Raw genomic sequence first — 133,477 nt, forward strand, 5'->3', positions numbered from 1 at the left:
AGGCATCCCCAGTCATGGTATCTTTCCAGATGTGTCCCTAGGATTTAAAAAAAGAAAAAGAAAAAGAAAAAGAAAAAAAAAAGAAAAGAAAAAAGAAAGAAAGAAAGAAAGACCTCTGGTCTACACCTTAAATAGTGCCCCTAGGAGTCCCTAGATGTGGCATCTCTCAGGTGGGTCCCCAGGAGAAGGAAGTTGGATTAGGGCACAGAACACAGCCCTAAAAGCAGTTGATCAGAGAAAGTTGTTCTGAGTGCCCCCTGCTGGCCATGTGGGCAGTGCAAGATGCTGGGTGTTCACCTTTCAGAGCTGCACCCCCTTGTGCTAGGCACAGTGAAGCTCTGAAATTCATAGTTCTGACTATTCCAAATAATGATTTTGGAAATCAAAAAGAAATAGAGCCTACCATCCTATATCTTGATCAGAATGGATGGAAATAGCAAGCAGCAAAGTACATGGCCCATAGACAAAATTTCATTGATTTCCTATATTTCAGCCATCATGTAGGGGAAACAGTGAAATTTATAAACTGGAATAAGAAAAATTTAAAAGCATTTATATTTAAAATAGAGACCCCAAATTTGAAGTACTTTCATGTAAGTCTTAAAGTACAACCATACTTTCAGAAAATCTTGAAATGTTTATAAAGAAATCAAATGAAATATAAATAAATGCAGAGATAGTCTTTGTTCAGGTCTCAATATAATTAAGATGAAATTATTTCAAACCTGATCTGAAGATTCAGTGCATTCCAGTAATTCCCAACAAGCTATTTTTAAACCAAGACTAGACAGCACTGACTACAAAAGGACACACACTTCAAGAAGCCACACATTTGGATGCCAGAACCTATCAAAATACTATCTAGACTTGCATTTAAAATGGGAAACTGTAAAACTCTCTAGAAGATGTGCATGACCACATGTTTCATGATGAGGTTCTAAGTACAGCCCCCCATGAAAAGCTGGGGATGTGGCTCAGTGGTTAAGCACCTCTGGGTTCAATCCCAGCTACCAAACAATCAAAAAATAACAACAAGAAATCCATGAAAGAAAAACCTAATAATGTGGACTGTATTAAATTATTCTGTAAAAAAAAAATCATATTAAGGAAATGAAAAGACAAGTCAAAGACTGGGAGAATCTTTGGAAGGTATATGTCTAAAACAAACTTGTGTAAAAATATAGTAATATATTAAACAATAAGACAACATAATGGGTAAAGATATGAACAGACAACTCACAAGAAAGACACAAGATGGCAAAGAAGCATAGAAATGATTCTTCATATGGTGATACTGAGGAAAGCACAAACTAAGACCCCAAGGTGCACTGCACACCAACAGAGCTGCTAAGGTCTTTACTAAATGTAGTATCAACCATGAGGATGATGAGCAGCCACAGGCACTCTTGTGCATTGCTGGTAGAGCACACAACAGTTCACCACTATCAAAAAAACTGCCGATTTTCCCCAAAGTTAGACATGCTGTCACCACGTGGTCCTAAAAATATAGACAACTGCCTCAAGAATGTGTATCTAGATAAAAGCATGCAATTACATATAGTAGTTCTATTCACAATGACCCAATACCTTAAGCAATCAGGATGTGCTTCAATGGCTGAACAAATAGCATAACTGCTATGAATCTATGCCATGGAGGCCCTGGTGTCTCTGAGCTCCCCGAGGTCTCTACTCTGGTCTGGAACCTGGACTGCCCTTACCTTTGCATACCTCACAGAGGGAAAAGTGAATTCTGAATAGAAAAACCTGTTTATGCAGCTGATAAACTCAGGCTCAGTATGCAGTTGCTGCCTGTGGAAAGAGATTAAAAAGTTCTGGATGTGGGTGATAAGCTCAGAAAAATGCAAGCACAACAACCCAGGCCTGCATCTTTGTCCATCCATAGGAGCTTCCAGGGATAGAACAGACAAACATGGAGGCAACTCCAGGATCCCCACAGAACCACATCTAGGGTAGAACCTGGAGGTGGCTGCCATTAGGGCCCCAGGGATTCACCTCTGATTAACTTAGAGGACATTATACTACAGCTTTATACCCCCATCCCAACTTTTAATTTCATCTCTTTCCACAGGTTGCAAATGCGGCCTGAACTTGGATTCCGTCGATTGATTAGCTTGTTTAGTGTTGCAGAGAAGCTGTCCTGATGCACAACCTCTGAAATTCACTGTTGTGGTTATTCAACATACATTTGCATATTTTAGCTAAAATAGAGCCCATCATCCCATGTTTTGATCTAAAAGGATGGTGCTATGATTTGAATATTTTCCACCCATATTTTATGTTCCCAAAGCCCTGGTGCCCAGAAAGTCCAGGGCTGAACAAACCACCCCTCATATTCTCTTTCAGCTCTCCTCTTGCCATCCACACCTTGGAACAGACCAAATATCTCTTTTAATCTCAGCAGGAAGAGTCCCTCAGGAATGTACAGAAGATGATACTCTACTTGGTCATGGTGTCTCACCTGTGCCCACTGGGCCCAGCTGGCCCTTTAAGGGAGTGAGTATAGAACAGGCTGGGAGCCACACCCATAAGAGTGGTCCAAGACAAAGTTGTAAGGGTGGAAGGGAAGGGGAGCTGGCTGTCAGTAACCTTAGAGTAGACACCTTTCCCCATAGGGGTTGAGCACAGAGACTAAGGAGGGACCTCCTGCCTCCATCCAGATGACCTCTGGACACTGCACAGGTACCCCTTCCCAGGAGGTCCTGTCCTAGCCAAGGGTAAGCTGCAGGCAGTTTAGTCCATTTTCTCCAAAAATGGACATGAAGAAGTAATTAGAAAAAAATTCAAATCAAAACTACTCTAGATTTTATATCATGCCAGTCAGAATGGCAGTTATCAAGAATACAGACAGGGCCTGGGGATGTGGCTCAAGTGGTAGCGCGCTCGCCTGGCATGTGTGCGGCCCGGGTTCGATCCTCAGCACCACATACCAACAAAGATGTTGTGTCCGCCGAGAACTAAAAAATAAATATTAAAAAAATTAAAAAAAAAAAAGAATACAGACAACAACAAATGTTGTTGAGGATGTGGGGGAAGAGGCACACTCATACGTTGCTGGTGGGACTGCAAATTGGTGCAACCAATCTGCAAAGCAGTATGGAGGTTCCTTAGAAAACTTGGAATGGAACCACCATTTGACCCAGCTATTTCACTCCTCAGTCTATACCCAAAGGACCGAAAATCAGCAAACTATAGTAATGCAGCCACATCAATGTTTATAGTAACTCAATTCAAAATAGCTAAACTGTGGAAGCAACCTAGATGCCCTTCAATAGATGAATGGATAAAGAAACTGTGGTATATATACACAATGGAATATTACTCAGGATTATAAGAGAATAAAATTATGGCATTGCAGATAAATGGATGGAGTTGCAGAATATCATGCTAAGTGAAGTAAGCCAATCCCAAAAAAACAAAGGCCAAATGTTCTCTCTGATAAGTGGATGTTGCTCCATATGGGGTGGGGATGGGAAAAATGGAGGAACTTTAATTGGGCAAAGGGGAGGTAGGGTTGGGGAGCATGGGGGTAGAAAAGGTGGTGGAATGAGGTGGACTTCATTACCCAAGTACGTATATGACTGTACATACAGCGCAATGCTACATCATGTACAACCAGAGAAATGAAAAGTTGTGCTGCAATTGTGTACAATGGATCAAAATATATTATGCTGTCATATATATCTGATTAAAATTAGCTAATTAATTAATTTAAGAAAAGAAAAACAACTTTGTAGGTTACTAGCATCACATAAACATTTTCATTTAGCCTGATTTTGTTTCTTGATTGTCATTCACTCCTGCATATCACAATCCTGGGAATCCAACCCCAGGCATCACATATTGCAGGGAAAGTCTCCACCACTGAGGTCCATGCACAACCCTGGGAGGTGAGCAGTTCAAGAATTGGAAGAATCCCACTGGGCATGGTAGCACACAACTAATACCAGCAGGCTCAGGAGGCTGAGATAGGAGAATCTCAAGTTCAAAGCCAGCCTCAGCAAAAAAACAAGGCACTAAGCAACTTAGTGAGACCTTGTCTCTAAATAAAATATACAAGATGGCTGGGGATGTGACTCAGTGGTTAAGCACCCCTGGGTTCAATCCCTGGTATCACACACACACTCACCAAAAAAAAAAAAAAGAATTGGAAGAATCCTTTTTTCCCAACACCACTAAAACCAAGAGATACAGCCTGAGGCACAAAAATTTATTTAGCTAGCATCAAGAGAAAGCCCATACTTCCTATGGTACCTGTGTAAGCTGAGGCTAGAAACAGAGAGGATGGCAGGTTGCAAGTGATTCTGGACAGCCTCACAAGACTCTGTTTCATAAGGGGCTCAATCTGGTTCAGGGTCCTTGGTGGCTAGTGCAGGGTGGTGACCACTTGTAAACTTGTGCACACAGTGCTGTAAGTGGTATAGAGCATGGTGGCTATGCACACAGGACTACTCTGCTTTCAATGTGCAAAGTCACAGAGAAACATGAGTGGATAACAGAAAATGGCTTAAGAACAGTGGGAATCAGCAGTTTTGCACAGGTAGCTCTGGGAGATGTTATTTACTGTAGTTTATGTGCAGTTAAGACAAAATTTTTTGTTAAAAAAGGGTTAATTTTGTGCTTTAGAAAGTGTGAAAGCTGCCAGTGAACACTGTTCCCCTCTATCAGGAGAAGTAACTGAAATTAGTGAGGCACTTGCAGAAAACCCAGGGCTTGTGAACAAACCTTGTTATGGCTGGCCGAGAAAGATGACAAGTGACCTTTCAGAACTAGATGACTTAATGAGTAGAGAGGCATTTGAGAAATATGTGAAATCTATTGAGGTATGAAAATAGCACCCTAAATAAACTCATGTGAAATAGCTTCAGTACAGTTGTCATAAGTTAGTGGGGGAGAGAATATTTAAAAAGAAACAACTCTCAACACTGCTACTAGGGAAGATACTCCCTTAACTTCCCAAAAATTGCAGATAAATACAACAATATGAATCCTTTTTACAATTCCTTATGATTTTATAGTAGGCTTTAGGCTCTGGTATTCAGAATTCATGACATTGATCTATGATTAAAACTACTTCTAAAATTATGTAATCCAAGGACAATCTTGTTATAAGCCTTTATACTATTGTAACTTGTTGACAACCATCCCTGGATTGGGGTCAAGATACTTAATGATCTTCCCTTTGAAAAAAATTTGGGAGTAAAAAAACGTGTTTGTCATACAGTGTCAGAAGAACAATCCTGTCCTAATTTTATAATAGGCTGCATTGCTGCTATTATTTTTATACACTGAAGCAATAGATTTGCAGCAAAATAAAATATTCAATTTCAAAAACAACAAAAAGCAAAAAGAGGCTGGGGCTGAGAGGAAGCAAGCTCCTTATTTTCACCCTCATTCCATTCTTTCTTTCTTTTTTTCTTTTTTTTTTTTTTTTGGTGGGGGGTGGTACCAGGGATTGAACTCAGAGACACTCAACCACTGAGCACTGAGCCACAACCCCAGCCCTTTTTTGTATTTTATTTACAGACAGAGTCTCACTGAGTTGCTTAGTGCTCTCTATTTCTGAGGCTGATTTTGAACTCACAATCCCCCTACCTCATCCTCCCAAGCCACTGGAATTACAGGCATGCACCACTGTGTCCAGCCCATTCTTTCCTTTCTTTAAAGGCTGAATGAAATAAATTTGACTTTTCCTTCTCTTTCCTTTTCTTTCTCTTCCTTCTTCCATGACCTTTAATTCCTCTCAGCCTTTTTTTCTCCACATGTCCCAGCTGTGTTCCCCAAGGATGAGCCAGAACACCTGCACTTAGGTCAAACCCCAGCCTTGGATTCTGGAATCATGGGTATCACAGACTGCCACACCTATCTCTTTCTGATTTGGGAGGTCTGAATTATCTTCCAAATTGTTCCTCCAGATCCCATAAGAGCCGTCTCTTTGAATATTTGACTGTCCACTTGAACATGTTTTGATGTTTCTTCCAACACCAACGAGAGTAAACATCTCAGCTAGAAAACAATTTCATGTTACTAGCATCCCATACATGTTTTTGTTCTGACTGACCTTGTTTCTTTGGTTGTCACTCACTCCTTTGCTCATTCACTTTTTATATCACAGTTCTGGGAATACAATCTTGTGCTTCAACACTCCAGGGAAAGCCTCCAGCACTCAACTCTGCTCCAGCTCCAGGAAGTGAGCGGTTGGAGCTACAGAAGGCTTTGTGTTCCCATAAATGTGGTCCCAGGGAATACAGCTGAGCATCCATTGCATGTAATTAATGCATCTTAAGTCCTCCTTCCTTTTCTTTCCATGTAACTTACCTACTGATAATAGTAGGCAATTAATACTGCACAATCTTCCAGTCTGGGTTAGGTTTGGTTAGGTTTTCCTTGCAGTGCCTGGATTTGAACCCAGACCTTCACACATGCTCATCACCCCTCCACCACTGAGCTAGAACTCCATCCATTAGATTATTCTTTTAACAGACACAAATACAATATTTACACTTAAAGTAATTTTGGGTTTTAATACATCCACTTTTCAATCAGTATTTTTCAAGTACTTTAACACTAAAACAAAAGTGAGCCATAACCAGGCACAGTGGTGCATGCCTGTAATCACAGAGGCTCAGGAGGTTGAGACAAGAGGATCTCAAGTTCAAAGCCAGCCTCAGCAAAAGCGAGGTGCTAAGTAACTCAGTGAGACCCTGTCTCTGAATAAAATACAAAACTCAGTGGTTGAGTGCCCCTGAGTTCAATCCCTAGTAACAACAACAACAACAACAAAAAATGAGCCATTATAACATGAATAAAAACAAGAAATGAGATGTGCATTAGCTCTTCCCTCAGGCCCTAATGTGGCTTCAGATGCTGGGCCCTCCTTGCACCATCCTGAGGTTGTATCTGTATTTCCCCTTTCTGTCCTAGGATTTCTCCCCAGAACACCCCCAATCCCAGCAAAACACTTGACATGCTATGTTGGCAAGTGGCCAAAGCCTCAATAAAAGATACTTTTGTAAAAATAAGTCTGACTAAAATGTTACCAGGGAAAGTAAAGAATGTAGCAGGGCTGCTTCCTCAGCACACAGGGCAGCAGCGGAGAAGGAAGCTCTGGTCCTCACCATGGACACTGCCACCAAGCATCCCAGGCCATGGTGTCTTCCCAGGAGGGTCACAAGGAGAAGGAAGCTATGACCCTCTGGATGCCATCATGCTTTTCAGATGTCCCCAGGCCATGGCCTATCCCAGGTGAGTCACTAGGATAAGGAAGCTCTGATCCTCACTGTAGCCATGGCCCCCAAGTGTCCCCAGCAAGGGTATCTGCCAGGTGGATCCTGAGGATTAGGAATCTCTGGTCCTCAATGTAGGAGGTGTCCTCCCAGTGTCCCCAGCAGCAGCATCTCCCAGGGTGGGCCCAGAGGAGAAGAAACACTCCCCCCACAAGCATCCCCAGGCTTCCCCAACTGTGGGGTCTTCCCAGGTGGGTCCCAGGAGAAGGAAGCTCACTGTAAACACAGGGATCGTCACAGGAATAGGAGAGAGTGACCCTGTGTGCCCCCTGCTGGTCTATGTGGACAGCACAGGACACTAGGCACTCCTTGTTTAACCACGGCTAAGCGCCCCCTCATGGCAAGACTGGTAAAACTCTGAAATTTGTTCTAATTACTCCAGAACATCAAACAGAAATAGAGCATACCATCCCACTCTTGATCTGAATGGGTGGAAATAACAAAAAGCAAAGTAAATAGCCACTGGGGGAAAAGTCCTTTGATTTCCTATATTTTATAAATAATGTATAGGAGTTTTGAAGTTTAAAAACTAAAATAAGAAAAAAAATTGGGAGGGTGAGTACTGTGGATTGAACTCAGGGGCACTCAACCACTGAGCCACATTCCCAGCCCTATTTTGTATTTTATTTAGAGGCAGGGATCACTGAGTTGCTTGGTGCCTTGCTGTTGCTGAGTCTGGCTTTGAATTCTCAATCCTCCCATCTCAGCCTCCCAGCCACTGGGATTACAGGCAAGTGCCACTGTGCCCAGATAAAGCATTACCATTTACATTAGCACCCCCCAAAATTAAAGTCCTTAACTAAAAATCTTAAAATAGGGCTGGGAATGTGGCTCAAGTGGTAGCACGCTCGCCTGGCATGTGTGCGGCCCAGGTTCAATCCTCAGCACCACATACAAACAAAGATGTTGTGTCTGCCGAAAAAACTGAAAAATAAATTTAAAAAAATTCTCTCTCTCTCTCAAAAAAAATCTTAAAATACAAATGTACTTTCAGAAAACCTTGAACACAATTGAAAGAAAACAAATTTAATATAAATGAGTGCAGACATCCCTTGCTCGGGATTGGCAGACTAATGTAGTGAAGATAAAGTTCTCTCAAACTTGTTCTAAGCTTTTTTTTTTTTTTTTTTTGGAGGGGGGGAAAGGTCTATTTAGTTCTACTGCACATCTGTGATCTGTTTACTCAGTTTTTTGCTATTGAACTTCTGGAGTATCTTATTTATGCTGGATAACAACCCCATGCCAGATCTATACATTATGAATTTTCTTCTTCCATTCTGTAGGTTGTCTCTGCACTCTGAGGAGTGTTCCTTGCTGTGGAATCAGCCTGTTCTTTGCATCTGTACAGCACATAGCAGAAGCTTGAAAACAAATCTGACATTTTCTTGGACTTTTTAATTTGCAGTAGTGTGTTCACATGGGTGCCCATCCACAAGGAAGTCACCAGATCACAGTATGCACCCTGGCCTGCGTAAAGGGGTATGTGGAGGAAATGAGCATCCTGTTCCCCACAAAGCTGATTCCACATGGGTGGCATTTGTACCACATCAGTTGCCTCATCTGGGGAGTTCCACTTAGTACTCAAAGGACGGAGATGTAAACTTACTTTCTCAAGCAAATGCAATTTAAAGCAGCTGTTCTCCAATCCTTCTGGCTAGCTGTCCTCTCTGGAACAGGCTGCTGTGTGCTTGGATCATGCACAACCATCTCTGATTGTTCCTTAGGATGCTGGGGGTCTCACATCAACCTACACATGCTTTTCTACTCTGCATCATTCAAAATCAAGAAGATAGTTCCCAAGTCTGTCAATTCACACCCGTATTAAATTCCTCAGGAAAATGGTGATGTTGACCTAGAAAATGAGGTCGTTTCTTTACATATTGCTATGATTTTAGCAGTTGTTGGGGTTTGCACACTCTGCCATCTGAGCGACTTTCTCGGTGTCCAGAGGCTGCAGAGGTGTTATCTGTTGTTCCAATTTAACTTTTCCCTTCATTTTCATTGAGACATAGTGGCCCTGAGGTTAGCAACTGTAGCTCCAACTCACCAAAATCCTGCAGGTGTCCTCCGGGTGAGCAGAGTGTCCCTGCCTCCCGGGGACTGGTGGCTGCGCTGTGGGAGTGGAGCAGAACAGGTGAGCGCCTCCTGGGCTGGGGAGTCTGGAGGAGAAAGAGCAGAGCCACGGTGCACGGAAGCCTGGCCCACAGTTTCCACTGCAGGATAAACCAAGCACCTTTCAGAAACCCACAGCCTGACTCCTGTCTGCCAGGTATCTCCTATGGACGACACAAACAGGGGGCCTTTCTGGCAGCAGAGCGTGGAGACCCGGGACCCCTGAAGCCGCACCTGGGAAGGTTGCATAAAGTTAATTCAGGATGCTGGAGCGGGAGAAAGGGCTGCGTTCCAGGTCGTGATTTCTGAGTTCTAAATCCGCTGCACCCTGGCCCAAACCTGTGCGGTTTGGCTATGTGACTTAACACCTCTGAGCTGTAGTTCCCCACCTGCGCCAGGCGGTGGCAGTGCAGGCCTGCTTTTCGCCAGACTGGCGGCTAGGAGCTGGTGCTTTCAGGGTTGGAAAGTTCTCTGGGGCTCTGCAGCACTGCCACCCTCTGGGCATGAATCCTGCTCCCCTCGCCACAGCTCTGTATTCAGCTTGTACTCACGCTTCATGACACTGCAGCCATGAAGTAATTCCACATAGGTACTCGCCCATACTTCAATACACCCCACATTGTTTGGAGAACCATGCAGTAAATGCCCTCATTTGCGGGGCTGGGATGTGGCTCAGTGACTGAGCGCTTGCCTCATACATGTGAGGCCCTGGGTTCAATCCTCAGCACCACATAAAAAGAAAATAAAAATTAAAAATAAAAACAAAATGCCCTCATTTGCTATTCCCCTTTTCAAGACTTAAACCTTTCTTTCAAGCTTTGGATCTGAGATTTCTCAGTGTCCGATGCAGGTGAGTTTGGTTTTACCCTCATCTAAGACTGGGCCCTGCAATATGGTGGGGCTGGAAGCTGAAAGGCATGACATGGTGTTTGCACATGATGTTGAGGCTGGGACTGCAGCAAAGTTATGTCTAGGAATAGTGACTGAGTCTGAAGCAAAATGTAAGGAGTTTTGAGAGCTGTTGAGTAAACACCCAGGCCCTGCCTCTCTGATTTTGAGTCTGAATTATACCAATTAACAGGTGGGATGGGAGCTACTTCTACATAGCATACATGAAAGCAATTCATAGGAGAAAGGAAGAAAGGAAGACTGCAGAAGGCATCCTACACTTGGCTGGGCTCTGGGCACTGCTCTGACCTGTGGCTCTTCCCCATGGGACACTAAGCCCCACCTCCTTACTGCCAGGAGGTTCCCTGTCCTACAGACACCAGGTGGTCCTCATCTTGGACACAAGAGTTTTCCACCAAGGCCTTCTGGATTCAGCAGAAGTTCAGTGTCTAGCCCAATGGATGCTACTGGAAAGAGCAGGCAGCTGCCAAAGGGGGATGTGAAAGGCTGGCCAAGGGGAAGTAAATGCAGGTTTGCCCTTGCACAGAAATGGGCTTTCACTGAAATGGGCTTTCAGTGGACACACTTTGTGCAATAAAGTGGCTAACTCTGAGATAAACAAGATTGATAAGCATTTAGCCAAACTAACCAAAATGAAAAGAGAGAAGACTTACATTAATAAAATTAGAGATGAAAATGGAGAAATCACGGACATTACAGAAATTCAGCAGACATTAGGGACTATATTGAAAACTTATATTCCAATAAATTGTAAAACCTAGAAGAAATAGACACATACAACCTGCTAAAACTGAATCAAGAGGACATAGAAAACCTAAACAGACCAATAACTAGGAATGATATATAGAAACCATAAAAAATGCCTTCCCCTAGAAGTATGGCACTTGCATAAAAACAGACACATAGGGCTGGGATATAACCCAGTTGGTAGAGTGCTTGCCTTGCATGCACAAAGCCCTGGGTTCAATCCCCAGCAACCCTGCCCCCCCCCCACACACGACACATATAGTACAGAGTAGAAGACACAGAGACAAACCCACACCTACACTCATCTGATCCTTCACAAAGGTGTCAAAAACATACATGGGAAAAAAAGAGCCTTTAAATAAATAGTGCTGGGAAAACTGGCTATCTGTATGTACAAGAATGAAACTAGACCCTTATCTCTCACCCTGCACAAAAATCAACTGAAAGATTAAAGATTAGACCATAAACCACCTCCTAGAAGAAAGTATAGGGTCAACACTCCAGCTTATAGGCACAAGCATCAACTTTCTCAATAAAATCCCTAAAGATCAAAAAGTAATGTCAAGTGTTGATAAATGGGATGTATCAAATTAAAAACCTGCTCAGCAAAAAAAAAAAAAAAAATGTGAAGAGAGAATATACAGAATAGAAGAAAATCTTTGCTAGCTACTCTTCAGACAGAGGATTAATATCTAGACTATATAAAGACATTAAAAACCACCAAAAAACAAACAATAAATAAATGGGTAAATGAATTAAACAGACACTTCTTAAAAGAAGAAATAAAAATAGCCAACAAATACATAAGAAAGTGTTCAACATCATTAGTAATTAGAGAAATTCAAATCAAAATCACACTGAGATTTCATCTCACCCCAGTCAGAATGGCAGTCATCAAGAATACAAATAACAATAAATTCTGGAGAGGATGGGAGAAGAAAAAGAACTTTTACACTGCTGGTGAGACTAAATTAGTACAACCACTGTGGAAATCAGTGTGGGGCTCCTCAAAGGAGTAGGTGTGAATCCAGCACACGACCCAGCTGGACCACGCCTCAGAATTTAGCCTAAAGAATTAAAGTCAGCGTACTAAAGCAGTATTTGCACACCCAAGTTTACAGTGGAGTTTTATTCAGCCATAAAGAAAAATAAAATTATGCCATTTGCAGGAAAATGGATAGAACTTGAGACCAGTATGTCAAGCAAAATAAAGCCAAACTCAGAAAGTTAAAGGTGGTATGTTTATCTGGTATGTGAAAGCTAAAGATGAAAAAGGAAAAGAGAGGTGGGAGAGCTCATGAAAAGAAAAGGAAGATCAGTAGAATAGAAAAAGGGACAGAGGTAAGGAGGAGGGGAGGGAAAGGGGAAATACTGGGAATGATGTTGGCCAATAGTGATATTGTACACATGTGCAAATATATAACAACAAATACCACCATTATGTACAACTATAATGCACCCATAAAAAAAAGTGGGAGAATAAAAGTGTTTTAGACTTAAACTGTGCAGTAAACTGTGTTGCAAGAAGCACTGGCCTAAAGAAAGCCGTGTGCAGCGATGTCCTTCAGGTGGGTGGCCGAGACCCCATGTTGGCCTTCTTGGTTTCATTTAGCATTTCCAGTTTGAGGCTCAGCCCTCCTCTCAGGCCTTTTCAACAGGAGTTTAGAGTTAGACAGCAGGAGGATTTGGGTCTGGAAGTGAGTTCTTTCTTAGAACCATGGGGCTGGGGCTACAACAAGCATGTGGCAAAGTTTGAGCAGCAGAGCAGCACTGGACTTACTGTACCAGGAGGCCCCAGCCAACTGTGAAGGAGAGGAGGGGACCTGCAGGGTCCTGCAGGGTGGGATCATGGGTGGAGAGGTAGGAAGGGGGAAGGTGGGTACAGGCAAGTGGGTTTCACGGTGTTCACAGCTGGAGGTCAGATGTTCCAGCTGTGTGACCTTGAGAAGTTAACTAACCTTTCAGAGTTTCAGTCTCTCATTTATAAAGTGGCCTTAGAATTTATTCATTCCTACATGGAGTAATTAAATGAGAAGTGGAGATTTTAAACACCCACAAGCATGAACATCACTTCCGCTTTCTTCACACCTTTTCACTTGTTCCTCAAAGATTCCAATTCGATGGGTCCAGAAACACTGCCTGCAGAAGGTGCCCACAGTCCTCAGGCTGGGTCCTCGGACCACACCTTGGGTGGTGCTGTTCCTGAGGAAGGAGCAGGAGTTGAGGCATTGACCGAGGAGCAGAGCTATCCCAGTTCTTCAAGGCAGCTCTGGGGGTGCCCCACATCACAGAACGAGGCCGTAGTGCACACAGAGCAGTCCACAGGCAGAGCCCTGGGTGGGTGTCGGGACAGCACTTCATGCTGAGTGTTGCATATCTCTGGCAGGGGTCTGTGTGGCACATGACGTCTGCTGGGTGGAGGGGATGTTGGGGACACTCAGGGTCTTTCACTTTGGAGACACAGGGAGGGAGGTGGAAGGCTGGGCTGCAGTCCTTAGGTGCTGGGTCAAGAGACTTGGCTTCCCTAGAAGCAGCAAGAAGCCACAGAGCACATAAGAAGAGGGTGGCCAGACCATGCTGATGGCGTGTGAGGGAGGAGCAGGAGGGTGGGCAGCCAGGTGACAGCCAGGGAGAGCTCCTGAGAGGAGGTGAGGTGGAACCGGACCTGAGGGCCATCTAGGAGGAAGATCAGGGGCCTGGAGGGGAGGCGGGGTGGGAAAGAGCAGGAGCGGTGACCCTGTGTGTCTCTGCAGAGGCAGGCCAGGGCAGCAGGTGTATGTGGAAAGTGAGGCCTGACCTCAGGCCTTTACAAAGTACTGACCCTGTTTGATCATGGAGCTCCTGGGATCTCAGAGGAGAGGCCTGGGAGGAGGTGAAGTTCCCATGTTGGAACCCTTGGTGACCAGGTGCCACCAAGGCAGGGTAAGGAGCAGGAAGGGTGTGGTGCATTGATAGGATTCCAGGTCACATCCATCTCCAGGAGGTGGGAGCACATGGAGCCAGGAGATAGAGCAGGCTAGGAGGAGAGGTGGGAGGTGGCAGCCGGCTGGGCCAGAGAAAACAAGGAGGCCTGGAAGAGCCTCCTGGATGCCCCTAGGAGACCCCACCTCAGTGGGTCCATGGGGCAGGAGTCACTGACCAAAGCCCTGGCTCTAGCTGGAGGCATTTTGGTAATGTGGGAGCAGAAGCCAGTTGGCTCTGCTTAGGAGAAATGGGGAGTGGAAAGGGAACCAGGAGCCCTTCTGTGAGACAAGCATGGGAAGGACAGAGAGTTTAGGCCATGGGGAACACAGAGCACAAGACCAGGAAAGGGGCCTTTGGGGTGAGGAGCAGCTGTCTGTGCTGCTCACTTCTCAGGCATGTTATACCTAGAGCGAGAAACCAGAGAAGTGGAGGGAGAATCTTGGGAGGAGGAGGATGCCCCAGATGCTTTTGCTTATATTCTGAATGTGTGCTACGGGGTTGTAGACCAAAACCAGAGATACCTGGGTGATGCTTGCCTATCAGCTCCCCACCTGGCCACAGCCTTGCAGCTCCCACTGACCAGCAAGCAGGCTCTGCACTGCAACCATGGAGCCTCACACTAGTCCAGAGGCATCCAGGAGAGCCCCACTGTTGGAAATGCACAGATGCAAACAATGGTTTCCACATGGTTCTGGAATGTGGGGAATGCAGTCTGCTGTGGCTGAGAGATGCAAGGGAGATGCTTCAGAGTCCTTGGTTGGGAAGTTTCCTGAGGCTCCAACATGGCTTCACCAAAAAGATAGAAAGACCACTTTGAGCAGGTGCAGAGGAAAACCTGGAGAGAAGAAATGTGCCTTTGGATGAGACTCGTGGTAGTGGGATGAGAAAGCCTCACTGTGCCAATTTCAACTTAAATAGTGTCATTTGGTATAAATTCCTGGACCAGAGGGTAGACTCCAGGGCCCCAAAAGCAATGCTGAAGACCAGGGAAGGAAACTTCAATGTGGCTGTGTTGGGAAGGCACCGTGAAGGCAGGTGCCTCAGCCATGTCTCTGGGGTGCTGAGGCGAGCCTTAGGAGGAAGAACTGAGCCTTGGTAACACTGTGGTCTTGTGGATAGTTCTCTAGTGCTGGGTCCAGAGAAGTCTTTCTCTTTGAGGGCTCAATTCAGTTCCTATGAGATGATGGCTCCTGCTGAGGGTAGAATGCAGTCTCATTATGGGGTCAATTTCTGGAGGTATAAGATGAGGACTGAAGACTTCTAAATGTCACTCCTCTCTGAAACAAGAGGCTGCAAGTCTCTGTACTTCTGGCCTCTGTTCTGGAGGGGATGAGAGAGGTTAGTAAACTTTTGTGCTGCTCATTTTTAGAGGAATAGCTCTTAAATGTGTAACATGTCTCCCTGCAGAGCCAAGTAGGGACCTGAGGACAGATGCAGACTGAGACAGACTTGTGGACACCTGCTGCCAGTGAAGAGTCAGTGCTTTTAGTACAGGCAGTCCTTCCAGGTGGCTGATCCAGCGTCTGCTGCCCCATCCTGGGAGCACTCGGCATGGGCCCAGGGTTCCTGACGCTCTCCTATTATCCACACTTGGGTCTGGAGGTTTGATCATGGAGCTCCTGTGATCTCAGAGGAGAATCCTTGGTGGAAATACAGTCAGCAACAGATTTTCTACCTAAGAGTCTTGGTGACAATGTATTTAATAAGTGGTTGGCAGAAGTGACTCTTTGAAACATTCCTGTCACTGAAGATACACCCCACCCACAAATACACTCCATGTACTTGGGGCAGATCAAGAGGCTCTGGAATGCACTATACACTTTCCACAGTGGCAGGAGGTTTTCAGAGAGACAGCTCAGTCCCTTGCCTCTACCCTGGAGCAGGAACTGGGAGGGACATGGCTCAGGGCAGGCGCCACCCAGCTCACGTCCCATGTTGCCCTCCTGAGATGACCTCACTGTGTCTGCTCCTTGCCTTTGATTTTAAATAATCACCATTAGGACCAGCTTGTGGCTAAAAAGGAGAAATGATTCTTTCCTGGGAATTAGCCACTAATTTTGTTGCCTAGACCTTTGACCCGTATGACATCCACTTAACCTGGTTAGGTAGTAATGTCAGACGGCACCACTTCCACAGAACAACCTCCATAAGGAAGCACCCTGAATCCTAGAACCCCTCACTCCAGGTCATGTCCTTCACTGAGGCTGGGGGCACAAGCAGAGACACACCACCTGCCCTTCAGCTCTGCGGGGATCCTGAGCCCACTGTTCTAGGACAACTCAGAATCCACATGCACCTACCAGCAGAGCAGGCTGTGAGCCTAGTGTGAGGTCAGAGACAGAAAACAAATGAGCATAGTGTGGCCAGTGGAGCTGTTGGGATAACTTAGGTCCAGGACACCTGCTGCCCAGTGAACTCTAACAGGTTCAGTGGGGTCAGCCAGAAGGTGGGAGGCAGGAAGCCCTTTGGACAAGGGGTTGAGCATGGGAAGAGAACGGCCATGGTAGGGACACTGACAGGATGAGACATGATGGGGGTCAGGGAGAACATCAGCACCTGGGGCTCGTGAAGGCCACTCCTGACCTTGCATCCTCCCTGTGTGAGGGACCAGAGCTGGGGCCCACTTGGGGCACACCTGTGGGGCACACACATAGTCTTTGCCACCTGCCACCCCACCCTCTGTGCTCTTGCCCACCTCAAGCCTTGCCAGTGCCAGGACATAAGGGATGACAGCATCCTTCCAGCTGTGACCCCCAGGGTGTGCCCAGCTCACTCTGATGGAGACAAGGTGCAGCCGCAGGGGATCTGAACTGAATTCTCTGGGCACTCCACCTTAGGACTCTACCCCTGAAATGGATACTTTATGTTCAAAATTTCAGCTCACTTTTGTTGCTTTAAAGAACACATTTTCTTAGGAGACTTTTACACCAAAGTATCATCTTCAAAGAGAAAGCTCAATATGAAATTTCTCTAAGCACAATTTCATTTTAAATACATAGATATGTCTTGTGTTGTTTATATTTCTTTGAAGTGCGGAAGATCCCCAGGGCACAGCAGAGCCTGCAATTTATTAATTGTTGGTTTCACAGCAGGCTGACTTTTCCTGCATAGGGTCTCCAGGGTCAAGGACCAAAATGAAGGCAGTGCAGGTCTGCACTCTTTAGATGTCTATAGAAGTCTTCAAGCTCAGGTCCTTACAGGAAGCTAAAGGCCAGGGTGACTACTGGATGACAGGAGGTGGAAGTGGGAAGCAAATAGCCAGAAAGAAAGTACACATCAACACTTTGAAAGGTTCCCTGAGCAACCACATCCGAGATGCTGAGTGAGGGCAGACTCTGTCCCTCCAAGAGCAGGAGCTCTGTGCAGAGCAGGAGCAGTCAGCCAGGGATGCACCTGCCGAGCAGCTGTGGAACCAGCTCCCATCCTGAGCTCCCCGTTACACATCAGCACCGTGTTAATTTGCATGTTCCCTGTGAGTTGGGCAGTGGGTTAAGGACTTGAGTGGCTACCCTGGCTCCTATTTAGGGGTGAAAATGTGGGACTCAGAGGAGCAGCTGGGTATAGCACCTGATGCCTCCTGCTCTGTCCATGCTCACAAGCTGGAACCACTGGACCTGAAACCTCCTGCTCCTGGTCCTGCCAGGCCTGTCTCGCCTTCTCCTGTGTTAACTCCATTCCTGACCTCCTCAGCATAACAACAGTCCTGGAGAACTTTGCCCGAAGTGCTTGAGAGTGTGGCACTGATAAATGAAAGGTGACATCTGATCCCATGGTGCAGTAGCAGCAGAAACATGGGCACCTCTAAGCTTGGAAAGCACTTGACATCCATCCCCCTGGGAGGAGGCACTGGCATTTCACAGGTGAGGACACCAAGGCAGAGCGTGAGTGGAGCAGGACCCAGCCCAGGGTGGTGGGTGCTGCATGCTGCACACGGACCCCAAAGTCAGCTGAAGCCCCTCCAGGTCCTGGGGGGAATGCCGTATCCACAGAGACATCACTCAGCAAACAGACTCTGCACTAATCCACCCAGGCAAATTACTCCAAATTAACCAAAAAGGACTCCTGACAGGTGTCTTCCAGGCTGGCAATCCATGAAAATCTGCAGCCAGGAGAGGACTGAGGAGAAGAGGAGGCTGCCGTTAGTGGAGAGGGGAGATGGGAAGGGCTTCAGTGGGGGAAGGTGGCACCTCACTGTATGGGTGCACTCATAACCTCTGGAACCCTCTCCGCACCATGCACAGATGCCCAGCTCTGCCTGTGACCAAGTCCAAAGCAGCAGCATAACCCTGCAGCCAACAGATAAAGAAGCTTTTACCCGGTCAAACAGATGAAAGTCTAACGTGGGCATTTCCTCTGGCAGAGCTGTTGCTCCAGGGAGTGTGCCCACTTCACCCCTGTGGGTGCCTGGATTTGAAGTATTAAAGATGCAACACTTATTTTTACCTGAAATAGTCTGAGGTTCAAACAGAACTCTCCCTGGCTGTGTCGTCTCGCTGTTGCTGGCGTCTACCGTTTCACATTCACAGATCCTGCCTGTGGCCCTCCAAGTCAAGGTGATAGCCAGGGCTGGAAGGCATGCTAAGACCCTGGTGCTATAACCTCCGGTGGCATGGCCTTGAGTTGACCTCCTAAAGCCTGTTTCCCTGGTAAAACGGGTCGGTAACTGTAGGCTGGCAGTAGGTACGTACAATAGAGTACTAGCTGACTACACCATACCAGGCTTTCAATAAACAGAATCTTGGGAATTCTGTGTCTTTATAGCTTCAATTGCAATTTTTATTTCAGGATTGGTCCCTGTTGGGCCTCAGATGTAAAGCCTACTCTCAAAACACACAGGCAGGCCAAGCACAGTGGCCAGGCACCAGTGTTACGCCTGTCCACAGACAGCCTCCTTAAGATGCTTCTGTATTTCCTCTGCATTGAGTCACTGAGGTTAAGCTGTGGAAATCAAATGCCTGCATCACCCTCTCTGGCACATGCCACACCCACAAGGACTTGGCTGAAGGGGTCATTTTGGACATGAGCAGATGAGGCCCCTAGAAGCATGCCATCGTCCTCCCTGTTCCAGGGTAGCAGCCTCTAGTTATGTAGACAGGGTGGATCTTACAGCCACACACCTCCATCACGGCACTGCAGTTTCGGGTGGCTTGATTTTAGGCACACACTCAGCAGGCCTTTTTAAATACAGAGGACATAGGAAAGGTGTGGAAATCCCTTGTATCCTACCCAAGAGATAACTATGTTAGCTAGGTGGATTTCCTCAGTTTGGCATTGAGGTGGCTCCAGGTGGGTGACATGCATACGCCACTCCACTGCTAGCAGAGTGCAGAAGGCCCTTACACCTGACTGAGCTGGCAGACAGCCCACCTCCTGGGGCAGGAAGGGATGGGCAGGGACCAGACTTCTGGCAGTAGCCACACACACGGCGATGGCCGACCCCTCTTTGGGAGCTGTCCTGGGCATTCTCACCTCTTCAGCAGCACTGGCCTCCCCCAGCCAGCAGCCCACCCTCTTTGACTATGGACGTGCCCCTGGGGGAACCCCTGGGGGCTATGTCCCCCTGTTAAGATGCAGCATGCCCAGGAAGTTTCCGCCACTGCTGCACCTCACAGGGCCGCCTCCTGCTCAGACCTCCTGACCTGACACCCAGCCTTCACCATAGGTAGTCCACTGGACTCTGCTGCCTAGGGGCCCAACCCTTCGGCTGGTAATTCTGTTACCAGGGATCCTAAACACAATTTCTCTTTGTGTTTTGTTATCTGAAAAGTGAAAAGCATAGTGAATTGCCAACCTCCTTTCTTTCTGACCTATGTGTTTGGGATTTTGAAGTCTCCTACAAATTTCATTTTGGATACTAACAACCCAAAGCATGCATTCTGCAGGTCTGTGCTCAGTTGGCAGCACTTTCGTTTTGTTTTGTTTGGGTACCAGGGATTGAACCCAGGGGCACTCAACCACTGAGCTGCATCCCCAGCCCTATTTTGTATTTTATTTAGAGACAGGGTCTCACTGAGTTGCTTAGTGCCTTGCTTTTGCTGAGGTTGGCTTTAAACTCACCATCCTCCTGCCTCAGCCTCCCTAGCCACTGGGATTATAGGCATATGCCACTGCACCTGACTCAGCAGTTTGTTTTTGAGTTGGGATCTCACTGTGTTGCCCAGGCTGGCCTCAAACTCCTGGGCTCAAGCCACCCTCCTGACTCAGCCTCCCTGATGCTGGGACTACAAGCATATACTGTTCCAAAGGCATGAGAAATATGTGTATTTAATGGCCTAATAATTCAACACACCTGGCTTTGGTCACTACCAAAGACTGATTCTTTGAAACAATGGCTTGAGGAAGAGTAAGCCTGACTTGTCCCTATTTTCTTCCCCACTTTCTGACTGAGACCAGCCCACCAACAATTCCTCCTGAGGCTTCCATGACCCCTCAGCTGTGCAGAAGGACAGGCTCTCAGGCCAGGACCCATGGGACATTTGCCTTTATCTCTGAGGCCAGAATGTGAAAACGCTTCCTGCTGAAGGCTCTGAGCCTTGTGCCAGTCCACACCCAACCTGATGTCAGGCTTAGGCCCAGGGAACCCTGCTTAGGCCCAGCTAGAAATCCAGTGGCTTCCTCGTCCTCTTGCTGTTTCTTAGGCCAGCCAAGTCCTGGGGGCAGCAGTGATGAAGGTACAGCCCCTCTAGAACGTCCTGTGCTCACGAGGCCGAGGACCTCATCCACAGAGCTCTGATTCAGCAGGTCTGGGTGGTGCCCTGCTGAGGAGCCCCGGGAGAGTGTCAGCCTGGGACCACACTCTGAGACCTAGGGTTCCCACAGGATTCCAGAGAATGCTGCACCCCATCTGGTGGTCAAGGCCAGCCTGAGGGCACTTACACCCCTCCTTCCCACGGAAGGGCTGCTTGTAACCCAGAGCCCAGACCTGCAATTTCCCTCCTTCCCTCCCCACTCCCAGAATGCTGTCCACGGCTCCACTTCGGAAATGTCTGGGTCGGAGCTCCTCCCCTCACGATGCTCCTCGCCTCTCCCACCCATAAACAAGGTTTCCCTGGACAGGGCAGCATGTGATCATGGAAGCCTGACTCTGGAGAAGTCCAAAGACTGCATTCAGTTTTCAGAAGTTCCCCAGGCTGCTGTGGAGTGTGGCTCCCTGGCACTGTTCTCAGCTTGCTCGCCCCACATGTGTCTGTTTGGGAGTCCATCTACAAATCTGACCCTCTGCCGAGTCTGGTGCCTCTCTCAGGGGAGGGATTGTGACTCTGAGCCTTTATGGCCTAGCATTAGCCCCCTGGCCTGTAACAAGATAAATATGTAACAAAAGTAAATGAAAATTAAATTTGGGGAAATGAAGGTTGGCAATCTGTTCCAAAGGCATAGGAAATACGTGTATTTAATGGCCTAATAATTCAATTTTTAGATGTTGATTTTCAATAAATGATACAAAACTAAGCAAATTTGGGAAACAGGGCATTATATAAAATCTAAGCATTGGAAACATCTTAAATATTCAGCAAAAATAGAATGATCATAAATCAAGCCTATGACATGAAGTTTTAAATTGTGTTTTTTGTTTGATTTGGTTTAGTTTGGTACCAGGGATTGAACTCAGGGGCACTCTACCACTCAGCCACATCCTCAGCCCTATTTTGTATTTTATTTAGAGACAGGGTCTCACTGAGTTGTTTAGCACCTCGAAATTGCTGAGGGTGGCTTTGAACTCACAATCCTCCTGTCTCAGCTTCCAGACCGGTTGGGATTACAAGTTAAAATGTGTTTTCTAAAAACACAATGAAAACGTTAATCATGCAACAAGCAGTGACAAAAGCAGGTTGCAAAACTGGACAAACAGCATGGTCACATTTCACGACATATGAATACACATGCAGAGAGGTGGAGGGCACCTACAGCACCCAGGTTTCAGGTGAGTGGAGTCCCACCACGTTTCGCCTCCTTGGATACACCATGTTTCTCGCGCAATGAGGTTATGGCAACATCATAATTATGTAACTTGCAAATTACAAAAATTGGGAGAACACAACAGTCTTTTTTTTATTGTTTGCTTGGCTTTACGGCTGAGCCACATCCCCAGCCCTTTTTCTTATTTTGAATTAGGGTCTGCTAAATTGTCCAGGCTGGCCTGGAACTTGCGGTCCCGCCTGAGGTCTCTGGATAGCTGGGAGTACAGGCCTGCACCGTCGAGCCCGGTTGACAACAGTGTTTTTAAAACCCCGTTACTTATCTTTCTGACTTCTTCACGAATGGCTCAAGAGTCAGGCTATATCTTGGTTTCTTTCACCTCTTTCCGATGCTTATTAACAAGTCCTTAGGAACGTCGCTAATAATCGGTGCCACCTTTCTCCACATTTCTTCCTTTTTTATATTAGCTGCCTTCAAGTCTCCCTCTCATCAGGGGGGCGTTCTTACCTGTTTCTGTCCCTTTCCATTTGGCCTGAGCTTGACTGCGCCTTTGGAGTTCGCCCCCCTGAAGGACCTTCTCCACCTGCAGCCTGGCAGTTAGTGCGGGCAGGTGATGCCCAACGAGATCAGGTCTCCGCAGGTTCTCCCCAGCACCCTTAGGAATAATTACCCAAGACGGCGGCAAGTGAGCTCCTTTCCCAGGCCTCCTTTGGAGGCAAACAAAACGAGTTCCTCCACCCGCCTCCCGCCCCGCAGGTCGGTGGTGCTTCTATTCCCAGGCTCCGGGAAGGCAGCGAAAGAAACTTGACGTTACTGTGAACAGCAGCCGGGTGGGGGCGTAGCCGGGTGCTCCCGGGCTAGGGAAGACGGGGAGGTAGGGAGGCAGGGTGCAAATGGGGCTTGGGGAGACAGGGAGGTGGAGAGGTGGGGCGTGGGGAGACGAGGAGGCGGGGCGTGGGGAGGCGGGGCGGCGCGCACCAGCGTCCCCGCGCTCCTCCCGCGCGCGGCCCCTGGAGTCCCGGAGGCGCGCGGCCAGGCCAGCTCCGGCCCGCGGCACACCAGGCAACCCGTGGCCCCAGCGAGCGCGGGCCGGGGCCGGAGCCGGGGCCGACGGCTGGGGGCGTCGCCCCCAAGAGTCTTTCTGCGGCCCCTGAGCTTTGAGGGCGAAACGAGACTGATCGGGGCCGAAACCATGAACCGGAGTTTTCACAAGTCTCAGACCCTGCGCTTCTACGACTGCAGCGCGGTGGAAGTCAAGAGCAAGGTAAGCCCAGGAGGGCTGCCCGACGATCTGCACCCCTCCCCTGGCCAACGATCGGGCTCCCCGCGGAGGGGGACCGGAGCGGTGTGGGAGGCGACCGGCGCCAACTTTCGAGCTCCCGCACCGCGCGCCACTGGGCGCTGGGTTCGTGGGATGTGCATGGGGGACCCCGGCCCCTCTTCCCGCCCCCTGCACAGACACAAAGCCTGGCAGCCCCAGGAGGGTCTTGTTGGGACGGAGGGCTGTCGGACAGTCCGGGCACGCTCCAGACCCGCTCCCCGAGAGCTGCTCTTTTGTTACACGGTAAGAGGCGACCCGGGCGCGCCACACGTTAGGGGAGGGCGGCGTTTCCGGGGCGAACTGGGGGACGGGACTGTGCGGATTCCGGGCTGTGGAGGGCCGGGGAGGGACCCTGCTGTGCCGCCTCCGGGACTGCGAAGAAGCCTGGTTACCAGCGAGGAGGCTGGTCGCTGGCTACAGGGGCAGGGCCCGGCTCGCCACCCAACCTGGCTCCGTGTACCAGATTCCCTGGCCCCGGTCGTGCCCCTAGCCCCCACCCCTGGGGCACGCCCCTGGCCGAGATCCAGCCACCCCCACCCCCAAACGTGCCCCCCACTCAGACACCTCACCCGGGAGTGCCCCCAACTCAGTTCAGACCCCAAGTCTGAGGCGGGCCCCTGGCCCATACATCCTCACCTCGGTGGGCGCTCAGACCTTGACCCGCTACAGGACGCGCATCCGTCCCGGGCCAGACCCAGACCCCCACCCTGGGCGCGCCCCAGCTCCTGATGCCTGCGCCAGGCTGAGCGTGCCCTAACTTGCGGGCGCAGGGTGCGTGTCTGGGTAATTGGTTGATAGGATCTGGCGCTTCTGCCCTTTGCGGGGGCGTCTTCTTCTCAGCAGACTCTTTTGTCTGGGAGGGTCTCTGTGGTGGACGCAGGGGGCAGAGGAGGAGCTGCAGTTACTCATGGCCCTGTGGGAGAGGGGCCCTTCATCCTTTTGCTGACTGCTGACTGAGATCTGAGCGGCCGCTCACCCTTTCTGGCTGCGTACCCTTTCTGGGTGAAGTGAGGTGGAAGCTGCCAGAGTGGTGGGAAAGGGGCCGGGCCACCAGCTCTGTGTTCATCTTGGGCACAGGACCAGTGTTTTCTCTGGGCTCAGGGGAGGCGAGTCCCACCCTAGACTACAGGTGGCCCAAAGGATCCATCGGTGTAGGATTTCCAGGGCCCTCACAGGGGTTCGTGGGGGACCTAGCAAGGGGCATGGCCACATCCCGGAGTTGCCGGATTTCCTTTCCTCTTGGGAAGACACAGTCATTTTTGGAATTCCTGCCCTTTCCCCAAATGCTAATTCGGTAATCCCTATCCATGCCCATCTTCTCTGGTCCAAACCCATAGATCCGGTGTGCGATCCATGGGTGGTGAAGGAAGGACCCGCAGTAGCAGAGGGAGTTTGAAGAATCTGCCCTATTGAGCTCTGTACAGTAGCCACTAAGCCCCTAGTGTTTGGGGTTTCTTGTTTTGAGATCATTGTAGTTCACCATCAGTTGTGAGAGAAAATAGACCCCAAGACTCTTCCCCTGCCTCCCCCAAAGCTGACATCTTATGTGACCATGTGGCCTGTGCCAACTGTGGGTATCAGCACGGTGCTGAGTGCTCACTTGTGTGGCCACAGCTCAGTCAGGTACAGGCCTTTCATCACAGGACCTCTCCTGCTGCCTGTTGTGCAGTGCCTACTTCCATCTCAGTGAGTTGGTCAGTGTGGGACACTGTTCTGCAGTCAGTAGCTCTGTGAGGTGCCTTTTCAGAGGGAGCAAGGCCCTAGGACAGATCTGGAGGTGCTCTCACTGGTCCTACCCTGCAGTCTGGCACTGGGCCTGTCCAGGGGTGTTAGTCTGCCTGCCTCTTCCAGCCCTGCTCAGTAGAGAGGTGCTGCCCCATGCCCCACAGGAAACTCAAGTTCAAGAGCAGTGAGTGTCATGGCCGGAGTTTGGACTTGGCAGTCCTCAGGAGGCCTCATGGACCCGGGCCCCCTGAAGTAGCTGTCATATCTCCTCCTGTCACACAGCCTGACTTGCTGCTTGTCAGAGGGTCCACATGGCTCTTCCTTCTGCACACGCCCTCCCACAGGTACTTACTGTGGAGTCTCCTCTGCAGAGAGTGACTGTTGTCACCATATAGGAGTCAGAACTTCATGCAACCTGGACGGAGCACCACAGAGCCTGGCAGTCAGAGAGCTGAGTGGACCTGGGTTCCGCCACCTGCTACCTTTGGGGCTTTCAGACAAGTCATTTAACCTTTCCCAGCTTCAGTTGTCTTGTGTAAAGTGAGCATCATATCTGATTTGCTTACTTTCCAAGATGGAGAGAGTCAATGAATCTGAGAGCAATCTAAGACTGAGCAGAGCCCACCATGGCAAGAGCTCATTTCTGTGGATCAGGATCCTCTGGCATTTCGAGATCTGGGCTGAAAAGTTCTTCAGGCCCTCTCATGTCTAAAATATATTGATTCAACCAATCTCTCACTCAGATTACTTTCAGTTTTTTTTTTTTTCCATAGTAAAACAGTGTTTTTAAATCTTCACATAAAGGAGAGAGAGAGTGTGTGTGTGTGTGTGTGTGTGTGTGTGTGTGAAGATTATTGGTTCTGTTAAGTCAGTGCAGGGCTCTTATTGTTTGTTTAGGACAAACCCCTAGAAGTAAAATTACTTGGAAGAAAGGTATGCACATTTGTGGGCCTTTCTGTGTGTGTGTGTGTTTGTGTGATGCTGGGATCAAACCTGAGGCCTCTGTCATGCTAAGTAAGCACTTGGTATGCACATTTCTAAGGCTAATAAATATTGCCAAATGTTCTGGGCACTCATTTCTGCCAGTCTCTATGCTGTTTGATATCTGTCCATCCATCTCTCTCTCCTCTCCTTCTCCCAGTGCTGGGCATTTTCTCATACCTTCCAGACTATATAAATAAACCATGTCCCATTGTTTGAATTTGATTTCTTGAGTGATTAGTGATTTGAAGGTTTTCACATGTATTGGCTATTTATATACCTATTTTTAATTTTCTGCTCTTGTCCTGTATCATTTTTCCTATCAGTAGTCTTTTTGAGTTATGAGAGCTGCTAGTACAGCTGGTGCTGAGTGGAGCTGGTGTCCTATCATTAGAGGGGCCTTGCCCTCGGCACTAGCCCTGTACTGCCAAAGGGTGGGAATAAGCTGGCACAAGCTGATCCTGTGCTGGCTGGCCAGTCTGCTGGGCACATCTGGGCACAGTGCATTATATTAGCATGTCTCCTCTGATCCCCAAGATATTATCGCTAGCTGATCTCATTGGCCACCATGGTGCTTCAGGGGCACACCCTTCCTTCTGAGATGAGACATGGGGTGAGATGGAGCCCAGGCCAGACTCCCTATTGAGTGGCTGGGGACTTGCCTTCCGTGGGCCAGTTGAGAACTGCCTGGACACGGTTTGACTCATCTGTGTGTCAGTTACACCCTCTTAAGACTCTGGTTTGCTGTACTGTGCACGTATGTGTTCAAACAGGTTCAGGGACTTGATCTGGGAAGTGGCATCCAGAGGAGACTTGTCAGGAACCCAGGTAGCACGTCAGTCTGGGGGCATGGTGGCATCAGTGTACCCAGAAGGCTGCCCACCTCTTGTGGGTAGGATCTGGAGTGGTAAAGCATTCTGACAGCCTTCCTGGGGCACCACACCTGGGCAGGGGGTCAAGCCCTTTCCTAGGACCAAGGGCACTTCAGATACAGGGCGGAGTCCTCTCAATTTTATGGAAGGGGAGAGTGATGGCGGCAGAACTGCTGGGTGGTTGGGTTTGTCCAGTTGGCTGTTTCCATGTCAAATCCATGTCTACTGGCTCCCCAGTTCCTCTTGGCAAATTTTAGTTGTACATGAACCTGGGAGCCCAAGGAGGTGCTGTCTCCTTTACAGCTCATCACCCCACCCCACCCCTGCCAGCCTCTTCCCAGCGCACACCAGGGCCCTTCTTTGCAGCTGCCCCTGAACACTGTCTACAGTTCAGAGGTTACGTTCTAGAACAATTCTTTTTTTTAAATATTTATTCTTAAATTTTAGGTAGACACTATCTTTATTTTACATTTATGTGGTGCTGAGGATTGAACCCAGTGCCTCGTGCATGCTAGGCGAGCACTCTACCACTGAGCCACAACCCCAGCCCTCATTCTAGAACATTTCTTAATGTTTATTTAATGTCCCCCATATATATGTGCGTTTATGTGCCAGATGGGTTCCAAATGTATCGCAAGTGTAATACATTGGAATGTGCCCAGTTCATCAATCCCTGTTACAACCTCTAAGAAAGGCTCTCTCTCTCATCGTGCATAAAAAGACCCTGAGTCACAGGCTCCTCTGACCTACCCAGGGTCATAAAGCTCAGCACAGGGTCTGAGACCCACAGAACCCACAGCCTGGCTCCAGCATCCACAGTTGGGCCACTGTCTGCTGTTGGTGGAGGAGGACTTGTGGCTCTTAGGAACTGCAGACCATGGATTCCGGACCAAGGTGTAGATACAGGTGTCCCAGCCGCCCCTCTGTAGTCTGGGAGGCCCTGGTTGTCCAGGTCTAGAGCTCATGGAAGCACTGGGGAGTGTGCCTTGCGCCTTAGGGAAAGAAGCTGTATCGTTCTTGCACACCTTAGGTTCCTGCTGCAGGCCTTCAAGGGAGGGCCTGTTTGGTGTCTGTTCTCTGAAGTCCAGACCCACCCTCTGTCCATTCATTTGATTATTTGCTTGCTCCTCTATTGAGCATCTGCTATATGCCAGGCACAGGGCCCTCGCTGGGATTCAAAGACAGCCAGGGTTGACACCATGCCTGTCTCCGTAGAGCAAGTGGCAGATTTGGCTGAGTGGTGGGGTCCTTTATCACAATTCAAATCCTTAACTTCATATCTTCGTGAAGCCAGATGCCCAAGGGCAACCTAGTTGGCCCTCTGTCTAACAAGGCCAGCCTCCATGTTGAAGCCCTGGGGTTGCTCTCTGCCTCTACGACAGAGGCCTACCAGGCTGGCTGGCTCAGGTTGGGGTTGGCTCCTCTGGGGAGTGCAAGGCTCCTGTATGGGTCTTGCCTCCTCTGGGGCTTTTCAGTCTTCCCCTCGTGTGTTTTCTGGGTTTAGCACACTGGGAGGCCAGAAAGTTAACAGGATTCCTCAGATTCTCCAAGGGAAAATTCAGCATCTAACGTGTGAAAAGTGGTGCTCAATATGCAATAGGCACCCAATAAATGTCTGTTCAGTTGATTCAAATGAGAAATGACTGGATATTCCTGTTAGCTACTAATTCACAAATGGTCTGTTAGGCTACTTTAGGAAATACCTACTTTTTAAAGAAAGTGATGAATACTTAATTACAGTTGGCTTATTGTCAGAGCGTCTCTGAGAAAGGCTAGTGCCTTGCCCCCTCCCTGCTTGTCAAGGTGGTTAAGCTAGTGCCATGGGTCAGTGGTAGGCAGGGCTGGAAAAGATGAGCTCCACAAGACATAGCCACTTAGGAAGCTGAAACTCCATCACTGTTTCTGCTGCTGTTGGGTCTCCGGACTTCCTCAGTGCTCTGCATGGCCAGCTCTGTGTCTCCAAGACCCAGCTCTGTTGGCTTCTTCCAGCAGATCCCTGGGGGTCAGGACCACTTCCTGGGCAGACATTTGGGAGTGCTCTACCCTGTCCTTCCCTGCTCCTGGGGTCTGGGCTGGGCTGCCCTGCCCCACCTCTCCCTGAGCTTCCTCTCAGCCTGTCCATCCAGAGCATTAAGCACTTGAAGCCTCAGGGCCTTCTCCATTTCCATGCTGTCTGTGCTCTGTCCTCACTGTGGGAGTGACCTCAGCACCACCTGCAGCCCAGCACTGGGTTGTCCTTGCACATAGACTGTGCCCCCTGCCTGGATTCAGGGTGGAGCTGGGGCTGTGGCAGGTCTGAGGACACAGAAATCCCAGAAGGACTCAACCACACTTACTAAGTACTTGTGGATTAATTAAAGCAATCATTAAGTTTGCTCTGCAGAATTCAGGGCTCCTGCTTATGTGTGAAGTTTCCATAGCCCTCCCTTCAATGCTGAGGTCGAGTGGCTACTTTTGCAGGTCTCTTGGCCATCCCTGAGTCCACAGAAGTGGGGCATTGTGGGGAAGCCAGTTGGCAGCAGAGCTGAGAGTTCTGCTTTTTCTGCCCTCGTGGTCCCCACGAGGCTCCAGGATGTCACTGCTACATATCAGGGGAACCTCTCTGCTTCTAAAAGTCCTGCCTTGTGAGTGAATGTGTCTGCTTTCTACCTTCCATCATCGGTACTCCTGTCAAAGGCTGGATTATGAGTCAGTGAGTCCAGGGCCACAGATCTTTACTGAGACAGGATGCATGGACCAAGACACCCAGACCCAGATTGCTTCCCCAGTGATTTCTTTTGGGGACGTATGCTGGTGTGAAAGGGCCAAGAGGGAACCTAGGACCCTTGATGTGATTGCTTTGGGTGGTAAGCTATTCTAGAGGAATCTACATATGAAAGCCATATTAGTGTCCTGTTCTCTATGGGCAAGGGACAGGCACCACTGGCTGCCCACCTCCCACATTCCTGACATCCCTTCCTCGCTGTTCTGACAGAGTGTCACGATGTGACACATATACTTTTCTGCCTTCTGTGGAGGTGGTGGCCCCTCACCCTCACCCTGTGACTGCAGCTCCCTGGGACCTGCCAACACCAGTATGGGGGCAGCCATCCAGTCTGTGCTGAAGCTGAGCAGTTGCTGAGTTGGACTGTGTCATTCAGGTGCTCGGTGATGTCTGAAAACTTTGCAGGAACATGCCTCTTTTGCTGGAGGTGGCATCGTTGGCCTGTGAGATGACCCCATGTCTGACAATGGCGGCTGCAGATGTCAGGTAGCCTGCTGTGAGAAGCAGTGCCTTGAGAAAGCCCACTCCCGCCTCAGGAGGTAGCGAGCCCTGCGGCCCTACGTGTGAGGTCTGTCCCCCGAGGGTCCTCTGCTTTTTCTCAGGGATGTGGCCTGACCACTATGGGAGGGGCAGGGCTTGAAGGTCCCTCTCTCAGCTTAGGCAGGGGTCACAGCCTGGCCGAGGGTCAGCACCGGGTGCTTGGTAGCTGAGATGTGCCATTGTGAGGTTGCCCCAGGTTCTTTCTGCAGCCTGTTTCTCTGGGGCCCTCCCTGCCCCAGAAGCCTGATCAGGCCTGTGGGAGAAGCTGCCACCCAGGAGGGTCCAGGTGTGGGTGGCACTTTTGAGTGAAGTTTTATATTAGGCTCCTTTCTCCAGAAGTGCCTGCCGTGTGCTTGGCAGAGTCTCTGTTGCTGCTCTTGACACCTTATGTGGTAGAGTTTCCCCACCTGGAGAGATGAGGACCCTGAGGCTCAGCAAGGCAGAGCCATTAAGTCGCAGCTCTGAATGGCAACACCATCCTCCATGCGACTAGTCCATCGTCCCTGCCTCCACCTCAGGAGAAACAGACAACACCTGCTGCGCTGAGGTCAGTGTCCCCCACCTCCCTTCTCAGTGTCTCCGGACACCGACTTGGGGCTGGGCTGCTTCCTAAATGCCTCCTGCATCCTGTGAGATCCCCTCTCCTCAGCAGTCTGGGCCTTTGATCCTTCCATGAGTGTTGGCATGGGGTACGTCTGGCCCTGTGCAGTCTGTCTGGCGGATGCAGGGAGTGCAGACCAGGAGCACAGGCCTGGCCACCTCGCCCACTTCCTTTTGTGCTGCAGTGGCTCTCTGTGGCTGGTCTGGAGCATCGCTGATCCCTTCAGATCCAGGCACGGAAGGTTACTTACAAAGGCCCACCCGAGAGCGCCACTTCCACCCAGAGCTGCAGGCTCCGGTCACTCATGGAGTTACAATAAACCCTTTTTATTTTGAAAAATGACCTTAAAAATAGCTGCCTTTCCACAAGGAAAGGGACAGGCTGAGCAAACTGAGGCTGCTCCTGAGAAGTCAAGACCCATGCTCAGCTGAAGACGAGTCGTATCCCACAGGGTGAGCCAGCCACACAGCTGGCTTTGTCACAGATGCTTACACAAATGTGTAAGTTTGGGTCCTGAGGTTGAGCAGCACCTGTGAGAGCAGGCACAGTGTACTTCTCCAGGAGAGGTCTCACTCTCCCATGTCACATAGTGTGAGCACCAGAATGCATTCTTGTCACACTCACACGGCCTTTCAAGAAATGTGTCCTCATCCCTGTTCTGCAGGTAGGCACAGGCTCAGAGCTTAACACTGGTCCAGAGTTGCAATGCCAGCAGGTGAACCTGCAGCCTGGCTCCACCCAACTTGGCCCTGATGTCTGAGTTTATATCTGTAAGTTGCCTGATCCAGCCCATACCCTCTTAGCCCCTCTCCAGCTCTCTGCCCGGAAACCACCTGACTCTTCCACGTATCATGAGCGCACATTGGAATGTGCCCAGTTTCCTCTGCAGGCCAGGTTCCAGCCATGGAATGACTTCTCGGGAAAGTCCCATAAAGGTGGGTCAGATGAGCAGGCCCCAGGCACCCGGACCTTGGCTGGCCCTAGCCCCCAGGTCTCTCTGGGGCCTCCTGTGCCCAGCTTCCGAGCAGTCCCCTCTGTGCTTACTGCTCCCTTGTAGACAGCCCCTCTCACCCACACCCAGTTGTCTTCTTCCACCTGGGGGGTCCCTTACTCCTGACCACCCCCGACCACTGGAGCACTCCAGGTTTTGTCTTAGTGCTCCCTGGAATGTGGCTTTCACTTTCCCATTACTAGCCTTGTGACTTCTAGGCTAGGTCTTCTCTTCTGCTCTGTGAAATGGGGACAGTGACACCTTTCCAAATAGGCTTGGTGTCAGGACTGAAGGCCACGCACATGAGGCCTGGCACTGACTTTGTGGTCCCGCATGTCTCTGAGCCTCTTCTGACACCAACCCAGCCTACATTAACAGTAGGCCCAAGGTACAGAGCACACAAAGCACACGGAAGGCCTACAGCAGGCCTGTGGGCAGGGTACGTGGCCTCACAGGGGCCACAGGTGGGGCACAGGTGGGCTCTTGCATCAGCAGGCACCTGGGTATCTCATGCTCCATGCAGTAATGGCTCAGACAGTTCTGTAGGTGTGACTGTGGCACCACTATCACCCTGGGCCGTAGGGGGTGGACAAGGCACAGGAAGGGGCCAGGTCCCACCCTGCCTGACTCACAGCCTGTGGCCTGATTTCAAATGTGTCCCAACGCGTCAGCCAGGAAGTCATCCCACGGCACACCACTGCCCGGTCCCACGCTCCAACAGATAGCTCATTGGTTGACAGCTTGTTTCTTCTTAGCCTGCTGCCTCCTCTTTTCCTGCATAGAGTTCTTTCCAGTTCTCTACAGGGCGTGAGCATGCACACACACTGATAGGTTCTGCCCCTCGAAGTTCTGGGGCAGCTCCTGCCCACCAGACAGACAGACAGACAGATATACACACACACACACACACACACACACACACACACACACACGAGCATTCGTAGTGCGGATGTGTGGGTATGGCTGGTGGTCCAGCCTCTGTCCCCCTTCCTGAAGATTCTGCTCTGGGCCAAGTCTCTGACATATATATAGCCAAGTATAAGATGGCTCTGCAGTTAGAGCTGGGCACTGAGAAAGGAGAGCCTTCTTCCTCTGGGGGATGCTCTTGTGGTCCCAGGACCCACCTCGGAGGAGAGCGGAACACCAGAGGTGCCTGTCCGTCTCAGCACCTGTCTGTGCTCGCCTTTCTGCCCACCATGATGGCCCTGTGTGCTGTCCTGGCTGCTCTGGTCTGGGCTGTGCAGGCTCAGTTGACACTCCGTGTGCACCCACTCTTTCCCCTCCTTACACGCCTAATTTAAATCAGAGCCTGGGTGTACGGCTGCTGCACTGGAGTCCCTGTCTGTAACCGTGTGCCTGCTGTTTAATACCCTGCTGGCCAGCACACCCCCAGGCCCTGGAAGGCAGGTGGTTGTTGTTCAGCACCACATACCCACCCCAGCTCAGGCCAGGCTTAGCTGGCATTCAAGACAGTCCTGTTGAATGAATGCATATGAAAAATGCTCCCTAGCTGCTGACCAGAGCACAGGCCAGGCACTGCTCTAGGAGAAGGGGGCTGAGGTCTTGTGCCTACAGAGCTCCAGAGGATGCTAGTGCTGCTGGCTCAAGGGACACCTGCAGGAGCAAGCGCTGGAACTGCTAATCCCTGCCAGCTCTGTTGGTCTTTTGGGGCTCCTGGATCAGACATGATTCCCAGCTTGGGTGTTGCACCTTGCACCGTCCTGTCAGTTTCCAACCCATTTGAGATCACACAGCCAGATCAGTATTGTGTTCTGCTTTTCTCACTCACGTAGTGTAAAGAATTCCTCGAGTTCTTTAAACCCTCTTTCTTCTCTGTCTCTCACTCTCATTCTTTGTCTCTTTCATCTTTCTTTCTTTCTCTTTCTTGACAGGATCTGGCAAAGCTGCCCAGGCCAGAACTTGAGGATAAGAGGCTTAAACCCTCTTTTAAACATCACTTCTCTTGACTTCATCATATTTCTGTGAACCTGCCGTTTCTTTTCTTTTTTTAAAGACAGAGAGAGAGAGAATTTTAATATTTATTTTTTAGTTTTCGGTGGACACAACATCTTTGTTTATATGTGGTGCTGAGGATTGAACCCAGGCCGCACGCCTGCTAGGCCAGCGCGCTACCGCTTGAGCCACACCCCCAGCCCCTGCCGTTTCTTTTATGTCCTCTTACAGTTTCCGTTTTACACTATTGTAAATATTGTGATGAGCATTTTCTGTGGGAATTTCTGTAGGAGCTGGTGATGACCTGAGATTATCCTCACCAGAGATCTGGGGCAGGGCCTATCACCTGGGTGGGGCCTAGCACATGGGATGGGCCCTCCCAGGGAGAGGCTGGGTCTCACAAAGTTGGGGGCACCCAGCACAGGTGAGGTGGGGTCCCATCTAGGGGTGCATCCTCATGGTCCAAGGTAGTGACCTGGAAACAGCACTGTAGATTGTTTAAAGTCTGTAGAGACCACCAGGGGAAAGGAGGAGGAGAGGGAAAGGGGAAATGCTGTGGAAGCATATTGACTAAATTATATTATTATATCACGGGCATGTATAAATTTGTAAAAACAAATCTCATTATTATGTATAACTATAATGCACCCATAAAAATATGGGAAGAAGACTACAGAACTATAAAAATGAAGACTGCAGTGTTCTTCATGTGTGGAAGGATGGGAGTGCCTTTTGTTCAAGATGAATTTGGTATCTAAAGAGAGGGCTTTCCAGAGCAGGCCTGAAGGCAGCATCCTAGTGACTTTCCCCAGGTCCAGAATAGTCCAGAGCAGGGGCTTTAACCTGGCCATTCATTTGGGGCCTTTTCTTCCTCTTAGTTACTCTGCCTTCCCCAGTGCAGAGACCTGCTATGGGGGCCTGTAGTCCTTAGAGCTAAGAAGGCTGAACCAGAGTTAAGTCTAGGCTACCGAATGCGAGGATGGAAGGAGGATCCTTTGAATCACATTAGAGGCTCTCTGCCCCTACCACCTGCCTCCCCCCAGTCCTGCCTCTGCACTGCCCTCCTCCTTCTAACTCTGTGCACTTTCCTGATGCACAGGTACACATGCCTTTCCAATGAGTGCAACCTACCTCCTGTTCCTCTTTGAGGCTGGAATGACGGAGTGGGGGGAAGTTCCCGTGGCAGAGCACGGTGATGGATGTGGAGGTGCAGGAGGGAAGGTAGCACTTCCTCCTGTAGGGACTCAGGGCTTTCCTCAGGAGCCTGTGACTGGCCTTGGTGCACCCTGGCAGCAAGACATCATGAGCCATGCCAGAGGTGGGCCAGAGAACCTGGGCTGGCATCCATGAGGCTAGCTCCATGCACTAGGGAAAAGAGGGATGGAGAGCAGGCCGCAGGTGGAAAGCAACAGGGGAGAGCTGGGAGCCCGAGACCCACCACCGCTTCAGGAGGCTAGAGGACAGAGCGGCCCTTGTGCTGCAGGGTCTGGGGCACAGGGCGGTGGGCAGACACTGCTGCACGTGAGCTGGTGTGTGGCCGAGCAGGCCAAGGCTGTGGCAGTGCACATGTGCAGGGCAGGGCTGGTGGGACTTAGCGAGAAGAACACAACCCTCTCATGACTGCAGAGTAGCGTCCTGTCCTTCTGTCCATGACATTCTCAGCCAACACCAACTTTAAAAAGTTCTAGAGCTTTAGTCTAAAGCTGGTTGACAGATTTGATTCTTTAGTTCAGTGAAGATCACTGCAGAGTTGGGGAGGTCCTGCCACTTGTAAGGGGGATTAAGACTTCAAAATGTGCAACTGCTTGGAGTTTGGGAGGTGGCCTGGTCTTTTGGCTGGTGAAGACTGCCCAGTTTCTGTGGCCTGTGCTAGCCAGTATGACGCAGATGGTGACCATCTCTGTGGCGCTTAGAAGCCAGGAGCCAAGTGATGTAACCTTTCTGAAGTTTGGGGGCATCTAAAGTCGGGGCATCTGCCCCATAGCACCATGGCATCCAGCAAGGAATGTTCCCACAGCATACCAGTCCAGCGGCCCACACGTTGGGGACCGTTTGCTGCTGTTGTTTAAAGGCATGCAACCCATGTTTGTTTCTATCTTAAACACAAAATACCTTTTGAAGAGTGCATAAAAGCTACAACCACTGGTTGTCTGTGAGGTGGGGACCTGGGGAGGCTCCAAAATGCCTCTTGAATTTCAAATTGTGTGGCTATATTCCTGTCCAAACCATAAAGAGAAACCATGTGTGTGATCTTCATCTTAAAACTGTGTTCAGGAACCCCAAGGATGCTCTGTGAGCATGTTGGGTGGTTTCTGTGTGGTGGGGGTGCAGTTGCCTTGGTGGGTATCTCTGTGGGCCCTCAATAGCAGCCCCAGGGAACTGAGCTACCCAGCAATGGTGCCCAGGGCTCAGGCACGTGAGCCTTATTGGGTCTATGGGAGGCACCATGCCTGGAGTCCCCACCATGGGGAACTCTGGAGTGACGCTTTCTGCCAGTTCACACGAGCACATGTGACCAGCTTCTCTGGCCACCTCAAGTGAGCGCTACCTTGGTCTGGGTGCAGAAGAGGAAAGAACACTTTAAAAACAGCAGAGCGCTTGGAGGAAATGACCAAAGGTAGTAGAAAGTCAGAAACTGCCTTCATCTTAATCCTGCTTGTCCATGAAAACCAACCCGAGAAAGAGGCAAGCAGGGACAAGTCAGCACAGCAGAGGGGCAGAGAGCCAGGGCCAGCCTCCCACCAGGCCTCCATGCTGGGCCCTCTGTAAAGGGGCCAGGCTGCCTGCCCAAAGGTCAGCAGCTGCGCATGTGCACCTCATGCCTGCACACAAGCAGTGGAGTCAGTGGGAGGCCGCTCCCCCAGGCATTGGAGGACAGCAGAGGACCAGGCCCCAAGTGCCCCTATTACAAGACTGCAGCCTGCAAGGACAGGACTGTGTGTAGTTGTTGCTCCTCTGAACCCTGCTGAGGAAGATACAGCCAGGCTCAGCAGGAGGGGGCAGCTGCTTCTCAGACTCAGGGAGCACGTTGGGGACCATGTCCAGCAGGAGCTGCACCTGGCTCAGCAAGAAGGTTTCCAGTAAATAGTAGCCAAGTCGGGGATGAAACCTGGGACCATGTTTCCAGGGGTGAGAGAGTGCATGTGTGGCTGGGCTGCAAGTGGCCCGTTTGTGATGCAGAGGGCTCTGGAGCGGGCAGCAGGAAGGGTCTTCTTTGCAGCCTAGAATCAAGCCCCTCTGTGGAGAGCTCCTCACGCTCCCCAGGTCCCCAGCAGAGGAGCTCGGAAGGACACCTCTGACTGAGACATTAACGATCAATTAAGGGCACAAAAGCAGCGAGGCAGACTCATAGTACACTGACGAGGGCCCGGGCATGCCCACAGCAAGAGGCCCGCACCAGTGAGGTTTGCCAGCCAAGTCAGGACTGAGGATGTTCAGGCATGCCAGAATTGGGGACTTTTTCTGTCCTTTTAGATAGAAAAATATCTATTCTTCCTCGTCATTCATGCTCTGAATTAAATGTTTCTATACAGAATCAATTTGTTTAAAGGTAGGTACATTTAGATACCCCTTAGATATTAAAATAAATAAAATTTTACATATTAAACATCTTTTAACCTGAAAAATAAGGAACAGTCATGGTCATGTCGACGTCATTCTTGGGACGACACCTGAAGGGGAACAGAGTCGTCAGAGCCCTGTGGCTCCAGAAGCTCCGCTCATGTGAAGCCCCCGTCCCGACCTTGGAGAGGGGGTACAGGACACTAGGAGTTTGGGGTCAGGGTGGGGACCGTGTGTGAGGGAAGGCGCGTTCTGCCTGCTCTGGCGCCTGCCATCTGTCTTCTTACCTTCTGGAGAAGCTCGCCGTCCCTGCTGGGCCTTCCCAGCAGCCCAGCCCAGGGCTCTGCCTCCCCTGCGTCCTGGCTGTGCTGACAGCAGCTGCTGGACCCTCCTGGGCCTCCTGTGGGCCTGGTCCACCCAGTTCTCTCCAGAGCCTCCTTCTGTATCTCCATGTTTCTGAACATGGTTTTCAATCAGCTTTCAACTCAGCTGTGTGCCAACTGAAAAAAAATCATCTTAAGATAAACCTTTTTTAAAATAACAACTCTATAAGCTATAATTAATGTGAAATAAAACCCACACCTTTAAGTACAGCGTTCGTGGGTTTTCAGTAGTCAGAGTCGTGCAGTCATTACCACTATCTAATTTTAGAACATTTTCTTCGCCCAAAAAGAGACCCTTGGGCACAGACCCTGGCAGCCCCTCCCCCAGCCTGTGGCAGCGCTCGCGGCCGCTCCTCCTGCCTGCTGACTTGCCTGCTCTGGGCGTTCCACGCGGTGGGTGCACTTGCTGCCTGGCTTTTGCATCTGGTACCTGCACCTGGCCGGATGCTCTCGAGGCTCTTTGCTGTGGCGCAGCCTAGTGCTTCAGGCCTCATTATGACCCCATGACGTCTGGGTGAGCCCTCCGCACGTCGTGTTTGTCCACTCTTCAACAGTGGACATTCACCTTGTCCTCACTCTGGGTGATGGTGCCATGATTCATGCCCATGTTTCTGTGTGGACATGTGCATTCATTATTTTTTTTGAGGGGGGGATATGCCTGAGAGTGAAGTTATTGGGTCATGTGGTGATTCTGTTTGATCTTTTTTAACAGCTCTCTTTTTAAATAGTTGTACACGTACTCTTATTTTGTTTATTTTTATGTAGTGCTGAGGATCACACCCAGGGCCTCAAACATGCTAGGCAAGCGCTCTACCGCTGAGCCACAACCCCAGTTCCTAATTCTGTTTAATTTTTTAAGAAACTGCTAGCTCTTTACCAAAGCAGTTGTACTGTTTATATTCCTACAAAAAAGGATGAGGGTTCGTATTCCTTTTCGTCGTCACCAACATGTTCTTATCTGAAGGTCCACTATTTCCACCCTGGGGACCACATCTTCAACTCTTGGTGCCCAGTGACTCCTGTTTTTAGCTTGTGTTTCCTGGTGACTGGCGACATTGAGCTTCAGATCCTGAATCTAGGGTCCATTTCTTTGGGGAAATGTCTATTCGGGTTCTTGGCCCACCTTTTTTAATAGGTTAGTTTGCCTTTTTACTGTTGAGTTTTAAGGGTTCTTTTTTATGTTCCGGGTACAAATCCCTTATCAGACATAAGATATCTGCTTTAAAAATATTATCCACATTTCATGGATTATCTTTCCACTTTCTTTTTAAAAAACTTTTTCAGTTGTTGATGGCTCTTTATTCTATTTATTTATTCGTATGTGGTGTTCATAATTGAATCCAGGGCCTCATACATGCTAGGCAAGTGTTCCACCACTGAGCTACAAACCTAGCCTCTGTTTCCACTTTCTTGATGGGACCTTTGATGTTTCCACTTTCTTGATGGTACCCTTTGAAGCAAAAAAGTTTTAAATTTTAATGAGACACAGTTTATCTACTTTTTTGTTGCTTGTGCTTTTGGTATCCCATCTAAGAAATCAGTGTCTAACCCAAGTACTGAAAATCGAATCCTGTGTGTTCTAGAACTTTCATGGTGTAACCCTCGGTTTGTGATCCAGTCTGAACTCATTTCCCCGGGTGGAATGAGCTGGAGTCCAGCTTCCTTGCTGGGCATGTGGACCTGCAGTCGCCCAGCACATTTGCTGAAAAGACTTTCTTTCCTCTTTCCTCCCCTGAATTGTCCTGACACTCTTATGACATCAGCTGACGTACCCCTGATTCACTTCTAGCCCATCAATCATCTGTGTGTCAGCATTACAGCGTAAGTTTTGAAATCAGGAAGCGTGAGCCTCCAACTCCACTCTTTCTCAAGATCTTTTTGGATATATTGGGTTCTTCGTATTTCCAAAAAGTTCAGAACCATCTTGCCAATCACTGCAAAAAAGGCATCTAAAAGTTTTTTTGTCATTCTTTTTCTTAAAATTTTTATTATTGGTTGTTCAAAACATTACATAGTTCTTGACATATCATATTTCATACATTTGATTCTTGGGTTATGAACTCCCATCTTTACCCCGTATACAGATTGCAGAATCACATCGGTTACACATCCACTGTTTTACATATTGCCATACTAGTGTCTGTTGTGTTCTGTTGCCTTTCCTATCCTCTAGTATCCCCCCTCCCCTCCCCTCCCCTCCCATCTTCTCTCTCTACCCCATTACTGTAATTCATTTCTCCCCCTTGTTTTTTTCCCTTTCCCCTCACTTCCTCTTATATGTGATTTTGTATAACAATGAGGGTCTCCTTCCATTTCCATGCAATTTCCCTTCTCTCTCCCTTTCCCTCCCACCTCTTGTCCCTGTTTAATGTTAGTCTTCTTCCCATGCTCTTCCTCCCTGCTCTGTTCTTAGTTGTTCTCCTTATATCAAAGAAGACATTTGGCATTTGCTTTTTAGTGATTGGCTACCTTCACTTAGCATAATCTGCTCTAATGCCATCCATTTCCCTGCAAATTCCATGATTTTGTCATTTTTTAGTGCAGAGTAATACTCCATTGTGTATAAATGCCACATTTTTTTTTTATCCATTCATCTATTGAAGGGCATCTAGGTTGGTTCCACAGTCTAGCTATTGTGAATTGTGCTGCTATGAACATCGATGTAGCAGCATCCCTATAGTACACTCTTTTAAGGTCTTTAGAGAATAGTCCAAGAAGGGGAATAGCTAGGTCAAATGGTGGTTCCATTCCCAGCTTTCCAAGGAATCTCCATACTGCTTTCCAATTGAAGGCATCTAAAATTTTGATAGGGGTTGCATTGAACCTGTCAATCAATTTGGGGAGTATTGCCATTTGAACAATGTTAAGACTGCTAATTGATGAACATAGAATGTCTACCTGTCCATTTAGATCTTCTTTAATATTTTGACACCATTCTGTAATTTTCCATGTGCAAGTTTTCACTTCTTTTGTTAATTTTATTCCTAAATATTTTATCCTTTTAATATCGTTGTTAATTTGTCAGATTTGCTTTCTTAATTTCATTTTCAGATTGTTCATTGCTACTGTGTGTAGGGTTTATTTTTGCATATTGATTTGTTAGCACTGGCAAATGTTGTACTAGATCCCTAGGATTTCCTATATACAATGCGTGCCTTCTGTGAATAGAGTCGTTGCAACTTCTTCCCTTCAGTCTAGTGGTCCTTGTTTCTTCCCTAACTATCCTCTGCCGAGCCTCTCTTATAGCATCAATCAGAAAACGTGACAGTGGGTATTCTTGTTTTTTCCGGACCTCAGGGCATTGTCTCTAACCACTGAGTCTGGCATTGTCTGTGAGTCTTCATAGAAGTCCTCCATGGGGCTGAGGAACTTCCCTTCTGCTCCTAGTTTGCTGAGTATTTTCATCATAAAAAGATGTGTTTTGCAGCTGGGGTTGTGGCTCAGTGGCAGAGCACTTGCTAGCACATGTGAGGTACTGGGTTCGATCCTCGGTACCACATAAAAAATAAGTAAAATAAAGGTATTGTGTCCAACTACAACCAAAAAAATGTTTTTAAAAAGATGTGTTTTAGGGTTGGGGTTGTGGCCCAGTGGTAGAGCGCCCGCCTAGCATGCACGAGGCACTGGGTTCGATCCTCAGCACCACATAAATGTAAAATAAAGATATCGTGTGCACCTAAAACTTAAAAAATGAATATATTTTTTAAAAAAGATGTGTTTTACTTTCTTTATCTGTTGTGGTGATTGAATGGCTTTTGTCCATTAATACACAGTATGACATTGATTTTTCAAATGTTAAACCAACCTTGCATTTCTGTGATAAATCTCACTGGTCATGGCGTGTAGTTCTATTTAGATGTTTTGGGGGTTTTTTTGTTTGTTTTTAAATATTTATTTTTTAGTTGTAGTTGGACACAATACCTTTAGTTTGTTTATTTATTCATTTTTTATGTGGTGCTAAGGACCGAACCCAGGGCCTCGCACGTGCAAGGCGAGTGCTGTACTGCTGAGCCACAACCCAGACCCCTATTTAGATGTTTGGATATGATTTACTAATATTTTTTGAGGACTTTTGCAATTCTTCAAAATGGATGTTGGTGTGTGGTTTTCTCCTCTTGAGGTTTCTTTTTCTGGTTTTGGTATCAAGGTAAAACTGGTATCACAGAATAAATTGGGACTCATTTTTTCCTCTTATTTTTTGAAAGAGTTTATGAAGGAATGGTACTAATTTTGTAGACGTTTAGTATAATTTCCCAATCAAGCCATCTGGGCCTGGACTTTTCTTTGTGGGAATTTTTTAATTTGTAAATTCAGTCTCTTTACCTGTTGTAAGTTTTGTGAGATCTTCTATTTCTTTTTTGTGTCTTTATAAGAATCTGTCCGTGTCACCTAGGTTATCCAATTTTGGCATATAGTTACTCATAGTATTTCAGAATAATCTTTTTTAAAAAGTGAAATCTCATTTCAGAACAGTTTCAGATCTGTGGGGAAATTGCAAAGATAGTACAGAGTCTCCAGACACGCCAGGCTCAGTTCTCATTCTGATCGTGGTGGCCCACTGCACTAGCAGAAACTGGGGTGGTGTCCGTCAGGTTTCCCTGGCCTTCACCCGAGGACCTTTCTGACCTGATGTTGCAGAACCCTGTCCTGAACCCCACTCTGTGGGGCCGTGAAGGCCCCTGTGCCCCTCTGGCTGGGGTGGCTTCTCAGGCCCTCTTGGCTTCGGATGACCCTGTTAGCTGTGACTGAGGAGGACCGGTCTGATACTTGGGGAATCTCTCTCAGTTGGGATTTGTCTGTTAGTTTTTCAGTGTTAGAATGAGACCGTGGACTTTAGGGAGAAGGACCGCGATGGTGTCCTGCCACTCTCATCACATCTTACTGAGGACACACGCTGTCATGTGATCACCACAATTGATGCTGCCCTTGGCCCCCTGGCGCCATGTCCACTCTGAAGTCACTCTTCCCTTTCTACACTGTGCCCTGGGACCAGACTTACTATGTGGGGCCTACGTGTCAGGGGTGGGAGGTGATGTTCTCCCTCCTTGAAGGTGGTGTTTATCCACAGAGATTATTGATATCTTTCTGCATGGGAGGTCTGTCTATCCTACCTCATTTATTTGTTCAGTCACTTATTTATATCATCGTAGACTCAGGGACATTTATTTTATACATTTATTTTATACTTTGAGTTATAATTCAGAGCTACTTTGTTTTGGCCACGGGGAGCTTCTCAGTTGGTTCTTGTTTTCTTTGACATGCTCCACGTTTGGTGGGGGGATGGTTGTTTTTAGCACTTCCTTGCTTTCTGGTGCTCTGTGATCCAGGCTCCTGCTTCCTGTGCCTTCTCTCAGAATCAGACCCTTCTCCTACGAGCCCCCTTCCTTGGGCGCCAGGTGCAATTGGTGCTTCTGGAAGGCCTGTAGAGTCCTCAGTTCCTTTAGGTCAATAGGATTGCCTCCTCTTACTTCTTTTTCTTTTTTTTAATATTTTTTAGTTGTAGATGGACACAATATCTTTATTTATTTATTTTTATGTGGTGCTGAGGATGGAACCCAGTGCCTCACACATGCGAGGCAGGCGCTCTACCACTGAGATACAGCCCCAACCCCCTCCCGTTACTTCTGATTTTAGTAGTTTGAATCTTTTCTCTTTTTCTGTTAGTCTGACTACCTAAAGATTTGCTAATTTTGTTGATCTTTTCAAAGACCCAACTTTTGGCTTGTTATTTTCTCTAGCTTTTCTAGCTTTTATTCTATTTATTTCTGTTCTGATCTTTATTTTATTTATTTATTTTTTTTAGAGAGAGAGAGAGAGAGAACTTTTTTTAATATTCATTTATATTTTTTTAGTTTTCGGCGAACACAACATCTTTCTTTGTATGTGGTGCTGAGGATCGAACCCGGGCCACACGCATGCCAGGCTAGCGTGCTACTGCTTGAGCCACACCCCAGCCCTGTTCTGGTCTTTATCATTTCCCACGTTCTGCTTGCTGTGGGTTAGGTTGTCTCTCCCCCCACCCCCATCTACCTTCCTCCTCGTTTCTAATGACAGAAGTTTAACTTACTGATGTTTCTTTTTTAATATACATGTTTACAGCTATAAATTTGCCTATAAGCCCTGTGTTAGCTGCAGTCCAAAGTTTTGATATAGTGTATTTTAATTAATCTCTACTTTATAAATTTATCCTGTGATTCTTTCTTTAATCCACATGTTATAGAGGAGTGTGTTGTTTAATTTCCACATATTTGTAAAACTGAACCCCCCATTTTTATCATCCTATTTCAGGAATAATTGTTGGGGTCAGCTACAAAATAGATAAGTGTAATTATTAAAATAATACTGGAACAACACTTCACTTGGCTGGAAGCTGGAGAAAAGAAGGAACTGCATGTCTTTCCATGTGGCCCAAATGTCTCTGAGGACCCCATGCTTCCTAGAGGGAGGAGCTTCAGGCTCACGCTCACTTCTTGCCTCTGCCTGGGGTTAGCCGTTTTGCCCTGGGAGCCCTGGATCCTTTTAGGCCTAAATGATGGAGCCTGAATCGGGTACTGGTGGTGAGGGTGAGCATTTTGATTCTTTGTCTACTGATTTGCCTGCTGACCCAGCCAGGCACAGCAAGGCAAGCTTACCTAAAACCTCTCTTAATAAGTCCTGGTTTTGGATTGAATCCAGTTGCTGGTTTAGAGGGAGACTATCTCCCAGGATAGGCATCCCTTAGCAGCATGTTGTGGGCCGAAGAGGTTGGAGTGGTATCTTGTCGAAGCCCCCGTGTAAACCAACATTCAAACCAAGACTCTGAGCGCAAGGGAGTGGCCAGGCTCCCACCAGACTTCATGGTGGTTTGGGTCATGGTCTTCCAACATTGTGAGCCCACTAAGGAATTTTGTAAAACTACCAAGAGGTGGTTGCAGCTCAGTGGCAGAGGGTGTGTCTAGAGTCTAACTCCACAGGGGATAATATACTTTAATGCTAGCATCTAAATTTTTTGAAATATAAATAGTACAAAGGATATAATTTCCACCATGCTGTAAATATTTCACTTAAAAATAAAGCTTTTTAGCGTGTGATCTTTTAAATATAGTGAGTGACGTCTGAAATCCGTAGTGATTTGATACCACCAGCAGATGTTTTAAAATAGGATGGATAGGCTCTTTGCAATGAACAGAAATTGTACGTGAAAAAGTTTTTTCTCCTTGATTCCTTCTTTCTGTTACTCTCCCAAGAGATTCTGTTCTATTATTTTTTGCCTTAAAAATGAATGCTTAATTATCTTAAACAATAATATATGCTTTTCTCTGCAGAAAACAATATTTGTTTTTAATGTTGATGTTAAAAGTTCTCTGATGGGGCTGTAAGCCCTGTGCTTTAGAGTTACTTCTACTGTTGTGAAGTTTTAATGCTCAAGACCAAAAGTTCTAGAGATCCGATGCACCGCAATTGACATTCTAGAATTGTGCACTGAATAATATAGCTAAGTAGCAAAGTATCTATATCACAGTAAAAAAAAAAAAAAAAAAAAAAACAGTTTGAGTCATTGCAGTTCTTATCAAATCATGATTGCAATATAGTTGCAAAATCTGTTTTTGTATCCAAAGTGAATATTTAAAATCCTTTGTATAACAAGGATGTTCATGTTACATGAGCCAATCTGCAGCTTCTTTGCTGTGTTGCCAATGCATAGCTTTGTTTGCACAAACAAGTCAATCAAATGCTTACACAGAGGAAGGTGGAAGCAGGGGAGGAGAGGCTTCTGCTTGGCTCAGCAGACTCCCCAGGACATGTGCCAGAAACAAGTGATAATGGAGTGGTCTGTCATTAAAATTGTTTGGATGATCTATTGACTGACAGTTCAACTAGGACAACTTTTAATTTTGTTGAAAGCCAATAATAAGAAGCCACTTGATTTGCAAGATTCATTGCTTGCTCATTAAGTCCATGTGCTTTTTCAGTTTGGGGTAAGTGTGCTGACACCATGTGGCAGTGGGTTGCACCTGTTGATTCCTTCGTTTGAAGGCCCCTGTTTGAATCTGATATAACTGAGGAAATAAAATACTCGTGTCCTGGGCTAGGGCTGTAGCTCAGTAGTAGAGCACTTGCTTAGCATGTGTGAGGCACTGGATTTGATCCTTAGCACTACATAAAAAATAAACTAAAAAATAAAATAAAGGCATTCTGTCCATCTACAACTACAAAAAATTAATTTAAATGCTAGTGTCCCGTGGTAGTGATATTTTTAAATAAAATGCTCTATCACATTCCACATCTCTGTTGTGATACTCTGGGCACCTTGGGAACAGGAGGCAGACTTGCTGCTGCAGGGCAAGACCAGCATTATTGTCAGTGACTTGCTTTGCTTCAAGAAAGGCCTGAATTAACTCTTCTTTTCAAATTAACGTGAACACATATCAAGAGGGAAATTATTAAAATACTGAGGAATAAATTGAGCTGTGTCTTAGATTAGTTACTATGTTGAGATCAAAACACTGTGGGTGGGTGTTGAGGGTGCCCTCAGCGCTGAGGCCACAGGGAGGGTGCTGGCGATGGAAAGGGGTGTGCTTGCACGCCTCCTGTTGGGACACTCTGGGAACCATGTGTGAAAGCCAGAAATGGTGCACCCATGATCGCACCTCTCATGTGTAGTGAGAAGAGAGGTTTTGCTGACCAAGGAGGACACTGCTCTGGGAGTTGCACATGGGCCATACCAGACACTAGGCATGAGGTTGCCCTAGTGAAGTAGATGTTTTGTGATTTGATAGGATCACCAAACCTGAAAGAATCATGTCAAGCTTATGGTGCTGGTTGTATCCCTTGTGCCTTAAAGGTGTGCATCTCCTGTGGGCAGAGGCACCTGCAGGGTCCAGGGCGCTCCTGGTGCGGTGTGCCGACAGGCCTGCAGCATCCACTGGGCACACCCACCTGTGGTGCATCCTGGCAGCAAGTGCTGAGAAGAAGTGCAGTGACAGCCTTTCCTCTGCCACTTCCAGGGGACAGGTGCCACCAGAGCTGTAACTGGCCAGAAACTGCCTTCTAGGGTGGGGTTTTCCCCTGCTGACTGGGTAGAAGGGCTTAGGCTTTTGGTCATTGCAAGTGGCTTTTCCCAGACCAGCAAGCTGCATTATCCCACAGCTGAGTTCCAGGGATAGGCAGGTTAGGAAGAGGCTGGCTTTGCTTTAGATGACCTGGAGGAGGTGGAATGGGGACTGATTCTCAGGAGGGTGCTAGACCCTACAGGTGCCTCTGCCCACAGGAGATGCACACCTTCAAGACACAAGGGATACAGCCAGCAACACCTATTTATTTTTATTTTGAGACAGGGTCTTGCTAAAGTGACCCTGTCTCAAAATAAAAATAAACAGGACTAGGCATGTAAAGCCTCCCTGGGTTCAATCCATAGTACAAAATAAATAAATAAAGAAGGACACCCTAGTTTAAGATTAAAACCCATAAGGATTTCACCTCACCCTTATAAAAATGTCTGGAAGATACTTTCTCTCTGCCTCTGAATCTCCTGGTGCTGCTGTGGGGCTGTGCCTCTGAGGGCGGTTGTAGTCAGCACGGACTCCTGCGTCTCACCCTCTGGGTCTGTGTGAACTTGGCCTGGCTTTTCTGACAAGCTGAGCCTAATGGACGCTCCAGGCCTGTCCTCGAGATGTGGGGCCCCTGCTCGGTGTGAACAGGTGCACAGCTCCTCCTCCATGCTGTTTCACTCCTTGATGCCCCCCGCTGCCTGGTGGCCTCTCGTTGGCTCACAGCAGTTATGTGACCACGGCATGGCTTATACTGTGACCCTGGGGCCTGGCGGAGGCTCAGGAGTCTCTTGCTCATGAACACACTGTCCTTCCTCTGGTTCACCCCCATCTCTTGCATTGTAGTTTGGGGCTGAATTCCGAAGATTCTCCTTGAACCGCCACAAGCCTGGCAAGTTTGAAGATTTCTACCAGCTGGTGGTGCACACCCACCACCTCTCCAACACCGAGGTGACCATCGGCTATGCAGATGTGCATGGCGACCTGCTTCCCATCAACAACGATGACAACTTCTGCAAGGCAGTCTCCAGCGCCAACCCCCTGCTCAGGGTCTTCATCCAGAAGCGAGGTATGGAGGCCGAGTTGCTCCATGTGTCAGCATCACCTATTAAAAACTTGTGGTTTTAGTTTTGTCTGCCATGGTAGGATCATGAGATTCTATTTTCTAGCCTGTAGGAGATTAAAGAAATTAAACTTTTTTCATCAACATTAACTTATTAGAACAACTTAACAATAGCTAGACTGTATTTTCCACCTTAAATAGTGTTGATTTCTGTCTTTTAAGCACTGAGGAAAAAGTCATATTGATACTTTTAGTATTTTAACTGGAAGCAAGCAAATTCAGTAATGAAGTGGAATTCATCAGTAGCCTAAAAATGAAATTTGAGGGCACTAGTGTATGTCCCCCATGTCTTTCAGGATTGGAGCAAAATGTTAGCTTTAACTTATAACTTTGATTAACGCTTAGCACCGAGGGCCTCGCTGAAACAATGTCATTTGATGAGAACATAAATGACTAGCTTTGCAGGGGGTGGAGGCCGGATGCCTGCTCGCCTGGGACCACATGTGGCTCGCATCCCACAGTTTAGACCGTTCTTCCTCAAGAAGCCTGGGAGAGCCTTGTCATTTCAAAATAACCTGCTGGAGGGAGGAATGAGCTGCAAGCAAAGCTTGAAAATGGGAAAATGGCATGTTTGCAATTAATTTAGCTGATATGGACAGGGTAGACCTGTGTTGACATGAAGGGGTGTTCTCCTCCTGGGGCAGACCTTCTGTGTGCACAGTGAGCACTGACTGCCTCAGAGAAGAGTGGCCTGGGATCCTTGCAAAGTGGCACTACAGCACTCTGCATCTGCAGTTATGGACTTACTTGTAGGTGTCTCTCTGAGAACTTAGAAAGGGCTCCAGGGAGGGGAACCTGAGCAGAGACCAGAGGAAGCTGCATGGGGGTGAGAGGGGAAGTGCTAAGGTGTGGGAGTTGGCCACTGGCTTTGCATCTGCAGGTGAGGCTCTCTGTGTCCTGTACCTTAGTGTTCTTGTTTGCAAAATGAGTTGTCAATGGTGCAGTCACAACAAGCTGAGCAGTGTGCTAGCTTACAGTCTGTGCTCTGCAAATATTAGCTCTTCTTGTTATTCCCACTCATGGCAATGGGGGGACAGCAGGAGATCGCTGACCTCACAGCAGGCTGGCTCACAGCCATGAGATCAAAGCCTCTGCATCTGCAGTCTTGGCTGAGCCTGCAGGCCCTTTTGATGGTTGGGGGCGCCAACATAGGCCTGCCTTCCTGACAGCGGCCAGGGCTACTGCTGGGGAGCAGGACCCTCAGTGTTCCTTGAATGGCTCTATGTAGCTTCTGGCATCCCCTTATTCTGTTCTCTGTGGTGGCCCAGCCCATCCTGGGATGGGTGCCTGCACCCCACTGCCCCTGCTGGAACTCTCTGCCCTTCACATCTCAGGAGCCTGGACGCTCTCTTGCCTTCTCAGGAAGTCTGGTCTCCATCTGCTCTGATCAGCTCACACGGCTCTCCACCTGCTTTGCCCTCTTAGTTTGCTCTCTTTTTCTCTGGTTACTTATTGATAGCTATCAGGGTGCTGTCCATCTTCACCAGACCCCACTCCCATGGAGCTTGTTACTGGCTGTGCCCAGCAGCCCCAGGTCACAGTCTTGCTCACCAGGGGTAGGGAACATGTGAGAAAGCCCTGGGAAGACAGCCGTGGACATGGGCTTCATTGTGCATCATACATGTTGCCCCTGGCTGCAGGGTGGGGTTGAAGCTGGGCAGAGGCTGGCCTGAGCAAGGGCTACCACTGCTAGGTCACTAAGCTGAGGCAATATGGGCCTAGGATCGTCTCCTGGCCCCTCGTCCCTGCTGGGGTGTTCATAGCTTTCTTCTCACTCTCCTCAGAGGGTTCAACTGGAGATGACAGGCAGGGCAGGAGCTAGGCATTGGACATCAGGGACAGCCAGACACCTGGCATCAGGACAACCTCGTGTCAGGACAGACTTGCCCATCTGTCCCTCAGAAGCCTGGTGACTGAAGTGGTTGGGTCCTGAAGCCCCGAGGTTGGGGCTCACAGTTCACAGCCTCTGGGCATCAGCCTTGAGAGGCCAGCTTCTGAACAGTCCTGCCCAGCATCCATACCAGAGGGTCATGCTGTCACTTTCCACACCGTTATATCTTATTAAATATATTTTAAGGGGAATCTATATTATAGTCACACATGAAAAGTCAGCATCCTCCTAACACCTATTGAAATAAACCCCCAGCCGTGCTTACAGTATCAGACTACTACTAACTAATCTCTTCCCTCAAACCACACAAAGACATAACTTCAGACTGACATCTCTGGCCACCTAGGTGTAAGCCCAGCAAACAGTGGAATGAGGACAACACCCACCCCACAAGGACCCTAGTATGGTGCTCACATTCATTTCACAACAGCCAAAGGGCGGACACAACCTGGTGTCCATCATGGTAAATGGACAGACAGACTGTATGCATGCAATGGAACGTGACCATGAATCAACTCCCAATCAGCTGAGGGCACTGCACCAGATGTAGGTTACTTTGAGACGCCTCCTACTGTCAATCCTTGCCCAGGCCTCTGTATTTGCATATTTGCCTGCTTGCTAAAATTTATTTGTAGCCCCAAATCAATACTCATTGTGGTTTTTGTTTTTTGTTTTTTTTTTTTAAAGAGAGAGTGAGAGAGGGGGAGAGAGAATTTTAATATTTATTTATTTTTAAATTTTCGGCGGACACAACATCTTTGTTCGTATGTGGTGCTGAGGATCGAACCCGGGCCGCACTCACGCCAGGCAAGCGCGCTACCGCTTGAGCCACATCCCCAGCCCCCTCACTGTGGTTTTGTAGTCATGTGAGCACAGGCACAAAGTGATAAGAAATTCAAGTGGCCGATTTGCACATTCCCAACTGAGACCGACCAGGGGTCTCTGCTCCTCGTTTGCTCATGCCATAGACCTCGCTCTGCTGATTCAACAGCACACTTTCCACATTCATGCATTTCTCCTTACGATCCTGCTGCTGAGGGAGGCCCAGGCACAGGACTGAGCCATCCAGCACCTCAGCACAGGTGGCTGCTGTGCGCCTCAGGGGAGGTCAGGTGCCTGGAGAAGCTAAGATCAGTTGTGCTGCCCGAGTTCTGCGTTGGTGACGCTGCGGTGCATCTTAAACCAGGGGTCTTTAAACAGAAAACAAGGCAGTGTATTGGTGACTTGGTAACAGAGCTGTGCCCAGAGGTTGCAGGTACCAACCTGTCATTCCTCAGGACCCACAGCTCCATGTTCACTAAGAACCTTGAAGGGCAACGGTCAGTTGTATGTGAAAAATCCAGGATGGCCTGTCCTCAGGGATAAAGGAGAGGAGAACTGGGACAGGCCACTTCTTGGGGTGACCAAGGTGTTCTGGACCTAGAGGCTTCCGGACACATGAACTCCATGCTACATCTCAGCAAAGTGGTAGAAGAGAGCCAGGCTGGCCAAGCCCTAGCTGGGTCAGCTCAGGGCCTGCCTCCAGCCTTCACCTCCCCAATTTAGCCACCCTCGCCACGTAAGAACTTTGGTTCTCTAATCATTGTGTTTGTTCAAAATCTTTAAAAATCATCTCTTCCCCTACTAATTAGAACCCCTGGTACGTGCCCAGGGAGCCCTCCTGGTTGTAGGAGCCCCTGCTAGGCCCAGATGTGAGCTTTGCCCAGGTGTGCACATGGCTTTCTGTCCTCTGTAGGGATGCAACGTGCACAGACCAGTAGGATTCACAGCCCAAGTCACTTTGTCACCAGGAGAGATCAGGTATCTTCACATCTTGTATCTTAAATGTCGTTTGCAGTAATAGTTATTTAAAAAACACAGTACATGTTATTAATGTGTTCATAAGAAAGCACACACAGTATTGTATCACACTGTTGATATTCTGATGTTTGTTTCCCGTGTAATCCCCCATATTTTACTTTAGGCTTTTAAAACATTAGTTCAAAAAGTATTCCTAAGCATCATCAGATTGCTCTAGGGCTGGTGGGTAGCACATACAAGGCCAAGTGCTGGGTAGGTGTTTGGGACCCATTCTCTGTGCCCCTGCCACCCCCTGCCCTCCCCAGGGACATTTGCAAAGCTGGCTCAGCCAGAGAGCACAGGACCAAGACCAGCAGAAGAAACTCAGTGTCTCTATTTTTAGAATAAACAGAATAAACAGGAAGTACAGACACTAACAATTCACCACTGAGATAAACCCTCCAAGCACCAGCAAGCCCAGGTCTTCACACTCACCTCCGTGCCCTGCCCAGCCAGAGGGCATGTTGCAGGCCTGCCAGCATCTGTGACTGCCTGGGCATTCAGGGCACTCTGCTGGGCTCCTAGAATAAGGAGAGCACATTTGTGAATCTTGAGATTTATCAGAATTTGCATGAAGGTGAATTTGTGTGTGATTTCTCTTAAGTGAGTTGCTTGGGAGAGTAATAAGGAATGATCTTCAGATTAAAATGTGTAGACAGCTGGGAATTTGATACAGACCTGACAGAGCGTCTGAATTCAGGCACACGGACCCTGCTCACGTTTTTCTTGGATTCCTGTGTGTCTGGATCTACACTGGGGGCTGCCTCCTCAGCAGGAGGCACCCAGCAAGCTGTCAGAATTGTCTCGGACCCCTTCCCACATGGCTCTCAAGAGCTGCCTAGAGTCTCAAGGTGCTGGTGCTGACCTAGCCTCGTGTTCTTGAGCTCATGGGAACAGGCCAGAAGCCAGGTTGTCACCCTCTACAAGGCTCATGAGCCTCTGCTGCCACAGATGCCTGGAAGTTGGCATGTTTGGAAGATTTCTTCTTTTTTTTTTTTTTTTTTTTTCAAATAAAAAAAAAGGGCAAAAAGCCTCCCACAGCTTCTTGGGAGGCTTCTTCCCGTTGCTTCTGTGTTCTCTCCGCGGGAACGTGGGGACACAGCCTGCAGTCTCCCTGCAGTGGGCCGGGAATGTGCTGACACAACAGGCCAGAGTGGCAGGCCAGAGGCCCTCGTGACAGAGGAAAGAGGGCCCAGCCCCTCAGCCCCCACTGTAGACATGCAGCAGGCTGCGCCTGCTTCTAGCTGAACCCCTGGGGCTGCTCTCCAGCAGCCCAGGGGTGGCACCTGCTGCGACACGGTGACAGCCCATGTTCTCTGCCTTGGTTCTCCTTCCTTCCTTCCTTCTTTCCATACTGGAGATTGAACCCAGAGGTGCTTAATCACTGAGCCACATCCCCAGCACCTTATTTATTTATTCATTTATTTATTTGCTTGTTTACTTATTTATTTTTGGAGACAGAGTCTCTCTAAGTTGCTCAGGCTGGCTTTGAACTTGTAATCTTCCTGCCTCAGCCTCCTGAGTCATTGAGATCACCTGCAGGTGCCACCACACCCAGCTGATTCTTGCTTTTTAAATTCAATGTATCACCAATGTATCTTACCATTAACACTTCGTAAAATTATTTTGTTTTTAAAAATTCCTTTCTGTTCATTCTTTTAAAAAATTTTTTCAGTTATAGATGGACGCAATACTTTTATTTATTTATTTATTTTATGTAGTGCCAAGGATTGAACCCCGTGCCTCCCACATGGGAGGCAAGCACTCTGCCACTGAGCCACAATCCCAGCCCTCTATTCATTCTTAAATATTTGTGAAAGGAAATCTAGGTGACATGGAAGTCCAATCCCAAGGTCACATTTGTGACACTCATGGTGGTGAAATTACCCTGGCCTCTTGCTGTAACAGGCAGCTGGAAGTGGTTTTGTGGAAGGGGCTATCGTGGATGCAATGGAGATTGCTCTGGCTGGGCTCTGTCCTTTGTCCTGTGGTGGACTCCCTTCACCCCTCCTTCTGTGGTGGGCATTGGTCGTGAGAAGCCAGGAATGCGTGGTCTCTTGCTGACCACCCGTTAGACTGCCCAGTTCCTCCTCATGAGCAGCTGTGTGAGCACGTTTATGTACTTACCAACTTCTCTCTTGGAGTCAGCTGGTAGATGGTTCTTGCTGGGTTAGAAGCTTGTGTTTTAAACAGAGACACTTACTTCTGGGATTCCTCTCCTTGGCAGGGCATTAGAATAGCATTTGAATTGGTTCTTCTTCCTTTGAAAAAGATATGTCTTTGAAAACTGTCACTGTGGCTTGGAAACCCATCGTCTGGGATAATTTGCTGTCAACTTGGCCAAAGTATTGAATGGCTTAAAATTGTCATTTTTTTTCTGCCGCCCCAGAGTGGCTCGTTGTGTGAGGATGAACATGCTTATTATCTGTGTCAATTTTGGGCTTTTTTTTCAGGTTTAGGCAATAGTAAGCTGAGCCAAAGTGATTGGCTTTCAGGTCCCTGTGGTAGCAGGATTTGTCTTTGAAGGGAATCCTTTAAAACCCAAAGCAACATGCTTCTCAGAGAATGCACAGGGATTGTTTTTGGGGTGGTTAGGGTTGTGTGCTGGTGGAAAGCTCAGCCCTCTAAGAGGCCACTTAGGCAAACCCACACCTACCACCACCCTGCAAGACCATGCCACCAGCCGAGGCACAGCACAGGAGAGCACCAGGTCTCTGGCCCCACTGGAGTCTGGTGGGCGGACTATTCAGGCACAAACTGGACATTCATTCTTGACTCCCTGCATGCCTACTGGCCACTCCTCAGGTGTGCTAGCACATGGATCGGGACTGCCCAATTGGTCAGCTGTGGCAGGACACGGATGCTCAAGGACCACATGCATGGCTACTGTGGTGCACAGATCAGGCATGACTCCTGCTCTCCTAGCACAGGTCTCTGCTGACTGGAGCCGACCGACCACTGAGTTGATGAAAATTGAACAGCACAACATCAACAAATGTGAAGGGCCACTCCTGCTGTGATACAGAGTCTGGGGGCCACTTGCAGAGCAGGTGCGTGAGCAAGGACTCTTGAGGGACCCAGCTGACACCCCTGGGTGCTGGGCCTGGCTTCAGGGTACAGTCTTGCTGTCATCACGGGCTCTGTGGCTGGACCCCTGGTCACCCGTGTGCCTGCCAGGGACCACATGTCTGGAAGGCTGGTGAAAGCGTGCAGTTGGTGAGTGTGGAGAGACTTCTTCTTAACCTGCATGGACGGTGGAAGTCCAGCCTCACCCACTGCTGGGCTGGCAGAGTGGGACATGCAGCCCCTCAGGTGCTCTCAGCTGTCCAGGCCCTTGTCAGAGTTGCCAGGCACAGTGCCAGCCCAGGTTGTTTGCTAAGGTGATTTTCCAGAGGCCAGGTTCTTGTCTCGCCCCCTTGACCTGGGTGTCCACAGCCCAGGCTGCACCTTATGCAGCATCCTCCACAGAAAGTACAGCTGTAGGCACTTCTGGCCATCGTCCCAGAGCTGACTTCTTGTGCTGCCTGCTCATGAGCAGTACATGGACAGGCTTGTGCTATACCCTGCCACCACAAAGCTGGGAGAAGTGTCCAGGTTGCAGTCAGCTACAGGCCTGCCTCATTTATTAGGCGTGTGCTGCATCCTGGGGACATAGAGCCAAGCCATGGTTCCTGACCTAAAGGCACCTGCAACTGCAGGGTGTCCCCTAGTGGCAGGTGTGTGCCATGTAGATGAGAAGCAGGGAGCAAGGCATGAGGTGTAGATAAGAAGGCAACCCTATCAGACAGGTCCAGGGCTTTTTGAGGAGATGTGCCAGATCCTGTGCATAATCGCTGTGGGGTGGCCGAAGGACTTCTGGAATGCCCATGGCCACACAGGCTCAGCTGGGCTCTCAGTACAGCCCACCCTGTGATCTAGCCTGGGCAGGACTCTCCAGGGAGGAGCAGGGCAGTCAGCCCAATAGGCTGCTGGGGGTGGTGCCACCCTACCTCTGCCAGGTGTCCAGGGCCTGTTGCTGCTCCTGGGTGCTGCCTCGCGGGAGCCTGCTGGACACTGAGCTCACGGCTGGAAGGTGTAGAGTACTTCTCCTTTCCGTCTCCTTTAATTCCCAAGCTCCATCTGACGTCAGCACCCACCACAACTTCTCCACACTTCGCCTGGCCTCACTGCTATGTGGGTTCTAGGACTCCTTGGGCTGGCCCAGGACCAAGGCGGGGCTGGCCAGGCCTCTGAACTGGTCTCCTGCCCACCCTCCTCCTAGTGCTCAGTTTAGGAAGCAGCAATGTGGTCCTGACAGCTGGCCCCAGGAGAACCTCTGGTCAGTCCCATCATGCACACAGAGGCCTGTGTCACCAAAGCATTGGTTCCCCCTCCCACCCTTGAACCAGCATCCTGGCGGGTGAAGGTCGTAGCTCAGCTTCTCCATGACTCAGGCACACAGAGGGTCATGCCCTGCTACCCAAGAACATGGAGATGCATCTAACTGTAAACCACGGGCTCTCTTCAAGTTACATGACGCTCACGGCAGACCACATTGCATGATTCTTCACTTTTAGCACATGATGAAACCGAGACTTCAGGAAGTCAAGCAGCAAAGCTCTTCTCAGCTAAAGTCTGGATTTCTGTGGCATCCCCACTCTCCGCGGCTTCTACAGTGCCTTCATGATGGTTCAGGTGTGCTGGCGCTTCATTTCTCAGGAGGAGACTTTCCCTGCAGCTCAGAACAGTCAGTCAGCTTAGGAGCTGGAGTAGCCCCCGTGACCACACCATTCCTGTAGGAAACCAAGATTCCCAGGAGAGCCACTGTTTACCATGCACGAGTGTAGAGAAGGTCATTGCAGAAATGATTTACCTCAACTGGCTTGGAGTCCAGAGGCATAAATATTTCCACAGTGAACTCTTCGTTTCCAAAAACGTAAGCAAGATTTGGATTTCCTCTTGCACAGCAGTTTCTTTTCCTGTTTTTGCCCTTATCTCTGTACTTTCACCTCCCCTGCTGGAAAGGGACCACTGTGGAGGTCACCATCTGCAGCATGTGGCACCTGTCCCTGGTTCTCATCCACCCGAACCATCCTGTTGCACTAGTGAGCACAGAGGTGTGGAGTGTGTGCCTCTGCCTTGTGTGGAGGGCCATGTGCTAGGTGAGGCCACCCATCACCACCCCCAGAAAAGTGGGGATGAATGACTGACTTTATCATGCCACAGAGGAGAGTGTTAAACATACTGCTAATAAAAATCAGTTACTTTCTATAGTGGCAAAAGATGCACACCACAAAAAGAGCCGTGCCAGCCACTTCAGGTGCTTTTCAGGGGTGCTAAGCACATCCACCCTGCAGCTGTCACCACCACACACCTCCAGTCTTCCCGTGTTCCCAAACTCCAGAAAGTAGCTGGATGCCTGTGGGACCAATTTGTATAAACATCCATGGGGCATTTTTTATCACTGGTTTCCACAGCCTGGTCAGACATTCTAAATCAAAAGTGAGCAATCACACTCCTCCGAAAGAAAGACTCTTGAGGAAGAGCAGTCTCTCGCTCAGGAAGCACCGACCCCTGAAGAGACCCCAGGCTCCCTGGCTGCTGTGGCTCCTCCCCTCCTGCTCACTGGTGGCTTCTGCTGTGGAGTGAGGGGCACCTGGGAGGTGACTAGTCGGCAGCCTGCGTTGTGCTTGGGGAGCCATGCTGCTTGCGGGCTCCTGTCTGGGTGTACAGGGTGCCTGCTTCCTGATCCACCCCTGCCTGCCCTTTCTGAGCCCCTGAGGACACTGCCTGGGCCGTGGGCTCTCTGGGGTTCCAGGCCTGGGCAGTGTTGGTTTGGAGGGCCCTGGGAAACTGCAGTGCTGGTCCTTCCAGCCCAGAAGGAGCCACTAGGCCTTCCCTCCAAGCCCTCTCCTCTGCCTCCCAGGACTGCCCAGGCCCAGGCACGGGGCAGGAAGTGCCCTGTCCAGGGCTTGGAGGGTGGGGTGCTGCCAGCAGGGACCCTCATCTCCAGGCTGGAGTGCTGGTCTTCCTTCTTGGCCCCCCTTCCAGCTTCTCTGGCTTTCTGCACCTCATGGGTGGGGCTGTGTGCTCTGGCGGTCTTTCCTGGCACCCAGGGATCTGCCTTCCCACCCCACCGTGGTCCCATCTGGGTGATGGGCTTCAGGTAGGGTGACTCCTGTTGAGGCCTCACCTTGGGGGTTCTACACAGAGATGCTTCCAAATGACAGCTGAGCCGAGGGGACATCAGGCTTAGAGACACCCAAAGAGCGTTTGTTGATACTGTTGCTCTCTGGAATGAGCAGAGGGTCCCCTCAGGGCGAGTCTCTTCTGCCTCAGCCTTGCAAGCCCACCTTCCAGGATTTCCAGTGATTCCTTAAAGATTCAATGGGACGCTCCTTGTAGTTCCCACTGATCTTCTTATTCTTGACGTTCAGGTGGAGCTGATACTATGACCACTTTGATCCCGGACTCAGGAGGTCGGTGGTACTTGACTGAAGCAGGTTCCTGACCCCACAGCTTCACCAGCAGACAGCTCCGTGGCCCTGTCGGGTGTCTGTGCCTAGACATGTGCTTGACCAACCCAAGTCTGCTGCTGTGTCAGGGTCAGAAATGTCGTCTCACGCAGGCCTCGTTTGCCAGGCCAAGTCTGAGCCCTGATCTCTGGCAGATGTGTTCATATCTCTCGTAAGCATTTGTGGACCTGGTTTTCTTGTCTTTTTTCTTTATTTGTGGTACTGGTGATTGAACCCAGGTGTATTTACCACTGAGCTTCACTTCAGGCCCTTTTTATTTCTTGAGACAGGGTCTCACCAAGTTACCATGCTGGCCTTGAACTTGGAGCTTCCTGCATCATCCTCCCGAATCGTGGTTACTGCAGTGCGACCACCCCACTTGGTGGACTTGGTTTGTTCATAGACAAGACATAAATGGTGTGAGTGCCTGTCAAGCAAGTTACTTGAGAGCCCTGCAACCGAGCTCCCTGAAGTCCCACAGCAGATCTGTGTCTGCGTGTCAGAACACCAGAGCTCCCGTGGAGCCTGCAGCCACGCGCTGCTGCGTGGACTCGGGTGTGTCCTATAATGGTTTCTTTTGCTGGTTTTCCTATAGGTTAGTGGAGCCCAGAGAACCACGAGGAGGGAAGGAAAGACAGATAGCTGCGGGCGGCCCTGGTGACTAAGTGAGAACACAGATCTGTGTCCACAGCAATATTTGCATAAATAGACTCTGGAACAATCCAAAAAGCAGGGAAAGCCAGCCTCGGTGGTAGCTGTGGAGTCCATGAGTGCCAGTGGCTTGGGGCTCCCTTGGGCGATGAGAGCACTCTACCGTCTGAGGCACTGAGTGCTGCCCATCTCTGAAGGTCATGGCACCACGGTCAAAGCAAGGACCTCTGGCAGGTAAATCAGCTCTACAGGGAGTTTCAGTCGAGTGTCCCTGTGGTCCTGAGAGTCCTCACCCCAGCCCTGCTCCTGGAGAGTCCACTCTGACAGGACTGAGGGGCCGCTGGGGATATGCTGGGAGACTGCTCTCAGGGCTGGGAGCCAGGCAGTTGACCTGAGTCTGGAGCTGCCAGGTCCTAGGCTTCTGCTGAAGTGAGCAGCCCTCTTGGTGGTTTCAGGGGAGGGACGTTCTGCCTTTGGCATTTTGTACTGACCTCACGAAGGGCCACAGAAGCATCTGCCAGTGACCTCCACACACAGGGCCCCTTGTATTTGTCTTAGCCTGCACCTACGTGTGGAGCCCCACAGCTGAGACCTTGCTGATGCTCCCAGCCTTTCACGGGGTCCTACAGCCTCGTTGGCTGGTGGCTTAGCACAGTCATGAGGAATGCTGAAGTCGGCCTCCCCTAAGTAGGGGCTTTTCTGCCAACAGTTATTTTCAGTTGTTTCAATTACAGTTGTGCTCTCTGGGAACCACTGCAGTGGTGCATAAATGCAGGCTGAATCACAGCGGGCCCACAGAGTCAGCTCTGGGTTGGGAGGACACACAGACAGCCCCGGGAGGAGTCCTGCCCAGAGCCTATTCCTCCAGCACACCTGAGGCCACTGTGTTCTGGGGCATGGTGGAGTCACCACCCACTGGAAGTGGGAAGCTGTGGGATGCGTGCCACCCCAACTCTCCTGCAGCCCAGAGAGTGGCTGGCCAGGCCCCACCCACCTCTGCCCTGCTCCTCCTCAGGAATTCTGGGGTGTGTTTCCTTTTGCATTCAAGAGTGAGGGGTGGGAAACACCAATTCTTCCTCTAGCAAGGTGGGAGTCAGGAGAGGCTGAGGGCCCCTCTTCTGGGTCCACATCAGGAAGTGTATAGGGGACACAGACTGTAGAACTCATGACCCGTGCTGTTTTGTGCCTGGAAGAGGGATTTGGGGAGGAAGGGGTGGCAAAAGGAGGTACCAGGTACTCAGATCTGCATTACAAAACTTGCTGTTCCTGAGGGCCCCCTGGGGTCACTCTGTGACCTCAAGTCACTGACACCCCACACAGGGGCCTGCAATTTGCACTCCCTGTGTGCCAAGGCCAAAGCAGCACAGACTGCAGCAGAGCCGGGGAGGGAGGGGAACTGCAGAGAGAGTATCGTGCTGCCCCGGGCATCCCCCTGCTACAAGCACTTTCGGTTGAGCTGACTGAGAGGGCTTCCCCACCCTCTGGCCCTCAGAACCACCAGGTCCTGCTCACTGGACCAGCCTGGCCCTCATACAACACCAGCGCGGAGCCCAGAGAGTGAGTCTTGCTCTGTAGCTCTAAAGGCACGTGGTCCTGGGCAAGTCATCCCAGCTCCCTGGGCCTAGGTTTCCCAAATAGGTTGAACATTGGTCAGGGAGGGTCAACTCTGGCAGACTCCCAGAACAGATCTCAGGGGTGTCAGCGACTCAGTGTTCAGGAAGAAAGGCACCACTGGAACACAGCAGGCATATCCATACGGGAAGGAGTGGAGAAGGTGGGGCTGGGGATTTCTGTTTAGCACCAATGAAGGGGCCAAGTAGTCCCTCTACCACTCCTGGGGGTGATCAAGGAGCCACTGAGGCCGCCTCCGGCACGCTGCAGGTCCTCCTCACAGAAGCGCTCCTCAGGTGAGGTCCACGGTGCATCAAGATCACACAGCATCCTTGCAGGACACCGTGTCCATTCACTTGGAAGCTAAATTATAAAACCAGTAAAACCAATGTCCCATAGTACGATTCTCACAGGAAGGAGCTTGTCCTGGGCTGCTGTCAGCTCACCAGGCTGGAGCAGAACGTGCACCTTGAAGGCCAGAGAGCTTGGAGCAGGCAGAGCCATGTCCTTGGGAAGAAGACCCCAGCCTCAGGGCCTGCAGAGGAGATCCATTATGCCGCCACAATTTCCTAAGACACTTTCAACACCAGAAGTGAGAAGACGTGGTCAAAAAGCAGGCTTGGAGGTCTGAGTAAAATTGTATTTTTTGTTGTTGTTGTTGTAGATGGATATAATATCTTTATTTTATTTATTTATATGAGGTGCTGAGGATTGAACTCAGTGCTTCACACATGCTAGGCAAGTGCTCTACCACTGAGCCCCAGCCCCAGCCCTATATGTAGTTTCATATAAAACAGTGGGAAGGCATAGCAACTGCAGCCAGAATGCCATCAGCCTACGGTGAGAAACAGCAGCAGCAGATCAGTGTGCATGCACACCTGGAATGTGTGTATGCAGTGGTGTGGGTGCACGTGTGCTCACGTGTGTGAGCTGTACCACTGTGCCCAGGGTCTTTGGTCCTGTGCCTGGAATAAGTTCGCTTCGAGGTATTGCCACATTCAGGTAGCTTAGGCTTTAAGTTTAAATAGAAAACAAAGATCATGAAAGTTAATTTGCTTTAATTAAGATTAATTTTACGATCATTTCTTGGCACATCACAAGCTAAATCACCTTCTGTGTGTACAGTCAGCCACTCCGCGAGCTCGTGGAGAAAGCTGCACTTATGCATCTGTTTCCCGCATGCCACAGCCTCCTCAGCCAGGCTCTGGTATTTTGTGCCTTGCTGTGTGCTCAGCAGAGCTCAAGCATGCCCCGCACATGGGTGTCCTGGACTGCATGCTTTCCTAATACACCAAAAGGAGCAGACATCCTTGAATGGCAGCAGGAGCTGGAGCTGGAGCTGGAGCTGAGGCAGGTGTACACCTCGCGAGTGCCCCTGTGTGGGTGCTGACTCCAGTCCTTAGCGCACACCCCGTTCCTGCCGTAGCCGCCTGCCCTGTCTCCAGATCAGAGCGCCTGAGAGTAGCCCATGGGACATCAGCACAATCTAGCTCATCTTCTCAGCTGCCATGTTCTCACCAGAGGCCTGAGCCTCTATCTACTGCTCCCCCAGCAGGCTGGCATATGACTGGATCTCAGAGGGATGCTGACCACCAGTCTATGCAGCTTTGAGGCCCTGGGGCTGCATCTCCCATGCAGCAAGAGCCTTGTGTATAGATACTGCGGGAAGGAGGTGAACTTGTATGGCTGGGCAGATGCTGTTCTCTCAGGTCTGCCCAGTGACGGGCCAAGAACTGATTGCTTTCTACCTGATAAAAAGAGTCTATAGATTTCTGTCACCTCCTCCTGTGGCTTCTTTCTGCCTTATATGAAAAGAAGATGTTTCACTTCTTTCAGTTACATATCAAGTAAAGGTGCATCTGCCACAGTGAAGTGGCACTGGCAGATGACTGACAGGGTCTGAGAGAGTCTGCATCTGCCTACAATAAAGGGTGAGCAGGTTCCTCTTGCACCCTTCCCTTTCCCTGGGCTTCAGGTCATCCTGGCAGCAGCGCCTCCCTCTGCAGAACCACAGGGTGCTGTGCAGGGCCAGGTCCAACAGTCTCCAGTGGCTGAAAACCCATGTTGGTAACAAAAATTGAAGCCAAAATGTGCAGCAAGGGTCAGTTTGTGTAAGACTTGTGGCACCAGTATATGACTGGCCAGGACAGCTGAGCCAGGCTCCTGAGCAGAGTCCATCCTGGGGCTCAGACTGGCCCACAGTGCAGTTGGTATGGCTCCTGGAGCAGCTCTGGCCATGTACCTGCAAGGCCGTCATCTTGGGGAAGGCAGAAGAACCTGCTTCCCCCTTGAGTCCCCACGTTCCAGACATTGGACATGTTTAAACACTTAAATTGAGCAACAAATATACCACTTACAGTAACTTCTGAAAGAAATGAGAGTTCTATTCTTCTGAGATGAGTATAGGTGAATGCTGGAACATGAAGATAATAAGCTCAGGTTATGATACCCAACCTGTTTTCATGCACCTGTGTCACATTTGTTGTAAAACTCACACAGTTGAAAACCTGGGTCTTAGTGGGCTAAAGATGGAGTTCAGGGGGTGTCCCAGGACAGAGCAGGCATGTTGGCACCCCTCAAGTGGTATGGTGGAGGCAGAAACTTGCAGACTCTGATTTCTTAAGGTGGCTTCAGTCTGAGCTGAGGAAAAGCATGGGCTGCGGCCGAGGAAAGAACTCTCACAGGAGTCCAAGGCTGCAGCGACCAGGGACACCCTTGATTGGGAAGGCCACATTCTAAAGCCAGCAGGACCCAGGCATCTACCTTTCCTTTGTCAGTGCATTCAGCCGTATAGCTACCACAGAACATCCTGGGACCCCGGGGGAGATGCCTCCCCACCTGCCCAGGCCACTGGCTGCATTTGCCTGCTGGACCCTCATGTAAGACCAGTCTTGTGGCACATGGCCTGCACTGGCTGCCTGCCTCTGTTTCTCTACAGATGACCATGTGCTGTGCACCCATCTTTGCCCTGTGTGAATCGCATGCTGTGGGGGCCCCCGTGCAGGCCTCCGTGTGTGCCACTCAGCTCGGTAGCTCCTGTGGGAGCTATGCACTGAACTGCTGGGGACCCACAAGACCCCACAGATCAGCTCTGAGTCTCGCTTCACGTGCCTCTTCTTGTTTCCTGCCCTGTCCGAGGAGAAAGGGCTGACCCCTGCCTTGATACTGCTACTGGGGCTGCCTCCTGCCAGGAGGGAATCATCTGGGGCAGGCTATTAGCGTTATTTTCTATGAAGGCAAAAAGACCCAGAAAAGTGGCTGCTTGGTACTAACATGGTATAAGGAAAGGCCTCTCACAGGAGCTGAAGCACTTTGCGGGAAACCCCTCACACAGCAAGTCAGCACGTCGCGGTTGTGCCGCCCATGTCCACACACTGCTAGTGGCCAGCCCAGAACCAGTCCACGCTGGCTCCTGGGTGGAGGGAACTGAGGTTTCATTCAGAGGGTCAATCTATTGAGTGATCGCCTTCTTTGCCTTTTGAAAGTTGTGTAGGACCTTTATGGCTGGTTCTGATGTAGCATTTCTGTGATCTGGGAGCCACCAGGGCTGAAGCCAAGGAAGATGCGCAGGAGGATAGGGCCTCAGCCACAGAGGGAGCTGGGTCTGGGTGCTCCCTGTCCAGGAAGCAGAGTCGTGCGCAGTAGAGAGGAGCCGTGCTGCACTCCCCACCCTCTGTGCATGGCTGTTCTCTCTATGCACAAGCCTGGCTCACTCTGCAGACATCTCTTCCTTCCCTCTGTCTCCCACATTGCTAAGCTCTCCTCCTCTTCCTTGATTTCCTGTAGCAGCCTAATTCAGATGGAAAGTCTTCTCTGCAGGCACCTCCCTGTTTCCTGAGGCACAGGCCTCAGGGTCCAAACACCTCCCCCCACCAAGCCAGCCCAGAGGGGAAGGAGCCTTCAGCACTGTGGCTTCCAGGTGATAGGGCCAGCCCCGTCCCGTGCATCCTGCGCTGCCTGAGAAGGGCAGGAGGGTTAGCTGCTCATCTAAGGAGCCAGTGGCTGTGGACAGCTCGGCCCTCCCAGCTATCTGCTCCCCTGCCTCCAGCCTCAGTTTACCTCCAGCAGCAGGAGATGCCGTGGAACTGTGGTGTCTGCACTCCCCTGGGTACGGCGGGAGCCTGGTGGATACAGGCCTGGCCTGCCAGCTGACTGTGCCGTCTGTTCTGCTCAAGTGCTCATTTCCCACTTTCCCAGCTGCAGATTTAAGCAGAGGGGACAAGAGCAGATCCCTCCCAGGCAGCAGGGGCACCAAGTAGGGTCTGGCCCCTGGGTGGGACACAGGGGCAGGGTGCCCAGAAGGATGATCAGGCCAAGGACTAAGCCTTGCAACTTTGCCTCCTTCCTGCCAGGGCTGGTTCTCAGCCACTTTCTCAGGCAGACTTTGGGGTCATGAAGAGCCCTCCTTTGCTAGAAGTGTGTGGAGGAGGAGGGGTGCCCCTTTGGCACCGCTTAGTTGGATAACTCTGGGGTGTCATATGGAATGTAGACTGTTAATCAGCCCCCTTGCCACTACCAGGCAGATGCCAGCAGCATCTGCCCAGCCAGTTGTAGCAGTCACTAGGGGTCCCCTGAGGGCCAAGCCCAGGTAAGTGGTAGCTGCCTGTGTCATGTTTAGGGTTGGGCTTAGGGTGAGGATGGGGCTGGGCCTGCAGGATCTGGCCTGCCCCTCAGCTGGTGTGATTGTGAAGTAATGAGGCACAGTCTAGGAAAGGCCAGGCTGGGTCTCAGCAGTGCCGGGTCACCTGCTCCCTACAGAGATGAGAGTCCCTGTGGCGCCAGGCAGCCCCGTCGCTCCCAAATGGGCAGAGACAGTAACATTGGAAAACAAGATCGCCCTCCCAGAAACATCCAGGGCCACTGGCAGAGGATGAGAACTCCAGAGCCTGGTGGGATCGGCCCGGGAGGCCTCCAGCAGCACCTGGGTGTGAGCGTGGACCAGGCTGCTCTGCTTGGATTCCTGTGTGGGCGGCACTTGCTCCTCCTGCTGCATGTCCCTGCCTGTCAGCAGCTGTCACCGCCCTTGCCAGCCCTGCCCTGCCAGCAAAAGAACTCCCCGAGCAGGACCTCAGGTGAGCAGGGCTCTGCACCTGCACTCCACAGCCAGCCAGCTCAACCAGGCCAGACCAGCAAGCCAGGCCTCTGTTCCGCTGTCCCCACCCCACCCTGCCACCTTCCTGTAGGATGTTTACTTCTGGGCTGCTCTCTGCAGACACTGAACTTCACTGCTGCCAGAGCCACCGTGAGGTGCTCCTCTCAGACCTGGCTTCCCCGGACAGAGGCAGGCCCTGCTGCAGCAGCTCTCAGGAGCCAGCGTCTAGTTGCTACCAGCAGGCAGCTCCATTTGGGGGCCAGACAGTACACCACCTGAGCCTTCACGTACCTACAGTAGTTCTTGGACCATTTCATTCCCAACCAGAAGGTGAACAACCTGTGGACCCACTTGTCACTGCACTGCCCTGTCCCATGAGGAGGTGAAGATCTGATTAGAGCTGGGCAACCTGAGCCTTGTGCTCCTGCAGGTCTACCCAGAGGCAGAGGGGATCTCCAGCCAGATCTCCATGTGTGGTCTGAAGGGAGGGCCAGTGGCGGGTCTTGGGGATCCCTTCAGCCCTTCTGCTGGCTCAGGGCAATGACCTGCTGATGTGGCTGACCCAAGGGCAAGTGTTGCAGTGTGTGGGTGTGTGCTTAGCTGCCCAGGTGGACCCTCCCTTCCCAGCCTTGCTGAGCACTGAGGCAGGCCTCCGGGTGACTCACCTGGCTGACTTCAGCTCCTGAGCTCACCAAGAGAAAACATTCTCTTCTAGTTAAGAGAAAGAGAGAGAGAGAGAGAGATGACCATGGCCACGTTCAGGTCCTTCCTTTGGAGATGCAGTGGGTCATGCCGCCTGGGCTGGCCAGGCAGCATGCCCACCTCCTGGCACTACCCAGAGGAGACTTGGGAGGGAGCAGCGAGTTCCCCTGGGTGCTCCTGACTGGCTTCCCCTCTCATTCCATACCTCTGCAAAGAATGCACGATACAGGGTCTTGCCCTCCATGGTTTGCTGTCTCCCTGCAGCTGGGCTCTGCACCTCCTGCTTCTCCCTCCTGGGAAGAAGAGCCGCAGCATGAGCCCTCCAGGCTGCTTGGTGTTGGCACAATCTGAGGGCGGGAAAGGAGAGGGGACCCACCTGACATCTGCCTTCAGTTCTTGGAAGAGACACTTGCTGTGTCCACATCTCTTCAGCACGGCCCCTCTGGGATACCCACCCCCACACCTGCCCCTGCTGGCACCACCTGACTCTGCGCTGCTGCCATCCTCCATGGATGAGATGCTGTCTGACCTTCTGGTGCTGTGCCAGAGGATGCACCTCCTAACTCCTTGAGGGTCCACTCCCAGCCCCACAGGGACCACAGCACCAGTGCCAGCTCCATTGGGCCATTACTAGGAGACCAGGGCTGGAATGTGTCTTCCCAAGGTGCTGTGGTCAGATGCTTCCCTGGAGCAAAGATGGCCAAAAGGCCAGGCAGGAAGTCTGTGCACATCTCCCCTGATTAAGAAGCACATGCTGGGCTGGGTTGTGGCTCAGAGGTAGAGCGCTCGCCTACCATGCACGAGGCACTGGGTTCGATGACCAGCAACACATTAAAATGAAACTATTGCATCCACCTATAACTAAAATATAAATATTAAAAAAAGAAGCCCATGCACAGGCTTTGAAAGTGGGCAGGACTCCTCTTTTCCATCCCTCGAGCTGTGCTCTCTCCTTGTCAGCATGCCTCTCTGTAGCGTGGTGTCCAGGCATCTCCAGGAGCCTTGCTGGCCGCCTGCCTGGCTTTCTCTCGCGTGTGGCTTCTGTGGCTCCTTGCTTGCCTGCTGTGTGTGCTGCCCCCACAGGCCCTCAGCGTGGAGCCAGCCAGGATGACCTCCTCTGAAGGCCACCTCCTCCGGAACTGCCATCATTCAACAAGTGGCAGGGCCTTTGCCCAGCATGGCTGTGGCTGGCTCACAGCTGGGCTCTTGAGCGTGGGGTGCTGCCTGAAAGGCCTCACAGGGCGCCTGAGGTCTCATGCTGATTCTCAGACACCAACCCTTCTTCTAGGAAGGGGCTGCCCGAGGCCTGGGTGAGGGCCTGCACTGCCGGAGGGTGGGTGTTTGGCAGTGGCCAGGTGCCCACCCACAGGAACAAAGCAGCACAGAAGTGCTGTGAACAGTGGAGGGCAGCTGTCCCCATAGGAAGCGGGAAGTCGGCAGAGGTGACAGCACGTGGGGCACTACAGCGTGGGTCCCCAGGTTCCTGCATTAAAGCCCCAGCCCCAGGGGCTGTTCAGTGAAGGACCTTGCAAGAAGCTCATGCCACAGGATAGCAGAGCTGGCCCCATCCCACCCTGCCCCACAAGGACACGGCCAGGAGGCTAGAAGGTCCTCGGCAAGAGAGCCTAGACCAGCCTCGATGCCAGCTCCAGTGCCTGAGCCACACAGCTGCTCTGATCCGGGTGGTGGCCAAGCTGCCTGACGCTGGCAGCTCAGCTTGCCACAGCACAGTTGTTGGGTGCTGCGGCCTCTGGGGCCAGGTGCAAGAGCTCTCCGTGCCCCCGGCAGTCTGGAACACCACCCTGGACTGTGGGGAACCGGCAGGGTACCACACTCCTCTGTTCTACTTGATCCAGTCTGCCTGCCGTCCTCTCTCAGTGCGGGGCAGAGCACCTAAGGTTCCTGAAGAGACCATGCTGGAAAGCTCGCGCAAGTGTTTTGTGAAGCAGTTTGCCTTGGGAAGAGGATGGACACTGTGTCCCTCAGTGCAGGAGTCAGGGCCTGGTCCCTGCCACCATCTTGCAGCCTCCAGCCTCAGTCCCCATCAGGGAAGCTGATGGCTTCAAGGGTTTGAAGACCAGGAAGAAGTGGCTGGGCAGCTCTCACAGGCCTCAGAGGTCTCCTGGACGGCAGGAAGGCAGAGGTAGATGCTGCTTTTCTGTTAAATGGGCCTCTTCAAACAATGGCTCTTTTCTGAATGGGGTGTCCCAACGTGGACACCCTCACTCTGCTACAGAAGTCCCTGGCATCCAGCCACAGACCAGTCCTTCTGCCCACGATCACCCCTTGTCCATGGGTTGTGGGTGCAGAGCTTGGGGATAATAGGGTTGGCTGTGAACCTGCAGAGTGTCAGAGGTGGGGGTGCAGGCCCAGGCCTGGAGTTTTGCAGGAGTCTCACAGGGTGGTGCGGCTCCAAGTTACAGGTGTCACAGCCAGACTCGGAAATGGCAACCAGTTCTCCACGGCTGACAGGCTCCACACAGTAGGCAGTGGCTCTGGACTTGACCCAGCCAGGGTTTTTTTCCTGTTGTTGATGGTGGTGGGTGTTTTGTTTTTTGTTTTTTGGTGTTTTTTTTTTTTTCTTTTCTTTTTCTTTTTTTTGCAGTTCTGGGGATTGAACCCAGGGCCTCATGATGCCAGGCAAGTGCTAAACCACTGAGTACATGTGGCATCAGTACCTGCTCCTGAACGAGGAACTGAATCTCCTTTGTCAGTTTGGATACCACCCCAGGACTGAGCATAATGGCTTCCAAGCATCAGTAGATGGAAAATTTGAAAGCCTAAGGAGGGAGCTGTGGCCGCCTTCACATGTTCTTCGGTTAGCAGAGTGAGGGTGTCCACATTGGGACACCCCATTCAGAAAAGAGCCATTGTTGGAAGAGACCCATTTAACAGAAAAGCAGCATCTATTTCTGCCTTCTTGCCATCCAGGTGGGGTCCCTGGGGTCTGACCACCCTTCCTGTAACTGTGGCCTTTCCAAGAGGGCCACAACCCTGCCCCCAATGGCCCTTCATCAGTCCTACTCCTGCATGATAGATGTTTTCAGGCAGAGCAGCACAGTTCCTAGTATGTACCACACTTGCAGGAAGCTGGGGAGAATGGGAGCTGGCGTGATTGTGCCTGATTTCTCGGAGCGGGACTTCCTGTGTTGGTAGTGAGTGGAAGCATCATGTGGTAGCATCATGCTGGTTCCAGGCAACTTCTGTTGGTGCCTGGCGTTCAGGTGGGACCACTCCCCATGATGAACAGGTGCACAGGAGTACTTGGTTTCTATTTTTATAAGCCAGGCAGCAATTGCTGTTGTTGCTTAGAAATACACAGGAATGCCACTTGGGATTAGGCAGTAATTTCTTAAATACAACACCAAAAGCTCAAGCAACAAAAGGAAAAACAGGATCAAAATCACAATTTAAAACTTCTGTGTTTCAAAGGACATGATCAAGAAAGTAAACAGATATCTTACAGATTGGAAGAAAACATTTCCAAAATATGTACCTTCTCAGGGACTTGGGTCTAGAATGTGTAACTATTCTCATGTCAGCAATAAAAAGACAGAAAATCCAGTTGGAAATGGGTGAAGAACCCGAATAGACATTTGTCCAGAGAAGGTAACAAATAGCCAACAAGCACATGAAAAGATGTTGGACATCACTGGTCTTGACGGAAACAAACCCACACACAGCTGTAGTCAGACAAAGGAGAGCCAGAGTTGAAAACGTGGAGAGGAACTTGGAGGCCCCACACACACTGCTGGAGAGATGTGAAGTGTTACAGCCACTATGGGAAATAGCATAGCTGTCCCTGAAAAGCTCAGTGGTAAAAGCAAGTGCGTAGCATGTATGCAGCCCTGGGCTCAGTCTTCCACACCATACACAGTTAAACACGGAGCTACCACATGACCATAAAGCTGATGCACACATATGTTTGTAGCAGCATTATTCACAATAGGAAAAGGCATAAAGAACCCATATGAGCACCAGTGGCTGAGATAATGAGCAAATGAAGGTTATCTGCACAAATATTATTCAGCCATACAAGGAAATGAAGACAGGCGCAGTGGCCACACCTATCATGAGGCAACTCAGAAAGCTGAGGCAGGAAGATTGAAAATTAGAGACCAGCCTCAGCAACTTAATGAGGCCCTGTCTCAATAAAAAATAAAAAGGACTGGGGATATAGCTCAGTGGTAGAGTGCCCTGAGTTCAGTCCCCAGGACCAGGAAAAATGAAAAGAGGAAGGACTTGAATGTGAATGAAGCTCATGAAAACCCTGGACTTGAAGAAGCCAGTTGGAAACTCCCATGCCCCATGGTTCCGTTAACACAGTGTCCAGAGCAGGAATCCCGAGACCACAGCCAACAGGAAGCTGCGACGGGGAGAAGTGCGTTGGGAGGCACAGGTCCGTTGGGGGGTGATTAAAAAGGTCTTGTAGTTAGATGAAGGCTCCACAGCATACCAAGACCACTGAAGTGTGGGCCTTAGAAAGAGAGAAAATGGTGAATTTTACGTAGATTTTATCTAAAAGAAATTTAAACCAAATGCACATGGAGCCAGTGTGGCTAGTGATGGAGCAGTGGGTGTTATGGGCTCCTGCGCAGCCTGGGGCCGGGCAGACACCTGCTGCCGCTCCTCACTGGGCCCTTGGTCATTCCTTGCCGCCTGACCTTTCCTGGGAGCCTCTCTGCAGAGACGCTTCTATGAAGAGTAGCCTGAAATTGTTGGAGGAGGCACCAGGAGGCAGTTGCCTGGGACTCCTGGGGCAGCATTTTCCATAGTGAAAGCAGATGGTTTGGGCTGTTTTTCTTTGTGTTTGTTTTGGTTTTGTGGTGCTGGGGATGCAGCCAGGGCTCGCGCCTGCTAGGCCAGGACTCTGGGGCTGAACTGCACCAGGTCAGGGCTTGGTACACATTTTTAAGACAGAGAAATAATAAAGAGGTAGGGCCAGTGCTTCCAGGGAAGGCTTGTGCTGTCCTGCCAGCCCCTCTCCTGCCTCTGCACCCTGTTGGGTCAGGACCAGCCGCTGCCCACCCTCAAGACTCCATATCAAGTGCATATACTGCACCACTGTGCCCAGACACAGGACCCCAGAGGGATTGAGGCCGGCTCACTCCTGGGTTCTGTTTTCCTGTATTAGTGGGAATAAAACATTGCTTTAAAGTTACAGAAAAGGGCTGAGATACATAGATATAGTTGGTAGAATGCTGGCCTTGCATGCACAAGGCCCTGGGTTCAATCCCCAGCACCACACGCCCACACACACAAAAATAAAAAAAGTCACAGAACAGACTACTTGGATGAGAATGAGGACTTGGTGTGAGGGGTGTTTTCTTCTGTTGGCAGAAATCCTGTAACACTCAGCTCTCAGCCCCTGGAATCTCCCTTAAGGGGAATGTACCTGGGGAACACGGGATCTCCTTGGTGAGCTTCCGCCCAGCGTGCTGCACGCCGCCCTCCTGTCGCAGGGACATGTGCTCAATGCTCAGCAGCCCCGAACACTGCCAGCAGCGCCCCTGGGTTGGGGAGGGGCAGAGGGAGGAGAAGAGTCCCAGTGTCCGGATGCTGACACTGGGGGGTCCTGCGGCTCCTTCCTGTGTGCACATCTTGTTTTTCAGCTTCCGTGGCAGACTTAGATGCTGACGTTTCTGTTGTTCTTAGAGCAGAATCTTGTGCCAGCTTGTTTTGCTCCGCGTTGTTGTTCTCAGACTGCAGCCTGTGCCTGTGCCGGCACCCAGCTGTGGGGGGGAGGGCTGGTCAGTACCTGGGGCTGGGGCTGGAGCATGTGCCTGTGGGCCTGCACCCCACAGCTGCACTCACATGTGGCATGCCATCTGATGTCCCCAAGAAGATGAGAAGCACATTCTCTTCTTGCTTTCTCCTCCTGTCTTCCTTTCCTCTTTTAAAACTTGGCTTGCACTTAAACAATGGCCACCTGCTCCTGAGCAGGGAAGGCTGCTGCTTGTGCTGTCCAGGGGCTATGAGGTGGGATGCCCTGTGTCAGACACCGAGGTCCCATTGCCCACTTCTCTTCATGGTGTTGAAGTCAGGACCTGATGCCAAGAGGGAGATGTGCCCTCTCTAGGTGGAGGAAAACTGGATCAGCAGCTGTAGGACAGGTCAGTCAGAGGAGTCAGAAAGGTCCGGAGTCAGGGGCCTTGCCTCGCACATCTGCACCAGGTCAGGCACCAGGGTCTGAGCCGTTCTCTAGCCTCTTGCCACCAAAGGGATCAAGACAGTATCTCCATGCCTGTTTCTGCATCCATCTGGTGCCTCCATGTTCAGCGCCCACAGAATGAAATGGAAGGTGAGGTAGCGGGTCTGGCGCTTCCCTCCGCCCTGCTTCTCACTGCCGTGGCTACCGCAAAGGCTATTGGCATGGTTGGCAGGCAGGCCCAGCAACAGGCAAGGCTGGCAGGGAGCCAGCCACCTGCCACCCTCACATCCTGACAAGAAACCACTCTGACAGGGTCACCTGGTGCCGAGACACCAGGGTTCGCACTCCTTGCACAAAGCCTGGCCTGGACATTGCTCACGGAGAACAAAGGTCCTGCACTATTCAGGGACTGGAGTGGCTGTCCTGGAGGCATACGCAAGACAGCTCCTGAAACTGCTAATGCTCATAGGTCCTCTAACCCACTTTTGTTTTTGTGGTTGAGGGTGAGTAGGGCCCCAGCATACTTCCAGACTGCTGAGGGCAGGTGCCATGCACCAGATGCACTGAGTTCTGATGAAAGCGTCCCTTCAGGCCTGGGCATTTACCTCAAGGAAGTAGCCAGAGATGCCCCCAGGGACCCCCTGTATCACCACTGTGAGATCCAATGTGAGATGGAACCAGTGTCCAGCAACAAGGGATGACTAGAGTGTTTCCAAGCAGGACACTACTGGGCCCACACTCCCAGCCTTCATCATGGACAGGAGGAGCCCAGACGTGCTGTAGGGACACACAGACCTACCAGGGTTGACAAGATGGCACAAGCATGTGTCATTTCCCAAACAAAGAATTGTTCTGTTTAACACCTGCCTCCAGGGAGAACTGAGGAGGAGAAGACACTGCTCCCAGAGGGCTACACAATATGCCTGAGGACATTCCTGCACCCCTCCATGGGCATGGCAAGGTGGCTGTGACGCAACTCCCATACAAGGCAGGGTCGTTTGAGCCTGGAGTCCTCGTAGCCTGCGCTGCCTCCAGCCAGTGTTGCCCGGGTGCCCTCTGCACTGGAGGACAGACTCGACACCAGAGCCCTTCCTTGCACTTCTTCAGCACAGATGTTCAGTTCCTTGATCCCAAGAGATGTGGGGCATGGCTGCAGCAGCCAAGACCCAGCTTTCTAGGGAGGTGCCCTATCCAGGACATCCTCTGCTGGCCATCCTGGTCTCGTAGCATGAGCTACAGCAAAAAGCAGCCAGGGCTGATTTCATTCACTATTTTGGGCAAAGGTCCCCAGGAGTACAGGGCACATCGTAGCTGCCTGGGTAGTGTCTGCCTGGCTAGGCTACTGCTCCTAATGGGCAGTGTTGTTGGCATGTTTTTCTCTGGGGTGGGGTCACCAGGGAGCCAGTTGCCCCCACAGGGAGCTCAGCAGAGCAGGGAGAGAAAGACACAGGTATAGGGGGCAGATGGCAGTCCTTGCTCCACCCACAGCCGGGCTGGGCAGGAGCAGAGCTCCCAGGGCCTGCATCCTGCTGGGAGCCTCCCATCTGCTGAGAAATGGCCTGTCCAAACAGGAGGTCCTCCAGCGAGTCCAGTTTCTTTGTCTGACGCAACCGAGGGCCCAGGGCGGCAGAGGCCCCAGCTGTCAGGTGAGTGTGCATCCAGTGCTTGAGGAAAGAGGATGCTGCTGGTTCTGCTGAGCTGCCAAGGCCTGGCTAGCCAGGTTTCATGGTGCAGCCATGGGGTGGCCCCCTTACCATACCAGAGATCATAAATGACACCAAGGAACCAGCCTCCAGTTTCCATCCAGATGTGGCATGATTTGAAGTGGAATCTTGATGCACATTCTGATCCTCACCTGGATGCCTGATGGGAAAAGGAAAAAGGGCTTTTCAACCAGAGTGGGCCAGTCCCTATGGTGGACCTGTCCTGTTCCCTCCCTGTGCCAGGTAGTTAGCTCTGTCCAGGAGGGTGGCCCCCAAAACCTCCAGGTTTTACAAGCTCCCCAACCTTTCTTGCAGGAGAGCAGGCCAGCTCAGGGTCAGGAGTGGGTTTAATCCACATCAGGCTCAAACATGAAATGAGGAAATATTTCATAGAAATTCTCTAGTTTGAAAACGTGTAACCAGCTGGACATAATGGCACACACCTGTAATCCCAGCGGCTCAGGAGGCTGAGGCAGGAGGATTGCAAGTTCAAAGCCAGCCTTAGCAACTTAGTGAGGCTCTAAGCAACTCAGTGAGACCCTGTCTCAAAATAAAATATGAAAAAGGACTGGGGGGCCTGGAGTTGTGAATCAGTGGTATTTGTGAGGCACTGGATTCAATCTTCAGCACCATATAAAAATAAATAAATAGAAAAATAAACAAAATATTTTATTAAAAGGGGTAGGGCTGGGGATGTGGCTCAGTGGTTAAGCGCCCCTGGGTTCAGTCCTCACTACAAAAAAAAAAAAAAAAAAAAAGTAAAAGAAGACCTGTAACCATAGGAGATTTATAGCCCAGGCTTCTCTTCCCCACTTTTGGGGGATATCCTGAAATAGAAGTGAGAAAATAAAATGTAATCTGAGTGGAGACAGACATGGGGAGAGCTGTCCCTAAAGGAGGAAGCTGTTCCCATTGCTCACTTTGTGGAAAATAGAGATTTAGCACATTCTTGACTGAGAAGCTGTGACAATTCAGCTCTCATGAAAAGGTATTTCAGGAACCAAAGATGGAATTTTAGGAATGGGGCATTTTTTCAGAACACATTCTAAGACAGTTTGAGATTTTTGACTAAGGAAGTTCTTATGTGGTGGGTTTAAAGAACAAGGGGAACAGTGCCTTCTGAGAGCCCACACAGGCCCTGGCAGGTGCCCCAGGCTGGGCTGTCCTGCTGCAGATAGGCAGGGCTCCCTGGCAACAGTCGGAGCCACACATGCCCTCTGCCCTAGCTGCTGGGAAAGAGGTCCAGGCGAAACCAGGCCAGGTCCCAGGGCTTCTGCCCAAGCTCCCCCAGAGCCTTCTCCCAGGACCCCCGAGTTCTTCAGTAGCTTGGGAAGAACCAGAGTCATACACACCCCTTCCTCCCTGTGGGGCATCTGCTCATCTCCCCACCAAGCAGCCCACACTTTCACTTCCTGCCTAGAGACTATCCCTTCCACTGACACAGCTGACTGCCAGGGATAGACATACTCCTTGGTTCACTATTACCTTATTACTCAGGATAAGTCCATGAACTCAGAGCATAGCCCCTCTGAGAGCATCAGCATAGCCCCAGACTTGGGCTCAGAACCTGCATTCCAGGACAGGGCTCAGTGCACCCCTTACTGGGGCTCAGAAAGCACACCCTGGACCAGGGCTCAGAACCCACACCTTAGGCCCTGGCCCAGAGCCTGCCTGTCTCAATGCTCAGTGCAAAGCCCCCAGTGTGAGAGTGCACATCCTGTTCCTTGAAACTCTGCTGCACACACTGCTACTGGATTCATCCTGAGGGGTCCTGCTTCTCCCTTCATGTCTCCCAGAGGAGCAGTGTAGTCTCAGCACCAAAGTTGAGCCACCATCTCCTAGAGGGGCATCTGCCAGGGCTGGAGGTGGTAAGTGGAGCAGGCCTGGAGGTCTCGGGGCTTCTGCCCAAGCTCCCCCAGAGCCTTCTCCCAGGACCCCTGAGTTCTGCCCATACTATTCTTGCCCTTGCTACAGGCTCCATACAGCACCCACCTCCCCTCAGGACATGGGGCCCCTGGATGCCCACCCACACCCAATATGGGTCTGTAGGAAACCAGTGGCAAGCAGCTGCCCCCTGATGCCCTGCAGAGCTGCACCCTGCTCCTAGCCCCTGCAGGCCCGAGTGCCCACAAGTCTGTGTGATGCAGAGGACTGCAGTGGGGCCCACTGTCATTGTTCATTTTCATTGCTTTGATTGACATGTCTGCTCGTCATTGTGAACTCTCATTGCTTTGATTGATGTGTTTGGCACTACAAAGTTAACATCTGGGCCCGAAAGAACATGGCTGGTTTTTTGCACCTTGAGATTTGCTAAAACTCCCTGTGCAGTTAAATAAGTCTCTGGTCAAGGCCAGAGGAGTCGCAGTGGGTGTTAGAATAAAGGCCAAAGGTTAGGGACTCAGATTCATGGGGTTTAGAGCTTATGAAGGAGGCAGCTGTGGTACAGAGGAGGGACCTTGAGTCTGACCCCTCCCTCCAGCCTCACCCACTCCTGAGGGAGCCTGAAGAGTGCAGCTCCTTCCACAGGGTCTCTAGGTAAGCCTTGCCACCATCAGCCAGGTTCCAGCTCTATACACTCTTCTTGTCCATGTCCAGGGAACATAAATGGACCCCAAACCTAGAGGATGCCTGGACACCATCTACTAAAATTAAACTGCATAAATCCTTTGACATAGCAAAAAGTAACCTGGGAGTTGGCCCTGCTTCTCAGTATAGGCAGCCACTTGCCCAGAGAACAGAACCACTGCAGGCCACAGCAGGCACATCACTGCTCAGCAGCTCCGCGAGGGGGTTCTGAAGTCGTGCTTCTCACTGGCCAGTTCAGACCTGATGCCAAGGCAGACCACACAGATCACGGGGACAGGCAGAGACCGACACGTTCTCAGGGACCAAGAAGCATGGTCTGAGGGCCCAGGCTCCTCCAGTAGCTCAGCTTTACTGGAGAAGGGTGGGAGACCACTGAGAAGCTAGAACCAAGAACAGGCCAGAGCCCCAGATGCATAGCCAAGCGGAGGAGCAGCAGTCCTGCAGACATCGCTCCCTGCAGCCCTGCCTCAGAGGGAGACAAGTACTTGTGTGTGTGGGCGGGGGGGGGGGGGCGGCTGGGGATTGAACCCAGGGCCTTGTGCATGCTAGGCAAGCTACCAAGTGAGCTATATCCCAGCCCAACAAGAACTTTTTAAGTCACTAACAAAATGTACCCATTATTTGACTAGGCCCTTGGTAAGAGATTGAGAGCACCAATTTGTGAGAATAAATTCCATTCATTAGAGCAAAATCAGAATCTGGAGCCTTGAGGACTGGCTTTGGTCTTTGTCAGGAACTTCAAGCTCACAGCCTCTGCTCAGCCCTGGCTGCTCTGTGCACAGTGCTCCCCTTTCTGCATGCTGTGGGTCAGGTCCTGGCTCCTTGGCTTCTGGGCGACCGCAGTCGCTGCCACTGAAAGCAGTGCTGTGAGGTGGCTTGAGCTCCCCGCATGGCTCGGCTCCTGGGGAGGTGGCAGCAGCAGTGGCCACCACTCTTGTCATTGCCGTCTGGTGCCCATGGTCTGAGAGCCTCTCTTCTCAGCCCTGGGTTGCATGGCTGAGTGCTTCTTTGTGCACCTGACCTTCTGGAACCTCTAGCAGGTGGGGAGCAGCTAAGGATGGGGTTTGGCTGCAGCAGGCTCTGGTTTCTGGGAGTCTGGCCCTCTCTGGCAATGAGCTACTTCTGCTGGTGGCTATCAGAGAATCTTGCCCACCACCATCTCTGCACCCTGCTCTCCTTCCTTCTTTTGTTTTGCCTGACTTTCCTACCCATGATGCCCAGGGCTTATTTCCTTTTACTCCTTCAGTCTTCTGTCTTTTGCAGCCCCCTGAGTGAGAAGAGCCAAGATTAGCTCTGAGGCTGTGGACAGACATCCTGGGCTGCTGTGAACTAGCTGCCCCTCAGTGCCCGGTGTGACTGGAGCTGGGTCTGAGGAACAGGCGGCTTTGAAGAGAGGGGTGTGAGGAGGAGAGGTCCTGGCCAGGTTCTCACCAGCACGGACAGAGAGGCCCCTAGTCCATGCAGAGTAGGCCACCAGGAGGTGCAGACCCCAGGGAGCCAGTACAGAGAACAACATGTGTATCAGGGGTTCCGTGGGAGGGAGCCCTCCATCTGGGCCCAGAAGGGTCTCTCTTGCAGAAACTTGTGTCAAAACTAAGAGGCTTAACATAAATGTGAAGTGTCGTGGGTGTTTTCTTCGACATAGGGAGATGGCCCTCTTCAGGACTCCAGCCACCAGCTGGCTGCCCCTTCATCTTCTTCCAACTTTCAGAACCTTTAGACTAAGCCCTTGGCACCCTCTCTGCCCAGTGAGGTCAGTCCGCTGTCTTACTTTGCCATGGTCTTCCATCAGGGCAGCAGCAGTGCCCCGTCTGGCCACGCGCCATGAACGGGCAGAACTGAGTCCTGAGGACACCTTCCATCAGGCTGAGCTGCTTGTGGTGCCAAGGTGCAAGGAGAGGGACCATGGTGTGGGGTGGAGCCGTCCTGGGACCCGCGAAGCAGCCAGTTCTCTGCCTTGCAGTTGGAATTGGAAGTGTGACAAAAGGTGGATCATCTGCAGGGACCCATCTGGGTGTCATGGAGGACACACAGTCCTGCCCTGGAAGCGCCTGTCCCAGGCCCTGCTGGCCCTGGCCCTGCTAAGGCCCTCGACTGGCCACAGCACCCCCATCGCCCATCACTGGGTTTGGTTGCCAGGTGCCCCTGTTTCAGGGAGGCGACTGCACCAGTGCTGACCTCGGGTGTGTGCCTGAGGCCTCAGCCTCATGGTGAAGTGGCCCCTCAGTCTTGCCCATGTGTCTGTGCTCGAGGACCCTCGTAGCAGTTCTGCCAGGGCTTGGGAACTAGCAGGGAGTGTACAGGTAGCTGGGAGGGCTGGGGCTGGGGCTCAGGGTAGAGCGCTTGCCTAGCATAAGATGGAAACAGCTGGTCTGCTGTAGGGGCGGGGCCTGCAGCCTGCGCTTCAGGCTGTGCTGGTGAGCTTTGCCAACTGCTGTGTGCCAGGCTTCTCACTGTCCTATCTCTGGGCTGTTTCAGAAGAGGCAGACCACTACAGCTTTGGGGCTGGCACCCTGTCCAGGAAGAAGAAGGTGCTGGTGACCCTGAGGGAGGAGGGTCTCCGCCGTCGTGCCCACCTCGACATCAGCCTGCCCCATGACTTTCGGCCCGTGTCCTCCATCATCGACGTGGACATCCTCCCCGAGACGCACCGCCGCGTGAGGCTGTACAGACATGGCTGCGAAAAGCCTCTGGGCTTCTACATCCGAGACGGCACCAGCGTCCGGGTCACCCCGCATGGGCTGGAGAAGGTTCCAGGCATCTTCATTTCCCGCATGGTCCCTGGGGGCCTTGCAGAGAGCACTGGACTGCTGGCAGTGAATGACGAAGTCCTGGAGGTAAACGGGATTGAGGTGGCGGGGAAGACGCTGGACCAGGTCACAGACATGATGATTGCCAACAGCCACAACCTCATCGTCACTGTCAAGCCCGCCAATCAGAGGAACAATGTCGTCCGCAGCAGCCGCACGTCCGGCAGCTCTGGCCAGTCAACAGACAGCACTGCCAGCCACCACAGCCTGCCAGTGGCCCACGTGCTGCAGAACTTCCACCCCGATGAGATGGAGAGCGACGAGGAAGCTGACATCGTCATTGAGGGCACCTTAGAGCCTCAGAGTGTCTCCAAGATGCAGGGCACACCTTCAGGCAGCCTGTCCCGGGCCAATGGCAGCAGCCTGGCACACAGGCTGCAGCGGGACCTGGCGCTGCACAGCCCGGGGCGGGAGAGCCACGGCAGCATCCACAGACTTCTCTGCTCCCTGAAGGCGGACCCCCGCCACAGCCTGGTCCTGCCGCAAGGCGGGGTGGAGGAGCATGGGCCGGCCGTCACACTCTAGGCCCAGAGGCTGGGTGAGGCAAGTGCTGCCTGTCCCATGCAGGGGCTGAGGGAGCCGGTGGCCCTGGGAGGCACTGTGATTTCAGACGTGAAATTCCTAGCAGGAATATGCTACAAATGTATGCCAACTTGGAATGAGGACAGCTTGTGTCCCTTCCTCCTTGGTCACAGGCGTAGCCCTCTTCTCTAACTCGGCACTATTTCATAGAATTTTGCCCCACAACTTAACAGACACATGCACACCCCAGGCCAGGCCCCCATGCAGGTTCCAGCCCTCGGAAAGATCTGAGTGCAGAAATAATTAGTTTTTAAATTTCAAAAGTACTTCACTTTTTTAAATCAAGCTTTTGGAGTTCATGTTTTTAGCTCAGTTCACGTGAAGAAGCCCTTCATGCTGCGCGGTTCTGCTGACCTGCACAAGACTCCCCAAGAGGACAGAGGGGCCCGGCCTGTGCCAGGTCCAGCAGCAGCATTCACACCAGTCCAGACCCCACGGGCATGTGGCTCCCTACAGCAGTGGGCACCACCGTCTCAGGAAGCAGAGTGAAGGTGAGGCAGGCACTGCCAGAGGCGGCTGCAGCTGCGTGCTCCCAACTTGTCCTTCGGGAGGTTTCCAGTGTTTCCTGCACAGGTGGTGGACAACGATGGGCCTCAGGCACCGGGACAGAGTTATCTCTGCCCCCACAGCAGCCAGCTCTTCCTGTCAGTTGATGAGCACATACTGACCTCCATTCCTAACATCACAGTCAGAGGCAGGGGTTCTCTGGCTTTTGAGTCATATGAACATAATGGTTTTAACAAATATTAAATTCATTGTCACTTTCCTTTAAACTTTTAGAAGTTTATTCATGTTTGAGTCAATTAAATGTTATTTGAAGTATGTCTTCAGCTTAAATCCAATGTCAGGGAGAAAACATTACATTTATGCTTTGAGAACAAACTTCGGCCAAATGAGTCTCCGGCAAACCAAGAGTATTTTCCAGGTTTTCTAAGCATGAATTCCACTGCTGCTTTCTGCATGATCCAGCACCACCTGCTGGCCATCAGCAGAACTGTCTTGATCTGTTAAGGTCAGAGGGATTTGGTGCAGCCCAGCTGCATTAATTAAGTGAAAAGAAACTTATTTTCCCTTTGAAAATATTTCTTGGGCAGAGTAGCCTTTTCCGTGTAGCTTCCTCCTTGTGTCTTGAGTTTCTCATTTTGTACAAGGGGCCACAGCACATCTCCAGAGTATAGGACAGAGTGAGACACCACTGGGCGGGGATCCAGCCCCCAGGACACAGGGAGCTGCCACAGGGGAGGTGCTGGCCAGTGAGACAAGCCGTGGAGCCATGGGAATGCCCAGGAGGATCACCAAGATGAGGTTTTCACTGCGTCTCTGCTGGTATTAGTGTCCGTGGAATAACTGGGCCCACTACCAAGAAGGGAAGTTGTATTTCTAACCATGTATTAAATTGTTACGCAAATGTGAATCCACGTTTTAACGAGAACAAGGCTTACTCAGTGTGTAAGCTTTGTGCCTGTTGCTGGTAACTGCAGGGATCACAGGCTGCTTGGAGGAGCTGTGAGAGTGTATTTTTCTACCCGGGTCTATACTTCTGCAATTTGTTTCTTAAAAGAAAAGCAACAAAACCATGTCACTATATATCAAAGATTTTTGTTTGTTTGTTTTATATATCAGAGAATAAATTTTTTTGCCTTTGAGTTAACAAAATGTGTAACCAATATGTCTCTTGTGTGCTGAGAGGGGACTGCTGGTGCCGAGTGCTGCCCCGCTGGTCTCTCCAGCTGGGGTCCTCACATCCTCCACAAGGCAGAGCCATGCTTCCCGCTGTGCAAATGAGAAGCCGGACTGTGCTCAGGGCTCCAGGAGGAGCGTCTGCATCAGCAGTGCTCCTGGACGGCGTGCGGGAGTTTCTCCAGCTCTGCGCCCCTCGAGACAGAGAGGGCTCAGGGGCTTGCCAGACGTCCTCCACTGGGGATCTGGCTTCTTCACCTCAGGAAGGGACCCACCAGACACCCCTGGGTAACTGCTGGAGTTTTGAGGGAGGTGCCTGGAGGGTCCCTCACAATTCTGGTAAAGGTAAGGAATTCTTCACTTACTTACATCAATATAAACACACGGGCTCCTGTTTTATTCAGTGGTTACAATCTATTACCTTCATTGTTTATTTTTATGTCAAAAAGGCTGACTAGTGGGTGTCTTCCAGGCCTCTGTGTATGCTCACACTCAGTCGCACCGATCTCAGAGTGTATTCTGATCCATCTTGCACTCACCTTCTCTCCAGGGAGTGCTGGTGCCACCAAGGAGAACACCCATCAGAAGAGAAGATGAGCCTCCAGATGTGCTCCCCATTCCTGGGATGTGCCGGGGCAGCCCTGGGCATTGCAAGCAAGAGTGCCCTGCAGCCTACACCAACAAGTACATGCACGTACAGAAGAATGGTCCCCAAGCCTTCCCAGGGGGCAGCCCTGGGGACGGGGACGGACACACACACACACGCAGGAAGTCAGTCCCAGGCTTGAGTGGCTCACCCTCCTGCACCCCAGAAGGGCCTGTGTTCCCTAACCCATCTCCGGGCTGCCCTCAGGAACACGGTCACTGACCAGCATCACACCCTTCGGCCCAACGGTCTGCTAGACGATGTAACCGATGGTGAACCCTACTTTATTCTGGAGCTCTGAAGCCTCATGTGCACGTGCGGGATGACCCCAGTAAGTATGCGGACTCGGGCTCAGCAAGCGCCCCTGGTGACCATGCCTCACTCAGCCACAGCATCTGCCACCCCCAGGAGAAGCTGCCCACCTGGCACCTTCTCCCTGGTGGATGCTCTCTGTAGCCTCTCACTGGAAAAACCGCAGCTGCAAGTGAAAGCCACTCCCAAGTCCTTCAGCTGTCCCAAGCCTGGGTGCTCTGACAGCCTTGCTGTCCTCACACAGGTACATGTGCCCACCTGTGCCATTCCTGTCTCTACTGTCATTCCCTTCTGTTCTGCAGGGCTTCTCCCCTCCTTATCTACAAGTGTCATGGTTCTGACAAGAGTCCCCGCAGGCTCCTGTTAATGCAGGAGTGTCCAGAGGTGAAGTGATTGGACTGAGAGCTGGAACCTAACTAGTCCTAGTTTGAGGGGACTGACTGGGTGGCGACTGTAGGCAGGTGGAGTGTGCCTTGGGAGGCTTCATCCCCCACCCTCCTAGATGGTACAAATGGAGCAGTGCTCCTCTGCCATGCCTTCCGCCATGATGTCCTGCCTGGCCGTGGGCCCAGAGCCAAGGAGTTGCCCACCATGGGAACTGTGAGCCAAGTTGTCTTGTCAGGTGTTTGGGTCATAGTGAAGCAGAGTCCACTGACACAGCGAGAAACCTGCTTCTGCTATCCCTGATACATTAGCCCATCAGCCCCCTGCATGCTACCATTCTCCTCCCCGTCTCCAGGCCAACAGCCCTGCGTGGGCCCCTGCAACACCTCTGGAGCTCCACCCTTCATTCGTGGACCTTTCTCAGCTCGGCCCTTCTGCCAGATGTGCTCTGCCTCAATACGGGACTGAGCAGAAGGAAAGAGGAAGAGAGCAGGAGGAAGGCTCTTAACACTCCAGAGACTTACTGCCAAGGTGATTTTCATCAAATTTGCTTATTCAACAAAATTTCTCAAGAACCTCTCGGCTAATTGGCCTGACGGATCTTTGCTACTACCTGGCACTCCTGAATGGGGCGGGGGCGGGGGCGGGGGCGGGGACAGGGGGGGCGGCACTGCCCAGAAGCAGCAGCCCAGAGCTGCCTGGTGCTGCTGCCAGCCTGAAATGGGCACGTCGCCAGTACACAGCCCCCACCAAGAATTCAGCTCTCTTCCCCAGCCAGCCTGCCTTCACACCACAGTGCGGACAGGCACAGGGTCTCGCTTCAGGGTTGGGAGCTCTCAAGGGCAAGACCCTGGTCCCCCAGCATCAGACAGGACCCAACAGGGAGGCCACCTGATGTCTGCCATTCCGGTTTGCTCCTGTGGGTCTGGGGCTCTGACCTTCAACAGCTACTCCGTGACTTCAGGGACACATTCTGCTTGCTATCCTCTGGCCTGGCTGGCAAGGAGGGGACAGGGGCCATCATGGTGTGGAGTGCTGCCCACCAGCCCCATGCTCTGTTTTCCAGGGGAGTGTCACCTATCTGCTACTGGGCCAAGGGACCACCCAAGTGTTTGCACCTCAGGCTTTGCGATTTCCTGATTTCCTGACCGCAGTCATCGCTCAAGTACAGCGGTGGCTCCCACAGTTCACTCTCAAATGAGCCAGTTCATCTTCCTACTGGTGACACTGTCAAGCAAGACACCACTTATACTTTTAGAAAAGTAAATAAACACGCTCCTTTAAGAAAATTTGTAAGATACAGGAAAACAAGAAGACATCCCCTGCCTCGGCACCACGCTGGAAACCCTGGGGCTTCATCTGCGCTTGGCCTGGCAGGGAGTACACTGCCAGGGGAGTCCCCAGGGCTCTGCCTGCCCTAGCTGGCCTAGGCACAGAGCTTCCCCTCACTGCCAGATTCCGTGGCTCTGTCACCCTGTGCCTGCAGCCTTACTCCCAGGTGGCTGGAGCACACTTGAGGAAGGCGGCCATGCTGATGTCTAGGGGAGGACCCTCAAGTCCACACTGAGAACAGGACTTCTCAGGCTGGTCCTCAGTCACAAACCACAACCACCAGCTGACTCAGGTATGGCTTGGAGTGTTCTGATGGGAAAGGGTGGCAGGTAGGTGGGAGTGACCAGGAAGACCTCAACCATGGCTGGGCCCAGTGGCACATGTCTGCAAGGCCAGCATTCCAGAGGCTAGGCAGGAGAGTCACAAGCAGGAGGCCAGCCTGGGACACTTAGAGCTGCCTAAAGTAAGAAGGGCTGGTGGTGGAGGCTTGCTAGCAAGCACAGGCCCTGGTCTTAGTCCCTGGCACTGCAAAAGGGAAAAACAAAGAACTTGACTGTGGTATTTTCTAAATGGATCCAAAACTCAGTTCCCAAAGGAAATGCTTAGAATAAAAAGTCCCAGACCATTCGAAGGGCTGCAGAAGACTCATGTGGCCTGGCCTGTGTGCCAGGCTGAAGGCAGCTTCACACCATCCTTGGACCCGTGCTGCACTGGCGGGGGCTGCAGGCCCCCTGCCCCTGCAGAGGGAGTGGAAGCAGCCAGCCCTGGCCAGCCCGAGGCTAAGGTACAATGCCCAGCGCCTTGGGGGAGGGGCTACTGCGAGGATCCTCTGAAGCTGGGACTGGGATCTGACTGACAGCAGGCAGGGACTGCAGCACGGCATCCAGGACCACCCGGACCAAGGGACACAGAGCCCCTCCTGTGCAGGGCTTGCAAGGGTCCACACCACCCAGCCAAGGCACTCACTGGCAGTCACTGGCAGAGGGTACTCTTTCCTCTCTTCCACCTAATTCTCCCCGAGGACTTCCTTCCCACCCTGGGAGTGGGCAGAACCTCACTGATACGCCAAACACTAGGAGAACTCTGCCTGAATCCCTTCCGCAGCCCGTTTATGCCAATGTGGAGCAGCAGGCTGGCCTACTCTTGCCTCACAGGCCTGCTCAGCCCAGTGCCAGGTACTCTGGCTGCTCTGGTTTCTTCAGCATGGTCCTTTCTCCTCACTGAAGGTGTTTGAACCCGGCAGCCTTCATCTGTAAGGGGTGAAGCTGACTGGCCACCCTGTGGAGAGCAGGTAATGCCTGCCCTGGTGACTCCATGGTGTGCAGAACAGCAGTCCTCAGGCTGTGCCTGCCCTAGTGACTCCATGGTGTGTAGAACAGCAGTCCTCAGGCTGCGCCTGCCCTGAGTGACTCCATGGTGTGTAGAATAGCTGTTCTCTGGCTGTGCCTACCCTAGTGACTCCATGGTGTGTGGAACAGCAGTTCTCAGTCTGCACCTGCCCTGAGTGACTCCATGGTGTGTAGATAATGGTTACAGTCTGTGCCTGTATCTTTGTTACTATCTCATGAAGCAGTAGTGTGCCTTGAGTTACTACATTTTGAGTTTAAGCTCTGAGCAGTAATGACTATGCACATTTTTTATACAAGTAAACAGCCACCATTTGCCTGGCACAACCACAGGCACAGACTGATAAATAAATTAGGCATTTAGTAAGAATGACCACCTATGAACTTACTGAATTAATGAGAAGCACAGGGATGCAGGCTGGGGATGTGGCTCAAGCGGTAGCGCGCTCACCTGGCATGTGTGCGGCCCTGGTTCGATCCTCAGCACCACATACAAACAAAGATATTGTGTCCGCCGAAAACTAATATAAATATTAAAAAAATTCTCTTAAAAAAAAAAAAAAGAAGCAGCACATGGATGCATGGGTGAATCAATCTCATATGGGAAAATCAGGCCCGTGAGCTTACGGAACACACCAGACCTCCGAATGATGCAGCCCCTCACTTGAGACCCATAAAAGGAGGGGCACCCAAGACTGAAAACAGTGACACCCTAACCCCATCCCTGGTCATTCATCACGAGCTGTGCCCAGGAAAACCGCCATATCAACAAACCTCAAATTCTGTCCTCAGGCTTTAGCAGAACGTGGCCCCTCCTGCCTGTGATGACCAGGCAAGTCACTCCAAGCTGACTCTGTGGAACTGCCACCATCCATACCCTGGTCTAGAAAAAGTTCCTGCCCTTTGAAGAGGAGGAGGAAGAGAAGAAGAAGGAGAAGGACACGCGGTTATGGAGTACCTTCTCTAAATGGCTAAGAAACACCAGCCCCAGCTCCTACAGAGCAGCCCCTAAGGGTACAGCAGTCTGGGAAAGATGGGCACTGCTGTTCGTTGGTGATCAGACCACAGATGGGCTTAAAGCTTCTTTCAACAGGCTCCACTTTCCCACTGGAACCTCTTAGGAAGTGGCCTTCACTTCCTCAGCAGCCCCAGGACTTGGAGTCATGGCCATAGAGCTTTGAGGATGGCAGTGTCCAAGTCAGGTCTCATTTCAACTGTCCGTCATGAAAAGCCTGGAAGTACTCTAGAATTCAGTCTTTCAGCCTTCTAAGTGACTCAGGCCCTTCTACTAGGAGGTTCACAGGTTACAAACTAGAAACTCCTGGCTGTGGGATCTGCATATTCACCTGGGGACACACCGTTGAGTGAGCTTTCAGAGCACATTTGTGACATGTGAAAATAGCTTCCCCTTCAGTCTCAGTCCTTTATAATCTATGCTGGCAAACTGACTTAAGGTTTGTAGTTAAAGACTGAGTAATAATGAGTACAAGTCATTGAGAACAGGAAAAGGTCTGAAGCTGGTTTTAGTACCTGGAAACGCCAGCCAAAGCTGCAAGGCCCAGGTCGGCAGGTGTGCCCCAGGAGCTCCTGAGGTGTCAGGGTGTGCAGAGTACTGGGTGTGGTAGCACACACCTGTGATCCCAGGTTCTCGTGGGACTAAGGCAGGAGGATCAGTGATTCAAGGCTAGCCCAGGAAACAGGTCCGATCTCAGAACAGGAAAGGCCTAGGGATGGGACTCTGTGGTAGAGCACGGTTCAGCCCATGTGAGGCTCTGGGCACCGTTCCTAGCACCGGAAAACCAACAACAAACGGTGACTAGGCCCAGATCTGGAGAAAAGCATCCACTGACAAGCACAAGTATGCAGCTCAGTTCTGAGCCCCGGGTGGGGTTCCCTCCCAGGCATGTCAGAGCCAGGGTCGCAGGAGCCCCTGCACCAAGGCTGTGTGCAGTCCGCTGCTCACCAGCCAGCACTCCTATACACTGGCACTACGTGGTGCCGCGCTCATCCCCAGGGTCCAGAAGAGCATGGGCACACAGCAACCCTGCCGGCATTATCACCAGAAAAGGGCAATGTGGGTCAGGATGCCCAATACACCATTTATTGTTTGTTTTCCAGTGCTAGGAATGGAGTCCAGCGCCTCACACATGCTGAGCAGTGCTCTACCACCGAGTCCCATCCCATTCTGTTCTGAGCCTTTCCTGTTCTGAGACAGGGCCTGTTTCCTGGGCTGGCCTTCAACTCCTAATCCTCCTGCCTCAGTCCCATGAGCACCTGGGATCACGGGTGTGTGCTACCTGCACACGCTGACACCTCAGGAGCTACAGTAGACGTCTTGCACCAGAGTGCCATGTTACCAGGGCAGCAGAAACGCATGGGTGACAAACTTGCCCATTTGCCTGCACATCCCAGTTTTAGCCCTAAATATCTGGAGACCCAAGTCCTGAGCAAACTGAGCAGCTGCCCAGCTTACCTGAGCATTTCCTCACCTGTGAGACTGAATGGAATCAATGGGTCACACAAACCCGCCCTTGCCCACCACTTGAGCACTTCCCTTGCCAGATATTAGGGCAGGCTCCACGAATGGCAGTTCCCAGCAGGCCCTGGCTGGCTGACCATCTTCCAGCCCATTTCCTAGCAAATACTGAGTAGCTGACATATATTTCTAGGCAGACCTTAAAAATTATTGTCATTTTTCATTTTCAGTAATAAATTCACTTATTTACATAAGCAAGAACTGTCACATGTGCTTTCCAAAGCTCAACTTTTGTCAAATTTTTATCTATATCCCTAAAAATCTGCTTAGTGATAGCAACTCACATAGGATTAAGACTAACCATCAAAAGTTAAAATGCGAGGAAGCAGAATGCCCCAGTGGCAGTGGTGCCCCCAAGGCTTTCTGCTCAAGAGGGGCTGCCTGGCAGCGACACTCTTGGCAGCCACGACTCAGGTGGGGAAGGGGCATGGTGTGCTGCTGCTCTCTAGGTGGAGGTAGAGAGCCGCCTGGCAAGCCCACAGGTGTGGAGGCTGCAGAGCCCAGTGCACACGCAGGCAGGAGGACCAAGCCACACAGACCTGCCACAAAGCACAGGTCAGCAAAAGCAAAGCTCACTGCACCCACCTCCCAGCTGTGTCCTCTCTGGCACTTTGGAGGTTGTCATAGACACTCGGGGAACCCCTAGCCACACTATTGTCTGCGCTTTTCCCACGGGCACCCGAGGGAGGACCTGCACGTTGGTGGCCACTGGGAGGGCTGCAATGGGATGAGGCCCTCAGCCTGGGCCCTGATGGTTCTGTGAACCAAAGGATCAGTCTGTCTTGTGATGCCCTGCGCCAGCGGGCCTCCATCAGCAAGAAGACACCAGATGAGTCCCCTCACCTCAGGTCTCTGCCAGCAAATATGCACCAAATGAGTTCCCCCTCCAAGCGCCTCCCCCAGTAAGAGGCCCCTCCACTTTAGGCCGCCAGAATCATGAGCCATAATAACCCTCTCCTCTTTATGAAATCTTTGCCAAAATAACAAAAACATTCATACACACATCAATTTGATGACTGGTAATTAATTACCCTCTGAGTTATGCTTATTTTCACACAAACAAGCAATGAATGATCTTTAGCAATAAATGTGGTATCAATGTCCATGTTTAGACTATTCCCATGAGTCTGCAATTTTTCATTCATTTCTTTTGAGCTAGGGTCTCACTACATTGCCCAGGCTGGCCTCCAACAAGCCTGGCTCACACCATGTTTTAAAGATCAAAGAATTAACCAGTTCTATTTGCAGTGGTGTAACAAATTTTAATTCAAAATAGACACTCTGAAACAAGAGGTTAAAAAAAAAAAAAGGGAACTATAAAGTCGGACAAGCTCTTTGAATTTACAGGAGTACACCAAGAGTCAGACCAATTTCACAACTGCCTCGAAAGCACACATCACAGCACCTGCATGCAAGTGGTCACTGCTGGTCTCCGGGACCATCTCGCCCTCTGCTGCATGCCCCACAGCACCACTCACGGCCCCGCGGGGAGTGTAGCATTCGTCCTGGACTCTGTGCTACTTCACATCGCTATGGAAATACGGGCTACCCACCCCAACATGTGACACGTGGAGACTTTAGCAATCACCTGTCCCACTTGCCTGCAAAATCAGGCCAGAGCATAGCCCAGGCTCCCCACTTGGATGAGCCCAACTCTCGCTACCCCAACCACAAAGACAAGCTCTGGTCTGCTGGCTTGGGCGGGCACACGGCCCCTCCAGCCCGGAGCAGCTCAGGCTGGAGCGGCGTGCTGGGTGTTCTGTCACTCTAAAGGCACTAAGCAGCTCTGTCCTCCCTGTGAGTGAGGAACAGCCTGCCACCACAGGGAAAGGCAAAGTCTAGGCTGGAAAGCACTTCTGCCCCACGATGACTTTACAAATAGAAGCTCCATGATGAGCTGCACACCAGACCTTAGACTCAGATATTTTTAATAAATGGAAACATTTGGTTTTCTATGAGTTATAACTTAAAAAAGAAACAGCCATCAAGACAAACATGAAAAAGTGTCAAATCAAAATTATAATCTCATAAGCAAGCAGCTTCTGAGGAAGAACTGGCAGGGTGTCCGCAGGGAGCCACGCACATCATAGGGTGCGCTCCTCCAACACAACCCTGTGTCCGTCACTTTGCAGGTCTACAGGCATCTCCAATTGATCAAGTACTCTCCAACAAGCTGGCATTTCCTAAAATTAAAAAACAAGTACTTGCAGGTTTCAGTTCATTCAGTACTGAGCTACTGGGAAAACAAGACGTGCATGAATGCCAAAAGATTTAATTTACATGACAGAAGAAAACTGAGAGAAAGTGTTAGAACCCAACTGCAGGAAACAACCAATCTAAGAACCATCCTCCTCCTCGGCCGAAGTCTCTCGGAGCACCTGGAACAGCTGAAGAGCAGCAGGCAGGACTCAGGGACTCAGCAGGGCAGTCTAGGCCCAGTGGGAACCACAGCCTGGGACTGAGGCTCACTGTCCTATGAATGCTGTGGTTCATATTCAAAGTTCAACCTGTGCTTAACATTTTTAAGTTCAGACATATCAAAACCTAGAAGCACAGAGGGCTTGTGGTTTTTTATTGCTTTCATGCAAATATATCTCCTTTTCCCAAAAAATGCAGCCACGTCGATTTTCCACACCCATAAGAGTGAGGACAGCAATTCTATTTCTTTTCTGCTAGGATAAGGTCTCTTATGGAAATAATCTCTAAGAAACTGCTTTTTGTCCTCGTAAGAACGGCCTTCATATTTCTTAGGGTCTAACACCAAGACCTGGAGCATGTCATCACCAGCCGTGGGCCCCTCTGTTCTGCCTTCATTCCTCTGTCTCTTCAAAGGCACGACACTTGTCCCTTTCTCTGGGCTTGGGGCTACATCGGTGTTTAGGACAAGCAATGGCTCCTCCGGCTCCGGCTGGTCTTCTACCCCTACATGGCCATCTGGCAACTTCCTCTTCACAGGAAAAGTAGAATCAGGAATCACTTCCCCATTGACTAACAGCAGCTCACTGCTCTCAATAAAGCCTGGCTGGATCTGCAGGCCTGAGCTGCTGTCCTTGGGAGCACTTCTGCAGCGCAGCAAATGGACGGCGATGGCCGCTAGGGTCATGTTTCCAGTGTAGACCCCACAGCAATGGATGCACTTGAAAGCTGGAGACCTGAGCATCGTGTGGACCGTCGGCATCACGTGGTGCCTCTCCTTGAGGTGGAGCTCATAGGCCTCAGCCGTCAGGAAGGTACCAAAGCAGAAGGGACAGGTCAGCTTCTGTCTGCTGGGGGCCCTGGGCAGAGCCTCAGGCTGAGGCCTCACCTTAACATACACAGGCACCAGGGATTTGGAGTGTATCCCGGCAAGGATGGCCAGGTAGACTTCCCGCTCCCCCAGCTTCTCCCGCGGCAGTATGGTGCTGAAGTCGAGATGAGGGAACAGCAGATTGCCGCTGGCATCGAGGTCCAGCTGGAAGCCCCTGTTGCTATAGTCCAGGGGCAGTTTCTTCTTGCCCAGGTGCTTAGTCCTGCTGTGCTCCAGGAGGCCCCGGATGTCGTGGAAAGTGCAGGGGCAGAACAAGCAGCCCAGGCCATGCATGAGCAGGTGGCGCATAAGCTCCTCCTCCGAGATGGCACATTTGCAGGACAGGCACCGCACAGCCCTCTCCCGCATCCACTTCAGGAAGGGTGCACATGCGGCCAGCTTCTCAGGCTCCAGTTTCTCGCCCACCTTGGCCTCACTGTGCTTGTGAGCCACCTCCACATGCACCTGGTAGACGTTGGATGGGAAGAGCTCATTACACACCCGGCAGAGCTTGGATTCGCTGTGTTTGTGAGCCACCTCCATGTGCACCTGGTACACATTGGACGGGAAGAGCTCGTTGCACACCCGGCAGGTTTTCCACTGCTTGGCCTGTCTCAGCACTTGGTTGGCATCTGCCGGTGCAGGAGTAGCCTGAACAAACACGCTCGGGGCAGCGCTCACCAGCACTTGTGGGGAGGGCAGGCTGGGAAGGGAACTGGCCATGTGCGCACCTGTGCCTGAGGGCAAAAGCTGGACAGGCACCTGCGGTGGAGTAACAGTTGCCATGCTTCCGCCGGCGGGCACAGGCAGGGTGACAGACACTGGAGCCAGGGTGTAGGTGGGGATCCCATTTACCTGCTTCCCAGTGGGGATGAGCTGCCTGAGAATAGAGCCTGATGTGAGGAAGGTAGTGCTCTGCGAAGCCCCTGCCCTGGCTGGGGGGCTCACAGGCAGGACACCAGTGCTGACTGAGGGACTGAGCTGCAGCACTCCAGGCCTTGCAGGTGGGCCCACGGGAAGGACCCCTGTGGTGACCGGCTGGCTAAGCTGCAGCACACCAGAACTCACACCCTGGTTCACAGGGACGACTCCTGTGGAGACAGGCTGGTTGGCAGAGAGAAGCCCAGACGGGACGACCTGGCCTGCAGGGAGAACCCTCAAGGGCACTGTCGGACCAGGGGGAAGAACCCGAGATGGAGCTGTCTGCCCAACGGGGAGAGCCCCTGACTGGGCCACCTGGCCAGTGGGGAGAACCCCAGAAGTTGCTGTCTGTCCAGGGATTACCCCTGCAGGGGTCATCTGGCCTGCAGGAAGGACCCCCGATGGGGCTGCTCGACCCACAGAAATCACTCCTGGTGAGACAGCCTGCAGAACCCCAGGGGTGACAGAGGGACTGGCAGGCAGGACAGCAGGCCCAACAGGTCGGTTTACAGACCCCACAGGCTGGGGAAGGGGCAAGACGCCAGGGCGGACAGCCTGACTCACAGGGAGGACACTCTTTCCAACAGACGTACTTATGGGCCCCACAGGCTGGCTCAGCGGCACCCCGTGAGACAGAAGGACAGGCTGGGGGGTGGAGGGCTGCAGGGAGAGGCCGCTCTGGCACACAGGCAGAGGGCTGGAGACCAGGGTCACGTGGGGCTGGGCAACCGCAGGTGGGGAGTGGGTAAGACTCCCAGCAGATCCTGGGGCCACAGTCACTGGCTGCACCACAGCCGGGCTTTGGCCATTCTGTGGCAGGGTGAGACGAAAGCAAGATGGCGGTGCCGGGATGCCAGGGGCGCCGCTGCTCGGTGGTATGGCCAAACGGGCGGCTGGCTTTGGGGCAATGTGCATCTGCTTCAAGAGCCCAGTCCTCTTAATGTGCTCTGAAATCACTGACCTCAGCTTGTTCTCCAAGTCCCTGTGCACATCCGACGTCAGGATGTGGTACATCAGGGCGTCCTGGCTGCTGGCATTGGCACTGCACTTCTTACAGTAGTACCGGTCAGATGGCGGGGTCCTGTCCACAGAAGCAGCATCACTTGCTTTCTGTTGGTCCCCCACCTCCTCAGTTCTCAGGCCAAAGTAAGAGTTGATTAAGTAGTGAAAATGAGCCACCAGAACGTGCTTCTTCATGCTGTAGTACAAGGTGTTCGAAAAGTTACATTTTAAACATGTGAAACTAATCACATCACTTCTAGATGACTTAGTCTCGCCTAAGATGTTCACTGTGTAGTTCTGCACTTTGCGAACAGGGGCGTGGAACATCCTGAAGTGCTTGCCCACCACCTTGGGCTGAGAGGCAAAGGTGCAGTTGGGGCACGGGATCACCAGCTCCTGGTCAGCCTCATCTTCGTGGTGACGATGTAAATGGTTTTTGAGTGAAGCAAGCACCTTTGTCGAGTATCTGCAAAGGCTACAACAGTATGGTTTTGTTCGGTATCTCTGTCAAAATAAAAGAACAGTCTTAGGCAGATGAAGAAAACTGCTGGGGGTCCTCCCACAGTGCACCTGCCCAGACACCATCACCCACTCCACCCACCCTGAGCAGCAATGCTTGCTCCAGGACCAGGGTAGGGGGATTCTCCACAAGAGAACAGTGACACGCACTGCCCCATTAAGGGATAGGCACAAATGCTGTGTCCCAGTGCAACTTTACTTATAGAACCAACTCCAATTTCACATGACTTTCACACATTCCAAATAGTATGCCTTTAAAAAAAAAAAAAACACATAAGAGCCTAACAAATATTTTTAGCCTGTCAAACACAGAAACCCAGAACCTGGCCCAAAACCCACAGCTTGCTGACCCGTCTAAGCCATGCCCTGAAACCACAAATCCCAGCACTTAATCCTGTATTTTGAATTGAACTGCAATAAAAACTTTTTGTAAGAGGAAGTTGTTTTCTTCCCTACCTCCTCAGCTCTTAGTTATGTCATTTGTACTCCCGATTCTAAAACTTGGCTTCCTGTCTTTTAACTTCCCCACTGCTCGAGACGGTGACAGCCAACAGACGTTGCTCAGCACAAGCAAGTGCCTGATAACAGTCTGAGAATGGTAAAGAGCGACCAACTGCCTAATGCACACATCCCTTTTTAAAAATCTACAGACAGGGTCTCACCAAGGTGCTCAGGCTAGCCTCAAACCTTGTACCACTGGGGCTGGTACAAGGTACAACACTGTGCAAGTATTATTCTAGATTTATTAGTAGTTCATTAAAAATGGCCCATCTTCTACTAAATGAAATGCAGTATTGAGAATCTATGCATTCAATGAAAAACAACGCTCAACAAGAGAACCAGTGAAAGTGGACAGTACATGCACACCAGCATCTGCTGGAATTGAGCAGAGCCCGGGGAGGAAACTTTCTAGAATGCGATGCCACATACAAGAACTGCCAAAGAAAAGGGCGGAGAGCTGAGCTTCATGGAGACAGCAAGCTTCTGCTTCTCGGAAGCTGCTGTTCAGAACTGCAAGGGCGCCACAGGTAGATGCGGACTTGGGAGCCACCAACAAAGAACACAGGCCTCAAGGCCAAACCTCCTAAGAAGACAAGCGACCTGATGTTCTAACAATGGCCATGGATCTGAACCCTTTCCAAAGAGGGCTAGTGAGGCCAAAAGATGTAAGGCCAGAAGCTCCAGGTCCTCAGCAGTGGGCAAGACGCAGACCCCAAGCAAAGGTGGCACCCAAAGGTGGCATCCACACAGCCACTTGAAGACCAAGCAACATGCACTGCTCGTGGGGAGGAATGGCAGGGCCACACAGCCTAGCCAGCACACCCCAAGGCACCACCCTGGGAAAGGCAAGCATGTGTCCATGGAAGCCTCCCCACGGGAGGAGGAAACACACACAAGCTGGACACTAGGTCACAAAGGAGGCTGCTGAAAGGGGTGCTGAGCCACCGCTGCACCACACCTGGGGGAGCCTCCTCAAGGGCCCACGATCCACAGCTGAACCACAGGGCTCTGACCTCAGCCCTCAAGGAACTCACTGCACGAGAGCCACATGGTGCACCTTACAACCACTCTCCTGCTGTGACACTGTCTGTCTCTGTCCCTAAGTCCTGTCCCCTGAGCCTGACTGAAGGAGGCCACCTGCAGATGCAATGGTAGACCAGCAAGCCCCACACTGCCACAGGGGCCCCGAGCCATTCCATCCTGTTAACGCCAAGGCCCTGTTCACTCCACAAACACACACTCCTGGGGCAAAGGAGCCCCTAACTTCTACATCTTCGGAGCAGGTACTGCAAAGCTTGTCACCTGCTCTGCATCAGGAATTCAAAGATGTTTCCTGATGAAAAGCATGAAATTACACACATCGCATCTAACACTGTGGGATGTGTTTAAGAATTCAGGTGAGAAAACACAGTGAGGCCTAAGATTCATGATGTCAAGACCTTCAAAACAAGGCTAGGGAGTAGAGTGTCCTGTCAAGGAAGGACTTGAACGTGGGTAGACAAAAGAAACATCCCTGAAGAAATTTTCATAACAGGAATTTTTCCCTCCAAAATGCCCAAGGCCAGCATGACAGTAACTGGACAGGGACCAGCCGAGTGAACCATGACAGGCTCCATTTGACACGGATAGACATGTCAACAAAGGGTGCACTTTTCACAGAGCCCCTCAGCAAGAGGAATCAGCCACATGCTGCACATTTCAGTGTGAAGGTCTGAGGTTTCCAACCACTAGACTTGTTCCCTGATCCAGTGGTCTATATTTTTACTTTAGTTTCTGGAACCAGGATGTGAGAGCATCCACGGGTTTACTTACCCAAGCCTGTGGAGGGCAGCCCATCACACCCAGACCAGAGACCTCAACCTGCAGGCAGGCGCAGAGGCTGTCTCTGCACATCTGAACATGCCTACATGTATAGGTCTATGCACGGAAACAGTACAATAAGCTAGGCTGATTTATCACTGAGGAAAGAAAGCATTTCTTCACATGTGTGGGTTCAGCATTCACAAAGGCCTGGGCTGTCACAGCTCCCAGTCCTGCAGCTCTGTGTGTAGTAAATGCCATCCACATACAGGATTCCCCTTGCTGATCTTTACCTGCTATGTTTTTACTCTTCCTTTCCTATGTGTAGGCATGTTCAGATGTGTAGAGACTTACTTAGCCTGTGCAGCTGTGCGCGGTGTTGGGTAATCTGTGTGAGGTCTGTGGCCTGGCTGTGCAGTGCGCCACCCCGCACAGTCTTGGTACGTACACCCTAGAGTGTTCTCACAGTCACCCCTCCCAGTCACCTGAGGACACACTCTCAGAATAGGTCCCCATCATTAAGCCACACACAGTGGTGAGTGTCTCTGTTAAGGGCCATTCACAGCACAGTTCTATGTGCTACACTCTCCTATGACCCGCTACACACAGGCTGTCACACCAGCATGGCTGGTGTGCGAGGCTAAGGCCTTAACAACAGTCACACCACTGGCAACAGCCACACTGCGACTCTGTACAACAGCATGAGCAGTATGCACACGCAGCCCTGAAAAGCCACCAGCTCTGCACGGCTGCACACCTAATAGCACATTTGACACAGGACAGTTATCAAGTCAAAGGTCCAGTGGCTTCAGCAGTTCTTCAGGATCACACTGAACCGAATCCCTGCGCCCCCCGCACCACCCACCAGGCTCCAGACACCTGAGGAGTTCCTCAGATCAATCCACACTTACCCCTGGTGAAAACTAAATACAAAAACACATACCACTTTCTTTCCAGAAGGTTCCCAGAGAGAAACATCTCCCCATGATGTGTTATAGAAGAACTTCTCTCCTGGATCAAAGCCTTTAAGGTCCTTCAAAAAAATGTAGAAAAAAAGATCATTATACAAAGTCAGAAGATAAAGAAATACTGACTAGGATCCGATGAGGTTACTTGGTGCCTAAAATCTACCTGGGTAAAGAGACACAAAAGTCTCTTTGGGCACCACTGAGGACGATCGCTGAAAAGGCTGGAGTGATCCAGCAGAATCACAGAAGAAGCTGATGAGGCCTCCTAACAAATAAGCATCTACACCTTGTACCATGGTTCAGGTGTGAGGTGTCCCCAAAGCTCACGTGTGAGGCCGTGCAAGGCAGCTTAGAGGTGAAAGGGTAGGTTAGGAGAGCCTCAGCCTAACCAGCACCCTCGCCAGCCACAGGGGTTAGGCAGATAAGCCATGGTGGGAGAGCCTCAGCCTAACCAGCACCCTCGCCAGCCACAGGGGTAAGGCAGATAAGCCATGGTGGGAGAGCCTCAGCCTAACAAATGCACTCGTCCACCCACAGGGGTAAGGCAGGTGGGATGTGGTGGGAGGAGGCTGTCCCTAGGGGAAAGTCACTGGGTCTAATTTTGTCCCTGGTGAGTGGAGCTCTCTCTGCTTTGACTGCTATGTCCTTCCACCATGACTTTCTCCCTCACCTCTGGCACGGAGCAATGGAACTGGCCATCTATGGACTGAGACCTCTGAAACCCTAAGCACCACATAAACGTCTCCTCCTCAAAGCTGTTCTTGCAGGTCTACAGTCACGGAGATGAAAAAGCTGACTGAAACACCATGTTCGTGTCAATGGAGCCAAGCCCAGGAAAGGGCTCCACAGCAAACGCAGCTCTGCGAGTAGCCTAAAGAATCCGCAGCACTTCCAAGAAGAGCTCCCACGCCTACCACCACAACCTCCTCCAGGCCTCCCTCCCACAGAAGAATCAGACACAAAGCACCACCGGGACAGGAAGGAGACTCTCCACTCCCATGCTCGAGTGTGAGGGACGCAGTCCGTGGGGACAGAGACCCTCGCCAGCTCAGAGGACAAAGGTGCCCAGCTCTGATGGCCTCAGAGGGGCAGGCAAGGACCAGTCTCCTAATGCCACCACAGGCAGAGGGGAGGTTCAGTGGGGCCTCCTCACTCCCCTCACTCCTCTCACCATCCTAAGTTTCCACCTAAGATGTGATTTTCACTCTGTTAAGGAAGTAAAGGTGTCTGCAGGCAAGGCACACGGCCACGCCTGTGATCCCGGCAACTCAGGAGGCTGAGGCAAGAGGATCCCAAGTTCACAGCCAGCCTCAGCAACTTGGCAAAGAGGCCCTAAGCAATTCAGCTAGACCTTGTCTCAAAAAATTAAAAAGGGCTGGATGTGGCTCAGTGGTAAAACGCCCCTGCGTTCAACCCCTGACATAAAAAACAAGAAAGAAAGGAAGGTCTCCTCAGTGGCTGTTCTGTGGACACCTTTGCTCCTCCCACCTGGGACGTCTCAAGAGTTCCCAGTGTTATTTTTGTAACAGGAAAGACTATTGCCCTGTCTGAAGGTTTGATTTTAGTGAACTTGTCTCTTTGCTCGGACTTCTTGGTTATCTCCACTGACCACAGTCTCTGAACTATACTGGCTTCCCGGCCTCTGTCTTCAGGTGTGCTACCTTAACTGCACAGCCTGGAGTCCTGGCCAATTTTCTGGTATATTAACCCCATAAGACTAAGCCTGGCTGGCTCATTCCCTCTGAGAGATTTTATATGCTTAATCTTTTTTTTTTTTTTTAATTTATAGCTTGCTTTTTTTTTTGTAGTTGTAGATAGACAGCATGCATTTATTTTTATTTGTTTATTTCATGTGGTTCTAAGGATCAAACCCAATGCCTAACACATGCTAGGCAAGCCCTCTGTCAATAAGCTATAACCCCAGCCTGCATTATTTTTTTGATTACTTTGTTAACTTTTTTACATGGCGCTAGGATTGAACCCAGTGCCTCCTAATGCTAGGCAAGTGCTCTGCCACTGAGCTTCAATCCCAGCACTCTCGTAGTCATCTTTAAACTGCACACTGCCAGTACTGGCCAGTCTCTCTGTCACAGAGAACAAAAGCAAGCATTTTTTCATCTTACCTTTCAAGCACCTTTCAGGATGGACATTTCAACAAGAACTAAGACATACAGTTTTTTTCTCAGATGGAACAAGTTATTTTTCACTCAAAAAGTTACTTGCCCCAGCCAGGCACAGTGGCACCTGCCTGTAATCCCAGCAACTCAAGAGGCTAATGCAAGAGGATCATAATTTTGAGGCCAGCCTCAGCAACCTAACAAGGCCCTACCCGAATTCGTAAGACTCTGTCTCAAATTTTTAAAAAAATATAAAACGGACTAGGGATGTGGCTCAGTGGTTGAGAGCATCCCTGGGTTCAATCTAAAACTAAAAACAACAACAACAACAACAAAAAAAGCTACTTGCTCTAGTGAGAAAGTGCAGATAAGGGCGTGAGGGAGAGAAACCTCACTGCTGGCTGGGAAAACAAGCTCAGAGGCAGCTACCTAAGAAACACTGACAGGGCCTCCAAGGAGCAGGGTGGACCTGGGGCTGGACCTGGAGAGGGAGAGGAGACGGGAATGGCATGTGAACCAGGATGACTATAAAAGGTGGGGAAGGAGGGCATACACACCTGAGACTGACAGGGTACACACAGGCTGGGAGGGCTGGAGTGCAGCCCAGTGGCAGAACACTTGCCTAGTATGTGCAAGGTTCTGGGTTCCATCCCTAGCACAGCAATAAAAAAAAAAGAGCTGGGAACCGACAGCATCCATTCAACCCTCACATGTTCACTGCTGGGCTCTAAGAGAGACTTCAACCTCAGTTTCATTGTTGACAAAGCTGATTTAGATGATTTCATGGAAATCAGGAAGCAGGGAACGGGAATTCAGCAGCCTGATCTGACCTGAGCAGGACCAACATGCAGGAAGGCAGGGCAGGGCAGCTGGAGCTCAGAGTGGGTTTCAAATGGGAGTTTCCAAGAGTGAACACCAGTCGCCAAGGGAGGAGGCACATGTGAAGCATTTCACACGCTCTCTAGCTGTTCACAGGCTCATGACACTTTCTGTTTCACTGAGTTGAAACGAAGGACCTTTTGCCCTGGACACATCCCAGAGCAAGTGGAAACAGTGCTGTATGGAACACCCCACACACCCACCCGTTTCACCTCTGCAGCAACAGTTCATACATGTAAAAATGCAAACTTTCAAGAGCAGAGATTAGGATCTAAGGCACCGAGACAGGTACTCAGAGGAAAGGGTGTCGGGGTGCAGCCCTAAGGCATGTTACAGTGGTCGGGTATACCCAGTGGGAGTAGGGTGCATCTCAGTGGTGGAGTGCTTGCCTAGCGGTGTGAGGCCCTGGACTCCAGCCCCAGCACAGCTAAAAAACAGACCCATGGCTGTGGAGAACCAGAACACACTCAATCATGGGAAAGCCACAGCAAAGCTCAAAAAACTGAAAAAAGAAATTCCATGAATAGGAAAAGTTACAAATTACTTACTATGAGAAAGTAACACCTCAGAGAAAAGATAAGCCCTTGCTACCTCTCCAGGAGGCTCCCTACAGCAGAGACCAGCGATCAGCTTAGGACATGGTCAGCGTGCCAAGCCCCTACGCGGGAGCGTGTATGTGGTATTCCCAGTTTCTCTTTCTAGGGAAATGACCATCTCTGCGGTATAGTGGTCAGTCTATAGTGCTGTTTTTATAATCAAAGGTCGCTTTTAAAAAATATTAAAACAAGGAGTTGAACCAGAGAATGATAATTAATACAACTGCTTCAACTGCACTGAGGTACACAAATCAAGTCAAGTCAGAACTAATAAGGAAGACAAGTCATCACCAGTGTTTAAACCAGAAATAGAAGGCATTCTCTGAACCGAAACCAATAGCCACGCCAGGGATTCAGAGGCACCCAGAGCCATCATGAAATCACCATGGCCTTACACAAAACACAGTTTCACTGTTTTGGGGTGGTGATTGTGTCCTGGAGGTGGAAGATTTGTGTTTGTCAGCTTTATATCGCTATGACCAAAAGACCTGACAGGAACAATTTTGAGGAGGAAAAGTTTATTTTGGTTCGAGGTTTTAGAGGTTCAGTCCGTGGTTGGCCAGCTCCATAGCTCTGGCCTGAGGTGAAATAGAGCATCATGACAGAAGGGTGCAGCTTAGGACATGACCACCAGGAAAGCAGAGAGAGCCCCGCCCACCAGGGACAAAATGCAGACCCCACAGGCACACTCCCAGGGGTCTATCCTCCAGCCACAGCCCACCCACCCAGTTACCTCCTAGTTAATCCATATCAGAGGATTAATCCACTGATGAGGCTTGAGAATGCTAGCTTTGTCTCACATGAGTTCATGGAGGTACTCATATTGAAACCCTAACACTCTGCCCCTTGCCCCGAAAGCTCATGCCCATCTCACAATACATTCAGTCTATTTCCAAGAGTAACCAGCCTCAACAGTTTTAGCATTGCCCAAAGTCCAAGACCAAATTCTCATCTGAAACTCAAGGCAAACTCATGGACATTCTCCCCTAAAGATCAAAAGCAAGTCGCGTACATCCAGTATAAAATGGCACAGGGTAAACATTTCCATTCCACAAAGGAGAATCAGGGAAATAAAAAGAGATAGGACCAAAGTAAGACTGAAATCCAAACAAGTCCTGCTAGCTCCCTGTCCAGCATCTGGGGCCCAAGGCACTGTGACGTTCTCTCCAAAGGGCTTGTGTCGCTCCACTCCTAAAGCCTTGCTGGGGACAGCCCACACAGCCTCTCCTGGCTTGTTCCTGTAGCTTTCCTCAAAAACAGATGTCCCATGGTACTGGCATCTCTTATTCTTAGGAGTCTCCCCTGCAGCTTCAGCTTCCTACTCACTTCATGCATCACTCCTCTCAGGGGCAGCCCACAGGGACTCCAACCCTGCAACACTGTGCTGGCCTCCCGGGCCTTCCTTTGAAACCTCGGCTAATGCCAGTGCTCAACACCAAGGTTTGTCTCCATCTCCAGTAGTAGCCAAGCCTCCTGGGACCACAGCTACGGCAGCCTCTGCAGGCCTAGGTAGCAGAGGACCAGGCCTAGGTAGCAGAGGACGGTGAAACAACTCCCTAGGCCCCTGCTGTGCATGCAGGATGCCCCACATTCTCTTCCCAAAGGAATTTTTACCTTTACACCTTAAAGCCTGAGATGGGTGTGGTCTTGCCAATTCCTGAGATGCCCTCAAGTCATCTTTCCTATTGTCTCTGAGTAAAGTATTTAGCATCCATTTAGTGGCAGTATTGCTTTCTACTCCTGATTATCCCAGTACACTTGGTGAAAAGTCACCTCCTCAATGCTGTGCTGCCTTGAAATGTCCTCCACCAGAGTAGTTACTACATCACATTTTAAATTCAGCCTCACAGAGTCTCAGAACACAGACAAAATGTAGACAACTTCTTGGCCTGAACATAACACAAATGGCCTCTAGTCCAATTCCCCAATAGAGCCCTCCTCCTCTGAAACCACATGAGCCCAGTCTTGGCTGTCCACAATCCCATCAGCATTCTGGTCTGAGCTCCCACCAGAACCTTTCACTAAGCTCTGCCTATAGTTCTAAAGCTTTTCCAGCTCACATCTCTAAACTTTTCAAAATACCCACCACCATCCGCAAAGGCTTCTGAACCACATGATCAGGTTAGTCACAGCAAGACCCCATTTCCTGGTACCAATCTGTTTTAGTTTTGCGTCACTGTGACCAGGAACAATTTAGAGGAGGAAAAGTTTATTTTCGCTCACTGTTTTAGAGGTTCAGTCCATGGTTGGCCAACTCCATAGCTCTGGCCTGAGGTGAAATAGAACATCATAGTCAAACAGTGCAGCGAAGGAAAGCAGCTCAGAACATGGCTACCAGAAAACAGAGAGAGGGTTCCACCCACCAGAGTCAAAACATCAACCCCTCAAGCACTCCTCCAATGACCTACTTCCTCCAGCCCCACCCTGCCTAACTACTTACCTAGTTGATCCATATCAGGGTTAATACACTGGTTAGAAGACCTCTCATCATCTAATCATTTGCCTCTGAAAATTCCTGCCATTTCTCACATGAGCTTTTGCTTGCTTGGCATTCATGAGGCCCTGGTTTCAATCCCCAGCACCCTCCCCGCCACCAAAAAAAAAAAAAAAAAAATCACCATTTCAAGAAAGTCAGCAGACATGAGCTACCACTGCAATACTGGATGACAGATAACACTAACGTGTGACAAGCCTGAAAAGGGTCTCTTGGAGAAACCAGCAGTGAAGAGCAACAGGAAGGAGAGGGTGGCGCAGTGCTGGGATGCTGGAGCCCCGGGCACCAACCTGGGTACCACAGAGGTACTGCCTCTGCAGTGGGCAAAGAGCTGGGCTGGACCCATTCTAACAACAAGCTTAAGAGCAAGCTTCAGAAGGCTCAAACCAATGCCAAGTAGGACAAAGCTCAAATATACCCAAAGGAAATCACAAAATCCTGGAATCACAATATCCAGCATGCAGTCAAAAAGTGCCAGTCAAATAAAGGAGCAGAAAAGTTCAACCCAAACCAGGAACACAAGGGATGACAGCAGACAGAAGTGAAGGGTGGAATGCTGGAATGCGGCTCAGTAGCAGAACACTTGCCCTGTACACTCAAGGCCCTGCATTCAATCCTCAGTACTGGGAGGAGGGGGAGGAGGAGGGGGGGAGGAGGAGGGGGGAGGGGGAGGAGGAGGAGGAGGAGGGGGAGGAGGGGGAGGGGGAGGAGGAGGAGGAGGAGGAAGAAAAGAAGGAGAAGGAGGAGAAGGAGGAGAGGAGAAGGAGAATGAGAAGGAGAAGGAGAAGAAGTAGAAAGAAAGAAAACAAATACAATAAGGAGAGAAATGAAAGATCAAACTGTACTTAATCAATGAAAATGTATGATCTACAATGACAGGATGAAGAACAGGCCAGACTCTGCTCAAGAGAAGCCTGGGGTCTGGACACAGCAGAGGAGGAACCCAGAGTTTCCCAGAGTGGATTATCTCTACGTCTGCAAATGATCCCTGTGACGGGGCTCTCAGAGACAGAAGACACGGCGCCACAAAGCTTACCAAACCCAGTGAAAACCATAAACTCTCAAATGCAAGCTCAGCAGATCCAGCGAGAGAAACACAAGAAAACCAAACCAAGGCATATCATAATCACAATGCTGCAAACACAGAAGACCAAACATGATGGACACTAATGGAGAAGATGTCAGCTAGGAGACAGAAAGTCTTTAAAACACTAAATGGGAAAAATACTAGAATTCCACACCTAGTAAAAATATCTTCCTACATAGAAATGTTCCCTGATCTCACAAAAAAAAAAAAAAAAAGAATGTTGAGGTTATGTAACTCAATGACAGAGAGCTCTGGCCTAGCAAGAGTCCTGGATTCTATCCCCAGTACTGCAAAGGAAAAAAAAAAAAAAAGTAAAGACAACTTACAGAATGGGAGAAAATAGCTACAAATCTTTTATCTGACAAGGGTTTAATACTGGGAATATATAAAGAAATCCCTACAACTCAAAAACAAAATGATAAACAACACCATTAAAAAACAAGCAAAGGACTTGAATAGACATTTCTCCAAAATGTACAAATAGCCAATAAGCACATGAAAAGACACTCGACTTCATTTGTCTCCAGAGACACAAATCAAAACCATTATCAGATACCACTGCATACATACTGAGATGGTGAAGGAGGGAGGAAGGGAGAGGGAGAAGAAAGAATTGAAGATAAAGAAGCAAAGAGGAGAGGACAGGCAAGAAGGTGGAGAGAGCGGGAGTGAGGACATAAAGCAGCCAGGGCTGGCAACAGCATGGACTACCTGCACACTGCAGGAGGGATGAGCGGAGCACTCCCACAGACAAGTGCCGCATTTCCCAAAATGCTGAACACAACTGCTGCGTAGCCTGGCATTACACTCCTACTTATTTATATACCCAAAACACTGAAAGCAGGACTGAAACTGATACTTAAAGGCCAATATTCACTGCAGCACTACTCACAATAGCTAAAAGGTAGAATTAACTCAAACATCCTTCAACAGATGACACGATAAGCACAATGTAGTAAAACAGAATATTACTGAGACATAAAAAGGAACGATATTTTACAGAGAAAATTTGAAAACACAAGTGACATATGCCTGACACAAAAGGCCCACTACCATCCAACTGCAGTCTATGAAGCATCTCTAGGAGGCAGAGTCACAGAAACAGAAGGCAAATCAGAAATCACCCAGGACTGGGGATGGGGGGTGGGGGGTGGGGAGTTACTGTTTAATGGTTATGTTTCTATTTTAGGTACTGAAAAATTCTGGAAATAGATAATGAGGAGGGTTACAAAACATTGTAAATATAATTAATGCTGGTAAATTGTACACTTAGGAATCGCTAAAGTAAAAGCCAGGTGCAGTGGTACGCACCTGTAAATCCAACTACTTAGGAGGCTGAGCCATCTTACTGGGAAGGATGGCTTGAGACCAGAAGTTCAAGACTGACCCTGGCAATATACGAGACCCCATCTCAAAAAAAAAAAAAAAAAAAAAAAGAAAGAAAGAAAGAAAAAGAAAAAGAAAAAGAAATAAAATATATTCCATGAATATCAAAATTTTGGCAGATTTTGGCTCCACAGGCAAGGGGACCAACGTAGACAGGCCTAGGCTTATGGTGGGGATTCTCAGTGGTTACCATCTTGAAATTTTTAAGAATTTAAGCTCTGCATCTATGGCCCAGAGCCTAAAAAGCATGAAGCAACTACCAGGGGCTTGAGGTCTCAGCGTACATAGTCCCCCTCCAATCTCTCCAGGACCCATTCTGAGGCTGCTTTCTGCCTCCCCTCAAAGCCCCACCTCCTTCAGCCACCACTCCTCTATTCTGTCTTTTACTTAGGACAATAACAAGGTGTCAGGGATCCAGATTCCACACTGCCTCACATGGGAGCCTGGCACAGATGCTGTGGGGAGCAGGCACTGGAAAGGAACACAGCCATGACACCTAGGATGGGGCATGGTGGCAGCCATCACTGACCTGCATTGGCAGTGCAAGATGTGTCTGCAAGACAACCCAACAGAGGCCTCAGGCCCATCCTAGACCCAGGCACCAAACATCCTGGAGAGAAGTCACCAGCAGATATTTGGGAATGTGAGGCGGTATAGCCCTCCAGGTCCAACATGTTCATTGTGCATGTATCCTACATATTATGCAGCCAGCCTTAGTTTAACTGAGCAAGTATAAATTTTCTTAAAACTCCATAAGACCCTATATTGCAGCAGGTTTAGATCTACCTTAAGGCTCACTTCTAAGCCAGGCTGTTGACAGGAACCACAGAGCCTCCTATCTGAGGTCCTAACTCTTGCTAAGAAAGGGGGAGTCACATGCACTGAGGAAATCAGATGTGAAGTCAGAGTGACATCCCACCATGTGCCCCAGAAAGCAGAGCAGGCAGTCTAAGGACCATGGACAATACCCGGTTTCCAGCTGCTGACAACCTTCCCATGAGTTCCCCCTGGTGCAAGTCAAGTCAGTGAGCGCTACTCTGCAAAACATTTATTAAATACAAGGTCAAAGCAAGTGCAGAGTCTTCTTGTACAGTTCACTCCTGTCTTCGAAAGGAAAAAGAAATAAAATATATTCCATTTTTAAAAATCTATTTTAAAAATAAATATATCATAATGTTAACAATGGATATTTTGAGGTATTGCTTAAAAGTGAGTCTTATTTTCATGTTCTGTGTGTAATTATTATAGTGAAATTTTATGCTGCTTAAATTTTTAAAAGTTTCATAAGACACAGGTACAACTACAAATTAAAAAAAATAAAAATGTTCCCCCAAAAGAATTAGTCCCAGGGCTGAGGATGCAACTCAGTGGTTGAGTACTTGCCTAGCACCACAAAAGAAAGAATTAGTCCTATTCAATTCAATAGTTAATAATTTCACTAACTGATTAGCTTCAAATTGAAATTCCTCAGTTTCCCCTGAAGTGCATCCATGTCTCTGTCAGTGATAGTCTCGAACAAATTTGGGTGCTCAATTTGCTCCTCAGGCTCACCAAGGAGACTTTCACGAGCACACTCAGTGCCACTAAAAGTGCCTCTATCCTAAGGGACAGAGGATGAAACCTGTAGTCGTCACTGACATTTAATCTGTGAAGACAAAATGAAGGCTGATGCCTTAGCTCAGAGGCAGAGCTCTTGCATTCCTGAGCCAGTTCCTGATCAGATCCCCAGCACCACAAAAAGCTGGAGGGGACAGGCATGGTGGTACAAGCCAGTAATCCCAGCAGCTCGGGAGGTTGAGATAGCAGGATCATAGGTTCAAAGCCAGCCTCAGCAAAAAGTGAGTCCCTGTCTCTAAATAAAATACAAAATTGGGCTGGGGATGTGGCTCAGTGGAGGAGTGCTTCTGACTGCAATCCCCAATCTCAAAAAAAAAAAAAAAAAAAAGCTGGAGGGTGCAAAGAAAACAATCGCATAATAGAATTCCAGTTTTAAAAGCTGAATCCACGTTAAGTGAAGACTAAGGTGACATAACAATGCAATTCGACATCTGACTGGATCCAGTACTTAAGGGGAAAATAACACTGGACAAGGATAGATCAGACAAAGATACCCTCTCAGTGCTGCATTCACACGAGCTGACAAGCACCCTGCAGTGATAGAGAGGATTATCCATATTCTCAGATTCATACACAGTAGGCTGGGGTGTGGCTCAAAGGTAGAGCACCTGCCTAACACGCACAAGAGCCTGGTTTAATCTCGGCACCACAGAAGAACATTCACACTGTATAGGTAAAAAGAGCCTTGAGGCATACAACTTACTCTGCAATGGCTCAAGAGAAAATATACACACAGAGAGAGCACCTGGCAAGAAGTCACCTCCAAGAGGGAAAACGTGTCCACACGTGAATTTATGCAAAGGTAACAGGAGTGTTCCTTGTGCCATTTCAATTCTTATCTTTTCTGTGACTTTTGATCATTGTTTCCAAACAGAACATTCTTAAAGCTGGGTTCGCTCACTGTGGTCTGTCTGGTGGGCTCCTGAGTGCCTCCTCTAGTCCCTCCAGTGGAGAACTCTAACTAGGCTCTACAAACACAGACCTCGCTGCTTTCTGGGCAGTCTGCTGACTGAACCCAGGGCCTCCTGCATGCTATCCAGCACTCTGCTAGACTGCTACATCCCACCCCACAAAACACACCTTAAGCAACACTCACTCCCAACTCCTCCACAAAGGCCACAGTAGGCTCCCACTGGACACTATGCTTCTGCCTCCTCTGCACAATGACTGTCCCAAGACTGTCTCAGCTTCTGCTGGACTGTCACTGCCTGACAGGAGCAAGCATTCTGGCTTCAATTCTCCACATCCCTTCCTGGGATTATGAGGGACACTGAGGCCCAAGGAGTAACTCATTTGTTCCAGGTCACACCATTAGTTAAGAATCAGGATTAAAATAAAAGGCTTTAGTCAGGTTTGATGGCACAGGCCTCCATCTCAGTTAACTCCAAAGACTAAGGCAGGAAGATCACAATTTCAAGGTCAGCCTGGGCAACTTACTTAGCAAGACCCTGTCTCAAAATAAAAACTAAGAAGGGCTCGGGATGTGGCTCAGTGGTACAACATCTCTGGGTTCAATCCTCAACACACACACACACACACAAAAAAAGTTTCTGGTTAATTCCCTAGTGATCAAAAGAAAACATGTAGGGCTGGGGTTGTGGCTCAGTGGTAGAGCACTTGCCTAGCATGTGTGAGGCACTGGGTTCAATTCTCAGTATAGCATATAAATAAATGAATAAAATAAAGGTCCATAAACAACTAAAAATATATATAAAAATTATTAAAAAAAAAAAAAAAAACATGCAGTGTTTGTGAAATGACACTCCCACCCTGCATGGTGCCTTCTGGAGCAACCTCCCTAAACCAGAACCAGTGCTGGGAGTGCCTAGCGTGCCACCACTTGAAGCCTGCATGGCCTACACACACTGCATTCCTAGGTGTTCATGTCTGGTTCTCTACAAGCATCACCCAGCCCCACTCCTTATCTGCCCTCGAAGGGCTCATATCTACCCTCAACCCACCAAGCAAAGAGAGCTTATCAATCCTATCTCCAAATAATCACCTGCTTTCCTTCCTTGGGCATACAGTATGGCTTGCAGGCAGAGCTGCAGAAACCTCCAGAAGGCTTCCATCTTAGGGCTGTCCTGAACTAAAGGTTCTGCCTGAGCAAGTCCTCTTCCAGCACCCCTCCCATTCTCACATTTTCACATGAGAATCTCATACTCTACTCTTTAAAATGCTTCTCACAGGATGCGGTGGCACACAGCTGTAATGCCAACTGCTGGAAGGCTGAGGCAGGAGGATTCCAAGTTTGAGGCCAGCCTCCACAACTTAGCAGGACTGTCTCAAAACAAAAAGGGCTGGGGATGTACCTCAGCAGTAGAGTATCCCTAGGATGCATTCCCAGTACCACAAAAAAAAAAAAAAAAAAAAAAATTAAATAAAAATGTTTCTCTGTATGGGTTTTAATTTTATTCCTTCATTCCAGAAATATCTGTGAAGCATCCATGTGTCAGACTCCACTCTGATCACAGGCAGAAAAATAGCCACACCACAGTGAGGTTCTTGCCTCCTCGCATTCAAGTGGAAGACAGAGTGCCAACAAATAACACAAGTAGTTGAAGTGCTCTGAAGAAAACAGAAAAGGAGAGAGGGGAGCATGGGGAGAAGGCAGTTGTGAGGACCAGCATTTCCCAGAGAAGAGAATGGCTGAGCAGAGACTCACCTGCGGCCCTTCAGAAATCAGCAGTGTTTATCTACTTGAGAGCCAAATTAACCTGACTACTGACAGGAACCCTGATAACTATCAGCTTTTCACTATCAGATTGCCTTTTAATAAGTAAAAATCTGTTTGAAAGTCTCAAATTTCAAGATTAAGAAACTGAGCTCTTTCCAGACCATCATACTCTGAACCAAATTCTTTACAAGTTTTAAAAATTCGAAACAGACATTGTTCCTATTTCTACAGCAATGAACAACACTATAAAAAACTATCAATGACTGTAAAGATAGATATGTACCTTTACTTAATATTTTTAAACTATATATGCCCACCATCTAGTTTCAATATTATAAGGAAAAAATTCAAAGAAATCAAATTTATCATTAAAGCCTGAATTTTGAAACTTTGTAAGACTGTACACACTAAGTTCATGAATCAGGACAAAAAAAAGGAAAGAAGCTACCACACCACATGTGCACTGCATGCCCACTAAAGCTGAGAAAGTGTTTGCAACTTCTTTTACTAAAACAATGTGACTCAACACAGTGCCCAAGCATCAAAAACAAGTATTTTTTTTATCACTAATAAGTATAAAAATCACCTCCTAAAAGTAGCTCAAAACTTGAACAGCCTAAACTGCTCACCTAGAAAGACACATCACAGCCACTTGGAGGAGGCACACCCACTCTCCCACAAGCTCCCCATCTCCCTGCAAGCCAACCCACATCTTTCAGCCCGCTGTTGACATCCTCTTACCTTCAGCAACTCCCTGCAGCTGTCGAGCCCGACATCCACAAGAATTCCTTTCACCCTTTTCCGCACCTTTCTGATGTTGTCAAGATTTTCCACAGGAATTTGAAACATTTTTGAAATTTTCCTTAAAAGGAAAGAAAACAACTGTAAGATAAATATACAAAAATAAGTTTTTTAACAGGGTTGGGTTAAGCACTAGGAATAAAGTATAATTTCAACAAACAGAGCTGGGAAAAACTGGAAAGTGACATGCAGAAGGAGGAGGCTCCCTTCCCCATACCACCCGCAGTGCCAAGTGGGTCACACAGCCACATGGACAAGCGCAGTCACAAACTGCAAGAAAATGGAGGCACAGCAAGGCAAGACACTGCCTCAAAATAAAGTAAAATTAAAAAGCGGGGTCAGGGATGTACAAAGGCCCTGAATTCAATCCCCAGCATCACAAAAAGAAAGATGACAGAGGCATAAATCTTCATGGCTTTGGATGTGCAATAGATTCTTAGTTATGACACAAAATAGTACTAGAAACAAAGGAAAAAAATAGGTTAAACAGATTTTATCAAAATTAAAAACTTTGGGCTGGGGATGTGGCTCAAGAGGTAGCGCGCTCGTCTGGCATGCACGCGGCCCGGGTTCGATCCTCAGCACCACATACAAACAGAGAGGTTGTGTCCGCCGATAACTAAAAAAAAATAAATATTGAAAAATTCTCTCTTTAAAAAAAAAAAAAAAAATTAAGAACTTTAATGCTTTCTATGTCACCATCAAAACAGCAAAAATCACACAAAATGGAAAAAAAATTTCAAATCTTTTTTCTGATAAGGAACTTATATCCAGAAAAGAACTCTTATAACTCAATAACTGAAAGACCAATAATCCAATTTTCAAATGGGCAAAGGATCTGAACGCTTTTCTACAGCAGATAAAAACAGGACATAAAGGGCTGGGGCTATGACTTACTGGTAGAGTGCTTGCCTAGCACATGTGAGGCACTGAGTTCGATCCTCAGTACCACATAAAAATAAATAAAGGTATTGTGTCTATCTACAACTAAAAAATTTATTAAAAAAAAACAGGACATAAAAAGACGTTCAGTACCTTTAGTCACTAGAGAATTGAAATCAGAACTACAACAAAATACTTCATATTCACCAAATGTCAACAATTCAAAAAATAAAAACAAACTCAACACAGTGCCCTCAAGCATCAAAACCAAAAATACTGATTAGTGTCAGTCTGGCACACAAGCCCAAGTCAGATGTATCGGCAAGGATATGGAGAAACTGGGATTCTTGCTGAGGGTAAGGTAAAAATGGTAGCCAGTTTGGAAAACAGCCAGGCAGTGCCCCTGAAGATCCACAGTACCAGCTAAAAAGCCCACCCAGGAGAAAGAAACAGCGCATATCCACCCAAAAATGTGGACCAGGATGTTCAGGGCAGGTTACTCACAGCAGCCCAAAAGCATAACAACTCAGAGGTCCAACAAGTGCCACTGAACAAATAATGGATGAGTCCATATTTAGGGCCATCAGAAGAAACAAGGCACCTGCTACACGTTCCCACATGGACAAATCCTAAAAGCACTCTGAGGAGCAGAGGGTGAGTCCATGTGTGAAGCATACAGAAGACCTACCTACATACAGAGAGCACAACCATGGTGGCCTGGGGAGGGAGAACTGGGAGGTGATGGCTGAGAAAGGGGTTTCTTTTTGGAACCACAATGTTCAAAAATCAATGTAGCCAACACATGCACAACAGCCACTAACTCTGAATATGCCAACAGCCACTAAGCTGCACATTTTAAATGAGTGAACTACATGGCATATTATCTCATTAAAACTATCATTTAAACATCCAAACAAGCATAAAACCAATATAAACCATGTGGAAACTGACCATAGTAGAAGCTATGATATGATCTGTCTTCAACAGGCAGAAAGATGTATATATGTAAATACACACATTCCATGCTCTGTCCAGTAGAGATCCCAGTCACACATCCCAGCAGGAGTGGGCACACCCATCTCAATTTCTAAACACCACTTTCATTAAAAAGAACCAGAGTTCCTTGGTAAAATGGCCAATTCCAGGGCTGAGCTACAGTAAAGGCTAAGATGGGCCAAAAACATCTTATGCCAGAAAATAAGGCAATTCTCAGAGAAGGATGATGCAAAAGGAACCCAGCTCTGATGCCCACAGCGCTAATGCCATGTCAACCTCAGCACCCACCAATTAAGGGCACTAACAAAGAAGCACACAACAGCTCTTCCCACCACATGAGCTTCTTAACACAGGACCTGGAAGCTCCTCCCCTGAGCACAGCATCTATACCAGCCCTCTTGACCAATAAAGTATGGAGGGAGCAATGCCAGCAAAGACTCCAGGCTAGATGGTAAAAACGCCACACAAGCTAGACACCACGGTGCACACTTAAAATCCCAGCTCCCTGGGAGGCTGAGGCAGGAGGATCACAACTGGAGGCCAGTCAGGACAACTGAGAAAGCTCATCTCAAGTTTAAAACAAGGACTGAGGACACAGCTCAGTGGTACACCTCTCACCTTGCATGTGACACTCTGGATTATATACCCAGGACTGTCTAAAAAAAAGAAAAAAGCACATTTCTCTCAGGGAGACAACACTTGAAATCCAGACACCAGGCTTGTGAAGATGCAGCACCCCATGGGAGTAAGGGGAGGGGACCTCAGACGCCACCACCGGCCCACGGCCAAGTCACTGCTGCCCCCAGTCTCCCCACACTGAAGAAAGGCAAGTGATATGAATTCTGACTCACAGACTAGTGAGCCATTGTAACAGTACGATTTACTATTTAAAATAGTACGATTTTCATGATTTGAAGAGGTCTGTAACAGCAATAGTAAGTGGAATAGAGCCCACAAACTAAAGCTCAAGTCCACACTGACATGAATAACCAGAGTGTGATGAAGACGGGATGCGTTCCTCCCCACAGAACACTGATGAGTGTCAGTCTGGCACACAGGCCCAGATCAGAGACACTGCACAAGACAACTAGCCACAACACCCAGAACTGCCAGGACCACCCGAGACGAGCAAGTCAAGCAGCCACAACACCCAGAACTGCCAGGACCACCCGAGACGAGCAAGTCAAGCAGCCACAATACTCACAACACTAAGACCACTCAAGGTGAAAAAATCAGCCATAATACTCACAATGCCAAAACCACCCAAGGTGTAAACAAAAGCCACAATACCCAATTAATGCCAAGACCAACTAAGGCATGCCAGTCAACCAGCTATAATACCCAGACTGCCAAGATTACTCAAGGCAAGCAAGTCAACCAGCCACAATACCACAACACCACGACCACCCAAGGTGTAAAACCACCACAATACCCTGAACATCAAGACTACCAAAGGTAGACAAGTCAATCAGCTTCAAAACCCAGACTCCCAGACCACCCAACGCATACAAGTCAATCAGCCACTTTACCTACGGTACACAAACCAACCAACCACAATACCCTTAATGCCAAGATCACATGAAGCAGCACAGTTCATTATAGCAGAAAACCAGTGTGCCCATCAAATGGTGAACAAATAAAAAATGAAAGTAACAAGATACTAGCATATGCTACAACATCAATCCAAAATCATCATGCTAAGCAAGAGCCCCCGTATCATCTTCATCTATTTATATGAAATGTCCAGAAAAATTTAGAGATGAAGGGCGTAACAGTAGTTGGAGGATAGAAACAGGTAAGTAGATGGACAGGGTTGATGGGGGGATGCTAGAAATGTCCTAATATTAGATTGTGGTGGCTACACAATTCTATAAATTTACTAAAAATCCACCAATTACACATTTTGGTAAACATATCATGGAAGGAAAAACTGGAACTATTCCAGATTGAAGGAGACTTACGATAACTAAACACAGCAAGCAATTCTAAACTAGATTCTTTCCTACAAATGATATAATTAGAAAGTTGCAAAATTTTCAAGGCATCTGAGATTAGGCGCCATATGTGTTGATTTCCTGATTTTGATGGTCTTGTCATGGCTACGTAGGAGAATGTTCTTCTTTGTAGGAAAGAGGCAGTATCGGGGGTAATGTGGCACCTCAGCTAGCAACTGACTCTCAAAGGATTCAAGGAGAAAAGTTCTTTGTACTGTATTGATTCCATAAATCTACAACTATTTCAAAAAAATTGTGTAAATTCATTCTAAAAGCTAAAAAGAATTTGCTAGTCAAGTTCAAGTGGCAAACACTTTCGTTATTCAACTTCATTAGTTGAAGAAATGCCATGTTAAATAAAAAAAATGTTATTTTTTCTTTTTAGTTGCAGATGGACATATTACCTTTATTTTTTTTGTTTGTTTTTATGTGGTGCTGAGGATAGAACCCAGTGCCTCACATGTGCTTGGCAAGCACTCTACCACTGAGCTACAATCCCAGCCCCACAAATGCTATATTTTTATTGTCAAAATAACATTTAAGATCAATAACAGGCAATAGTGAGAACAAGCTGGGGAAAAAAATCACAATTTCTACACTTCCCATAAATTTAAAGGGCAACTTCTAGGCAAGTAATCTCCCTCCCACATCCCTCTTGCAGTCCCCCCACCACCAGGCTGTGAGCCCCAATGTTGGATCTGTTGTTTGCACAACCCTCTCCACACTCCCTTTCTGCTGCAGCTACCCATTTAGTTCTGCCCTCTACTGGACTGAACCCCCTCAGGGCAAGGCACAGCACATACTCATTAAACAGACAAAACCAGGTCGGAAGGATGCACCATTGAGGTACAGGAGGGAAGGCTGTGGGTAGCTGGGGCCCAACACACTGCAGGCCAAGAGATCACATCAGAAACTGAGATAAAGGAGGGAACACTGAATACAGGTAGTATACTTTGCTTAAGTAAATTCAAATGAGACAAATTAAACTGGGGAGAGGAAGACTGAGGATTATTGTCAGAGGGAGGAACTTTGGGCAGTAACAATGTTTCAGACAAGTAGAGCTTTAATTGAAGAACTGGGGGATATAACTCATAGAAACAAAGATAAATTTTTTAAATGAAATGCATGGAATTGTTTGCCTTCCAAAGGTCACACTCTAGCAGAAGAGCCGTCAGGAACCTCATGATGTATTTCAAAAATCCATGCACAAGGTCCCTATCGAGCCAACTAGCCACTATGGCCAAAGCAAGATGCATCACACATTTGGCCACTCTATCAGATGTGCCTGGCTCTATCAAACTTGCTTGACCTTCTCCCTCAAGCACCTCTAACCTCTACCCTCTGGGGTTCTTTCTCCAGATCCACAGGGAGGATCCCCATTCACCCATCTCAAACAAGGAAATCACTGGACTGCTGTCAAGACAACCACCTTCATCACAAGGTCTGAAAGCCAAGGCCACCAGGAAGGTACACTCCCAGAAGCAAGTGTCCAGGTCTCACATGAGGGGCTACAGGAACGAGGTGTCAGACCTGGCACGTCTCAAACAGGCTCGGTAGTGATTTGTCGTGCTTGGGAACGGTCTTGGGAACTGTCGGTCTGCTCTTCCTCCTAAATGTAAATGCCCCTAACTCCCTCACCATTGATATTGTGGTCCCCCCAAAAAAAACAAGCACACAGATCCCTTTTTTATTTTAATGGACAGGAGAAAGGTTTTTTGTTTTGTTTTTAGCAATTCACTGTCTGCTTTTGGGAAACAAAAATAACAGGTTAATTACAGAAGGTTCTACCTTCAAGAAAGGTTTTTAAGATTCCTGACATTTACCCATAATTTTTTAAATCTGTTCTAACACAAGATTCCATATAAAATGCCCATTGGACTGATGAGCTAGGAGAGAAATGGGTAGTTTCCACATTGTGGAACCTGCCTGCACTTCACCTCTGCACTACAGCAGCTCCTGCAGCTAGCCCAGCTTCCCTGTCAGCCTCCTGCAGGACAACGCCTCCAGCCTCAGTTTGCAATTAGACATGGAATTACCACAGAATTCCAGTAATGTATGTAAACATTTTCCTCAAAAGGGTATTCATTTGATGTTTTTGGTATCCTGATCGTTTAAGAATAGTTCATTATGGAAAATACATACTCTATAAAAATGTTGAAACACATTTATAAGATAGAGCTTACTCTTTAAAGGCCTTCGTTTTGGGGAAGGAACACAACATCCCAGCACAAGCTGAGGCTATCTGCCAAGTGAAGTCACTCCACCACTTTATCAGCTGTGTCATCTTAGCAAATTACTTAGTCTCTCTGGGCCTCAGTTGCCTCCTTGTAAAACAGAGTGAGTGTGGTCTACTTTGTGGGCAGCTGTTAGGGTGACTGAGCAGAACACACTTGGCATTCTCCCAAATACTAATCCAAATGTTACAACTATTAGGATACAGGGCTTTCTTTTAAACCAACTTTAAAAACACAAATATTTGTGCCATACAGAGAAGCAAGAACCAGAAGGTCTGGGTTCAAACCACAGAAAGATTCTACCATTGATGTTTTCATACTGCAAGCTTGGCTTCAAAATTTCAAAGGTATTCCAAAAATCCCAAGCTCTCTTCAACTAAAAATCCTGCATAACTGTCATCATCCCCCATAACCAAAGATCCAGCCCTCACTTCCTCCCATCTCACAACTAAAGCCTGCACTAAGCTTTGCTCCCAGCTCCTACCCAACCTTTCTAAATACAGATCTATCACTTCTTGGCTAAAGATTCACTGATTCAGTGTACCACCTTTACCCAAAATATTAAAACACTAGTAAATGGTCATTACCCGGTAATATCATTAGGTAAGTCACACATAAATGATTCGACTTCCAACCAATGCCAACAAGCTTTTCACAACTCCTACTTCTTAACACAGGTCCTCTTTTCTCATCCCCACACCCCACCAGACCCCAAGACCCCATCTGATAAAACGTGGGCACCTCCAACAACCTTCACCACCATTCCATCAGCACCACCAGCAGGTTGCAGGTACCAGCTTCCCCTACTCCTAAGTCTCCTCAACAACTCCTGAGGCAGTTATCACCATTTTTATTCCCATTTTAGAAGTTTTAATAGCATTCAGAAGAGTCTTCCATTCAAAGATATATAAAATATGTAAGTATGTATTGCTCCGCAACAACGCCATACTTGAATTGCAGTTACAATTCTCGATGTTCCTAGGCCAAATGCTTGTAGAAATTTGGTAAAGGGGATCTATTTCAAGGCAATCAACAAGGGCACATACAAAGTTTAATTTTAAAAAGTCGGCCTGTGCTTATCAATCTTCGACACCAATCAGCGGCGAGGGAACGGGGTCGACCTGGAAAACGAGGCGCTTCGGGCGTGGCCAGTCTGCCCTACCGCCCCGCAGTCCTCCCGCATCCCGCCGGTCCGCGGCGGCCGCGGGAGCCGGGCACAGCTGACCAGCGGAGAGGGAGGCGCTTCTGGGTGGCTCCCGGGGGCGCTGCGGAGGGCGTCCCGCCCACGCCGCCCCAGAACCCCTTCCCACTGCCCTCTGGGCTCCGTCCTCCCGTCCCTTCTGACCCACCCTCCCCGTCCCCCGTCGCCCTCCGGTCCCCCCAGCCAGATCCCTGTCCCCGCCCCTCCCCCTCCCCCGGGGCGGCCCCGCTCCCACGTGACCGGCGGGCGGGGCGGGAGGGCGCGTCGGGGACCGAGTCGGGCACAGCCAATGTCCCGAGGTCTTGAGGCGTCGCAGCGGGGAGGACGCGGGGCGGACGACGGTGGGGACGGCCGGGTGGACCGCCAGGTGGACGGCAGGGCGGACGGCAGGGTGGACGGCGGGGCGGACCGCGGGGAACGGACCGGGGGCTTAGCCGCGCGGACCGGGCCATACCTACCGCCGGGCGCGAGGAGCGCCGCGTCCCGCCGCCGCTCGCAGCGCCGCCGCGTCCTCCGCCCCACACGGCGGGACCCCCGCCCGCGCCCACCCCGCGCCCCGTCCCTCCTCCCGCGCGCCAGAAAGGGAAGATGGCGCTCAGCTGCCTCAGGAAGTGACGTCGCCTCATTTGCATGTCGGCGCAGCCAGCCAATGGGCGCAGACTGTGCTTGGGGCCCCTTGGACTCTTCCCACAGACCCCTTTGGGCCCCTGGGTCTTTCAGCACTCGAGGCTCTGGAGAGGGGTGGGGCCTACCGGGACCCCCCCAACACAACTTTAAGACCTCCTGGCCCAGTGAACGGTCCTGCCAGCCTCCTACCTCCACTGGACAAGCTCTCGTGAGAGTTTTGGTTAGTGATGGCGTCATCGAGGGGTGGGGAAAGTGCGACATCAACCACGTGGCCAGTCACATGGTCTACCCAAAGCTTTGGCCTCATTTGCATAGAATGGGGGCGGGGCTAGTGGCAGCCCCAAGAGTGGGTGGCCCCGCCCACATCTCGGCCAATAGGAAAACAGCTGTGAGAATACTGCCTTGCCATTGGAGAATAGGACTTTGGCTCTCAGAACTTGGACAAGTGTGTCCTTGATTGACATATCTTGGTGAACGACGGATTAGGGCCTCCTAACTTCATCATACTCTAAGAAAAATATGTCACACCTTTTGAGAATTACGATTTTTAAGATACATTTACTACATGTTGTGTAAGAAAAGGGTTACTTGTATGCATTTGTATAAACTCTTTTTCCCAGATTTTTTAAGGTGTGTAATAATAATAGAATATTTATAAAATTGAGCAAAAACGTGGAGTACAAGCTCTACAAGTGGTTCTTGGTCTCCATCGTTCAGTTACCAAGACCCTCGCGTGGACTGCTCCTCTGATGGCTCTGCACCAGAGGTCAATGAGGGTGGGAAGCAGACCTCCAAGAAGCTTAAGAGTTAAGAAGGGCAAATGCACACACTTACTTTTAAAATGCTTGACAATCCATCCACCAGAGCTCCTGTCCTATTCCGGTGCCTCAAAGACCATTCCAGAGCTCTCCAAGTCTGGCAACTCTGGACAGCATCTGTGCTGCCCCTTCTCCTTTCCCACAGAGGTCATTTTCTGGAAGTCTCCTTACAGGAAACCACACCAAGATTTGGGCTCCCTTGCCTCCTGGCCCTACATACACACCATCAGGCTTTGTCTAGGTTCAGAGAACTATCAGACTATGTCCAGCCCAAGGTTGTTCATCACTTGCTCATGACTGGATCTCTCCTGACCTGTCCAGAGCCTCCTTGTGCATCATCCGTGCTTCCCAGATTGTAGCTTTTCTCTCTCTACTGGTGTCATCTGCTCAATTTAGCCCAGTGACTAGACACATACTAGGCTCTCAATAAATGTCCACATCAATTTTTAATTTGTGGTAAGTGCTGGGCTGATTCCACTTGTCCACAATTTGCTTTAATTTCCTTAAAGAAGATAAGTCATAACTGTTGGAGAGTTTGCCCTATTTGTTTATAAATTATGCCTTAATTTGATTGTGAATTACAGTGGTAAATAGGTGTGCTGTTCCTGTGTACTTTCCTTGAGAAAGTGGGAGTGAGAGAAAAAGTGTAAATTATGCCTCTGGTCCTAGGTGCTCTCAAATGCCTCACCTCATTCCTTCCCTTCCCTTCTCAGCAGAAGACAAGGCAAACAAGATTCAGACACAGGTGGGCAATCGACTGGCCACCAGCCTTGGCAGATAGTCCTCTGAATCTAGGATGGTTCATCTCACGGCAACTTCACTCCCCATTCTCATCTCTTGAACCACCACTCTGCAGAAACTGCTTGGTCAGCAGTGACCTCCAAACTGTTGAACACAAGAACAAATTTATCCTCAGCTTGCGGCCCTGACTTTCCTCTGTCACTACCTGTGCACACTCCCTTTTCTAAGCCCTTCCTCCTCAACTCCCCAACTTGCTCTTTAATCTCCTCCAGCCTCTCATTCTCTTGCCTTCCTCATCCATCCTTGACTGTTGGTGTCCTCAAGATTCAGCCTGCTTTCCTTCTTCATTCAATACATGTTCACTACCCACTTGCTGCTGTCAGGCTGTTACTAGGTATTGGAAATCCCATGCTTTTCATTTTTATTCTGCATATTCTCACTTACTAGTCTCAATCGAAAACATCATCCCTTGAACCAAACCAATATCTCCACCACTTTCCTATGTTTCAGTTTAGTTTTTCTGGCTGCCAGTTAGGCAGCTCCACTTGAATGTCCCACCGCCACCTTAGATTCAAAATGCTCCAAGTTGCCCTCCCCTGCAGGCCTCCTAGTAAACAATCAAGCTCCAGCTCCTCAGTTCACATCTAAGGGTTGCTCAAGTCTGTTTCCTCATCTGTGCTGTATACAGATGCCATCTCCTGCCCGGCCTCCAGCTTGACCCAGGCTGGTCGCTTAGTAATCTGTTGGAAAGTAGCTCTGAGCACATCAAACCCTTCTTGCCTTCATTCCAAATCCCCTCAGGATCAAGCCCCATTGGTCAGCATGGCAGGAAATTTTTCAGAACTGGCCAGTTCACAGCTTTCTCCTGCTCCCCCAAACACTACACAGACTGTTCATGGGACTCCTGCCCCATTACCTGACCTAGTGTCTCTTCGCCCACTCGAGGCTAAGTTCTGCTGGTCTCTCTTCTAGGAAAATCTTTACGACTATACACACAAAAAAAAGCATGCCAAAATGTGGTAGTTTGCTGACTTAACAAGTATCACAAAGAGGAAAGGAGACAAAGGGGGCTGTAATGAGTATACCACAACGAGGGGCCCACAGAAAATCAGAATGATTACTATAGGAAACAGATCAAAGGAAAACGGGAAGTTCAAAGGCCTTGGCCCAAACTCTTGAGCAGAACCTCTCCTCTACCTGAGCTTGCTCCTGAGACTTGGGTCTGCTGCCCACTTCCTAAGTCAGGCACTTCTGACTCTCAAGTATGGGAGGCTCTACTAAAGAACCTCCCTGGGAGATTCTTCTTTAACCATATTTATTCCAGTGGGAAGAGATTTCATAAGAGATTTCCTCCTGTTTCTCCCAATAGACACAGGTCTCCAGGTTTGGCTGCTCAGGAAGGTGCTGTGTGAGGAAGATTCTGTTGGTGTAGCACCGGGTATAACACACAAGTCCCTGGCAAAACTTTGCCAGTCTGCATGAAGTAGGGCAGAATCTCGTTATCAGAGGTGAAATCCCTAAGTGCCCAGGCCGTCCCATTACAAGTGGCCTCAGTCCCTTCAGGTCATTGTAACAAAATAGGATACACTATTCTGTAGGCAAAATATACAAAAGTGGCTGATAAAAAGATAGAAATTTACTTCCGCAGTTCTAGAGGGTGAAAGTCCAAGACCAAGGCACTGGCAGGTTGGGTGTGTGGTGACAACCCACTTCCTCAAGAAAAGCTGCCCTCAGGCTATACCGCCCCACTAGATAGAGGGGCTGGTGGGTCTCCCTCAGGCCTGGGGGACAAAAGCACTGATCACAAGTATGGAGGCCCCACCCTCCCAAACAAATCGCCTCCCAAGGCCTTGCTCTCATCCATCCTGTGGGGAGGGGAAGCACTTAGATATGGATTTGGGGGAGAAACCAACATTCAGCCCATTACACTATTTCATAAGGTATTGTATTTCATAACAAAAGGTAACATGAAGTAGCTGTAAGGGCTGAAGCTCTGGACAGTGAGGTGCTTCAATGCATCCTGGAGACAGACAAACAGATACACAAGTACACACACAGTTTCCCTGGGTCTGCCCCATGGAAAGAAAGAGCTGGATTAAATTCTCCAAAGATACACAAGGGCTCTTGGGGCTCTGCTGGGAGCCATCAGCCAAGTAGGTATGACAATTTCCTTGCCAGCATACTCTCATGCTGTCTAGTGGAAGGACTCCTGAAAGGTGACCTTGCTCAAGGACCAGGGCGCATCCGCGTTTAGGGTGTTCCCGGTTTAGCATAATAGGAGATTAGGGTGTTCCCTGTTTAGAATAGGGCGTATCCTGCTGCCTGAGTTCCTCTTGAGTTCTTAGGGTCAGACAGTATATTTGGGAGATAGAAGCCCAGTGGATTTGGGCAGAGAACGTGGATTTCCCCAGAACATGTTTGTAGACGGCCGGTGTGAGTTCGGGAATAAAGAATTGCTGTTTGAATCTACAAGCTATGTGGAGGCTCGTGATTTGTGCCCAGCCAGAGACTGCGGCAGGGCTCCACCCCATCAGGCTCGACTATTATGACTTCTCCCTGATTGTATGGTGGACCTGAAAACCAACTTGGCAGTTTTTGTAGGTTTCGTGCCAATATTAACTTCAGATACAATCAGTTTCACTGTAGCATGATGAGTAGTAGTTCCACTGAGATGCAGTTGATGTCCATTTAGAGTCCACCAAAAGTCTTCTGAAGGTGCCACAGTTGGACTAAGTGAGGGGTACAACATGAGCTTCCATCTTCTCACTCCAAAACAGTGCCAACTCAACTCTGTGCTCTGTGAGTCCCTCCAGAGGGTTAGTGTGTATGTGTGAGTGTGGTGTGGGTATGGTATGTGCAGGGCCACGTAACAGGCAAGCACTGCACATATTGAGACACACTCCCAGACTAACAGGTTGGTCTCTGGGTTTTTAGCTGGGATAGCAAACTTTGATAAAACTGGGCAGCACAGGATCTTCAACACCCCAGGTGACTCTGATATTTAGAATAAAACCTTTCCAAAAGGCAGGAGTGCGCCAGAATTTTCAAGTGTCCACAGTGGTTGCAAGTCCTAGTATAAGTGAGAATTCTCTTTTGTTTAAACAATGAACAGAGTCATGTAGTGACAATGTAGAAAAACCAAAGTATTCTCCTTCCTGCTCAATCAAGAACGTGTGAACTTGCTCTCCTCTCATTCAACAAACTGTATTCTTCCAATCTATACATTCTGCAATATACATAGAAGACATCAGATGTGGAGAAGAAGGTGTTCTTCTATCCATGATTTAAAAATCTGAATGGTTTCCATCCACTCCCTCAAGAATCTCCACAAGATACATCCTATATAGAATAAACAAAAATTCCTCCTGTCCTCCCTTCTACAATCCACACAACAGCACACTGAAGTCTCCCTAGCACCCGTATTTGCCTGCACCCTGCAAGTGATATCTCCCTCACCCTTCACACCCTGCCAGAGCCCATCATGGGAGGTCTCCCTCACCCTTCACACCCTGCCAGAGCCCATCATGGGAGGTCTCCCTCACCCTATATACCCTGCCAGTGTCCATCATGGAGGTCTCCCTCACCTATATACCCTACCTGTGTCCATCATGGGAGGTCTCCTCACCCTATATACCCTGCCAGTGTCCATCATGGGAGGTCTCCCTCACCCTATATACCCTGTCAGTGTCCATCATTGGAGGTCTCCCTCACCCTATATACCCTGAGAGTGTCCATCATGGAAGGTCTCCCTCACCCTATATACCCTGCCTGTATCCATCATGGGAGGTCTCCCTCACCCTATATACCCTGTCAGTGTCCATCATGGAGGTCTCCCTCACCCTATATACCCTGCCAGTGTCCATCATGGGAGGTCTCCTCACCCTATATACCCTGTCAGTGTCCATCATGGGAGGTCTCCCTCACCCTATATACCCTGTCAGTGTGCATCATGGGAGGTCTCCCTCACCCTATATACCCTGTCAGTGTCCATCATGGAGGTCTCCCTCACCCTATATACCCTGCCAGTGTCCGTCATGGGAGGTCTCCCTCACCCTATATACCCTGCCAGTGTCCATCATGGGAGGTCTCCCTAACCCTATATACCCTGCCTGTGTGCATCATGGGAGGTCTCCTCACCCTATATACCCTGCCAGTGTCCATCATGGAGGTCTCCCTCACCCTATATACCCTGCCAGTGTCCGTCATGGGAGGTCTCCCTCACCCTATATACCCTGCCAGTGTCCATCATGGGAGGTCTCCCTAACCCTATATACCCTGCCTGTGTGCATCATGGGAGGTCTCCCTCACCCTATATACCCTGCCAGTGTCCATCATGGGAGGTCTCCCTCACCCTATATACCCTGCCAGTGTCCATCATGGAGGTCTCCCTCACCCTATATACCCTGCCAGTGTCCATCATGGGAGGTCTCCCTCACCCTATATACCCTGCCTGTGTGCATCATGGGAGGTCTCCCTCACCCTATATACCCTGCCAGTGTCCATCATGGGAGGTCTCCCTCACCCTATATACCCTGCCTGTGTGCATCATGGGAGGTCTCCTCACCCTATATACCCTGCCAGTGTCCATCATTGGAGGTCACCCTCACCCTATATACCCTGTCAGTGTCCATCATGGAGGTCTCCCTCACCCTATATACCCTGCCAGTGTCCATCATGGGAGGTCTCCCTCACCCTATATACCCTGCCAGTGTCCATCATGGGAGGTCTCCTCACCCTATATACCCTGCCAGTGTGCATCATGGGAGGTCTCCTCACCCTATATACCCTGTCAGTGTCCATCATGGAGGTCTCCCTCACCCTATATACCCTGCCAGTGCCCATCATGGGAGGTCTACCTCACCCTATATACCCTGTCAGTGTCCATCATGGGAGATCTCCCTCACCCTATATACCCTGGCAGAGCCCATCATGGGAGGTCTCCTCACCCTATATACCCTGTCAGTGCCCATCATGGGAGGTCTCCCTCACCCTATATACCCTGTCAGTGTCCATCATGGGAGGTCTCCCTCACCCTATATACCCTGCCAGTGTCCATCATGGAGGTCTCCCTCACCCTATATACCCTGCCAGTGTCCATCATGGGAGGTCTCCCTCACCCTATATACCCTGTCAGTGTCCATCATGGGAGGTCTCCCTCACCCTATATACCCTGTCAGTGTCCATCATGGGAGGTCTCCTCACCCTATATACCCTGCCTGTGTGCATCATGGGAGGTCTCCTCACCCTATATACCCTGCCAGTGTCCATCATGGGAGGTCTCCTCACCCTATATACCCTGCCTGTGTGCATCATGGGAGGTCTCCTCACCATATATACCCTGCCAGTGTCCATCATGGGAGTCTCCTCACCCTATATACCCTGTCAGTGTCCATCATGGGAGGTCTCCTCACCCTATATACCCTGTCAGTGCCCATCATGGGAGGTCTCCCTCACCCTATATACCCTGCCAGTGTCCATCATGGGAGGTCTCCTCACCCTATATACCCTGCCAGTGTCCATCATGGGAGGTCTCCTCACCCTATATACCCTGCCAGTGTCCATCATGGGAGGTCTCCCTCACCCTATATACCCTGTCAGTGTCCATCATGGGAGGTCTCCCTCACCCTATATACCCTGTCAGTGTCCATCATGGGAGATCTCCCTCACCCTATATACCCTGGCAGAGCCCATCATGGGAGGTCTCCTCACCCTATATACCCTGTCAGTGCCCATCATGGGAGGTCTCCCTCACCCTATATACCCTGTCAGTCTCCATCATGGGAGGTCTCCCTCACCCTATATACCCTGCCAGTGTCCATCATGGGAGGTCTCCCTCACCCTATATACCCTGCCAGTGTCCATCATGGGAGGTCTCCCTCACCCTATATACCCTGTCAGTGTCCATCATGGGAGGTCTCCCTCACCCTATATACCCTGTCACTGTCCATCATGGGAGGTCTCCTCACCCTATATACCCTGCCTGTGTGCATCATGGGAGGTCTCCTCACCCTATATACCCTGCCAGTGTCCATCATGGGAGGTCTCCTCACCCTATATACCCTGCCTGTGTGCATCATGGGAGGTCTCCTCACCCTATATACCCTGCCAGTGTCCATCATGGGAGGTCTCCCTCACCCTATATACCCTGCCAGTGTCCATCATGGGAGGTCTCCTCACCCTATATACCCTGCCTGTGTGCATCATGGGAGGTCTCCTCACCCTATATACCCTGCCAGTGTCCATCATGGGAGGTCTCCCTCACCCTATATACCCTGCCAGTGTCCATCATGGGAGGTCTCCTCACCCTATATACCCTGCCTGTGTGCATCATGGGAGGTCTCCTCACCCTATATACCCTGCCAGTGTCCATCATGGGAGGTCTGCCTCACCCTATATACCCTGCCAGTGTCCATCATGGGAGGTCTCCCTCACCCTATATACCCTGTCAGTGTCCATCATGGGAGGTCTCCCTCACCCTATATACCCTGCCAGTGTCCATCATGGGAGGTCTCCCTCACCCTATATACCCTGTCAGTGTCCATCATGGGAGGTCTCCTCACCCTATATACCCTGCCAGTGTCCATCATGGGAGGTCTCCCTCACCCTATATACCCTGCCTGTGTGCATCATGGGAGGTCTCCCTCACCCTATATACCCTGCCAGTGCCCATCATGGGAGGTCTCCTCACCCTATATACCCTGCCAGTGTCCATCATGGGAGGTCTCCTCACCCTATATACCCTGTCAGTGTGCATCATGGGAGGTCTCCCTCACCCTATATACCCTGCCAGTGTCCATCATGGGAGGTCTCCCTCACCCTATATACCCTGCCAGTGTCCATCATGGGAGGTCTCCCTCACCCTATATACCCTGCCAGTGCCCATCATGGGAGGTCTCCTCACCCTATATACCCTGTCAGTGTGCATCATGGGAGGTCTCCTCACCCTATATACCCTGCCAGTGTCCATCATGGGAGGTCTCCCTCACCCTATATACCCTGCCAGTGTCCATCATGGGAGGTCTCCCTCACCCTATATACCCTGCCAGTGTGCATCATGGGAGGTCTCCCTCACCCTATATACCCTGCCAGTGTCCATCATGGGAGGTCTCCCTCACCCTATATACCCTGTCAGTGTCCATCATGGGAGGTCTCCCTCACCCTATATACCCTGCCAGTGTCCATCATGGGAGGTCTCCCTCACCCTATATACCCTGTCAGTGTCCATCATGGGAGGTCTCCTCACCCTATATACCCTGCCAGTGTCCATCATGGGAGGTCTCCCTCACCCTATATACCCTGCCTGTGTGCATCATGGGAGGTCTCCCTCACCCTATATACCCTGCCAGTGTCCATCATGGGAGGTCTCCCTCACCCTATATACCCTGCCAGTGCCCATCATGGGAGGTCTCCTCACCCTATATACCCTGCCAGTGTCCATCATGGGAGGTCTCCTCACCCTATATACCCTGCCAGTGTCCATCATGGGAGGTCTCCTCACCCTATATACCCTGTCAGTGTGCATCATGGGAGGTCTCCCTCACCCTATATACCCTATCAGTGTCCATCATGGGAGGTCTCCCTCACCCTATATACCCTGCCAGTGTCCATCATGGGAGGTCTCCCTCACCCTATATACCCTGTCAGTGTGCATCATGGGAGGTCTCCCTAACCCTATATACCCTGTCAGTGCCCATCATGGGAGGTCTCCCTAACCCTATATACCCTGCCAGTGTCCATCATGGGAGGTCTCCCTCACCCTATATACCCTGTCAGTGTCCATCATGGGAGGTCTCCTCACCCTATATACCCTGCCAGTGTGCATCATGGGAGGTCTCCCTAACCCTATATACCCTGTCAGTGTGCATCATGGGAGGTCTCCCTCACCCTATATACCCTGTCAGTGTCCATCATGGAGGTCTCCCTCACCCTATATACCCTGTCAGTGTCCATCATGGGAGGTCTCCCTCACCCTATATACCCTGCCAGTGCCCATCATGGGAGGTCTCCCTCACCCTATATACCCTGCCTGTGCCCATCATGGGAGGTCTCCTTCACCCTATATACCCTATCAGTGTCCATCATGGGAGGTCTCCCTAACCCTATATACCCTGCCAGTGTCCATCATGGGAGGTCTCCCTCACCCTATATACCCTGTCAGTGTCCATCATGGGAGGTCTCCTCACCCTATATACCCTGCCAGTGCCCATCATGGGAGGTCTCCCTCACCCTATATACCCTGCCAGTGTCCATCATGGGAGGTCTCACTCACCCTATATACCCTGTCAGTGTCCATCATGGGAGGTCTCCCTCACCCTATATACCCTGTCAGTGCCCATCATGGGAGGTCTCCCTCACCCTATATACCCTATCAGTGTCCATCATGGGAGGTCTCCCTCACCCTATATACCCTGCCAGTGTCCATCATGGGAGGTCTCCCTCACCCTATATACCCTGTCAGTGTCCATCATGGGAGGTCTCCTCACCCTATATACCCTGCCAGTGCCCATCATGGGAGGTCTCCCTCACCCTATATACCCTGCCAGTGTCCATCATGGGAGGTCTCACTCACCCTATATACCCTGTCAGTGTCCATCATGGGAGGTCTCCTCACCCTATATACCCTGCCTGTGTGCATCATGGGAGGTCTCCTCACCCTATATACCCTGCCAGTGTCCATCATGGGAGGTCTCCCTCACCCTATACACCCTGCCAGTGTCCATCATGGAAGGTCTCCCTCACCCTATATACCCTGCCAGTGTCCATCATGGGAGGCCTCCCTCACCGTATATACCCTGCCAGTGCCCATCATGGGAGGTCTCCCTCACCCTATATACCCTGCCAGTGTCCATCATGGAGGTCTCCCTCACCCTATATACCCTGTCAGTGCCCATCATGGGAGGTCTCCCTCACCCTATATACCCTGTCAGTGTCCATCATGGGAGGTCTCCCTCACCCTATATACCCTGCCAGTGTCCATCATGGGAGGTCTCCCTCACCCTATATACCCTGTCAGTGTCCATCATGGGAGGTCTCCCTCACCCTATATACCCTGCCAGTGTCCATCATGGAGGTCTCCCTCACCCTATATACCCTGCCAGTGCCCATCATGGGAGGTCTCCCTCACCCTATATACCCTGTCAGTGCCCATCATGGAGGTCTCCCTCACCCTATATACCCTGTCAGTGCCCATCATGGGAGGTCTCCCTCACCCTATATACCCTGTCAGTGTCCATCATGGGAGGTCTCCCTCACCCTATATACCCTGTCAGTGTCCATCATGGGAGGTCTCCCTCACCCTATATACCCTGCCAGTGTGCATCATGGGAGGTCTCCCTCACCCTATATACCCTGCCAGTGCCCATCATGGGAGGTCTCCCTCACCCTATATACCCTGTCAGTGTCCATCATGGGAGGTCTCCCTCACCCTATATACCCTGTCAGTGTCCATCATGGGAGGTCTCCCTCACCCTATATACCCTGCCAGTGTGCATCATGGAGGTCTCCCTCACCCTATATACCCTGCCAGTGTCCATCATGGGAGGTCTCCCTCACCCTATATACCCTGTCAGTGCCCATCATGGGAGGTCTCCCTCACCCTATATACCCTGTCAGTGTCCATCATGGGAGGTCTCCCTCACCCTATATACCCTGTCAGTGTCCATCATGGGAGGACTCCCTCACCCTATATACCCTGTCAGTGTCCATCATGGGAGGTCTCCCTCACCCTATATACCCTGCCAGTGTCCATCATGGGAGGTCTCCCTCACCCTATATACCCTATCAGTGTCCATCATGGGAGGACTCCCTCACCCTATATACCCTGCCAGTGTCCATCATGGAGGTCTCCCTCACCCTATATACCCTGCCAGTGTCCATCATGGGAGGTCTCCCTCACCCTATATACCCTGTCAGTGTCCATCATGGGAGGACTCCCTCACCCTATATACCCTGTCAGTGTCCATCATGGGAGGTCTCCCTCACCCTATATACCCTGCCAGTGTCCATCATGGGAGGTCTCCCTCACCCTATATACCCTATCAGTGTCCATCATGGGAGGACTCCCTCACCCTATATACCCTGCCAGTGTCCATCATGGGAGGTCTCCTCACCCTATATACCCTGCCAGTGTCCATCATGGGAGGTCTCCCTCACCCTATATACCCCTGTCAGTGTCCATCATGGGAGGTCTCCCTCACCCTATATACCCTGCCAGTGTCCATCATGGAGGTCTCCCTCACCCTATATACCTGCCAGTGTCATCATGGGAGGTCTCCCTCACCCTAAATACCCTGTCAGTGTCCATCATGGAGGACTCCCTCACCCTATATACCCTGTCAGTGTCCATCATGGGAGGTCTCCCTCACCCTATATACCCTGCCAGTGTCCATCATGGGAGGTCTCCCTCCCCTCACCCTATATACCCTGCCAGTGCCCATCATGGGAGGTCTCCCTCACCCTATATACCCTGCCAGTGCCCATCATGGAGGTCTCCCTCACCCTATATACCCTGCCAGTGTGCATCATGGGAGGTCTCCCTCACCCTATATACCCTGTCAGTGTCCATCATGGGAGGTCTCCTTCACCCTATATACCCTGTCAGTGTGCATCATGGGAGGCCTCCCTCACCCTATATACCCTGCCAGTGTCCATCATGGAGGTCTCCTTCACCCTATATACCCTGCCAGTGTCCATCAAGGAGGTCTTCCTCACCCTATATACCCTGTCAGTGTCCATCATGGGAGGCCTCCCTCACCCTATATACCCTGCCAGTGTCCATCATGGAGGTCTCCTTCACCCTATATACCCTGCCAGTGTCCATCATGGAGGTCTTCCTCACCCTATATACCCTGTCAGTGTCCATCATGGAGGCCTCCCTCACCCTATATACCCTGCCAGTGTCCATCATGGAGGTCTCCTTCACCCTATATACCCTGCCAGTGTCCATCATGGAGGTCTTCCTCACCCTATATACCCTGTCAGTGTGCATCATGGAGGTCTTCCTCACCCTATATACCCTGTCAGTGTCCATCATGGAAGGTCTCCTTCACCCTATATACCCTGCCAGTGTGCATCATGGGAGGCCTCCCTCACCCTATATACCCTGCCAGTGTCCATCATGGAGGTCTCCTTCACCCTATATACCCTGCCAGTGTCCATCATGGGAGGTCTCCTTCACCCTATATACCCTGTCAGTGTGCATCATGGGAGGTCTCCCTCACCCTATATACCCTGTCAGTGTCCATCATGGGAGGTCTCCTTCACCCTATATACCCTGTCAGTGTGCATCATGGGAGGCCTCCCTCACCCTATATACCCTGCCAGTGTCCATCATGGAGGTCTCCTTCACCCTATATACCCTGCCAGTGTCCATCATGGGAGGTCTCCTTCACCCTATATACCCTGTCAGTGTGCATCATGGGAGGTCTCCCTCACCCTATATACCCTGTCAGTGTCCATCATGGGAGGTCTCCTTCACCCTATATACCCTGTCAGTGTGCATCATGGGAGGCCTCCCTTACCCTATATACCCTGCCAGTGTCCATCATGGAGGTCTCCTTCACCCTATATACCCTGCCAGTGTCCATCAAGGAGGTCTTCCTCACCCTATATACCCTGTCAGTGTCCATCATGGGAGGCCTCCCTCACCCTATATACCCTGCCAGTGTCCATCATGGAGGTCTCCTTCACCCTATATACCCTGCCAGTGTCCATCATGGAGGTCTTCCTCACCCTATATACCCTGTCAGTGTCCATCATGGAGGCCTCCCTCACCCTATATACCCTGCCAGTGTCCATCATGGAGGTCTCCTTCACCCTATATACCCTGCCAGTGTCCATCATGGAGGTCTTCCTCACCCTATATACCCTGTCAGTGTGCATCATGGAGGTCTTCCTCACCCTATATACCCTGTCAGTGCCCATCATGGGAGGTCTCCCTCACCCTATATACCCTGTCAGTGTCCATCATGGGAGGTCTCCCTCACCCTATATACCCTGCCAGTGTCCATCATGGGAGGTCTCCTCACCCTATATACCCTGCCTGTCTGCATCATGGGAGGTCTCCTCACCCTATATACCCTGCCAGTGTCCATCATGGGAGGTCTCCCTCACCCTATATACCCTGCCAGTGCCCATCATGGAGGTCTCCCTCACCCTATATACCCTGCCAATGTGCATCATGGGAGGTCTCCCTCACCCTATATACCCTGCCAGTGTCCATCATGGGAGGCCTCCCTCACCCTATATACCCTGCCCTGCCCATCATGGGAGATCTCCCTCACCCTATATACCCTGCCAGTGTCCATCATGGGAGGTCTCCTCACCCTATATACCCTGCCAGTGTCCATCATGGGAGGTCTCCATCACCCTATATACCCTGCCAGTGTCCATCATGGGAGGTCTCCCTCACCCTATATACCCTGCCAGTGTGCATCATGGGAGGTCTCCCTCACCCTATATACCCTGCCCTGCCCATCATGGGAGGTCTCCCTCACCCTATATACCCTGCCAGTGCCCATCATGGGAGGTCTCCCTCACCCTATATACCCTGCCAGTGCCCATCATGGGAGGTCTCCCTCACCCTATATACCCTGCCAGAGCCCATCATGGGAGGTCTTCCTCACCCTATATACCCTGCCAGTGTCCATCATGGGAGGTCTTCCTCACCCTATATACCCTGCCAGTGCCCATCATGGGAGGTCTCCCTCACCCTATATACCCTGCCAGTGTCCATCATGGGAGGTCTCCCTCACCCTATATACCCTGCCAGTGCCCATCATGGGAGGTCTCCTCACCCTATATACCCTGCCAGTGTCCATCATGGGAGGCCTCCCTCACCCTATATACCCTGCCCTGCCCATCATGGGAGATCTCCCTCACCCTATATACCCTGCCAGTGTCCATCATGGGAGGTCTCCTCACCCTATATACCCTGCCAGTGTCCATCATGGGAGGTCACCCTCACCCTATATACCCTGCCAGTGTCCATCATGGGAGGTCTCCCTCACCCTATATACCCTGCCAGTGTGCATCATGGGAGGTCTCCCTCACCCTATATACCCTGCCCTGCCCATCATGGGAGGTCTCCCTCACCCTATATACCCTGCCAGTGCCCATCATGGGAGGTCTCCCTCACCCTATATACCCTGCCAGTGTCCATCATGGGAGGCCTCCCTCACCCTATATACC

At 50.2% G+C, this 133,477-nt stretch overlaps 2 protein-coding genes across 3 annotated transcripts; one reads left to right on the forward strand and one right to left on the reverse strand.

Moving 5' to 3' along the window:
* The first annotated feature begins 22,994 nt into the window (after positions 1-22,994).
* On the forward strand, positions 22,995-79,852 carry Pard6g (par-6 family cell polarity regulator gamma). Its single transcript, XM_076837092.2, has 3 exons — positions 22,995-23,217; positions 47,521-47,743; positions 78,996-79,852. Exons 1-3 carry the CDS (start codon positions 23,146-23,148, stop codon positions 79,850-79,852), a joined length of 1,152 nt encoding a protein of 383 aa, XP_076693207.1. The 5' UTR covers positions 22,995-23,145.
* Positions 79,853-90,146: 10,294 nt separating this feature from the next.
* Adnp2 (ADNP homeobox 2) lies at positions 90,147-118,956 on the reverse strand. Of its 2 annotated transcripts, none has more exons than XM_077105641.1 (4): positions 118,920-118,956; positions 110,737-110,857; positions 97,118-97,207; positions 90,147-93,858 (listed from the first exon to the last, which is right to left on the reverse strand). In XM_077105641.1, the coding sequence occupies exons 2-4, from the start codon at positions 110,842-110,844 to the stop codon at positions 90,619-90,621; spliced, it is 3,438 nt and encodes a 1,145-aa protein (XP_076961756.1). In that variant the 5' UTR covers positions 110,845-110,857; positions 118,920-118,956; the 3' UTR covers positions 90,147-90,618. The 2 variants fall into 2 exon arrangements, with proteins under 2 accessions (XP_076961756.1, XP_076693192.1); XM_076837077.2 differs by lacking the exon at positions 118,920-118,956 and adding an exon at positions 118,562-118,650.
* Positions 118,957-133,477: the final 14,521 nt, after the last annotated feature.

This window comes from Callospermophilus lateralis, chromosome 17 (assembly GCF_048772815.1).
Source record: "Callospermophilus lateralis isolate mCalLat2 chromosome 17, mCalLat2.hap1, whole genome shotgun sequence".
Lineage (NCBI taxonomy): Eukaryota > Metazoa > Chordata > Mammalia > Rodentia > Sciuridae > Callospermophilus > Callospermophilus lateralis.

Excerpts from the sequence above, each read along its gene's own strand:
- Adnp2 (XM_077105641.1), bottom strand. The coding sequence starts at position 110,844 with ATGTTTCAAATTCCTGTGGAAAATCTTGACAACATCAGAAAGGTGCGG. Across the intron at positions 97,208-110,736 it reads GCTGCAGGGAGTTGCTGAAG|GACCTTAAAGGCTTTGATCC; the intron begins GTAAGAGGATGT and ends ATTTTTTTGAAG. Across the intron at positions 93,859-97,117 it reads AACCTTCTGGAAAGAAAGTG|AGATACCGAACAAAACCATA; the intron begins GTATGTGTTTTT and ends TTATTTTGACAG.
- Pard6g (XM_076837092.2), top strand. The coding sequence starts at position 23,146 with ATGAACCGGAGTTTTCACAAGTCTCAGACCCTGCGCTTCTACGACTGC. Across the intron at positions 23,218-47,520 it reads CGGTGGAAGTCAAGAGCAAG|TTTGGGGCTGAATTCCGAAG; the intron begins GTAAGCCCAGGA and ends CTTGCATTGTAG. Across the intron at positions 47,744-78,995 it reads GGTCTTCATCCAGAAGCGAG|AAGAGGCAGACCACTACAGC; the intron begins GTATGGAGGCCG and ends GGGCTGTTTCAG.